Source organism: Sebastes fasciatus, chromosome 11 (genome assembly GCF_043250625.1).
Source record: "Sebastes fasciatus isolate fSebFas1 chromosome 11, fSebFas1.pri, whole genome shotgun sequence".
Lineage (NCBI taxonomy): Eukaryota > Metazoa > Chordata > Actinopteri > Perciformes > Sebastidae > Sebastes > Sebastes fasciatus.
Genome location: NC_133805.1, coordinates 5,999,181 through 6,113,253, shown reverse-complemented (window position 1 = coordinate 6,113,253; position 114,073 = coordinate 5,999,181). Strand labels below are relative to the sequence as shown.

General features: G+C 41.4%; 1 protein-coding gene and 1 long non-coding RNA gene across 6 annotated transcripts; one reads left to right on the top strand and one right to left on the bottom strand.

Annotated features, from left to right (window-relative positions):
• Window positions 1-11,428: 11,428 nt before the first annotated feature.
• Window positions 11,429-109,721, top strand: LOC141776544 (uncharacterized). 5 transcript variants are annotated; one of them, XM_074650197.1, is made up of 17 exons: window positions 11,429-11,587; window positions 30,853-31,052; window positions 46,279-46,365; window positions 47,160-47,237; window positions 48,199-48,441; window positions 54,414-55,700; window positions 84,535-84,869; window positions 86,437-86,604; window positions 86,919-87,024; window positions 88,089-88,148; window positions 88,577-88,818; window positions 89,341-89,397; window positions 93,596-93,688; window positions 96,825-96,906; window positions 97,573-97,682; window positions 97,871-98,048; window positions 99,819-109,721. In XM_074650197.1, exons 2-17 carry the CDS (start codon window positions 30,863-30,865, stop codon window positions 99,821-99,823), a joined length of 3,321 nt encoding a protein of 1,106 aa, XP_074506298.1. In that variant the 5' UTR covers window positions 11,429-11,587; window positions 30,853-30,862; the 3' UTR covers window positions 99,824-109,721. The 5 variants fall into 5 exon arrangements, with proteins under 5 accessions (XP_074506298.1, XP_074506299.1, XP_074506301.1 ...); XM_074650198.1 differs by lacking the exon at window positions 47,160-47,237; XM_074650200.1 differs by lacking the exon at window positions 86,437-86,604.
• On the bottom strand, window positions 98,519-98,803 carry LOC141776547 (uncharacterized). The gene is made up of 2 exons (XR_012595785.1): window positions 98,641-98,803; window positions 98,519-98,556 (listed from the first exon to the last, which is right to left on the bottom strand). It is a non-coding gene; the product is annotated as an uncharacterized LOC141776547 (long non-coding RNA).
• Window positions 109,722-114,073: the final 4,352 nt, after the last annotated feature.

Here is a 114,073-nt window from a genome sequence, read left to right as displayed (position 1 = left end):
GGCGGCATCGCTGTTGAAAGGTGATCTGCGCTGGATCACCACAGTCTGTGTGTGTGTGTGTGTGTGTGTGTGTGTGTGTGTATGTGTGTGTGTGTGTGTGTGTGTGTGTGTGTGTGTGTGTTTGTGTGTCTGTGTACATGCGTAAGATGAGATCTATTAGTATAGTGCAGCCACAGGAACTAATGCTATTTCCTGTGTTTTACATCTGACTGTATTTACTTATTACAATGGAAATGGTTCAACACGGTGAAGATTAAAGGAACACATCAAGGATTTTGGAGATTTTCCTGCTGTTCAATTTTGCTGAAAGTGCTGAGACACACCGACATCCTCCATGTGCCCGCAGTAGATGATGGAAACTCCTCCACATAATGTATCCTGCAGCTGCAGAGAGTCACAGAGTTAAACATACTTTCTAATTTAAATTGTCTGAGAAACAAAGGGACAATAAATACTTAAGGAAAATGTTTAGAAGTTATAAGTGGTCATATTTGGAACAATTTGATGACAGGGTTGTCTGTATGCAGCCCTGAAACCGACAAAAGAGAGCGAAAGGTTATCAGACAAGCCAATCAGTTGATAAAATAAATAGGGCTGTCAATTGATTAAAATATCTAATCACAATTAACCGCATGGTTGTCCATAGTTAATCACGATTAATTGCAAAATAATTGCACATTTTTTATCTGTCCAAAATGTACCTTAAAGGGAGATTCACCAAGTATTTTAAGTCAATTTCAAATAAATTATTTGCTAATTATCATCTATTTACCAGCATACATGGATATAAAGCATATCAATTAACTTTGTTTTCTTTTCCTGGAAATGTTTTAAATAAATTACCAGTTATTTATTACTGCTTTTTGGGAAATAGCGGAATTTAATTATTAAATAATGTTTATAATAGATATAAAGTTAAAATAAATAAAAGTCCAGAGTCAAGTCCCAAGTCAAGACAGCAACACAAAGTAATTTTTGATCAATTTTTAGGTAAATATTCGGGTAATTTGGCAGTAATTGCAAAGAAATTTCAAAAAGGTTACTTGCTATTTATCACCTAATTACCATGAAATTTGCGGACCTGAAAAATGAAGTGTTACCGGAGTTTTTGTTATCAAACTTCACATGCAAAAAAAAACCAAAAGCATCATTTCCCATGTCTGTGTTTTTCTTAGTTCAAGTCGGCGAGTTTCTTTGAAGCCAGTGGTAATGTTCTCATACATCTCCATATCCTATCTAGGAGGAAATTTTACATTTGTCACACTCACGTCTGTCTGTCTGTCTGTGTGTGTGTTTTGGGTCCATTTGCTCTCTCTACTTACATAAAGTCCTAGTAAAGAGTAGAAAGGTGCTGAAAAGCAAAGAGCAACAACAATGAAACATGCATCACCGAGAGGCTTACTCATACAAATATGGAAGTGGAAGAGGAAACCAGAATGAATGGAACGATGACAGAACGAGAGAGTAAGAGGCTGCGAGGGAAGTTAGTGAGCCCTGTGTGTTCGCCACAAGTCTAAAGGCATTAAGCCATTTCAACCAATATAACAAATGTATACTGGATAACATCGTCAACCCTGCCTTTAAGATAAGTTAAGATAGAAATTATTGTGGCAGAGATTGCTCAAAAATCAGAACAACATAAGAATAAAAAAAGGTAAAGTAAGTTAAATAAAAGATCTGAGTACTTTGCAGCTTCTGTAGAGTCATTCTTAGATTGTATTACCCAAGTATAAATACTATCAGTTAATCTTATAGTCTGAATATTCAACTAAACTACTTTGATCTTTTATTGGTTGAGGTGTTTTTAAGGGAGTGAAACTGTTTTTATACAGGTACATATGGTGCTGGTAATGAGTGTTGTCAGTTACTTTGTTAAGTTGTGATGAATTTGTGTTGCTTCCTGATATTGATATGTCTTATAGTCCATTTTGGTACCACTGATAACCTTTTAATGGAATCACATTGCATTATGCAGAGGGGTTGTTGATTGAAAGTTGCAACAAACCCTTTGGCCACTGGGTGTTGCTGTCTGTCCATGCTATATGTCCACCCCGTTAGGATCCATGAGGCCGTCTAGTACACGGCCTTGTTGTTGTTTTTCTATAGGAGCAGCATGAACTACATTCTACTGTTTGATCTGTGCTATCAGAACTAGTGGGGTACTCAACACTGCTTTACTCATGATGACATGTAAAATACTACTAAGCTGCGATAACGTAGTGAAATGCCGGGACTTTCTTCACATAATCAGCTAATTTCATTGACACTGTGAATAAAAACATGCAGAGAGGATTAAAAATACTTACTGCAATGCTGTCAAAAAATAACAGTCACAGTCATAAAAAGCACCACAAAATCAAGTTCCAGTGAATCACATGCCACATAAATGATACTGGCTGTATATGAACTATCCCCTCTCTTCTTTAAAGGGAAGCTGACACATAACACCTTTTATTCCTTTGCAAGACAGACAACCAGCGTAGAAGTTATTTTGTGCTTTTGCTTTGTGCATTGCAGCACAATGTCCAGGGTCAGACAGTGCAGCTATACTGAGGCATTATACGTGTAGTTTAACCCTCTAGCCTCACTTTAAAAAAGCTGCTCTGATGTCCTTAGAGGACAAAAATGTCTGCGTCAAAAAACTGCCATAAAATTATATATTAATATTATTTTATTATTTATAATTTATGATTAATATTTATAATGCCAGTTTGTTTACATAAAGCTACTGTTATGAAAAACAAAATAACAAAAATGTAATTATTTTTTGTCTACTAAATGCTAAGTTTTTTTCACAGTCTGAGATACGTAATAAATTAGCAACAACATTGATTTTGATGCATTTTTATTTTTTGTGCAAAGAAAGTCCTAATTGTTACCTTAGAGGACAAAAATGTTGTCTTCCTAAAACTGCCATAAAATTCTATATATTAATATTATTTTTCCAAATTCAATGAGGTAAATCTTTAACCAACATCAGTCTTGATCATCACTACCAAATATTCATGTTTTTTTCAGAATTTTAACTCTGTAAATGCCAGTTTGTTTACATAATGCCACTGTTGTTTTTTATGAAAATGAAAAAAATAAATGAATAATTTTCTGTATATTAAATGCTACGGGGTTTTTTTACGTTCTGGGATATATCAATCATTAGCAACAACATTTATTTTGAAACATTAAATCAGACACTGCAGTGCTCCATGATATAGCAGCAGTTCCCCCAGTGGACACCAGGAGAATAGCATGGATTTGCCCCATAGGGAGTACATGAGAAAATGGCTCAATCAATGTTTTCAATGGAAAACAGTAAAAACTACAGTTTTAGAGCCATGACTCTAGATTGAAAGCCTGATATGATAGAATTAGGGCATCCAAAGTTAACGCGCATTAATGCAATCAATCATTCGAATGTATTTAGGCTACACAGTTTATTACAGACTTATTATATCAGCTGAGGTTGAACTGCCAAAATACGAAACAAAAACTCACACTCTTGCCAACATTTATGCCATACGCATTAAACACAGCCAAAGAGATTAAAAATTAAAAAGCCCAAAACGTCCTTAATGATGCATAAGGGTTAAGACCAACAACATAACTTTGCTCTAACTCCAGCCTCCATCACCACAGCATCCTCCCCACTGCCTGCCTCACCCTTCCTCACCCATGCCTCGCTATCTTCATTCCCCCAACCCCCTACACCCTCTAACCCAGACACCCCCTGTGCAGCCTCGCCCCAAATCCCTCTTCAACCATAAAACTCTCTCTTCCAAATCTCCTCTCTCCCAGCGGTTTCCCTCCCTGCCCCCCAAACCCTTCAGTGCTGCCAGTTACTAAAAAAACTCCACCGTCGACAGATGTTAACGCCATCTCAGAAAAACAGCATTAATAACATTTTCATATGATTTCGGTTATTGATCGATAGAGATGTGTAATTGTGTGTGTTTGCTGCTGCTTGTGTAAGCATGTGTGTGTGTGAGTTGTTAACCAGTGTTAACATGACATATCCAGTGTATCAGTGTGTCAATCCGTCAGCTAAGCCTCAGCTCTGCAGGGGTTCGCTCTTTATTTAGGTCATCAGATGGGTAAAGAGTTTCTGGATTGGTCCAGACTAAAAAAAGAATGGTTTCAACTCCAACAACTGGTCCGCGTGGCCTAAATCCTGCACGACACTCACATGCAGAGGTGATGGTGCCCATCATAACCACACTGATAGCTGATAATACTTCACTGAAGTATGATTTTAAATGCAGGACTTTTACTTACAATGTGGTATTGGTACTTAATGGAAAGATCTGACTTCTTCTTGTCCATAGTTAATCGTAATTAATCGCAAAAAATTACTCACACATTTCTTTTATCTGTTCAAAATGTACCTTAAAGGGAGATTTGTCAATTATTTAATACTCTTATCAACATGGGAGTGGACAAATATGCTGCTTTATGCAAATGTATGTATGAACATCAAACACCATTCCTATCGGCAGACCCAATCCAATAACATAAAGCACAAATATGAAAATGTGAAAAAAGGGCAAATAAGAAAATGTTAAGTGGATAACAAACATGGTTATGTTTAGGCAAAAAAACACTTAGTTAGGTTTAGGAAAAACATCATGGCTGGACTTAAAATATGTACGTAAACTAAGTTAAATACATACATAAATAAAGTAATATAAGTACGAAAAACACGTCACAAACGTCATGCATTATTCTTCCTTGCCAAAACCTGCCGCCTACATTACCCACAATGCAACTCGACTGCCAACAGTTTGGCAAGAGATTCTGGTGTATTATACTAATGGTGCCTTCAAATGAGGTTGTGTTTACCGTGTTCACGAGAAGAGTCCATATGGACGCCCATCTCTTGCGCCCCTCTGTTGACAGAAATGGAGCATAATAAGTTATAATAAGTTAATATATTGTAATTTTAGTAGTATATTGTTTTTTAAATTTTATAATAGGTCTGAGGAAAATGTTGATTTTCCCAACGACCTCATCTTTCCTGAACTATGTTACCCACTTGCTAGCTTGCTAAATTGTTGCCTCTGTGGCTTCTAGACGCCTACAGTAACGTTAATATTCTCAGGACTTAACCACTTGAATGCCAAGCATATCATGTACATGACTTCCCATGTTGTAAACAAGAGCTCACGAGTTTCATTTGAAGATCCCATAAGAGTGGTTGATGGAGGTGACGCTGCCTCAAGTGACATCACTTGAGGACATTAATCATATTTCAGTGGTGTTGACAGTGGTAATGAGTAAGATTAATGAAGTCTAACTTTGTTTAAATGCTCTACCACTTCTTTCACTTTTTAAAGAAAGAGACAGAGGGAGGAAAGGTACTGTGATAAGAGGAATGGAAAAGAGTGAGAAGGAGGAATGATACAGCATAAGAGGAGAGAGAAAGAGGAGAGAGGAGAGATGCTGTGACAGACTGAGTTTGGGTAAGACTGAAAACAAAGATGCTGATGATAGAAAGAGAGAGGGAGAGAGAGAGATGATGCAGGCAGGATATTACATAACACTGTGTCAGACCAGGGAGGGAAGGAGGGAGGGAAGGAGGGAACAGAAGAAGGGTTGATGGGAGGATAAATGGAGGAGAGGACGTGCAGTGACGCAGTCTGTGAATGAAGAGAAACCACCCGAATCCTCCTCTGCATGAACCTGATGGAGATCATGACGGACTCGCTGCCACGCCCTCCGGTTTGAGTCATCGAGGGCTGGTCCTGCTGCAGACGTCTAGAAAGAGAAATCAGACACAGCTCTGTTTAGATAACAGCCGAGATGAATGAAACTGCAGTTTACAACAAGCCACTAGCTTCACTTTTTGTTGAGTCACCTGAGATTTATTATCATCAAAGGAGACAATAACAATAAGTACTTTATTACAAGAAATATTCTCCTCTTTACTGCTTTATTAAAGCTGCACAAATCAATATTTGTATATTAACAATGGATGAAATGACTAATGTAATGAATTAACAACAACTCTGCAGCTCACCTCAGCCAAAGAACGTATATTGCCAAGAAGTGAAAGTCAATTGTTTGTTCCATTACAACTTCAGCGCCCAGCAGCAGAGCTACACCTCCGCCATTTTCATTTTGGACTGAAAGCGACTACCGGACGCCAGTTTATTGTCCATATACAAAGTACCGTAGAAAAGTAAAACAAAAATCATCTCTATTCTATTGTCATATTTAATGTCTCTACTTAAATGGCCTGTGGTGAACAATAACAATATTATTAATATGCATATTATTATAACTATTTACTTACTTACTTTTTGAGCGCAATCTCAAACTTTTTCATGTCAAGGACCTCTGAAATCAATGTCCAATAGATCACAGACTAGGGATGTATAAGAGGTTGTGTGCTATGCTTTTGCCCTGCGTGTTAGTAAACAGCCTACAACTCCATTAAATTCTGTTGATGTCATGCTACTAGTGCTACTAGCTACTGACCGATAGCCGGTTGTTTGGGAACAGAGACGTTAATACATCCACCAAGGTACAGGTTTACAGCAGAACCGGATATGTCCGCTTCTCCGGCAGTGCCCGGCTGTACGCCCGTGCGTAAAGAAGCCCCCATAAGCTCAGGCTCAACCGGTCCGATCCCCCCCGTGGGTTGCATCGTAAAAGCTATGCAGTTTTCATTATTTATTTTACATGTTTATCATATTAGCTTAGTGCTTAGTGCCCCCAACTGTGCTGCCTGCACTGGTTAAATAGGTTATCGGTACGTTTGCTCATATGCGGTTAGTTCATTTGCTCATATACAGTCAAATGGAGTTGTTGATGGGACGGAGGATTGGAAGACGGAGGAAGCAGAGGGTCCACCGGCCAAGCACCACATACATCTGCTCACACACTTTCACTTCACAAACGAGCAGATCCGTTTCCTCAGCAGAAAACGGCTCGCTTCTCCAAGTTGCAGAATCCACCTTTTAATTAGCAATGTGCCCGGTGCAGGCGCACCTGGCTTTTAAAGGGAATGGGAGATGACACTCTTAATTAACTTAATTAGCAAAAGTGGAGTTGGACACGCCCTAAATGCAATTGCACCATGCACTTCAGATCATGCGCTATGATGGGCCCATTCACCTCCCCTCTCGTGTGTCTCTTTCGCTCTTTAAACTACATCACCACAGCACTTTCCCTGAGCGTTCACTGTTGCCACGGATGGGTTTACATTGTAGTTAATGGAAAGCCTGGTGTGTCGCATATGGCGCTAAAGGGTGCCTTGTGCGGCGGTATCGAACGCTGACGGCCGTGACAAAGCGTCAAAAAACTACTTGGCAGGTGATTGGATGAACCATCTGTCAATCAAACTCTTGCCAAAGCCAGTCAGGAGAAGAGTGAAAACATCTTTTCCATTGAGAAACTTTTCTTGGATGCTTCTTAGAATTTCCACCATACTCCTAGCTGCTGCTCCGTCGCAATGGTAGGTTATATATTATGTTTTTTCCTTCAGCAGCCAGCCATCTTGTTCTATGCTTGCCCGTTTGTTGTGTTGATGCTTTCCTGCTTATCCCTCTTGTTTTGTTTGACTGAACTGACCACCCGGTACACATTTATTTTGCTCTTTGATACTAAACTCTTTGAGGTTTTAACTCAAGCTGAATTTAATTTAAAATTTGATAAAGTTCTATCTAGATAAGGCTCGGAGAAGACTACGGGTCAGATGAGAGATCGAGGGTGGACCCACTAGATTCATAAAGACCAGAGGCATCCTGGCTAAGAGGATCAGAACTGTCGAAGGTGAACGTTGAAGTCACCACTGATCAAATAAGATTGTTAGTCAGTACCGTGGGGATTGACTTTTAGGATAAAAAAGAACTGCTGCATGGAGAAGATGAATGTTCTGTAAATAGACATTTGTCATTTTGATGTGTTTGCTCACTGTGACTTTGTGCTTGTGTACTGTAGACAGTATGTGATGTTTGAGAGATTACAAACAAACCCACCAAATCAAATGGGAGCCATAATCCCAGATAATCCTATAGAAACCTCTGCCTTACCCACAGCCAGTCAGTCATCTGGCTAGCTAGCTCCATCAGCCAGTCATACAGTCAGTCAGTCAGTCAGCTAACCAGCTGGACTGTCATTTAGTTTGTTCCTTTAATACGCTATGAAGCAACAAACTGACAACTGGAAGAGGTACAACTGTTTACAACTATGAGTTTAATAAAAAAATGCATCCACAGAAGGTCCGATCTCAAGCTTGTTTGTGTTATGTGCTTTGCTGGATGCATTTTGTACATTAAGTGCAGGGTTGACGATGTTCTCCAGTCTCCACTATTTGTTCTATTGGTTGAAATGGTCTTTACACCCCGACAGCGATCCATTACTGATGAGCTCTGAAAAAGGACCGGAAAAGAGCCGTCATCTGTAGCTGCTGTAATCCTGTAAAAACGTCTACCAATCACTGCCTCGTGGTCCGCTTGGAAAGAACCAATCAGATGCCTCCCTTCCTCCGTGCTCATACTCTACCCTTGGCGTGCACCAGCCTGAACTCAAAGCGCGTCGCCGCCGCACGTTTCCTGGAGAATGGAAGAGTAAACTCAGCCCTGCAGTAGCACTGCCGCGGTTACTTGTCATGAGGTAGCATTGTTGAGTTGAGGTCCTCTCTCCGCTCTGTGTCTGTGAAGTAGTTGCGATGCGGCGGTGCTCGTGCATGTGTGTGCGGGGGGGCATTGCCATGGAAGGATCCCCGAGAGGAGGGGTTGGGTTTAGACGGAGCTCCTGAGGCCATGCTGCTTTCAAATAATGCTAGCTTTCCAACATCGTCGACCCTATCTTTAAAGCAAGCGGCGATGAACGGGGCCTTGCACCTTCCTGCACGTCGGGGGTACTGGCGGGATGCCGGTCAACACACCCGTACATTTTAGCAGCCTTAGGACACTGCACGCACGAGATGGACGTCATTTCCTGTGCATAATGCATGCCGCAGGAACTGACCTATTATAAATTGTGTACCACTTCCTGTGTCCACCATGCGATGCTAGCAAACACACACGCATTATGTTGCTGTATTTTAAGTGTAGACCACACAACAAAAATATCATGAAAAGCAAATGATGTTTGTCACACAAGGCCTACTTCTTATGGCCAATAGGTGGCGCATTTTCTAAAACTCAATATTGACATGAGGATGTCCTCAGGCCTGGGCTGTTATGAAGCAGGTCAAATTTGGGGCAGATTTGAGCAAGTACAGTCAAGTTACAACAGCTTGTTGTATAATGGTGAATCATGTAAATTCTCCACCACGCTGATGCCAACGCCGATGCTGTTTCATGAAAGATCAAGCTTTTAGCAACTTTTCATCACAAAGGTCTTTAGATTGTACTGACCAAATTTGAAGTTGATTGGGTGAAATCTCTAGGAGGAGGAGTTTGTTAAGGTACAGAGCCTGGAAATGGCCAAAAATATATATGACAAAAATCACACATAATTAAAAAAAGGCCGATTTCCTGTTGGGTTTAGAGCACGGCCCCATGAGACTTTTTTAAAGTCTACAACTGAGGCATGCCCCTATGAGTTTAATAAAAAATGCATCCACAGAATGTCCGATCTCAAGGTTGTTTGTGTCTTGTGCTTTTCTGTCTGCATTTTGTACATTGAGTATATGATCAAAGAAGCCAACTCATGCAGACCCAATTTTCACTTGCTACTTATTCCCGTGTCGTATTTGGTGATGATGCATCACCAGTTGCAAAAATGTACTAATTCCAGTCATGTCTTTGATTATTTAGTGCAGTTATCCTGGAAAAAAGAACATCATCAAGAGAAATGCCGATATGCCTCGCTGTTGATTGGTCCATGACGTGCTACACAACAGAAGGAGCTACTCACATAAAAAAACGTTCCAGATGTTACTTCGTCAACAACAGCCCGGAGCAAGGTAACAAATCTTTAGGAAAACATTTTAGCTCAGCTATTTGTGAATTAGTCACATTTTAATTTGGTGGTAAAACCCTGAAGTCACAGTGTGAATGACGTACTGGTGCAGGCCGTGTATCATTTTCTATTCTTAAGTAACCTCAGGCCTTTTCACCTCATCTAGCTTTTTACACAACTTTCACGCTACCGCTGCTGCTGCAACTTAAAGGAACACTTCACTACTTTACCCCCCGAATAATTATTTGTATATCAATAGAGTACTCCAGGGATGACGTATTTTTGAAGGCCAACCTGGAAGTTAGAATTGCACGGGTTCCCTCGACAAAAAGCCAATGGTATTTTTCCATTGGGTTTTGGATTATTGCAGAAAATAAGCTCTGTGGCAAACACACATTTATGATACTTACACATTTTGTTCAGCAAGATAATCTCCACAAATGAAAACCATTTCTATTATTTTTGAAGTGTGAATGCAATCGAAAAAGCTTACGTTAGGCTATAAACGAACAACACCATGGTCGCATGAGCCCAGTATGAATAATGTATACCATAACATAAAAGCTTCAAAATTCACAAGTGGGATATTTACATATGTTGGAGAGCAAAACGTTAAAATCTCTTCAGCTTGCGTTGACCACAGACTTTATTTCAGGCATCTAACAAAAAAAACAATAAAAAACCATTGACTTCCAAAAGAGGGAACCGAAGTGCTAAAATGCTAACTCTTTCTTTTTTTTATTGTGAAATATGGATATTTTTCTTTGTGTTATATTGTACTAAAAATTTGGGTTTCAAATTCATTTTTATATGTATTCGTCTGTCTTGGTCTTTGAACACCTTGTGTCCATGTTAGAAATAACATGTTATTCCTCCTTGCTTTACTGCAAATGTGTGAAATCCATTAATTCATTCATTCATTCAACCTTTATTTAAATCTCGAGGAATCATCTATGAGAGCCGGCTGTCAATCACTCGGGAACTCTGATCAAAAAGTCAAACTAGGCACCGCTGATCAAATATGAATCAATATTCTGTTACTGTAATGCCTATTTCTCCCCTGAAATGTTTTCAGAAACATCTTGTAGTGTACGGTTTAGCTGTAAAATGAGAACGTTTGTGACCCGGCAACCATGTTGAGATCAGTTGAAGAAATACCGAGCACCGCCCACAAGCCGGAACACAGCCAACAGGAACGCTCTCTCTCTCTGAAATGACCTGTGATTGGTCAAAGTCTCCCATCAACAAACTAGACATTTTAAAGCCTGAAAACAGAGCCATGAGGAGGTGCAGTAGTATCTCTCAGAACACTTCAAACATGCTGAAAGGTTATTATGGATTTCTTTTTTCCAAATGATGCCAAAAACTTGTTGCCTACTGCAGCTTTAAACCAATGCCAATCACATCTTACATAAACAAATGAAGTGAAAGCTTCATGTTTCCTGCAGCCCCTGAAGGCAGCAGCAGCAGCCTGGATGCAGATTCACATGAGAAGACTGTGCTCCTGGTTTCTGATTGGCTGCCTGGTGAAAAAGAGGGGGGCGGGACTTGTCTCTGCGTCCTGGTACCAGTCTGCTCTGCAAGCAGAGAAAGGTGGACACATATTCACCTTCACACACACTCCGACTGTCACACACACACACACACACGCTCTGTGACAGACACGGTGCACATCAAAACGGTGAGTGGATTATTATTATTATTATGATTATTTTACCATCAGATTCAGTGTGTCATCATGGCGATGTTAAACCCTGCTTGCATCCTCCTGCGCCATCCTCTCTGGTGCATGAATGATGATGATATTCATGTCATATTTATGGCCTGATCGAGGTCTGCAGTGGCATGCATAGATATGGGCCTATATTTAGCATGGTGGTGAGGATGTTGTGCATGATGGACAAGGCTACATTTTGACATTGTGGTCGATGTTTCCCATCACAATGGTAGTAGAGGGTTGGTGGGCGTGTGATGGTGTGATGGTGGTGGTGGGAGGGGGGGATCTGTGTCTCTCTCTTGCAGGGGTCTGTGGATTCGTGTCTCTTTGTTATGGTGCTGGTGCCGCAGTCTGGATGGTTTCGACCCCCATCCTCCTGCTGCTGGAAAACCTAACATGTTCCTCTAAACTGTCCCTGCATGAGCTCCTAGTGCTCCACCAGCAGGCACTAATGACTGGCCTCATTGCATCTAATGCTCTCTTTAACCTTTCTATATGGGACTATAATAACCTATATAGATTATGATTATTTTTAAGTGATATTTGTCTCTATTATATTTACTACAGGGGGGTGTAGTTTTCTTAAAGGCAGCTCCAGAGCAGAGCAGGCCTCCTTCTCCTTCTTATATAAAGGCCTGTTTTCCCCCTGATGTTACAGACAGAGCCTATACACCAGTTTAAAGGAAGAGTCTGTGATGTTGTGTATGGGACTAAGCCTGTCGTTATACAATAATACCCCCTCCATCCCATCCTCCCCACTCTACATACACAGCTACACACACACACACACTGCATCCTTTGTGGATTAGTACACATTGTTCTATCTATGCGCATGTCTTCTTCCTCTCTTTCTCATTTTCACATGTGAAATTCAACATGCGGTGTTTGAGGATAATTAATGCATCGTTAATAGATGGGCTGCCACATGTACAGACGTACTGTACATGCTGTAGGAATACTATCGTTACTTTGGCAGGAACATCTTAAAGGTATACTACACCCTTAAAATGACCTATTTGTACATCGATTACTCACCGCGTGTTACCTTGAATTCTTGAAGAAAACTTTGTTTTTCTCGCGTGTATGCGTGGTGAACAGAGTAGGGATGTCACAATACCAGTAATGTAGTAGTGCCAATACCAGTGAAATTCCATGATTCTCGATACCATGGTGAAAAACAAAAGTAAAACAATAAATCCCATGTACTTCATACTGCATACTTGTTTTTATTATTAAGTTAAACAGGTTATAATTCCCTCTCTATTATCTATTTTATATTGCTCTCCTTCAAACAACTGGATTTATTCAAGTTTCTACAAAAACAAAAATACATTTTACAAGATTACATTTGAACACATCATGAAAGATAACATTTCCTTCGCCCGCTACTCATTTTAATGAATAGAGCCTGAATGCATCATAATGTAAATCAATGGCACCTCTTGTCGAAGACGACAGGATGAGAGCTAGTTAACGTTAGCTGTTAGCAGCCGGTGTTACACCGAAATCTGTGACCGCAGAGAGCCGGCAACACATGAGGAGTTTTGTGAAAATAAAAATATCAAAATACATTTATGTTTTTTTCCACAATTTAGTTTTGTGTGTTTTTCTGTACAGTGGGGTCACATTTTCTGGCAACAGCCGTCAGAAATGGTGACCTTGTGTGTTGCTGGCTCTCTGAGACTGGATTTATTCAAGTTTCTCGCCAGGTGCTACATTTTACGAGATTACATTTGAACACATCGTGATAATGTCGGATTTTACCTTCGCCCAATACTCATTTTTGTCATATCAATTACTCACCGCGTGCTACCTTGAATTCTTGAAGGAAACTTTTTCTCGCCCCCAGGGTGAACTGAGATTTCCGAAAACGGCCAGAAACGTAGTAAATCGTTGATAAACGGAAGTAAATGGATGCCAGGTTTAACAACAGCTGAACTATATCAACAATCCGTTTACAAACTCTCACACAACTCGCGCAGTATAATCCAAGTCTCGTTTATCCAGTAGTATGTGCAGAAGGGTACATGCATTTTCGTCAAAAACGTTTCCGCCACTACCGCCTCATGCTTGGAAGAGATGGTAGTGGCGGAAATGTTTTAAATAGTATGTGAAAATGCATGTGTTTGGGATGTAGTGAGCATACTACTGGATAAACAAGACTTGGGTTATGCTGCACGAGTTGTCTGAGAGTTTGTAAATGGATTGTTGATATAGTTTAGCTGTCAGGGACATCAGGGATTTACTCCGTTTTCGGATCCTCTGTTCTAGGTATGTCACGAGCTCACCACATCAGTGCAAAAATTCGGAAAATGTGACAGTACTTGTTTTTCTTCAGTACCGCAGGTACCGTTCGGGCTCGAGACTAACGGCGTCCCGTCATCCCGGGGATGATAGTAAATGTGTTTGGGATGCACTAAACTCACTATCGACAAATCCAGGGGACGTACTCCTATTTTTTTCCTGATAATGCTGCATTGTGAACAACAAATCTGTGTTGAAATCAGCAGGAGGAGAGCTAGTTAGCTGTTAGCTCGGTGCAGGACTGTGCTGCTTACCGGTTTTGCATCGAAATCTGTGACCACCTAAATCTCAGAGCCAGCAACACATGAGGTCACCATTTCTGACGGCTGTCGTCAGAAAATGTGACCCCACAGTACAGAAAATCGGATGCAATTTCTGCAGTCCTAATTATAGTGGAATAAAAATTTGGAGGAATTGGGAGGTAACCATGGATTCCGCGTGGCAGCTCCTGTGGTATCCTTGAATGTTTGAACCATAGATATAGCATGATAAAATGGAAAAAAAGGCTGATGATTGCTTAAGACTACAAGCAGGAAGCTAGATGGATTATCAGAGATGTTCTAATGCATGGCAGTTGTGATGATGATGCCACGATTTCTGCTTTAGAGATTGGTGGGATTACATGCAATCCCTCTCAGATTACAAACCAAGCAGGCAGGAAGTCAGGCTACTGGTCCATCCAACCAGGTATACTCAACATTTACAGTCCACTTGCCAGGTCAGTCAGCCATTCAGAGTCACTTAGGTTTCCACCAACCAGTCATCCAACAAATCCAACATTTACTGTATTTTACAATATAACAATGTCAGTTATAATCAGCTACTTTTACAGGACATTTCTTTAACGCATTAACGCAACTAGCGATTTTTAGGTTGTAGCAGGCTCAGTTTGAAAGCTAGAGCGAAGATACTGGTATCATGTGAAACTAGAAAACCTAATAAATGCATTGGTACCAGCCATGTCATACTAGTTTGTCGCAAAGGAGGCTAAAAACCCTCCAAAGTTATGCTAAATTTTGGTGAGGAAAAACTGGCATGGCCATTTTCAAAGGGGTCCCTTGACCTCTGACCTCAAGATATTTGAATGAAAATGGGTTCTCTGGGTTGCCGACATCGCTGCAGACCACGCACTGGTCAGTCTGCCCCGGTTGACAGTTGCACCGTGATCACAGGCACCGTCCCGAGGGCACAGTAAGCACTAAGTCCACGGCCCCCGGGGAGCGGCGAGGTTCGTAGCCGTGAGCCACCTTCACCCCAGGCCTTTTCAAGCCGACCTAGAGCAGGTTACGTCGCACTACCACGGAGAAAATGCGCCCAGCGAGGGCCAGCCAGTACCAGGGAGCATCCGTCCCTGACCCGCCGACCGGGGGAAAAGCTCACTGCTGTAAAGGAAAGGGGTGCGCTGGATTTATAAAACAGGGCAAAACGAGAGCGTGATTGCGAAACGAAATGCGGCACAACAAATTGTTTTCATCAGAAACTTTAAATAAATGCTAATGTTGCTCCGTGTATGCTGGATGTGTGTAAGATATTAAATAATATGTCAGATGTTATGTTTTCAGCTTGTTCTGCTGCCCTCAAGTGGCTAAAAAATCAATTAATGCAGCTTTGAAGCGTCAATCTAAAAATTGATGCGCCATATGTGTATGCATTTTTTGATATCTTACACAACAGCTGTTTGTTAAGTGTTACTCAGAACTCAGACATGGAGCATAAGTGCCTTTTAACTTGAACAACCCTTTATTGTTCTGCTACTGGGTCCATTATCTGTTCTAATACAAATGTAAATAGATATTTCTCGATGCATTAGAAATGGTAATGTGGGATGACACTTACTGTATTGTGACGCTCATGTGGTGACAATTACAATATGTTAGTGCGTGTTGGAAAGTAACAATGTTGCTGCCAAAGATAGAGAAGATAGCGAGAGGAAAATTGCAGATCAATGCCGAGGTAATAGCCTCACCCCTGCCTGGTAATGAAGACACAGTGGGACTGCTCTTCATTGATGCAATATTGTCTTCTTCCTTTGAGTCTGTGAACATTGTGAAATCGGCCTCACACTGTGCTGACGAGAATATGGGTGCAATCTGTTGCAAGACTTTCGTTGGACTTGATGTGCAGTAGTAATTTGTATTCATTATTGATTACCTTAGAGGATTATGTAAGCTATGAGCTATCTGTTAGAAGGCATTTTTATTGCCACAGTGGGATTTAAGGGCCTGAAATTTATGATAGAATAAATCATCACTGAAAGAAAAAAGGAACACAGCATTCAAACACTCTGTAGGGGCAGGGCTTGACATTAAAGAGAGCTATTTTCAAGTTGTTTTTATTATAAAGCAGGTTGAAGTGTTATATAAATAATGTGAAAGTATCAATCAGTCAATCCACAGAGAAATCCACACAGCCTGTGTTCAGAAAATGTGCATTTGAAACAAGCTGTCAGGACTTCGGTAATTTTGTGATGTCACAAATCTACAATATTTAGACCATTACACGGTTTTAAACATAAACATTCTAAACTGTGTCCCAGTTTACTTCCTGTTGCAGTGTATGTGAATGACATCAGCTGACAGGAAGTAAACATGGACCCAAACTGTTGCCTAGCAACACAATTCCATCGAAATGTGCTAAAACGGAGCGTTTCAGACAGAGGATGAATACAGGTATATTCAGGCAAACAGTATGAGGAAAATAAAGTTTTTTTTTTTAACATTAAAGCATGTAAACACGTTCTAGAAGAAACACAAAATACAAGTATGAACCTGAAAATTAGCATGATATGGGACCTTTAAGCTTTTTCAGCCAGTTGCCCTTCAGGCAAGTAGATGAGATGTTTTACTTGCTCGAAATGGAAAATGTAGGCCTATTTAAAAATAAAAAAAATCAACAGATATTTAAGCAATTATCATAATTTATTAATGTACAAAACAATACAATTAATATGCTATCCTTAAAGCCACGAGACTCCATTGTCAGAAACAGTAATTTAACCTTCCTGATCATTGTAAAACGCACTTCATTCAAACTCGACAGAAACAAAATAAAACTCATCCAGACTGTCTTGATCAGTCTTTCCACTGTTTCAACAATCACCAACTCTGGTTGCTTTCTACAGAAGCTTGGCATTAGTAGTTTTAAGTGTGTATTATTAGAAGCTGCTTAGAGCCAATGTTAGGAAGTTAAACAGGTCATAATTCCCATAATTCTATTATCTATTTCTTACTGCTGTGAAAACTTCTTCAAACAACTGGATTCATTCATGTTTCTCTCCAAAAACTACATTTTACAAGATTACCTTTGAACACATCATGATAGTTTTATAATTTACCTACGCCTAATACTCATTTTTATTGAGCAGAGATTGAACGCACCATAATGTAACCCAGTGGAACATCCGCTAACGCTAGCCAGGCCTTATTTACATGAGAGAAGTTTGCTTTCAGGGTTTTCTGACAGAAAGTCCTTCTGGTAGGTTTAGGAAACAAACCTACTTGGTGAGGTTTAGGAAAAGATCATGGTTTGGGTTAACATAAACCCGTTCTGGCAGAAAGTCCTGTAGGTAAACTTCTCCCGTGTGCGGACTGCGCTACCCACCGGCTGCTAAAAGCTAACGTTAACTAGCTCTCCTTCTGCCGATTTCAACACGGATTTGTTGTTTACAATGTAGCTTCACGCTATGGATGCATTCGGAAATAGTCACTCTGGGCGCTATAGCGCACTCTGCCAAAACTGGGTCGCTGGTAAATTTGAACGTTTCCATTCAGTTATTCAGAGCGCCTTGCTCTCGGAGTGGCGGAGCGTACTCTGGGCACTCAAACAAAAGCATTAATACGTATCTTGCGATTGCATGTTTTTACTAATAAAGATCACATTTATTTTTCACTTGCCCGATCAGTGTGAGGCATCCCACTTGCCCAAACACAGAGTTTACTTGCCCCCAGGCAAGCGGGCAAGTGTTAATGTTGAGCCCTGAGGGGCATCATCCTGCAAACAGGCCATCATCAGGCTCTATCAGCTAGTAACAGATTCTGTCCTTAGTGTAGTGTGTTCTCCTTCCTGAATGTATCTGTAGACAGTACTCTTGTTGAATGGTGACTTCATTTCATCTGAAAGCTGATTGGTGAGGAGGTTGGCTCTGTTATACAGCTTGAACACGCTCCTGCGTAACCTTGTGGTTACCACGGTGATCTTGCCTGGTTAAAAGTGAATCACCTTTGTGCAAATGAAAGGCCTCTCACAAAGTTCACTCACTAGCACACTGACGTTGCTTGGCGAGACGGACCCTAGCATTACCGGGAACCTCTTCACTGACTCAGTCCAAACAACAAAGCTGTTTTTTGGGACAGCAGGCAGTGTTTCAGTGAATGGTGCCATACACCACAGGTTTGGTTTTAAATAGGCACATTACCCAGAAGTACTTTTGAGACTTCAGTCGTTGATGTTTGGTTGGGCCAGAACTCGCTGTAAGTAACCAGAAATGAATATGTGCCACCGTAACTTGCTAAAAACAGGTTAGAAAATGGTTAAGAACATGTTTTTTGTTATCTTTTATATTTTTCTTTGGGGCTCGGGATTTAGTGGGTCGCAGTTTTTCTGGCATTGTTATTGTGACCCCTCATCACAGGTTGTATATACAGTATCTACCAGTTGTCACCAGTTCAACCAACAAGTGATTTTTACAAGGTGTGCTTATACGTTACCAGAAGTGATTCGTCATTATCGATCAACGTTTTGTTCTCATGTCTTATTTCCTACTTTTTATTTATTTCAAAATAAACATGTCTTTTAAAGGATCTACATACTTATACATTACAAAATAAACAAATAAAATAATGTCATATATAGTAAAACTTAATTTAAAGACTATAGACCTCTCTCTTTCTCTCTCTGCCATCGTCACGATTGGTGTTGAATTATTCCTCATTTAGCTTGACCTAACATTACATTTCATTTTCAGTCAGTGAAAGTTGCGTTGTGTGACTCCCGTCATGCACTGCATTCAGTGCGTTCGCGAGAATGACCGAGGCAGACAGTTCGGTCGTGCTGCTTTTTATTTTTTCACAATCAAATATTAACTTTCATAATTAAATGTCTGTTGTTGTTTTTTTTACAATTCTAATATATATATTAGAGTTTTGAATATTTGTTTACAGCCATAGCCCGACATATAGGCTACAGCAGTGATTCTCAAAGTATTTACTTTGAAAAATTTTAGTAAAGTTTTAGAGTGCAAATAGTTCCAATCTAAGAGTACCGTTGGTAGTAAGCATATGCTTAATCGGTGATAAGATTATGAGGGGTATCTTGGAAAATGTTCTCCCCTGCAAGGGGTCCTTCAGTTGATATGCATCAGCCCGGAGAGTAAGCTCTCATGACCACGCCCCCTTTTGGGGGAAAACAATCCCTCAGTCCCTCATAGACAAGTCCCCAAGAAGAAGTTGTCTCCAAACTTCTACTTTAAACAAACCAGTAATACTAATAACACTATGCTGAAGAGTTACTGTGTAGTTGGTTGCACCAACAATAAATCTAAAAAAGACCGAGCTATAGACCAAACCAGCATGGCGTCATCGCCGAGGCTGCGCTCCCTTTTGGGGGAAAGAAACTCGCCGTCACAGGAGGAAAATTACGAAAGGCTGTTGTGTAGATCAAACAGTTGGCTATTAACACGTTGGTTATTTACAGACAACATTTAGCCTAACGGGATTCAATCAAATATGTATAGAAGTCTGGATAAACAATATCCGGACACTGTGTTGGACGGGGGAAGTCTGAAGGGACATGACGGCGATCAACCTTCATTTATTAAAGTATCGCGAACACTAGGGTTAGGGTTCTGGCTTTTTATACCCCTTGCATGATTGTGAGTAACTGTAAGTAAAGTAGCATTTATTACTGATACTGATATTACTTTTCGGAAGCGAGTAAATACCAAACAAATCCAGTGCTGTACCATCATGACCCTGACTGCGCTAGAGATGCAGTGAACGCATCAAACAGAGAGTTCAGAGGAAACAACAAAGGTCGTTCTCTCCTGCTGAGGCTGGAGGCTGAGATCCAGATCAGACCTGACATCATACGGTACAGTAGAGCCAGGGTGGATGGGATGGCCGTGTGTCTTTTGTCATCAGTGCGTGTTTGTGATTTGAGAACAAGCAAAAGGTCTTTTTTTGTTCTGCTAAGAGCAGATTCACATCAGACCTGCCATCAGACAGCAGAGTGAGGGAAGGATAAGGACAAAATGTCCCCTTCCATCCACTATCTTTGGCTCATTAAAACATGCACAGGACAACAGCGAGAGTTCACATGATTTAAGCTCAGGGTTCAGAGTAGAATAACAAGTCACAGTTCATCTTGTTACATTCTCGAGCATAATGTGGATTCACCATGTTTGTATTGGTATGTACAGTCAGAGTGTGTTGTGTGTTTACTGACACTTCGCTACGGGATTCTGAGCTCTGAAATGTTCAACGTTTATATGTACTGGAAAGAATGGTTTCAGATATCTCTATAGTCAGACTGTCAGAGTGTCATCCCAGCCGTTCCAGTCATCATTTTCCTGGAAAGTTTGGCAAAAATTGCAGAACAATTACAGCCAATTTTTTTTTTTTTTACAAATAATTGACTTACTGGAGGGGAAAAATGTTGAGAAAACATGACAGATTTAGAGCTGTCAAAGAAACAACGCCACACTTGGCAGGTACAGACATTGTAGTCGGCTATACGTATGGCAAGATGTGATGTTGAAATGGCACTAAAATTCATGTTCATTTTAATTATAGTTTATAAATGAGGTGTTGTTGTATGTTATATGGATACATACATGGTCTTTGTTTTGGTTTTGCTGTAAACATATGTGGATATATACAGTATGTAAAGTGGTGGAAGAAGTACTCAGAGCTTTTACTTAGGTTGCAGTAGCAATACCACATTGCATAAGTACTCTGCTATAAGTACAAGTCCTTCATTCAAGATTTCAGTACAAGTACAAAAGAATTGGCAACTAGTAAAAGTACTCATTATGCAGAATGGCCCATTTCAGAATAATGTACGTTATATTATTGGATTACAATCATTGATGCATTATCACTTTAATGTTGTAGCTGGTAAAAGTGGAGCTAATTTTAATGACTTTATATATTTTATCTAACTTTTTAAACTTTTGTACGGTTTACTGGCGTCCGGTAGTCGCTTTCAGTCCAAAATGGCGGAGGTGTAGCTCTGCTGCTGGGGGGTGATGTTGCAATGGAACGAACAATTGACTTTCACTTCTTAGCAATATACTGTACGTTCTTTGATGAGGCTTTGTTGATCAGCCGTCGCCATGTTGAGAGCTGTGCAGAGGCAATAGAAATTCTCCCAATCTCGCATTCAGCACCTTCCTTCCTGATGTCGTCACTCTCAACAATCTCCACCGGCATCAGTGGGAGTAAACACAAGCAGTCCATGCTGACCAATCGTAGTTCTTGTGGTCCCCCACGTGGCATCTCCATTGCCGGTGTAGCCTTGACGGTTAGTTAAATTTCTTTAAGAGGAACACTGCTCAGCTAAAGCGTAACCTCTGAGCCTATATGCACGTAGCCTGGCCGCCAACGCGGAAGTTTCCTCCTTTGGAAAGAAAAGTACGACGGCACCATTACTGCACCGCATACTTGTTTTTGTGAGTCTATTATTACTCCTTGTAAATCCGCCTCGAACGCAAAGTACTTCCATACCCGACTCTTGCTATTTGTTTTCTCAACGAGTTGAGGCGGAGGTAGCGCTGCAGCAATTCTCATCTTTCACGTTTCGTGTTGTTGTTTTTTTCCGTGCTGTTACGGCGTTCTTCTTCTTCCTTCATTTCACGGCAGATGAGAACACTTGTTAAGCGTATACTGCCCCTATTAGATCCAGAAGAATCGCATCTCCGGTTCCTCCGCTCCGGTACCAAATGACTATTACAGGCATCGTTCGGTACCTTCGGTACCAAGGAAAACGAGTACCGTCACATTTTTACAATTTTGGTACCGAGTTGGTACCGAAGTATCGGTTCTCGTGACATCCCATTTCTGTACTGTTCTCATTTTACCTCCATTGTTTGGTCCCCTTCACTGACTCCTGAGAGTTTTCTCCATCTCCATCTCCATCTCCATCTCCATCTCCTTGCCTTGATCATCTCTCACTTTGAAAACACAGCACAGAGCCACGTTTGACAGATCTGCGCAGTTAGTCAGCGGTCTGTTGAATAAGCTGACTGTCTCTCATGTACTGACGCCACGTGTAAGTGTGTGTGAGCATGTATATGTGTGTGTGTGTGGATAGGTCGACACAGTGTGTTGTCAGCAGTAATCTAAACTGCTGCTCATCACAGACACACTGTGCATGTGTGTGTGTGTCGGAGTTTGTGCCCGTCAAGGAGGAGACAGCGAGGAGCTGCTGAGTCACCATGGCGACTGGCTGGGCAGCCATGACAGGATTTTGTTAACCCGTTAGATGCTGTGTCACAGCTTCGGTGGTGCATTTCCTTTTATGTCCCCTTCATCTTTAACGTTTAGTCACCGTCCATATAAACTATTTCCATCCTCCTGTCATCAGTTTCACGTCTTTGTTATACAGTATATAAAAAGACAAGAACAAGGAGAGAAAAGCAGCCTCTCCAGCAGGCCTGTAGCCTCGGTGCAAACAGATTCGACTGAGATGAGTCGACGTTTCGGAGCTCGCTAATGGACTCCCAGACACATTTCAGCTGTCGACATTGTTAGCTCCTAACTACTAAATCAGGCTGCTCGTTTATCCTCTGCGTCTGCTGGCCTTGTCATCGTAGACGTCGAGCACGCTGACCCTGAAAGGAGCAGTTTGTCATTTTTAGGAAGCAACTAACCGCACAGATTAAATGGATATTGATCTTCACATCTGAGTGTAGGTAAGAAGAATAGTTCCTGTAATCTTGGACTATTGGCTGCACTAGACAACTTTGCACATTGATTATAAGGACGTCTTTATTTAGAAATCATATAAAGTGAATCCATTAGACTAAATGTGGTGATATATTGCTCTTGGTTGTTCACATAAAAAGTGGCTCTTTTCTCACCTCTGCAAAGCTGACCAATCACGGCGTGAAGTGGTCGGAAAGTTACAGAAATGGCTGTACACGTCGGAAAGGTGTTCTATATAAACTCACCCCTTCAGTCTATTATTCCCTCTGCTGTGTAGTGTGCTGTGTCGGTAGTGTACAGCGGGTTTATCGGAGCTATCTTTGCCAAAAATTAGGGCTGTCAAAGTTAACACGATAATTAATAAAAATTTGTTTTAACGCATTAACGCAACTTGCTATTTTTAATTAACCTCTTAAAAATCCGACGATCTTTTGGATGTTGTAGCTCAGTTTTAAAAGCTATAGTGAAGATACTGGCATCATATGTAAATAGAAAAAATCTAAGGAATCCATTGGTACCGACCATGTCATACTAGCTTGTCGTGAAGGAGGTTAAATAATGCTCCAAACTTACGCAAAATTTTTGCGAGGAAAATTTGGCATGGCCATTTTCAAAGGGGTCCGTTGACCTCTGACCTGAAGATATGTGAATGTAAATGGGTTCTATGGGTACCCACGAGTCTCTTCTTTACAGAGGTAGACCTCCAGCTCACACTAAAACCTGACCTTTTTTAAATCTTTTCAAGTGATACAGCTGTAAGTCCCGACATTTCAGTGATAACATAGGAAAGGAAACAACAAGTACTTTGAAGCACAGAGGTTATTGTTGGCTAAATGTCTTTTTAGTCAGGTTGGCAGCTTGTCTTTGCTCTCCTCTACAGCAGAAATCAGTTAGTTTATAATACAATGCAATAAAATGTGACACAGTTTCGATTTTTTTTTTCAGTAATGGGAACGTCTGAAACTTTGTTTAATGTGCTGCTACTGTCTTGGCCAGGAGTCAGATCACTCTAGAAAATGAGATTTTGAATCTCAATGAGGCTTTTCCTGGTTAAATACATGTTTTTAAATAGAAAAATAAATGGAAATCTCCAGCATTACCGCTCAGTAATTACTTTTCGCCAGCCTGAAGTAACACGATAGGCAGTACACCGGCACTTCTACATTCTACTCTTTGGCGTAACGTCACTTCTTTCTTTCGCACCGGCACTCCTCACAAGCTGCCGGTACTCATTTCTGCCCTCTCCAGATCAGGTTCTTTGGGCGATTCATAATGGCAGAATTCAAACTCTAGTATATAACATATATACAGTGTATAAAAATAGAATTGAGTGTAATAGATTGGCCCCATTGTCACTGAAATCAGATCCAGCTATGTGAGTGGCTATGATTATTATTGGCCCGATATCTGATCCGATCCGGCATCGGATATCGATGCATCCCTAGAATATTTACATGAATTGGCAAACTAACTTGAAATCTAATGTTACGCTTTGGCAACAATGTTTTCTAAACTAAGCACAGATTCATGGTTTGACCATGATAGATGGAGGAGGGAGTAGCTTCCCGAGGCCGCTAACCTCTCCAATCACTGTTGTTACATCGTTGTCACAGACTTACATATTGTACTGTGACTCATCACTGAGTTGAACTGACCTCCGGCTCAGCTGTAAAGCCAACTCGTATCGTACAGTGGAGTAAAAACAGCCTTCAGTAATTCAGAAACGTCTATATCTTCAGACAGATCGGTCACCGGAGGTCTATCGCTCAATGACACCTTGACAGTAGTTGATAGTGTTGTGGGCAGTCTTCTGGTCATAAGAGCCCATTTCTCCACACTGTGTGCCGCTAGACTGTGGTGAACGGACAGTAATCACATCATCTCTATGGGCCTCACGCTCATACGACCAGATTCATTCTTTAAGTGGTACGTACTGCGTACGAGTGATTTAAGAGAATTCGTGGCCTGTTTTCTCGTCGACGTCTTGTACCAGTCATGTACATATAGTCTGCCTCTCTCCACAGAAGGAAAACACTGAGTTAGACGTCAGAATCATCAAGACTTAATCTGAATACAACAATTCTGTGCAGTTTAGAAAGTCTGGCAAATCCGATGTAGAATACTCGTAATATCAGCAACCCTAGTATATTCACTTTAAGAGGGATTTAGGATAAAATTACAAACATGTTCTTGCATCAGGCTCATTTTCTCATGTCTGAAACCAGTAACTAACATATCTCATACATATTAAAGGGTGGGTTGTATGAGGTCCATAGTCGGTGTAATACCTACAGTTGATGACGGTCAGCACGCACCCAGTTTGGAGCACTAGCACGGGAGCAAAGCAATGTACTGCTGTGGTCGGGGGCAGCAGCAGAACCGATTTTAGACACCTATAAAAATCAACATCAGTTTCAGTGTACGCTGTATTTAGAATATTTTCAACGCTTTACCTCGCCGCCTGACAGCCCTTTCTGATGGGGAACTGAAGACGTTATATCCATCAATGCATCTCACCAAAGCCACCAGACTCCATTTAAAAAACAACTGTAATTTTGCCTCTCAGAACACGGGAGTTACCGCTGCCTCGATCCGTTAGTTAGTTTGTGTTATTGTGTGACTTTGGTGAATCCAAACTAACCCTTTAAAACACCAAAGTCACACAATAACACAAACTAACTAACGGATCGAGGCAGCGGTAGACCAGCAGCTCCCGCGTTCTGTGAGGTAAAATTATTGTATTTTTCAATGGAGTCTGGTGGCTTTGGCGAGAGCATACTGTAGATAGTATACGACTTCAGTTCCCTGTCGGAAACATAGACTGTATAGCAGTCTCACGGCGTACACTTAAACTGATAATCTTTTTTTTAGGTGGACCTTATTTTTAGGTGGCTACCATTAACAGTAAACGCACATTTGATGTGAATGTACACTACTGAATATTGCGTGCTACTGGAAAACAGTTATTTCAAGTAGAGTTGATGTGTTTAGTTTAGCATCAGACATACAAATTGAATGTGACATGGCGAGAATCCCCATAAAGTACTTTGTTTCAACATAAAGGACATGATAATGTATCTATACTTACTGTGCTGGTCTTACTAGAACTTGTTTCTGTAACATTATTTTCCCTGTAATGTAAAAACATTAGTATAAGCTACCACAGAATCGGAAGTAATCACAGCCCAGTGACGGGCTGCTGATGGAGCTTAATTTAGGTGATGCTTCATCATGTTCACACACGCACAAATATCATCCACCAAATCTCTCTTGTATTTTCATGGAACAGTTGTGTGTTTGATTTCCTGCCAATCTGTGTGTGTGTGTGTGTGTGTGTGTGTGTGTGTGTGTGTGTGTGTGTGTGTGTGTGTGTGTGTGTGTGTGTGTGTGTGTGTGTGTGTGTGTGTGTGTGTGTGTGTGTGTGTGTGTGTGTGTGTGTGTATGCTTTGCGTGAGAGCTGTCAGTGTTTTGGAGGATGAGATGATTATGTAGCAGAAGGCTGGGTTCAGAGAGGGAGAGGTGGCGGATGCTGGAGCAGGGGATTGTGGGTGCAGAGATGGTTTTTAATCCCTCAGAGTGCAACAGCTGTCTGCACCCAACAACCCTCATCATCATCGTCATCGTCGTCATCATCATCGTCATCATCATCTCTCTCTCACACATACACACAAACACACACAGCTTTATCATAATGCTTGTGTGTAACATTGATATTATACACTTATCATGTCGAAGTTGACCAAAGTTGGGTTTTACGTGAGAATACGCACCAATTTACAAATCCACAGATTGAAATGAGTAGATTTTGATTTAAAAATATGCTGTTAGATGCTGGTTTGGCCTCAGTGACTCAGTCATATCTGCTTTAAAGCTGTATTAAAGGGACTCAACGTAAGAATCAGAAATTGCTTGTTAACAGTGACACCTGTGGCCGTTAAGTCAACGACAGTCAGCGTCCTGTTGCTCGCGCTACGTAGAAGCAAGCGAGCATTGGTCAAAACTGACTGAACGTGATTGACAGGCATCGTGTTGATTAGCCTTAGCAACATTAGCAGCAAAAATCACAATATTACTATGTATTTCACATGCTTGGCGGTAATTTTAGCTTAGCAAACCCTGCTTCAGCCTCCCGACCGTGGTCAGAAGACACAGGGGACACACCGTAGTTTTGGTCTCCTGGGCCGGAGTCGATAGCGTTACTCGCTCCGGAGTTAACCCCCGCCACTCCAGTCAAACCTCGGTTGGTCTTAAGGAGCAGCATTTATTTCTGCACAAACTGCAACTTCCACTGAAGTATAAATACATATATGGAAATAAGATTGATTAGATTATATTCACCAGAAGTATAAAACATTACATGTCCCTTATACATTAAAAAGAAAATACCACTAATTAGTGATTGAAATGTCTTTATTCTTTGATTTTTTCGGTTGCTGGAATTTTCTTTTATAAATAATGCCTGACAATGACTGACATATTTGACTTCAGGACATCTCTGACTACATACATGCTGAAAATCAAACACCTTTACTGTATCAATTTAGAGATTTTTCAAAATAAAAGCTCTTAGAAGTGTATGATTCAACTTTTTCCCATGTCTAGTGTTAAAAAAGTGAACAATAATCAAATTAAATCCTATTATCGAATTGCAATACTTCAAAATCGCAATTCAAATCGCATTGGCACCCAAGTATAAATAAATGCTCCACTATGTTTACCTGCTAGTCTCTAACTGTGTTTCACTATTTTTTTTATAAGGAAAAAATTATACACATACATGTAAACATATATACATTGTCACATAAATATAACATCAATTCTGGATTACAGGTTAACTGGCAGCTTGTCACTAGACGGAGCGGTAGTTTACAGTTGGTTTATCAGAGCTTTTTCATTGCAGACTGCTGCTTCTGAAACTAAACCAAAAAGCTTTATTTAGTCGGGTGATGATTCTCTGAGACAAACCCGTACACATGATAATTATATACGTTGTTTTATACATTCAAAACCTCTTAGGTCATACAGAGTTCCAGTGCTATTGAGAGTAATGAAGAGGCAGAATGAGTGAGAGAAAACAAAGAGCAGCAGCTCCAGGCCACTGAATAGTCTGGCTTATGAAACCTCTCCAATGGAGCGATGAATATTGCAGAATAATACGCTAAGAGGGTAATAGAGTTTAGGAAGCCTCTATTTGGGATTGGTTCGTTTTTGTACCGGAGTGATGGAATTATTGAGTGCATTGTGAGTGAGTGTGAGTCTGAGAGAGTGCTGTGTGATTAGAAGACTAAATGTGTGTTGTAAAGCTTTTCAGTCACCAGAATTTGAAATGTATTTGAGAGAAATAGACGCAGCTGCAACAGAGTAATAGAGAGAAACGATGTGAAAACAGAGAACCAGACTGTTAAAGAGGTAGAAACCCAAAGTGAAAGTGTTGTGTGAGGTGTCCACTGTACTGTGTCCTTCCTCTGAAACAATGGCCTACAGTTCCACTCGAGGCCTGCTGACTCTCTACTGTACTGTATGTCCTCATACTGGCTACTGGCCACAGTGTGTGTGTGTGTGTGTGTGTGTGTGTGTGTGTGTGTGTACTTCTTTGTGAGGACGAATTTGAGTTTCAGACCTTCAGAGTACGGCTGCAACTAACATGATTATTTTCATTGTCGATTAATCTGTCGATTATGTTCTTGATTAATCGATCAGTTGTTTGGTCTGTCTTGTTTTCTCCACAACTCAAAGATATTCGGTTTACTTTAGGGACGCACCGATCTGACTTTTTCAGTCCTGATACCGATACCTGGACTTTGGGTATCCGATACCGAGTATCGATCCGATGAATGTGACCAATATACATTGATATAAATGTATTTAATTGTTCTTTATTATTAAAATAATAAATCATAGACCAGCAACTTGGTAAAAATTCTTTAAAATTACAAGTGTAAAACTTTTTTTAATGCAGCAACAAATTGGTCAAAACTTAAACAGGAATTAAAATGACAGTATATAATGTTGATAGTATATAGACATAGAATTGTATCGTCCCCATATTCGATCCAGTATCGGTATCGGTGCATCCCCAGTTTACTGTCATAGAGGAGTAAAGAAACCAGAAAATATTCACTTTTAAGAAGCTGCATTAGATCATTTTGACCTTTTTCTTTTCCTCAAAAAATCAGTAGTTGGTGATTAATTTAAAGGGGGCATATCGTGCTCATTTCCAGGTTCATACTTGTATTTTGGGTTTCTACTAGAACATGTTTACATGCTTTAATGTTCAAAAACTTTGTGGGTTTGTGGACACTCTAGATACCCAGATGGATGAGCACAAGCACTGAATGAGTTTTTCATTATAAGTCCCCTTTAATAGTTGACAACTAACCGATTCATTTTCGCAGCTCTACTTCAGAGTGAGGACATTTTGGGAAATTGAGGACATTCTGGCCGGTCCTCACTTCTTCATTGGCCTGTTTGGAGGATTCAGATTTGGGTTAGAATTAGATTTAGGTTAGGGTTAGGATTGGTGTTAGGCATTTAGTTGTGATGGTTCAGGTCAGGGTAAGGGGGTTAGGGAATGCATCATGGCAGTGAGTGTCCTCACAAAGATAGAAGTAGAGAGCGTGTGTGTGTGTGTGTGTGTGTGTGTGTGGTACAGTTGTAAGACAATGGCAGCTTGTTTGCTGGGAGGGTGGAGGGATGGATGGAGGGGTGGAGGGATGGAGGGATGGAGGGACAAACAGAAACAGGACAGAGAGAAAGAGGAGTTTGTTCAGGGGTCATGCTGTCTAAGCTTTGTTTATATTTGTGACATTTAACTGTTGTAATGAAAAGTGAATTATATATTTATTTAGAAATATATTAACTAAGTTGTTATTGTTGTTTCTGTTTTGGCTTTCTGTAGATAAGGTTAAGTTTATGTATCTATTGGTGCCTTCAAATGAAACTCGTAAGCTCCTGTTTACAACACGGGAAGTCGTGTACACGATATGCTCGGCGTTCGAGTGGTTAAGTCGTGAAGAACACCGCTGCTAAGCAACGGCAATATTAACGTTACTGTCTGACAACTGACTGTTTTTTCACACGATGAGACTCTCTTTTATATTCCCCTCTCTCGCTTTATTAGCAAAAACAACCTTGATGGCAACACACACTATCAGTGTATGACCAGAACACTGGCACCCATTGTTTTCTGTGTCAGTCCACACGCTGGTGGCATCTTGACGCCTGACATTGGCGGGACAGCGGCGAGTCAATACGTGAGGACAACATCACCATCCTGCTGCCCGGTGCCAACACTCACGTTCTCTCTCCCTCGATCAGCACATCCCGGCTATAAAACTACATGTTTCGATTGGATTGTTTTAGAATGAGAAATCATTTGCAGTATTTATATGAGAAGTTCATGGTTATCTAGTGTTCTACATACTTAATGGATTTATGTTCGCTTCATTGCATTACTTATTCAGAGGCCATTGTTTATTCAGCTTCGTATTGACCACTGCATATCAGGAGAAGTACCTGACTGATGTTAAACAGCTGCTGTAGTATCAGGAGGAGCGCCAAGATAGTAGTAAAGGGAAAGCACAACACACTCATCATGTTTCCAGGCATACCTTAGTGTCTTTAATAAAGAACGTAGATTATATACATAGTCTTTTTTTTCTTTTTCTTAAGTCTACAAGTAACTGAGCTGAATTAAGAGAGAGGAGATATGTAGACCAGTGAAAGCAGAGATACAGAGGAAAGAAAACACAATCCAGGTTCTGTTCTTGGATGATTTTTATTATCAGGAAGCATCTGTGATCTGTCTTCTCACCTGAATCTAGAGGCTCAGTCACATACAAATAATAAATGTGATGCTCACTGTGAGGAGAAAGCTACGGTTCTATTTATGACACAGTAGGCAATATGACTGTGAAGAGAAACCGTGAAGTGGATTAAGGAGAACACAGAGCAATAAGCAAAAGGATAATGAATGTAATCACACCTCTCCTTCTTTCTCTCCAGCAACAGGACTATGGACCTGAGCCTGCGAGATGCTCTGGGTGGGGGTGGAGGTGGGGTCCCAGGTGGGGCCCCCGCTGAGGCCCTGCTGAAGAGAGACTTTGTGGCCTCGCTGGAGAAAGAGAGCTACGATGACAAGGTGGGAGAGACGGTCTCCAAGAGCGACTACCGACCCTTACTGGATGGGAAGGACACCAAGAGTGGTAAGTCACCATGAGAGTTTACAGTATGTAGAGCACGTGAAGAGGGAGTGATGCTTTCTCTGATGGGATGTTGATCCCTGCAGAGAGTAGGGATGTCACGAGAACCGATACTTCGGTACCAAGTCGATGCCAAAATTAAAGAATCCTGACGGTACTTTTTTTCTACTATGCCTGTAATGGTCATAGGTAGGGATGTGACGGTGCAGAGCGCTGACTCTGATCTTTACCGTCGGGTGGCGGTGTGTCTGGCCTCTCCGGTAGCACTTTTGCTGCGGGGGTTTACCTGGCGCTGCTGCTCCGTCCACACTGGCTGTGACAGCTTCATTAACGTTATTAAGGTTCCCTTATAGCGTTGGGATTAAACGTGAAATATTGCCAGATAGGTGCGTTTGCTTTTCGCTTCGACAACAAATCTTCCGCCATCTCTCGGTCTGTCAACTCTCTCTCGTCCCGTGTGTGAAATATGACACCTGCTACTCTGAGCTAACGGACCGGATGCATTCACGGTCATCATGTAGCGTCCGTTGTCTGACTATCGATTGATAACATGCCGCTGATACGCCAAAATGAACAATTATTTTTATTTATTACTTAAAGGCTACATGCCTCTGTTTTTTGTAAAAGAGTGAGTATTGAATTACAGGGGATTTATTGTTGTTTTTTAGTTTTTTTTTATACCTTGGTATCGAATTGGGTATCGAGAATCGTGGTAATTCACTGGTATTGGTATCGACTAGTAGATTTCTGGTATCGTGACATCCGTAGCAGGGAAGCTCTCTTTTCTGGAGGTTAGAGTTAAGAGATGGCTGGTATGCATTTAGAAGAATGGATATTTTTACATCACTGGGCTTGAATTGAAGTCATCTGGGTGAAAATGGCGTCCAGTTTCAAGGTGGTCAACCAGCTGAAACACACATTTCACTTCAGTGCTGCACTCTTAAAAGTGGTTTTGCATGTTTAAAGCCATTTAACCACTTTCTGCTCACACATTCCGTGCCAGTTCTGTCCCAAAGGACACAGGCATATTTATAAGTCCCTGTGAAATGAAAAATACATATTCCCAGTTTTAATGCTGTGTTAATTGTTAATTTACCTCATGATATATGTAAAAAAAACAGTATTTTTACTGTTTCTGATCCGATCTCTGTCAGCAGCTGTAGGTAAATATGTGTTTGTTTGGAGGCTGATGGATCTCTGTGGTGAACTGAATGTTTAGCTGTGATGAGGTTCATGATATCCGTAGCTAAAATAGCCCACGCAGCTCATTTAATGAGCCCCACCTCCTCTGGCTCAGCACAAGCCCCCAGCACATATACAGTATCTAGAACCTGTTTTGAATATTTTCACTAATTAGTTCCTGGAAACGAGGCAGATAATTCCATTAGTTGTTGGGGAAACTGTCTGAAACTGTTGTTATTTTAAGTATTTCATCGTGGTTGCACAGTTTAGAGCCATATTTTATAACCTTTTCTACGATCACATTGCAGAGAGAGAGGATGAGCTCTGTGTAAACGTTTCTTCCTTACAAGAATGAAGTGATGTATGGATGGATGGATGGATGGCAGAAGGAAAGGGCAGAGCTGGAAGATTAAGAGAGAAGAGCAATAGATATGAAAGCATACTGGAGGATTTGTGGAAGTATAGGAGGGAGAATAAGGGAGGCGTCCGGGCTGGAGAGTTAAATAGAGCAGACACAAAAGCCCTGTAGACACACAGAGACATGGATTCATATTTAGAAAGGGGGTTTGTTCAGAACTCAAGGGGAGGGGGTGATTTGTGCTAACAAGGGACAACTGTAGTTTGTATTCTATTGAGAGTACGTCCACTAGTGTTGCACGGTAAACAGATACTAGAGAGGTATCGCGATACCCTGCCGTTAAAAACGGTACGATACTCCGTTTCCTTAGTACTGATACTTTAAGAATGACGGTGTTTTAATACGAGCTGTGAGAAAGTATAACTTTGCTGAATCTCTCGCCGGCTGCACAGTCCCGCTCTGAGCTGGTGTCTCTATCAGCAGAACGCGGCTCTAATTTACCGATCAAATGTACCGATACCATTAGATTCACCATCTTTTCTGAATCTACCCAAGCATCGCCTGCAATGCGGCAAACATGTAATCCACCAAAGAACACGTGTTCAATTATTATTTTACCGTGTTTCTCTGTAACGTGAAATTCACCTGTCTGGTGAAGTTAGCAGAACTATACATGTGTGATTACATCTGGTTTTCAAAATAAGGTGTTGGGGTAAGTGTAGAAAATACATATATGGAAATAAGATTAATTGGATTATATTCACCAGAAGTATAAAACATTACATGTCCCTTATAAATTAGAAAGAAAATACCACTAATTTGTGATGGAAATGTCTTTATTCTTTGATTTTTGGGTTGCTGGAAAATATTTAAATAAATAAATAATGCCTGACAATGACTGATATATTTGACTTCAGGACATCTCTGACTACATACATGCTGAAAATCAAACATTTTTACTGTATTAATTTAGATATTTTTTAACGTAAAAGTCCCCTAGAAGTGTATGATTCAACTTTTTCTCATGGTCTAGTGTTAAAAGAGTTAATAAACATCGCAAGAAATCACAATATTGAATCGCAAAACTTAAAAATCGCAATACATATCGAATCGGCACCCAAGCATCGTGATAGTATAGAATCGGGAGATAGGTGAATCGTCCAAGCTCTACTGATTACCTGCTTTCAACCAAAGCCTGCTCAAACGTGATTGGTCAATACTCCTTGGACTACGGAAATCAGAACACATCCGGTACCAAAAATCTTGTCCCGTTTCCTACAGATTCTGTATTCATATGCAGATATCTGTTAATAGAAATTATACTTTGACCAACTCATGAAATAAACTGTAATTAGCTACATCTGGCTACGTAAACTGGGCACAGTTTATAACTACCAACAAATTGTCACCTCCGCATAGAATGTACAGCTAGATTATGCATGTGTACATCTTCAAATTAAAATTATGATTCTTGTAATTGGAAAATAGCTCTCTTTAAAATCATGATTTTGGTATATAACCAATGAAATACTCTTTATATCCTCTCTGAGACTCAGAGAACGGTGCTTTCTCACTGATGATCATTGAGGTGATAATTTATTGATGTTAAATTCAACATACTCTGCTTTAATAAGGCTTTTTCTTTTGTTACAGAGACACGATGTGTTAATAATTAATGCTGTTTTCAACAATGTAGGGTACCGCGTATTGAAACATGTTTAGCCTTTGGCCTGGTTGAAATTAAGAGATCATGTGATTTCAATATTAGTTTTAGTCAACAGCAGCCCAATAATGATCACGGACTTCTTTTGCAGACGCTAAAATCTCCTCAGATTTTACTCTGTGTGTGTGTGTGTCTGTGTGTGTGTGTTTGTGTGCGTGTGTTTCAAAGATTAAGTGTAATTGCCTCGACACTTTGGCCAACCCCGTCTAGACTTAATTCAGCTGACTGTCTTTCTTTGTCGTTATCTCTCAGACTCCTTCTCTTTATTTTTCCTGGCCTTTTTTCCGTGTATTTTCGGCCTCACCTTGATGCATTATATTTCTATTTCTTTTTCCCCCTATTGCCTTTTTATTTATTTATTTTTTTGCTTTCTCTTTCGTCTTTCATTCTCCGTTCCACCCGTCCTCTCCGTCTTTCTCTTTTCCTGTCATTGTCAGGCCGTGTCAGCCTGGAGACGGTGCTGTATTAGCATCATTACCATCACACACACACACACACACACACACACACACACACACACACACACACACACACACACACACATTAGCACCCAGTCAGTGCTAGGTCAGACAGTGTGGTCCAATGAGCTGAATGTTAACCTGTCTAGCTGTCCAACAGTCCAGCGCTGCAGGGAACCAGAGTTTAGCAAACAACTTATCTTAACTTAAGAATTTTGGTATCGTGACAACACTAGTTAATACCATAATAACGCGGTAACGCAAATTTGTTTTAATGCCACTGATTTCTTAAACGCGGTAACGCAACTTGCAATTTTTAAGTTGTAGCGGGCTCAGTTAGTTCAGAAGAAGAGGCTAAATAATGCTCCAAACTTCCAAAGGAAAAACTGTCATGTCCATTTTCAAAGGGGTCTCTTGACCTCTGACCTCCAGATATATGAATGAAAATGGGTACCCACGAGTCTCCTCTTTACAGACATGCCCACTTTATGATAACCACATGCAGTTTGGGGCAAGTCATAGTCAAGTCAGCCTGTTGGGCTGCAGTTTGCCATTTTATGATTTGAGCATATTGTTTTATGCTAAATGCAGTACCTGTGAGGGTTTCTGGACATTATCTGTCATTGTTTTGTTAATTGATTTCCAGTAATAAATATATATATACATTTGCATAAATCAGCATATTTGTCCACTCCCATGTTGATAAGAGTATTAAATACTTGACAAATTTGCCTTTAAGGTACATTTTGAGATAAAAAATCTGCAATTAATTTGCGATTAATCGCGATTAACTATGGACAATCATGCGATTAATCAAGATCATTATTTTTATCGATTGACAGCCGTCATTTCTAGTACTTTTCACTATTTTTGTTGTATACTGTAAGTTGGCAGATGATGTAGGAATGATACAGCATACTGTCTTTCCTAAATCTGTCTGTTGTCATGCAGTGAGTGTTGAACAATAACAAATAGATGTGATGCAGATGTACAGTGTGTCACTGTAATGATAAAGTTGTGTGTCTATGAAGATGATTATTATAATGCCAAAATGTCAAAAGCTAATTAAAACTGGATGTATCATGTTCATATACATTACCAACTCCAGATTCATCACGCTAATGTGATGGCATAAATGGATGGAAACCGGAGAGCGACATAGATCCATAGATAGAAGATGTTGTTGATTGGTTTGATATTCATGATGCTAAACACATCTGGCACATCGGACAGAGTAGCGTGCATGTTTTTTTTAATCCTTTATGATAAACCATCAGCCGTCAGTCGTATCCTCTCACATAGTCTTTGACATGTCCATGCACAGCTGGTATGATCGTGACCACCCAAAGCAGGCACACGTCCTCTGGCTGTGTGTGTGTGTGTGTGTGTATGTGTGACTACTTGAAATACTGGTGACTATATAGAGCAGGCCTGTAGGCTACCTTCTCTATGTGCACTCACAGATCCTCAGTCAAATGTGCATTACACTCGTAGACTCACATGATAAGATATTAACCCAGAGACTAATGTGGGGCCCCTCAAGGACCAATTCTGGGCCCACTTTATTTATTTTTTTATGTGCAGGCTGCTTTACTTTATTTTACTCTTAGCATCTCAAGGAAAAAAGTATATAATATATATGATATATATAATTATTTTTCTAATAATTATTATTATAACAATTGTATTTTATTAAATATTTATATTTAACATTTATTATTTTTATTTTATTATTGATTATTTATTTATTACTGAGCTATAAAAAGAAGACAAAATAAAAACAAACAAAAAATGTGTCGGAGTGTTTCCCTCCAAATGTTAGTAAAGGTAAAGTTGGTATTATTTATGTATTTTCTACCATTTTAATTGTAGACATGTGAATTTACAATGCTGTTTAATTTATATCCATGAGCCCAAAAGTGGGTGGGATGACAGTACAACAATAATGTGTTACAATCATCAATAATATGATATGAACGCAGGGTGAAAATGTTATCTATTAATATAAAATATTTCTGACATTATATCGTGCTAGACTGACGTATTGGCGTATTTAGTTGGATTGGTCAGAGTACATGTCAGAACCACTACCACTCAACGAGATCTATTGTCTGAGACAACGGAGTATCTCCTCTTCTCTCAGTGTCCCGTATTTAACCAGCTTTACCTCTGCTTCTATTTCCTCACACTTTCTTTTATTTTATTTTATTTCGACCTCTTGCTCTTCCTTTTGTGATGTCGTACCTTCATTACCATTCTGTAGTGGGAAGCTTTTCCTCTCGTTTCAGTGTTAATAATAATGTGGAAGCTGTGAAGTCGTTTGAGGCCTCAGCTGTGATGAAGGGCTGTAATAAACCCGACTCCTGCTATGTGAACTGAATGGGAAACCAAAAGCTCATTTGTCCTCAATGTCAGCGAGGGCAAACCGTTGGTTTGGCCTCGTTTCGTCTTCCTGGAGCTCAATTTGCACGACACTTACAGTACGGCTCTTTGACCCGAATCCAGCAGTGTCTTTTTCTGTGAGTTAAAGTCGACTTTTGAGATGAAACATAAGGATCTGTCAACCCCTAGAGTTATAAATGATACTAGTAGTAACAAAACTGTCATCGTTGGGACTGAACTTCGGTATAAACATGTGGCTTGTTACAAGTTTGTGTGTAGCGAACATTTAAAAGGGTAGAATATCGTACAGGTATTTAAATGTGCTTCTTACACAAGCTTTAACATTTCTCTTTTTGCAAATCGCCGTGAATATCGTATCCTCTCATTTATTTATTTATTATCTATATAAAGTGAGGTATATAATCACTTATAGCACCTAGGAGTGACACGTTTTTGATTCTAAATCGAAAATCGATGGAAATTAGATTTCAATTTTGACCTTCAAAATCAAAAGCAGGATCGGCGATCCTCCCAGTATTTTTTTATTTCCACCCCGGCCTACTCGCGCACGTCCAAAGAAAAAAAAAACAGCACTTCGAAGAAGACACGGCATATCTTACCGGTAGCCCGCAGCTGCACTTTGAGACACCGTGGCCGCTGCTGGAGTCGGAGATGACGGAGAAACAACAGAAGTGGAAAATTCTTCTGCTTCTCTGAAGTCTTCCCCCGTGAATTATGTCAACAACGAAGACATCGTTGACAGATAAACTACAGTTTGTAGACAACAACACCTTATTTTTGTGGATTACAGCACACTATAATGCACTGCAGAAGGATTTCTGTTTAGTTTTTGTAATGATTATGTACTGAAGTGGGTCACACAGATACTGAAAAGATGCAGCTTTTTATATTGTAGACTGTTGGAGTCTAATTTTTTAAACACTTTCTAAATAAAAAGGGAGTACAGTTCTCTTTTTAAAGAAGAATTTGAAAGTCTAAACGACAGTTGTCAGGGCATAAAACCAATGATCTGCTGATCTAGATTCAATCAAAACTCCATAGTGCAACAGTGGTATGTTTAAACTGAAGGTAAAGGTAAAGTTGTACTGCAGTCTGCTGGTGATTCTATCTAGCTGGGGAGGAGCTGCGTTTGCTGAGGCATGAGAAACACATCCCTGCAGTGTGTGTGCTTCTACTGTACGTACTGTATGTGTGATCGAGCTACAGGGCAGAGAGAGAGAGGGAGCTCTGCATTAATAAGTATTCTATGTATATATAAGCGTGTCTGTGTTAGGGATGCTAATTTAGATTTCTTTTTTTAACCGATAACTGACCCTCGATAACCGATTATTAACCGTTAAGACCCGAGCCGACTTCCTCTATCCTGCAACTCCGGCTCAGACTCTCTTAAGGATGTTAAGGTGGACCAGCTTTTCTCCTTTAAGTGACGAGCCGCTCCTCTGAGTTTTGCTCAGCTTTTTAATTCATTTTTAATGTTTCTTTTAATCGTTTTAACCGATAGCATTAATCAGTTAAAATTCTTAATGTCGGTTAAACGTTTAATTATTAACATCCCTAGTGTGTGTGTGTGTGTGTGTAAGACACACTCACTCTGCAGTGTGTGTCTATGTGTGTATCTGATGCATTGTTTTTTGCATTCCTCCTGAGTGCATGAGTCTGCATTTGTATTTGTGCGTGCGTGTGTGTGCGTGTGTGTGTGTGTGTGTGTGTGTTACAGTACAAGACAGTACTGCAGTCACATGTGACTGCAGTGCTGTCTGTACAGTGAAGCATCAATAGCAGCAGCTCCACACACATGCAGCTCTGGTTAGGTCATCACACACACACACCTTGGCTGTCACTGCCAATAATTAGGACGTGTGTGTGTGTGTGTGTGTGTGTGTGTGTGTGTGTGTGTGTGTGTGTGTGCTGAGTTCAGCAGAGATGTTGAAGTGAATGTGATGTAACTGAAGCTTTTACAGCACTTCTTGAGTACAACGCTGACTGACAGACATACAGACAGACAGACAGACAGACAGACTAGACAGACTTTATGACTTGCAGTATCAGTTATAATGTAAAAGTTTAGGATTAAGATATTAAAGGATAAAATGATGGTTGAGATGTGTGAACATGGCAACATCACTATAACAAAGTCAGACAGGTTGTAACCAAGCCAGTGAAAGTCTCCACCACACATTTAGTTTAGTTTGCAGGTTGTCAGCTGTGTGTCTGCCCGGCGTAACTTTAGCGAGTGTCCGACCAACAGTGTGTGTGTTTGTGCTACGTTAGCAGCTCTAGCATTGCCGGTGGCTTTGTGCTCGCCGCCGCCACACATAGTCTGTCAGCACGGCGTAACTTTAACGAGTGTCCGACAGACCGTGTGTGTGTGGCGGTGGCAATTGCGGGGTTGTTGGTGGTGTTCTAGCTGTGAACGTAGCTGTAGCAGTGTGTGTACAGTTTAATTGTCGGTGAATAAATGCTACGAAACTACAACTCCTCCGCTCCGAGAGACGCATACATTCGCATTTTCTCTTGCAGATTTTCTGTATATGATTTGGTTAAAATGTGCATTATATATAAGGATGGAAACCTGGCTTGTGTTTGAGCTGAGAGGAAAAGCAGCACCCCCCCAGATCTGCCAGTCACAGTAACAGGATTTGCATCATGCATTCAATGGTCATGGGACTGCACCATTACCACAGAGCATCTGGAGTGTGCTGTTGGACCACAGCAACATCTGCACCCAGAGGAGAGAATAATTTACCTTTTTCCTCTGCCTCTCTCTGTTTCTGTTCATTTACTGATGCTCTGCAGCTCCGATGCCATACATCTCGCCATACGTATCATTATTCTGTTCTGCGTCACCGACTTTATTTCTAGTAATGAGTGCTCACTTTCTGTGCATCCCACCATCCATCATCTATTCTAAACAATATTACATCCAACTTATCTTCCATCCTCCTGCACCCCTTGTTTTTTTCTCTTCCCACCTCCCCTCATCCCTTACCCCTCCTGTCTAATATCAGTATGATATATTTTCACTGTCAAAGTAGTATTCGCATAACCAGCGCAGTGCCTGTTTGGCGCGTGGCTGCTCGGAACGGGTCGATTGCTTGGCTCCTGGTATTGCTGCTTGCAGTGTTGTCAGGGGGTGTGCTCGTTCGATGCGGATGGTTGTTCCCAGGAAGTGCTGCATGCATAAAAAATTCTGCAATACTCCAAAACCCAATGGAAAAATCCCATTTGCTCAACGTGATGCTAACTTCCTGGTTGGGCTACAAAAATACGTCATCCCAGGAGCACTCTATGGATGAAGGCCTGGTCACACCAGAAAGTGACACCACTAAGTTTACTCCCGCTAAATAAGCAGTGCTCAAAGCTCGGTGATGTAAGGATGACTCACAGGGCTAGTTGATGGACTACTGTAGCTGGCGAGCTAACAACTAACACACTATAGGCGAAAATGCTGAGGCTAGTCACTCAACATGGTCACATTAGCTCTCCAAGCTAACTAGCTTGCCGAAAGTTGATTTTGCTTTGAAATTCAGCGATGACATGGCATCTTTTCTTTCTAAATTGCCAACCAAGCCCATGAAAAGACTAAAACAAACAATGACGTGGTAGAAGAAAAGAAAAAGTCAGAAGAGCAAATGTTTAAATGAGCTGCTGACTGTTTGAGAGCATGTTGTCACATGGCTTTTAGCTCGAAGGGTAAGGGAGGCAATACTGTTTTCTTATCGTCAATAAATCCCATTGAATTGATTGATTTATTTGAAGTATTGTCTGTGTCCCGGCAGCCTGATATATCTCATTTCTCCATTGTTGTCCAAAAGCTATTAAAAACACATCAGTGAGACAAACTGTGTCACCGGGTGACATGCTCCTTCGTTACCTTTAACACACTCACTGTAGTTTATTTTGACTCAATCCCACACACGCCATCCTGCTGCCACAAATACTCACTAGCACCAAATTTGTGTTACTGAAAATAGTCCTCCTGTTTGAGTAACAACATCTTCAGTAGGAACCAATGGGCATGAGTGCCACAGACAGGATAGGAAAGTCAGAAAGTATTGAGAGACAGACTAATTGGTCTTGTCTTAGGATGTGTTGACAGTAAGATAAGAAATACAGAATATAGCCAGCCTTACCCTTTATATGATATTGAAAAGCATTTTTCCATCCCTTTGCTACCCACTGCCTTCCTCAAACTTCACTCACTTTTCACCCCCCCCTCTCTCTCTCACTCTAAGTGCTTGTCTCTCTCCAGAGGTAGTGACAGCTGTGACTGAGGATGGGATGCTGCAGTTTGACATTAACCTCCCCTGTCCTTGGCTTGGGGACAAAGATTTGAGCATTAGTAACAGACACACGCCAATATTAACTGCATGAAACACGGAGAAGGGAGAGAGGGCAACCTCCAGGGTCTTAAAAGTGAAGCCAATGCGGAAGTGCCTTAAATCTGCATTCTTTCTAACGGCCAGCAGGGGGCGACTCCTCTGGTTGCAAAAAGAAGTCTGATTGTATAAAAGTCTATGAGAAAATGTGTTTTCAGTTCGTTAAAGTTAATTTTTAACATTTCGGTTGGCTAAAAATGTCTTATTCAGCGTTCGGTTGTACTTCGCTCCACCCTCACGTGTCACTTCTGGTTGCAAAAACCAAGATGACGACCGGTGAAAAATGGCAGTAACAGACAGGAAACAATAATAAGTAGAGAAGTGTCCTCAGTAGAGTTGAATCTCACTCAGTTGTCCCTCCCGGCTCCTCTTACAGTCAATATGGTGACGAAGATAACAAAAACAGGGATTTATTTATCTCGTATCGTGCCTAACTTAAGTGGATCATAACATATCGGGTATGGAATTAATCTGCAGATGCTCCGGGTCAAAATGAGACAAAACCTTTTCTATGGATGTCAGTTTTTGAACCAAGACAAATAACAAAATGTGGCCTGCAGCAGACTAGGTAAAGCTTGTTTTTGGTCTCACCGAAATGCCTTTTGCCACTGAAGCAGTTGCGCCCCCTACCGGCCGGTTAAGAGGAGTGAGGAGTCAGCAGCCAATGACGGCATAAAACTAAAACTAAAACTAATAAAAATAGTTTTTTCAAAAAGTGTGCATCACCGTAACCATGAGAGGTCCTTGAGCATACAGTCATATATAAGCACAAAAAATATTAGGCTGATGGGTCCAGTATTATGAGAGATTAGCTGCGGACAGACAGACACACATATGACCAAACGCATGATCTCCCCACAGGCTTACATCTGGCGGAGATCATGATAAAACATGCACCTAGAATACTGATATGAGCACAACATTTAAAATAAAACTTCATATTGACCTTGTTGCCCATCTGTAACTGACCCATAAGATGTTTATCTAAATATAGAGGCAGCAGGGTAACCCCCACAGGCTGACTGCTATCACCTAGAAAGCTGTTCTCTCGCTGGGAGCTGAAGTGCAACCGGATTCAGCCTTGGTACCCCCCCACAGTATACGGTCCATCGTCGCAAGGTGCACTTCAGCAAGACCCAAGCCACTTCAGAGGCACTGCACAGCAGACAGCCGTGCACTCTGACCTCTGAGAAGAACTGTATGAGTTAGAGGCTGTCAGCAGCCTTAAAGGGATACTCAAACAATATAGTATTACATTTCCATTAGGGCTGTCAATCGATCAAAATATGTAATCGCAATTAATTGCATGATTGTGGAAAACAACTTTTTCAGATACACTTAACTCTTCTATCTTCACCGTTTGTAAAGCACACACACAAGCCACGTCTCAAGGCTCATACTTTATCCATTTTCCTTCCTTTCTATACCAGTTGAAGACGACTTAACAAGATGAGCTAAAAACGGAAGACTAACTTTTCATCTTTACCAAACACTACCGAGCAACGTGGAAGTACAGCCGGTCCCTGTCACGCACACGGCGGCGAGCCCATCTAACTACGCAGCAAAAGCTATTTTTGTGGTGTTTCCCCACTTGTATATTTTGACTTGTTTCTCCTGGCAGTGGGTTTGAAAAAGAGCTTCGAGTCCACTGATGCGGAAATGCCACAAAAATAATGTCTGAAAAAAAAGAGGGGGTTTGACCTTGAGGCTCGATACTGGCTGCTCTCCTCAGAGGACTGTCTGGGTTCTGACTGTGCCTGCACGCACATACAGTGTGTCTGTGTGTGTGTGTTTGTGTGTGTGTATGGGGATGTCTGAGAGAGAGAAGGAGAACGAGCAAAAAGTAAAGGGCTAAAGGAGCAAACTTTTTATATGCACAGCACCTGCACCCAGAGTCTGGCCTATCCATCCCTCCATTTACAGTGAGACCAACCCTGCCTACGTTCCCATACAACTAATCTGCACTAACCAAAATACAGGGAAATGTACTCTTTAAACAGTTTTAAACACATGATTAATGTAAATTGAAACAAAACAAAACAAATACCCAACAAAACTACCGGCTTAAGTTCAGTTAAACATCACGGTTTGGCTTAAACTGACTACGACATCGAAACAAAACAGAACAAAAACGCAACAAATGACCACGTTTCACACACGGGACACGAACAGCGGTCTTCACTCTAGCTTTAAAAACTGAGCATTCACTGCCCTAGCTAAAACTGATTGTGGCACCTTTTTTCTAGATTCTGTGACATCTTGCATGCAAAAAGTAGAGAATGCAAAGCAAGGAACATGACGAGATGTTGAGTGACGATGATGAGAGAAAACAGACATGACTCAGGAAGAGAGACTGGCAGCTGAAGAGGGATCGACGAGTGGCGTTGTCTTGTGGCGTTCTGTCTGGAACGTGTGTGTGTGTGTGTGTGTGTGTGTGTGTGTGTGTGTGTGTGTGTGTGTGTGTGTGTGTGTTTGGTTTCACCAGGATGTAAATTCAGCAATCCACGGATACCTCCTTACCTTTTTATAGAGCCGAAAATGGATACAGCCATAAAGAAACACTTGCTCCCTCAAACACACTCGATCCAGAGCGCCTAAACTCACGGTTAATGCGCAGTTGTTAATTATTCATGACATCCACCATTACACTGATGTTGGCCCGGCGCCAAAACTGTGTGTCCTCATTCCCTCTGAATACATTTGGAGGAAAACAGCAGCTCGAGCGTAAACCGCTGCATTTCTTCCGAACCTTTCAGGTTTCCTTGAAACCTCATTGAGAATGTAGTTTAGTTGTATGGGAATGTCTTACTGTCTATCTTTCTCCTGGTATTTCAGGACCACGGACAGATACATACTTTTTAATATTTGCTGTGTAGCAGCAGCAGCAGGCTAATGGATGGGAAAGAAACAATGATCACATTGTACTTCATCAAAATGAATTATATTATAGATGGAGATTACATTAATTTATACGTATTCCTACAGGAAATAGCTGATATTTAACAATAAACATAGAGTGGTTGGAAAGGGGAGGTTAATGCTTATAGCTACGTGCATTTACTCAAATACTGTACTAAAGTACAATTTGAGGCAGTTGTACTTTGATTACCTCCATTTTATTCTACTTTATGCTTCTACTCTACTACATTGCAGAGGGAAATATTACATACTCACTCCTCTACATTTATCTGACAGCTGTGATTATTATCATCAATATTTACATACCCAATGCAACAGTAAAATGTTCAGACCATGGATGTTTTAAGAGAACTGGATACAGCGTTGGAGGCGGGGCCCCGTTCATTCCTATGAAAGTTGCTCAGCGGCGCATGAAGTCAAAAAGGCTTCCGGCGATCTTCCGCATCCATTGGGCCCACGGAGCAGGCGCAGTAGCGTCCGCTCGGTCACGGGGTCACAGCCGTCACGCTGTCGTCCCGGCTTGCTAACTCCGCCTCTCAGCCCTCGCTCCAGCCTCGGTCTGGAGCTCAATCACACAAACGGAGGAAGGGAAATAACTCTGGATTCAGCTATTAGTGCGTTTTACAACTTTTAGGATCTAATGATTTAAATAAAGGCTATTCAAGTGTTCGTACTGGGAAGTTGATTCGCCTCAAAAATAATTATCCACTGAGTTACAGACGTCTCTTTCCCAATGTAAGTCTATGGGAAAAAGTATTTTTGGGCCATGGCATAACGTGACGGACACGGAAGTTGTAGTACTGCAGTTTGGCCACTACGAAAATTGGGATCAACGACCGGCGCTCTTCCTGGGGGCTTGGTTCTGATTTAGAGGTCGACTACCATGGCAACGGTTGAAGCTTCATACACTGAATGAAACTACCACTATGGCACAATCTCATGAAATCCATAACAGAAGCTTTTTTTATTGAAAAGCACATTTGTGAAGCTCGTACTGTTTAGTTTTTGTCGACATGTGTTCATAAATATGAATATGGAGTGGACATCAGTTAGCTTCATTTGATCAGATAACGGCCCCTGATGATGTAAGTGGACTTGCAGTAAATATTTGTATTATTTAGTTGATAATATTCTTTTGTTGTAATGATAACAGCTTTATAAATCTGTGCTTCTTAATGGGATTTAATGGAGCCGGCCGAGCAAATCTTTACTTTAGTCAATGGATTATGCCATCCTTTTGATGTCTTTCATTATACTGCAGCACTTAACTCCCCTCCTCCTCCTCCTACTGCTACTCCTACCTTTAACAGCAACATCAAACATGCATTTTATATATTATTATATTACACTATTTATCAATAGGTTATGAGTGTGTTATGTGTTCCTCACACATGCATCGATCCTTTAAGACCCATCCACTGTCAGCAAGTGTTGCCCAGAGAGCCGCAGATGCTGTCGTCCTCTCCTTGCGTAACCATGGTGATAGGCCCTTTCGGCGACGTGTTGTGTCTGCTCGCCTCACCGTCAAAAGAGCTGTACACAAAACACACACTGGCAGGCTGGAGGGGCTGGTTTTTGGGGGAAGCTGGAGCCTGTGTGATGGTTAAACAGCTGACGGAGCAGAGTGACAGACTCAGCTGCTGTTTTCAGTCCGTCTCACTGCACGGAGGATTTTAAAAAGAAAGCCTGAAGGATGCAGAATTCATTCTATAGGTCTGGGTTTCATACCTGGAAATGTGTGCAGTGAAAAGCTTAACAGAATAATGATTCTGCGATGATTCTGATGATGCATTTTTATCTCCTTTAGGTCCAGGGATGATGTCATCGATGATGTCATCAGGGGGACGCCAAGACCCACCAGGACAGCCCGCCTTCAGCTCTGACTACCTGTCTGGTGAGGGTGGAGGGAGTGCTTGTCATTTATCACACTGGTTTTGCCACTTTAGTATAGAAGAAGTTTGCACAGACTTTTAATGTAGTTTTTGCTGTTGCATAGGCTCATGGGAGATGTAGTTCCCCCCTGTAAAATAACTCATACCAGTTGTGACTTAAAATGTTCATCAGAACCTAGCGAATCATTTTATATTGACATTGCATCTTTGCAAGACTAGCAAAGTGGTCTCCTTTTACATGTGGCTACCATAAACTATAGACTCCACAACATAAGGAGGTTGTCACATCCTTTATGTGGTCACCATGAAGACCAAAACTCTCACATATTCCTCAACACAAACATATTGAACACTAAATATTGTCCATTTTTAAGGAAAGTAAGTAAGTAAGTTTAAGGAAAGACTTGAGACTTGACTCGGACTCTAGCTCAAAGACTTGAGACTTGACTTGGATTATAGCTCATATATCTTCAGCCATCATTTGTTTTATTATTTCCACCTGTGCTTTTCCTACTGTGACATGCCAAAATGTCAAAAACATGTTTACATTCAGGCTATTTTATGTGATTCCATTCAACGTTACATCCTGCATGCACACATTTTTATTTTTTATGTTCTACTGATTCGATTCATTCTGCTACTCATCTCTCCTGATCTCTGTTTTTCCACTCCTCCCACTCATTTTGACTCTCTGTCTCTCTCTGACCCCACTGTTCCCCTCCCTTGGTCACGATTTCATTTCTCTTTCTCTTTCTCTCTCTCTTTCTATCTGTCTGTCTGTCTCTCTCTTTACCAGGTCCTATGATGGGTGGGAGGACAGATCAATGGAACCAGAACAAGACAAAGGACAACAGCATGCCTGACTCATTTCTAGGTCCACTTTACTTTTTCAACTCCTGAGTCATTTTTTATCTCTGATTACAAACTTTGAAGGACGTAATATTATCCCTCCTCTCTGTTTGTATCTGACAAAACTTCATGTGAAAAACTAACTAACAAAGAGGTTAAATGTGATGTGTTAATTTCAATCTGGTCTGGCTTAGGAAATATGTTTTTAGCTGTTTTGTTGTATTTATGTGCTTATAAAAACACTATGTAGTGACATACAAGTGAAGCTGCTAAACGATATTGTAATTATTTAGATATTCTGTGCCAAAATCAACCTGGGGGGCAAACAATTAGATAAAAACATTAACTTTTGACGCAAACTGATGCTTTGTAGTTGTTGTATGTTTACGCACCAGAAGTGCTGCATACAAATTGACCTTTTAATAGTATTTACTGCTTTCCAGCAAGTCTATTGCAAAGGAAATGTATAACCCCAGACAGAATATTTAATCGTGATTAATTGCAAATTAATCACACATTTTTTTTATCTGTTCAAAATGTACCTTAAAGGGAGATCTGTCAAGTATTTAATACTCTTATCAACATGGGAGTGGACAAATAACAACAGCTGTCAGTGTGCTGACTTGACTATGACTTGCCCCAAACTGCATGTGATTATCATAAAGTGGGAATGTCTGTAAAGGGGAGACTCGTGGGTACCCATAGAACCCATTTACATTCACATATCTTGAGGTCAGAGGTCAAGGGAGCCCTTTGAAAATGACCTTGACAGCCAAAATTTAGCGCAAGTTTGGAGCGTTATTTAACCTCCTTCGCGACAAGCTAGTATGACATGGTTAATAATGCTATTACTCAGTTTCACCACTATTATTACAGCTTCCTTACAGTATATACATAAAATAAAAGAGAAGCAGTATGTATATGGTGTATTTAGCAGCATAGTTGTCTGTTGGTGATGTATCTCTGTGTTCTGTCTCTTCCATCAGGCTTTTCTCAGTCCGGGATGGGAGGGACCATGGGGTCCGGCCTGCCACCGTTCCAGTCCGCTATGGGCTCCGCTCTCGGCCAGACCGGGATGGGCTCGGCTATGGACGCCCAGAAGAGTTCGGGCCTGTTCGGCGTGGATAACAAAAGTAACACCAGTAACACCGGTGGAAGCAGTCCGTTTAAAACCACTGATCTGTTTTCTTCTGGTGGCCCGGGAATCCACTCCATGGATCACTCTACAGGTATCAGAAGGAGGGTTGGTTGCATGTGTTACCGTGGCAGCAGGGGGGAGGGGGGAGTCAGGGGAATGAGGAGAGAGGAGGACCTTGTGGTGTACAGTACGTAGTGTGGTTTAGGGGTGTTAGGGAGAGTTAGATTTGTCACACAGTTATAAAAAAGGCTGGAGCTAAAGCCCTGGCCGGAAGTGAAAAATCTAATCAAGGCAGCAAGTATTTGAGACACACAGCCGGGGAAGTGTTTCTGTCTACTGCTGGCCAGAGGGCTTTGTATTGGCAAGAATTTGGCGATATATTGCGATTTTTTAAATCTAATTTCAAGAAAATTGTCATAGAGTAAAGAACACATCACCATGTGCATAAAATCTGAGTAAAAATTTACTTTTTTTTATGCAATCAATTATAACAGTGGGATCTGTATTTATCACAGTCCCTGTAACATCCAACATCATTTCATTTGCAAATAAAATAGAGCATTAACTGAGTTGATCTTTGCCTGTGAACTGTTAATTAAAAATTGATACAGTATCACAAAACACAATATCCCGATATTCAATATTTTCTATATTTTCTAACACCCCTAGCTGGCCAGAGGCTAACACGGTCGTGTCTAGAAGGTAACCCTCAAATTGCAAAAAAATAGGCGCTAACTGCTATCAGTCACACCGGAGGAGCGGACGGGCCACGGCTCCAATGTTTTGAATTAGGACTGCTGTTACCCATTTTAAACATGCTGCATATTGTTGCTTTAAATTTGAGTTGATAAAATCTCAAATGTTATGCTGATTATTGCAGACAGTTGCCATTCTGTGGGTTTCTGTAGCACGGCAGCAGTGGCAGGTGGTGACAGGAGCAGAGTAGCAGCCTGATCACACAGGACATGTTTTCAGCAGCAGAGGGCAGTCTTTTCTAGTCGTTCCCACTGTAGCTCTGCTTTGACGTCACCATGCACTTTGCTATTCTCTTTATCTACTGAAAAACTGGATCAGCAGACAGATGGGACTTACGCAGGGACAATAATAATAAACACAGGACAACCCATAGTTTAACATCTGCAGTAGTTACTGCAGTCATAAATGATGTGCAAAACCTCCCCATGAAATGTCTCGTAGCCTTTTATCATGAATTGTTAATGTTTATAATCATCAATAGCTGCTTGAGTGAATAACAGCTGAACGTTAACTGAATTTGCGGTTGCCGAGCAACAAAAACACAAACCCACTAGGAGGCTTTAACGACAATGACGAAGCAGCGCAGCGCGCCTTTTTGCAGTCTTCCTGTGTAATTGTGCCCAAAAGCAACATTCTGTACTAGAGACATGCGTGCTGTGCTGCAAATAGCTATTTCATCACCTGAACATCATTTTACACACAGGACGTCTGCGCATTAAAAGCTTCAGGTGGGAGAAACGGGCGAGAAACATAGATTTTAACCTTCGACTGAACTTTTAAAATGACTCAGCACAGTGCAGAACTTATTAATCATTTAGCATGCTCTTATTCAGGGCTTTATTTTTTTGAGCTCTCCTCCCTTCTGTTTTGTTGATGTACTAAAGATAGCCCAGTACCGGCTGGTTGTTATGTAACAGTTACTATCCTGGTTCATTACAGGAACTTCTATCAGGGATGAATTGAGGAGAGATTGTCTGTTATCCAATGCTATCCACCTTATTCTTTGCCTGAACTAGGACGGTTCCGCATTGCGTCATGTTGTGTTCTCACTTCCGCTTAGCGTCGCCCGTCACCAGTGTTAATATATCCATGGTTATCATCTTTTACTTTAAAGTGTTAATGCTTTTTCAGGTGAGAAAGTAGCCGTCTAGATTTCCGATATGTCATCAGTTTAACCAAACAAATTTGGAAATTTGCGCCAATGTTTTTCGCAGCTGTGTAGAGCTGCTGGCTGTTTGAGACCAGCCGGTCAGCAGACAAAAGCACATGTTAACAGTGTTTTTGTTTTTACTATCACTGCTAGAACTGCTAAAAACAATACAAATAAAATTAAATTAAATCATGAACCACCAATTTGGTGTCAGATGGCTAGCAACTTGCTAGATAGCTATATATAACTAGCAATTTGGCGATAGATAACTAGCTATCTAGATAGTGAAAGACAGGTGTTGTGGTCTGCAGTGACAACACAAGCGTGTTAGAGAACTACGGCGGCCTTCAGGTGACGTAAAAACACGAAAGGGTCTCTAGAGCCAGTGTTCGTTGTGCGTTCTGGGCTACTATAGCAACATGGAGGACTCCGTGAAGAAGACCCGCTCACTATGTAGATATGAAGGGTTCATTCTAAGCTAACGAAAAGACAACGATTCTTAGTTTCAGGTGATTATACACTAATGAAAACATAGTTATGAATATAAGATATTCCATTTCTGCTAATAGATCATTTAAAGGTGCAATAAGTGAGATGTGGCCAGAAGTTTAAAACATTAAAAAATGAACATTATCAACAGACTGTGAAGAGGTTACGGTGTTGATGTTATGTCAAAGAAGTCTGTGTATTGTGTTGCAGAGATATCTACTGAAACGAGCATGCTAACCAGCTAGCCCCGGCCCGTCCTGTCTTGTAATACCACTTGCCCTTGCGCCTTGCTTTGCGCCCAGATTATGCACCGCTTAACTCACAAATATGAAGTTGGACATGCCCTAAATGCACTTGCACCGTGCAAAAATGTAAAATAGGGCCCAAAGTTCTCCACCCACCTGCTCCTCTGTCTGTGCAGGTGCTTGTGGGATTCACCACAGAAACCCCTTTGCATAACATTTCAGATTAACTCTCACACCGCAGCACTTTTTGCATAGGCAATGTGTTTGATGCAACCGGCGTTCCAGCATTAATGTTTCCCTTGGCAGTTGGCCAGACCCCAGATTAAGACGTACTCCCATTAAATACCTTATCGCATTAAATATAGATGATAATGCCTCGGCCTCGTCACTTCCTCGAGCTGTTTATAGCCGGCCGAGCATCGGAGGCCAAAGGGAGAACACAGCTACTTCAATCAATTTAGAAACACAGGGTCAGATTTAGAGGGGAATGCACCTTTTTTTCTGGATCCACATTAATATCCAGTGATGTAAGGCAGATTGAGGAGATGGGAGGATGAAAAACTGAGATAGAGGAATGATAATTTGGACAGGAAGAGGACACATGAGCAGACTGAGAGGGGTTGTATAGGTCAGAGTTTTATTTATATGGTCAGTCTGTTTCTATCTGTCTGTTCATCCTTCTCTCTCTCTCTTATTCTCTCTGAGCTGATGAAATGCGTGTCAGAAATAATTGAGAAATATTGCTTCAGAGGGAAAACCCTTCTAAACTGTGATGACTTCATTCTCAAACCAAAGAGGAGATAGTGGGATCAGACAAACGGAGGGATCATTTCAGTGCGAGCTGCATGTGCACAGCTTGTTCATTGTGTTGTGATTTTTGTAATACATCTCCATATGTTCAACGTGTCATTTTTGGATCATTTCACTGTTTCGGCATGTGGGACAATGATCCATTTATCACCGGGATTGTTCAGACATGCATGCATTTATTTTTAAATCATGCATGATTGTGGTGTGCTTGATTCATTCACCTTGTTAAGTTGCTTCAGAGCTCTGTCGCTCCCAGTGTGTTTGTGTTGCTCTGCTGTGTGTGTGCCTGCTCCCTACACAAGACCAGCTCTGACCCCTGGGTCATGATGATGATGATGATGATGATGATGATGATGATGATGATGATGATGATGTTAAAAGAGGTGAATCAGACATATTTTTTCACAAAGTATTATATAATTTTTTTTGAAACGATCTTAAAAAAACAGTCCATTCCAGACTCCATTCAGAATTTACAGAATTAAGAAAAAGAACACAATACGATCTGGCCAGCCAATGGATCTCTCAACTTTTATTTCCTCTCATTTCACTGTATTCATTGGGATTAATATACAGTAGAATGATCCCATAACACCCTAAATTGAGGACCTTAAACCTGTGTAAGGCGTCTTTTAAAGATGTAAATTGTAGATATACAGTAGACCTTCAGTCACAGTGAGATTTGGTCCTACAAAGTTACCATAAAATATTGGCAAATTGGTTAATCCCAACCAGTTTCACGCTGGCAGAGATGAGAGGCATTACAGTATGTGGCTGTAAAACAGCACCTGTAAATATCCGTCTCGTCTTAATATACATTGATTATGCACATTCGATCCAATGTAGCCTTTATTGAAACATTAGAAAGTCTGTTAACAGGTGAGTAAATTACAGGTTGAACGTATTTATAAAAGCAGGCGCCATCACATACATCATATTTTATGAAAACGTTCTATAGGTTTTGCCAAAAAGGAGCCTCAAAGCAATTAGACTGTGGTTACTGTGGCTGCTGGAAACACCCAAAGAAGACACTTTGTTGTGAATATTATCTGCACATGAAGACCACACGAGTGACTTTTTGCTTCATCCTTTCAGGATAAGCGATATAGTGATATCTCATAGTCAGGGCTCTGGGCAGTGTTGCCAGATTAGAAATGTTAATCTATCGTACCAGAGGCTTCAGATTATCGTGTCGTACGTGAGTCATAACAACAAGGACAAAAAGGCGTAAATGTGTAATTTAACATGTATTTATACGACTTTTTGACGCGCCTAACGTGTAACAATCTTTGTAATAGTCAAGACAGGATGACTGGAAGCCTTCATAGCCTGCATGAAAACAGTTAAGGCCGTGAGAAGAGATAAACACAGGATCCATCCAGAAATTAATTAAAATGAGACAACGCAGACTAAAACCAACTACTTAATGTAAGCATCACAAGATGGTCAAATTATCATACTCTTGGGGCATTATTGATCGTACAGATAATGGCAACGCTGGCTCTAGGTAATCAGGTAATTGGTATGCATTATGTGTGTATTAAGCACAGAACTTGCCTTTGCGTTGTTGTACTCATGACTTGAATGAATGAACCTTTTCCCAGTTACTCAGTCAGACAAACTCCTAGAAGCCTTTTATCTCTGCAAGCAAAACAAAGGTACCTTGAATGGGAGTTTAGCCAACCTTTGCTCAGTTAGTCGTCCTCTGTAAGATCAAAGTAGCTCTGTTCAAAGAGTCCACCGATTTAGCGTTGTGTTTCTGTAACATTGATGGACTCACAATGGACAAAATCGATGCAGCAGAACCAGAGATATCATCTTTTTTATTTCACAAATTCTTCTTCCTTGGCATCTACGTTACCCACAATGCAAGTTGAGATTTGGGTGTGTTATGCCGACATATTCTCAGTCCCAACTCGTCAAATACCGCCGCTTGGTCAGTGCCCCTCGGCATCAGGTACTGATGAACTAGGTACCCCTCTAGCATTAGTTTTGGACGTGTCAGGAACAGCGCGTCAACATGCGCTCGTTACATGCATCGTGTCCTTTCAAAATAAACTTCGGGTTTTACAGGAAGTTAGGTTTAGGCAACACAACCACTTAGTTAGGGTTAGGAATCGATCGTGGTTAACTTCACAGACTAGCGTCTCACGTGACAAAATAACTAAACTAAACTAAAGTTTAATTTTAGTTTCACGTGGCCCACTAACAGCGGCCTCCTGGTTGAATGTCCCATTGTCCTGACCTATTCAGCATACCTTCAAACTACATGCAAAAGCATAAAAAATGGTATCCATGAGTTTGTCTGACTGTTTAGGAAGAAACAGCTAATTCTCCGGTAGCCCATCCATAAAGAAACCGATGACCCAACTTCAGTTATTCTACAAACTCCCCTCCTTCAAAATATCACTCCAGCTGGTATGGACCTCACACTTTTGCTGCGACCAGTCATTACATCCATTTACTGCCATGAAACAGTAGACAGTTTAGACATGAAGTAGTGAAAACCACCTATGGTAACCACAATCTGATGGCTTTTTGGCAGGTGATTCTCTGACACAGTATGTGATTGGTTCCTCCTCTTATAAAACCCTCCCCACAACCCCCCGGCAGCTCCCGTCCCCTCTTCCAGCGGCTCAATGGACGACAGCAGTCCCACTTCCTCCGCCTCCGAACCCCTCAGCCCCGAGAGAGCGGGGCCGGGGGGCGAGGCTGGCAAGCAACAGCAGAGGCGGCGGAAGAAGAAGAGGAAGGGCCACGACAAGGTCTACGACTTCTTGGACGGCCAGGAGAATAACGTCGGGTTGCAGGATAAGGGCGGACTGGAGGCGGAGGAGGACGAGGACGAGGACGAGAACTGGGATTTGGAGATCAGGGAGAGTGGAGGAGGGGGTAGAGTGAAAGGCAGGAAGACTAAGAGTCGGGCAAGACTTCCAGAGCAGTGGGGAGTGCCCCAGCAGCCCGTCTCTCCCACGACGGCTACTGTCGCTCCTACCTGGGCTACAACTGCTGAATCTGGTCCTCCTGACTCCAAAGCTCCAGAGTCCAACCCCAGCCCCGTTTTGTCTTCTGCCCCCACACAAATACCAACAAGTTTCGTCAACCGTTCCCACGCTAGCCTCGTAACAGATTCGTCTCCGCGCTCTTACGAGCCGATGTGTGTAGACGATTTCCCTCTGTCTGCTAAAGATGGTCAAAAGGCGAATGAAGAGTACATTTTGACCAACAACAAACCTGAACCAAACATTAGCCCGGTGGCAAGTGTCGCCAACAAGAGTAGTGTAGCTGGGGATGTTAGCGGTAGTCTGGCATTGATGACGGGGGACAATCTGAGCCCGGTCTCCCAGACCTTCTCGTTCCTGGATTCAGTCCTCCAGACCCCTCCAGGCTCCACTCCTAACTCACAGACCACCACCCCCATCACCAACACCCCTTCCCTTGCCACGGCTCCCCTGACAAAGTCCACCCCAACAGATATCGGCATCCCTGCTTCACAAGCCACTTCCGTTTTCAACCCCTCCAAGAGCACCCCAGACCTTCCCCCTACTTTTTCCACTTACCCATCGCCGTTAGCTGCCGCGGACGCACGCCCCCCAACGACTGCGGTCGGATCAGCCCTCAACGCCGACGCCAAGCCTTTCGTCCCCTCAGCCGCACTCATGTCCTCTGCAGCCACACCTGCATCCACTACCGCGACGTCCCTTAGCTCCTCAGCTTCTCCCCGTAAGAATGAAGCCACTCCCGCACCCCCACCAGCCACTCCCCCCAAAAATGTAGCCACGCCCTTTAGCTCAGCAACAGCCACTCCCCCGCCACCCGTCACCCCCGCAGCCCCTCCTTCTCTCCCTGCACACTCAGAGCACCAGGAGTCCTCGTCGCCACAGCTCCCCCCACTGGAAGGTTGGTGAACTACAGGGGGAAGATTATGAATAACATGGGGCAAATTTGAACAGAATCATTGTAGGCTAGGCTAGCAGGAAGTAGCTACTACTTGTCTTCCTGTGTGCATGGCTCCTTGTCTGTGGATTGAGCACTAGGCCCGCTTGGTGCTTGATCCTTTTCCTCTATATGTATTTGTAATAACCAGGGCCCGACACATAAATGCAGGGCAGCTAATCTGTTTTTTTTTATATATCTACAATAGATCTACATACAAATCTGCTCTTTATCACCATTACAAATCCCTATGAAATATGGTTTTATCTAAAAAAAATGTACCAGAGAAACATTTGTGTCCAGATATATCACTCTTCCAAACTGTTGGCATGAGTATGGGACACAAATGTACCGTGCTGGTCGGGCCCGATATTAACAAAAAGATGATAAGTTGTCTGATTTGACTTCCCTCTGCCTGCCTCTGTGTATCTGCTACCATGATCATAACAGTTTTTTATCTCTTGACCTGCTGCTTCTGACAGCTCTACTATCTCGCTATGCTTGCTCCACTGTCTCCTGTTTCATCTGATTGTCAGCTGCCTGTGTAACCTCCCACTATCTCCTCTCCTGTCTATAGAGAAACACACACATGACCTGGGTCATTGCATGGCAAAGCTAGTTTGCTAACGCCTTTTGGCTTTATAAATGAATTAAAAAAAAATGTTTTAGTTGTGCAAAATTAGTGTAGTAGATGTTAAAAGTAGACAAATGTAAAACGTGGTATAGGTTGTAAGGCACAACCTCCAAATATCCAATTTTTCTTGATGCCTCTTGGGTTTATTGTGTCTATATTTTGTGTTTCTATTCCAACTGTTTATAATGTATTTGACTGTATTTACAGTATCAAAGATGCATTTTCTGTAGAAGCAGAAATGCTAATTGTAAGAGATGGTAGAACATATTTCACATTTAGGCAGCAAGTCTGACAAATGCTACCCATTAAAGACCAGATGAGAGTAAGATCATATTTTCAAAACACTCCAGTCAGCTATCATGTGAGTTCTTAACGAGGAACTGCGCCCATTTTCCAAAATTCATACGTGTATATTCCCATGGCCAAAGACAGTCCAAAAAATATTAATAAATATGAACCACTCGGTAACACTTCATTTTACAGATGATAATTAGCAAGTAACCTATTTGAAATTTCTTCAGAATTGCTGCCAAATTACCCCAAGATTTACCTCAAGATTTATCAAAAATGACTTTGTTATAAACATTATTTAATAATGATATGCTAAAATAGCATACAATGGTTAAAATAGGGCCCATAGTCTTGAGAAGCGGCTGTGCGCTGCTCTTCTTCAGGCACAAATCCCATCATTGTGACTTATTGTCTACACAAATGTAACCTGATAGCTGATGTCATGATTCAGGGAGTTTTTTAAGAAATTTCAAATAAGTTATTTGCTATTTATTATCTATTTATCAGCAGACATGGAAATAAAGCATATCAATTAACTTAGTATTCTTTTCCTGGAAATGTATTAAATAAATTACCAGTATTTATAATAGTTATAAAATAATAACAATAAAAGTCCAGAGTCAAGTCCCAAGTCGAGACAGAAAAACAAAGTCATTTTTGATACATTTTGAGGTAAACATTGGGGTAATTTGGCACTAATTCCAAATAGGTTACTTGCTAATTATCACCTAATTACCATTAAATTTGCGGACCTTTAAAATGAAGTGTTACCAGATATTTTTTGTCAAACTATTTCAAGCTCAAAGTTATAGTATTTAAAATGAGATGAATTGATTTTTAACCATTTATGACCTTTTATCCTGCAATGCAAAGATCCAGAGCAGTTTTAAAAAAGAAAGTATGTTCCTGTTCAAAACGTAGGCCAAGGTTAGATCCTACTTGTCTGATATGTTATCCTAAATGAAAATTAAAATATCAGGGTTTCCCCCAGTTGTCGTTACAACAGACAGAACAGCAGACTCTGGACAACCATGTAGGAGCCAGCAGTCTAATGTTTAGCCTGCTTTGACCTCTTGTACACTGGGGTAAACCCTGAGATGACCTCAGTCTAATGCTTCTTCCTCCTGATAATGCTGAGTACTGTCTCTGGCGACGACCCCACAGTCTGCTGAATGAAGATTGATTTACCAGTGTGATGCTCTCTATGCTTCTCCTCAGCCTTCTTTCTCACTAGTAAAACCCTGACCAAATACAAATTCTGACACCGTAGGTCCTTTATTCTGACATAGCAGCACCTTTAAAATGTCCTATAGTCTCTAAAACGTCCTGTAGTCTCTAAAACGTCCTAACTGGAGTTTTGAAGCACCTTCACGATTTACATTTTGCATTAGAAGTTCTAACACTGAGGCATTGTTGGAGTTGATGTTGCAGAAGTATCTTTAATGCATTGAAGCTGACTCTGAACTGGCTGAACATTATCTTTTTCTTTCTCTCCCCCCTTCCTTTTTCTCTGTTTCATAATGCCACCGATCACGCGACCTTGAACAAACAGGTAAGACAAGTTTCTCTTTTTTTCCGCTTTGCATGTTTTATTTATTCTCATATGGAACTTTGTCACGGATTGTTGACACCCCTGACCCCAACTGTGGTTGTCTGGTGAATAGTTATTTTGTTTATTTTCAGTGAAGGATTTGCATATAAAGAATAGAGTAAATTGGACTAAAATAAGGCACAGAGAGTGAGAGTTAGAGAGTGTTTGGTACTGTCACATACATCGAGTTGTCATCAGCATAGCATAACATAAACACCATATTGTAGAATATCTTCTTTTGGTACAAACTGCATCCTAACTGTAAGGTTTATCTTTAATCTGTCTCTGTAGGAGAAATCTGCTTGCATTAGAAAATGACCTAGACTTGCCAGCCAGTATACTGTGGTCGAGGCACCTGAAGTTACTTGGAACGAAGGTGTACCGACACAGGGTGGCCGTTTGGGACAATGCGCTAAAATCAGCATGAGGGAATTACACTCTACAGGGCACTAGATGTCAGCATGTAGCCGCAGAAAGACCTCGTGGGTCAGGACCTGTAGCTCGCAGTCTGTCTGAACATTTCATTTTTTCTTTTTCTCTCTGTAATCGTTCTGTCTACTGTGTTCTTGGCGCAAAAGCAACATTTATACTTTGTCACATGGGTAATTGCAATCACGCGCAAAAAAAAACGCAAATTGCACTCAGCTGCAAAACTTAACGGCCGTGTTTTGCATTATGATATAATTAGCGTAATATCTTTTGTGAATCGGACCTTGAGATGGGACAGTTGGAGGTTGCAAGTGAGGCGCAATTCATGGTGCTATCAGTAGCCGCAATCCATTCTTTGTGAATTTACGTGTGCAAGTGCATGAACGTGCAGTACACTTAAGGGTCCCAGTTTGGGGGTTTGAAAATATGGTCACCCTAGGATAAACAGTTGAAACTGTTAGTTAAAATAGCTAATAAACAGTTGAGGGAGAGGTGGCTAACTTTCTTACCTCAAATTAAATCGGTGTTAATATTTGTGCAACAGACAGGCTTAATTAAACTAGTCTAACCTGACAATCTAAGACCAGTCCAAGACTAGTCTTAAACTAAGGTTATGCAACTGGCCCCTGATGATGTGCATGCTAACTTACTGGAAAACTTTAAGCCATTGTTAATGTTATTATTTATTTACATCTGTGCTTTTCCTGCTTTGACAAGTGAAAAAGTCTGTGCTGAAAAGCATATGTTTGATGCATCTATTTGTCTATTAGAGTCTATTCGGGAGATCAAGGCATTGGCATTTTATCACTATCACTTTCCACCCAGTGAAAGCTGCAAATAAATGAAATTATGAATAAATTGTTTTTAACATGACATGCCCTCCAGTGTCTAGCAGATGGTATTACTTTGGAAAATAATGTTGTTATACTTCACACCTCATTGACTGGTGTCAGATGATTTTCAGTTCAGGCATATGGGAGGCATTGTATACTCAACTAATGAGCACTACTGTATATTCCATTGGAAAATGCACCTTCAACTGCCACAAAGAGGCTTCTATCTCATCCGTCTCGATAAGCAGGAACGACAGTAAATCTTTAGAGAGACTCTTCATTCACCTCTTCGCTTTAAGTCTGTGTGTCTTTGTGTTTGTTGAAAGGCCTCTCTGCTGTCTCTGCTGCAGAGAGGACAGCACCACCCAGGCTGCTGTCTACTTTGTGTATTCAGTCGGCACTAAGTTGTCCCAGGGTGAATATGTTGCTCTCTAGCTGGTCCTCCCTCAGTGCTGGACTTTGACTGAGTTCCTGGTGCTGCTATCAGCACGGTCACACGAACGTCACGGGATTTGAAAAATGGAGGTTATTAACACAGTCCGGTGTGTTATTTATCAAACCGAGGTTCTGGTCCGGTACAAATTGAGCTTTTATTATTCATTAGCTCATAAAGAGAGAGAGAGATCAAGAGAGCGTATGTGACTGAAATGGATCGAATCGGATTATACTTTTTTTTTCCTCTGATATCCTATCCAGTGATTTTAGCCAGTATTGGACCGATACCAATACCGAGTATCGGTTCGGCACATCCCTATTTACTAGGGGTGTAACGATACCTTTTTACAACGATACGATGTGATTTCCATGGTTCCGATACGATTCAAGGACAATATTTGGCTCATCTACAGCAATACGATACGATACAATTCAATGATTTGAAATCAATACAGTAACTTTTTTTTGATCAAACACTTTGGGACAGAATCATTCCTATTCAAACGCTGTTTAAATAATCTGCTTATAGTAATCAAGTAGTCCACCTACAGTGTTCATTTGGGCTATTTTCATACATGACAACATCTGGAAAAACATCTTAAAACTATGTTAGGCTAACGTTAGTTGAATTTCTGTTTTGTTATTTACTTTACTCCCGTGATAATTTGCCTCGCGGACCGTCTGCTCTCTGGCTGGATACCTGAGACTGATGCTGCGTTCACATAAAGTAGATATCATGACGGGGAAAGAAACAGTAATTTTCTCTGAATGAAAAAACAACAGCGCACGGAGAAAGCACCTGTGAATGAAGCCGCCCTCGTCAAGTGGATTGATAGCACCTGAAAGACCGGTGCCCGCCTCCCTCCACGCCGCTACTGGGTGAGAGAGGAGGAGTCCAGTGCGCCGTCCATCTGCATGCACGCCATGGATGCGTGCTCGCGCGGCAGAGGGTGGAGCTGGCAAGCTGCCGCATGTCTGCAGAGTGAACCGGAGTAACGTTTAACATTTCTTTACTAACAAAAAGTGCTAAAAAAAACTTTCATATAACATTTGTCGTCCTTAAATACAAGGTGCAAATCCTTAGTATCGATAAAATAGATTTTTGCCTTTCAAATCTATTTTATATCGATCAACTTGCCGAGTACCTATCGATGTTGTTGGATCGTAGGAATATAAATCTATGTAGATGAATCGTTAATACCCCTACTATTTATTACAGTATATGAGATACTGTTAGTCATATAATTATCATATTGTGTCTCTTCTTAGCACACATGTGAGGTCACTTGTAAGATTTGGCCTAAACAGTGCAGGTATAGTGCTGTTGTTGTCCAGTGAGAGTGGGAATCAGTGGAAGGACTCTAATGGAGTTATTGACAGCTGACTGCTTCCTTGGTTTGGGGTTTGGTAGACAGCTGCTGCTCTGTCACTGTTTCTTTTGTGTCTATTTATAAACCTGCGTTCTGCCTTCATATCTCCCTATCTATCCTCTCACATACAATATTGATGTCTGGGACTATTTCAGCCTTACATAAGGCAAGGACATGCTCACTTTTTTTTTACCATGAAGGCGTGTGTACGGCCGGCAAAATGGAAAAATGGCCTGTCATCCCTGTGTCTATGTGGAAGCTTCCATGTGTGTGTGTGCAGACTCTGTCCGACGGTCCTGCTGTATGGTCATCATTCAGACAGAGAAACTGTGTACATGTGAGACAGAGAAAGCATTCTTGTAACCATCTTTTGTCAGTGAATGAAATCTGGAATCCAAACACACACACACACACACACACACACACACACACTCACACACACACACACACACGCACGCACACACACACACGCACACGCACACGCACAAGATGCATTGACCTGGTTTTGTCCTTGAGAAATGCGGCGGTGAGATTGAATCAAAGTGAATACTATAAATTGAGATAAGCGTCTGGGGACAGACGTGTGTTGTGGTTGGCTGTCTACCACTGCAGACAGATAATCATGTTGCAGTGTGTGTTGGTTGTAAAGCATTTGGGTTGGGGTGGGGGGGGTTGTTGAGTTTCTAGCCTTGCTTGTTGGCTCCATCAGGTGTCTGCTGGGAGAACTGCAGCTCTGACCACAAACTACTGCAGCTGCAGCTCATCACAGTCAAATGGCTCCTGGTGGCAAAGAAAAGTAACTGAGCAGCATTCGACAGACTTCCTCCTGGATTAGGAATGTTCTCTGATCTCTATCTAGTGTTTGGCAATGCACATGTAATGTAAATATTTGCTTTTCTTTTTGTGTTTGTTCCTGTGAAGAAAAGGTAGCTGTGGTGGATTAAAAATCACATATCTGTGGTGATTTTATTGGCCAAACTGAGTTATCATAAATCAATAAAAATTATCAATAGTTGCAGCCCTACTGCTGAATATTGTTGAATATATAAATAAGTGTAGTATAGGTGATTGAAGTGGGATGAGGGGGGATGCCATCCCCCTTTTTAGCAAAATGACAAAAATGCATGCACCTTGTTAAAGGTGCTAAATCCGATACCAAGAGCATTAACATAGCAGCAAACAACTATTGTCTATGTAAAGACATAGAGGAGAAATATCTACCTGAGCAGAGAATGAAGTCTCTCTCCCTCTGTGTGTGTTGTAATCAAAGCTTCTCCGCGCTTTCTTGACTTAGCCGGGCCGGCTGCTAACACTGTTTGCTCTTTCGCCCTTGTTTTCACTGTTAGCACCGTTAGCTGTGAGCAGCCGGCTCGCCGTCGCCATGTTGAGAGCCGTTGAGAGGCAATAAAAATGCTCCCAATCCACCTATAACCTCCCATCCCCTAGTAGCAGAGATAGTGCAGGGACAAAGGGGTTGTTTAGTTGAATATGTTAGTCTAGTCTGCCTGACTCATTGATCCTTTATCTGACTGAGGTTTGTGCAAGTTAGAATCCATGGCCCCGACCATGGCTCTGAAATATCAGTCAGTTAGAATCTACGGCCCCGACCATGGCTCTGTAATATCAGTAGGTTAGAATCTACGGCCCCGACCATGGCTCTGAAATATCAGTAAGTTAGAATCTATGGCCCCAACCATGGCTCTGAAATATCAGTCAGTTAGAATCTATGGCCCCAACCATGGCTCTGAAATATCAGTCAGTTAGAATCTACGGCCCCGACCATGGCTCTGTAATATCAGTAAGTTAGAATCTACGGCCCCGACCATGGCTATGAAATATCAGTAAGTTAGAATCTATGGCCCCGACCATGGCTCTGAAATATCGGTAAGTCAGAATATGTGGCCCCGACCATGGCTCTGAAATATCAGTGAGTTAGAATCTACGGCCCCGACCATGGCTCTGAAATATCAGTAGGTTAGAATCTACGGCCCCGACCATGGCTCTGAAATATCAGTAAGTTAGAATCTACGGCCCCGACCATGACTCTGAAATATCAGTAAGTTAGAATCTACGACCCCGACCATGGCTATGAAATATCAGTAAGTTAGAATCTATGGCCCCGACCATGGATCTGAAATATCAGCAAGTTAGAATCTACGGCCCCGACCATGGCTCTGAAATATCAGTGAGTTAGAATCTACGGCCCCGACCATGGCTCTGAAATATCAGTAGGTTAGAATCTACGGCCCCGACCATGGCTCTGAAATATCAGTAAGTTAGAATCTATGGCCCCGACCATGGATCTGAAATATCAGCAAGTTAGAATCTACGGCCCCGACCATGGCTCTGAAATATCAGTGAGTTAGAATCTACGGCCCCGACCATGGCTCTGAAATATCAGTGAGTTAGAATCTATGGCCCCGACCATGGCTCTGAAATATCAGTAGGTTAGAATCTACGGCCCCGACCATGGCTCTGAAATATCAGTAAGTTAGAATCTACGGCCCCGACCATGGCTCTGAAATATCAGTAAGTTAGAATCTATGGCCCCGACCATGGCTCTGAAATATCAGTAAGTTAGAATCTACGGCCCCGACCATGGCTCTGAAATATCAGTAAGTTAGAATCTACGGCCCCGACCACGGCTTGCAGCCTAACTGTGCTGTGTGTTGATGAATCCATGCAGCTGTCCGTGGTGCTGAAGTAGCAGACTAATTTGTAACTGCGACTTTTTCTTCGAGTCCCTCCCTTCTGTCAGTTTTGTCTTGTATCTATAATATTCTCTAAACTATATAGCTATTAACAAATGGCCTACTGAGTAAATTAGACGATAGAGCTAGACTAATAAATGTGTGATTGCTAGTAGTGCTCTATGTGATGTTTTACAGCCCTCTGTAGAGATGGACCAAACAGTTTTTAATTGGTTGAATCAATAATGACGTAAATTTTCAATTGAGGTGATTTGTTCCTTTAAGGTGCATGACATCTATCTAGGTCTGTGGGAGATCAGCCTCTCATCACATTATTCTCTCTTTAGATATCAGGCTGCTCATTCGTCATGAAGGCTCATTTAATTTCCCCGCATGTGATGGATCTATATAAGGTTCTCCCTGCGTGACGTCGGTGCACGGCGGGTTAATGAAATCCTATTTTACAGTCTCTTTTAAGCTGGGAATTTTCCCCACGAGTGAGCCCGACACGAGCACCGCCAACTGCAGGATCTCATTATAGGACACCTTAATGGCTGCGAAGGTTGACATCTGTATCCATCTAGTCCTTTCAGCTCTTTATTGTATATTTATAGGGATATTTTTTTTCCCTGTTTGCTTTTGCCAGAATGCCTGAAACTTCTTCTTGCATTACTGCCAAATCTGACTCACTGACACGTAACATAAATTGCAATGTAGAAGCCAGAAGAAAAAAAAAGATATCCTCTTTTTTTGTTTGAAGTAATTATGTAGGTCTTATAACTGATGTTTGTATTTGGGCCTTTTTAAGCAGTTTCAGACCACAGAGAGATTAAAGTGATGAAAGTGGGCCAGTTGAAAGTTTTTGGAAATTATTTTGTCCTCCTTTTCTCCCTCCTTTCACCCCACTCTCTATCTTCTCTCTCCACTCCCTCTCTCTATTCATTTCATTATAACATTCCCTACTTCCACCTTGTTTTCCCCCTTTCCTCCTCTTCCTCCACCTGTTGCCGTTCACCATATCTCATCTTCATCTATTCCCGAATTCCTCCATCTTCCTCATGTCCCTCCGTCCACCCCTCCCACATCTCCCTGCTTCTTCCCCTCTCTCTTTGCCCTTTTCCTCTTCTCTCTCCTCCACCCCTCTCGTTTTTCCCCTCCCTCTATCCTCCATCCTCCATCCTCCATCTCTTTGCCCTTTCCGTCTCCTCCATCCACGTCACGTCTTCCCCTCTCGTGCCCAGACTCCCCGTGTCGCTGCGGCACCGTAATAATCACTGCATTGGAGATTGGGGGGTGGGGGGGGGTGCGTTGTCAGGGAGACATGGGAGGCGGTTACCGTGGAAACAAAGAGACTCTGCGAGTGAGAGATGGAGGGATAGGGAAGGGGTGGACTGGGTGTGACAGTCAGTGAGGTCGAAGAGTAAAAATAGAAACGCTCTGACAAGATCCTCCACCCTCCTTCTCGTCCTCCCCACACCTCCACCACCCCCCATCCTTCTCTCTCTCTATCTCTCTGCCCAGCGCCATGGGCAACCAGCTGTAGCATCCTCTCTCTCTCTCTCTGTTTCCTCCATCTTCAGCTGATGTTCAACAATCTGTGACCTTCAAAAAGGAGGAACTAACCGCGACCTCTGTGATTGTTGCCTGAGCGGAAAGAGCCCCCGAGAGTATCAGATTTAATTTGACCTGTCTGCTGCTTTTTTTCTAAATTATATGACTTGTTATTGTTATTCTCCTGCTCTCGAACTTCATTTGTCTTCCTCTGTTTGTCTCCCACAGAGTGTCTCTGTGGTCGAGCTTGTTAGTTGCCAAAGTTTGAGTTTTAGAGATTTTCTTGCAGTTTCACTTGGAGAGCCATATTTAACAACCTCACATTTATAATCATTCAAGTTTTCAGATATGATTTGCACCGGACTTTTTAAAGCTTTCCTGGGCAAAATACAGCCATCTTCCATTAGCATACTAATGAAAAGAAGTACAACTGTGTCTGAAAAAGGGCAGGTGAAAGCTGGAGCAAGGGAAGTATATGAGCTACCATTTCTACTGGTGGGCCTACAGACAATTTTGGAAACATTTTCTCAGCTTAAGTAAATTTTGCATAATACTATTGTGTATAATATGACCAAATAGCTCAACTATAAACAGTAATATAAAAAAAATGCAAAGAGATCAAAACAATTACAGTCAAATAGTATTGGAGCGCTAATGAGAACAAGTGACACAACTTAAACAACGCCAAACTGCTGTAGAGAAGGAGACATGTATTTGAGTTAAGTATTTTTTTCAGTTTTAGGGCACGGATATCATATTAAACTACAAAACCTAAGGAATCCATTGGTACCAACCATGTCATGCTACCATGTTGGGAAGGAGGCTACATAACACTCCAAAGTTGGGCTAAATTTTAGTGAGGAAAAACTGGCATTGTCATTTTCAAAGGGGTCCCTTGACCTCTGAACTCCAGATATGTGAATGAAAATGGGTTGAATGGGTACCCACGAGTCTCCCCTTTACAGATATGCCCACTTTATGATAATCACATGCAGTTTTGGGCAAAAACCATGCAGTATTAATGTGTCTAAAATTATGTATTTGAATATTTCTGCATACTGGGGTCCCTAAACAGTTTTGAATTGCATTAATTGTGTATCTCTGTAAAGCTGAGACTCTTGTGGATTCAATGAGCCCAACTGTATTCATCTGTGATGATGTTAGTCACCATAGGACCCATTTCATTGGAGTGATACTATTTTTATGAAACTTGACCTCACTGTATAAAATGACCTGTGGTGACCTCTAGGATAATCACAGCCTCATGAAACTTAACAGTCACAAACTAGAGACCTAGAGCATTCAGAGGATGGATGGCTTTCCTGGGTAGACTGACAATAAGGGGGTTTCTGAGCTGTTTTCATAACAGAAGCGCTCGCCATCCAATCGCCAAAAAAAGGGCAATTCTTGCAGATATCTCCAAATGTCAAGTTTTTGGGATACCTTTGAAAATGGCCATGACAGTTTTTCCTTGCCAATATTTAGTGCAGGTTTGTAGAGTTGACGTGGTTGGTACCAATGGATTCATTAGGTTTTCTAGTTTGATATGATGCCAGTATCTTCACTCTAGCTTCAAAGCTGAGCCAGCTACAACCTAAAAATCTCAAGCTGCGTTAATGCATTAAAGAAATTAGTGGCGTTAAAAAAAAATTGTGTTAACGCGTTATTATCGCGTTAACTTTGACAGCCCTAGTTACAAATTGTTGTAACTCAGTCAAAGATGACACGTAAACATATTTTTAGATTCAGAGTGACTTACACTTTTTGAGGAAATACACAAATAATCGTCCATAAATCCACTTAGAAATCAAAGATAAAGATGCTCCTTATAACTCCTGAACTTACCTGAGAATCAACAAGTGTTTAAGTTGTCTTCAGCATCGTAGTAATCCAGTGATAGTTGCCGGTACATCCACTTACACTATACACTGCAAAATGGAACCGCTATTGGCTAATTTTGCATACTTTTAATGGTGCTGATTTAATAGAACATAAATAAAGCTAACTCCAGGCCAGGCCTAAACAGTAACACTACATCCTCAACAGGATTAAAAACCCACTTACAGGTTATTCAACGAGCAAAATGCAAAACCTAAATCGAACCAATCTATGGTTGTACATCTGCAGGGTTTTCTGGAACATCATGTGAAGTGAAAGTTGCGCTAGCTGAGCAAACATTTCCATAGCTAAAGGTCACTGCACAGACAGTTCAACAAAAAGCTAATGTACTTATCGGGAGCTTCACCAGCTAGATTCTTTCTATCTGATTTGATCGTTATCACGTGAAAGTGATCACAGTTTGTGAAGGAGAGAATTGGAGACAGGGCGGGTCAGTCCTCTGTGTCTTCCATTCTTGCTCTTGTCTCATCTCTAAAATGGCAGAACCTCAGCTTATCAAATCTACAAATTTCTCCGCTTTAACCCGAGAACCCGTTTGAATGTTAACACGAGCCTGAGCCAAACTTTAAACAGAAGCATTTATTGCATAATGCCCACCCCTTTCTGAGCCTATTGAAAACTGAACAACAGTCTTCCTCTTCCTCTCTCCCTCTGTGGTTACAGTAGACAAATTGTTTATGGAAGGATTATGTAATAATACTCATTCATTTTCAGTCATGCTTGACAAGCTGCTCTTGTTATTTTGGCACAGGCCTCGGGTGTGTTGGGGGGGTGAAGTGGGGTCGGTGCGGGAGACAGTCAGCTGTCGAGTGCGGTAAAGAACTTCAGATAGGTGTCGGTGTTCTTCATCAGCCGTTTGTTTGAAATAGTGTTTGGGAGGCAGGGTCGAGACCCTGAGCTGCCTCGCTGTCGGCTGATTCCCAGAGGTGCCCAGGTCGCTCTAGATATTTACCACATGGCTCTTTTTTTCTCCTTCTGAGAGTACTGAACACTTTATGTTATGTCATCACTTTTAACATTGTGATGCCTCCAAGTGCCCAGTCTTGGTTCAAGAGTATAACGCTCTTTTAGCTTTTTGACGGTGTAAAACTTAAAGAACAGCTGCCTGTTGCACCAGCTGTACGTAAGTTTTCTCTTAAGCTAGGGTGTAAAAGTCCACACTAAACGTTGAACGTCACTAACGTGTTGAAACTAGGGCTTTCAATCAATTAAAATATTTAATCTCACATTTTTTATCTGATCAAAATGTACCCTAAAGGGAGTTTTGTCAATAATTTAATACTCTTATCAACATGGGAGTGGGCACATATGCTTGTTTTATGCAAATGTATGTATATGTTTATTACAGGAAATCAATTAACAACACAAAACAATGACAGATATTGTCCAGAAACCCTCACAGGTACTGCATTTAGCATAAAACAATATGCTCCAATCATAACATGGCAAACTGCAGCCCAACAGGCAACAACAGCTGTCAGTGTGTCAGTGTGCTGACTTGACTATGACTTGCCCCAAACTGCATGTGATTATCATAAAGTGGGCATGTCTGTAAAGGGGAGACTCGTGGGTACCCAGAGAACCCATTTACATTCATATATCTTGAGGTCAGAGGTCAAGGGACCCCTTTGAAAATGGACATGCCAGTTTTTCCTCGCTAAAATTTTGCACAAGTTTGGAGCGTTATGTAACCTCTTTCAAGACAAGCTAGTATGACATGGTTAGTACCAAGCCCGCTACACCCTCTGAAAGATTGATTGCGTTAATGCGTTGAAGAAATTAGTGGCGATAAAACTCTGACAGCCCTAATTTTCATAAATGTCACCCATGCAACAGAGTGGCGCATTGATGTGTTTTTAATTAGCTGTTAGGTGAACGATTGGTCAGACCTCTTTGAAAATGGCCATGCCAGTTTTTCCTCGCCAAAATGTAGCGCAAGTTTGGAGCATTATTTAGCATCCATTGCATCAAGCTAGTGTGACATGATTGGTAACAGTGGATTCCTTATGTTTTGTAGTTTCTTATGATATCAGTATCTTCACTCTAGCTTTAAAACTTAGTCTGCTGCAACCGCAAGTTGCGGTAAATCGTTAAGGAAATTAGTGGCGTTAAAATTAATTTGCTCTTTGACAGCCCAAAACAGAATACTACCATACTTATTAAAGAGTTACTAGTTATTATATTTTGGTAATGTTTGTAGACACAGAGTGAAATCATCAGATAGTTTCAGGTCTGATCAGAAACAAAATGCAGATTTTTCATTTATAAGTCAAACTATTCACTTCTTTTTAATTCTGTTTTATTCCAAACATTGATCCAAAATACAGACCATATATATTTATGAGATAGGGACTGATGGATGAGGTAAGATAGAGTGTACCGAGCCTTTATTTTACCACATGTAAACATTGTGTAAGAGCATTATCCCCTTTAAAACATGACCTTCGGGAAAGTTCGCTCAATGCTTTAAGCAACCAGAAGTATCTTCAGTTCCAGCAGAAACTCTGTCAAGAGAGAATACTGAATTCCAGATGGTTGCACTCCTTGAAGCCAATTTATGCTCTCTGCTTCGAACATGGAGTTGATGATATGAGTGCTGCACACAACCTCATTAGGTCTCTCTGGAAAACAGCATCGGCTAAATGCCCAGAATGTAGCTGTAAATAAGTAGATGTGGTGTAATAGTTTATTTGCTCCTGCACACAATTTCTCTGTGAAGTCCAGAAAGTCAGTGCTCCGCAAAAAAAACGTGGAGATAGGAGAGGCTGGGTGGCCATCAGAAAGGTTTTAATCCTCTTTGCAAAGCTGTAGTACAAATCCTGAGAGGAGTGGAGTGGGATATTGCACCATTCTTGAAGGCTCCACTTCTTTTTAGGATGGAGGAGGTAGAAATCAGCTCACCATAGCTTCCTATGTATATTGAATGAGGTGGCCAAGGGAAGCGTTTGGACTTTGTCCCTAATTTAATTAGTGGTGTGTTATAGGGGCATCATTGCCATAGGGGCACCATCATACAGCCATTCAGAGCAATCAAACCTAATGAATCGCAACAGATGACTCTTCATACCATCATAGATCATGTGTAACAGTTGGCAATGCACACAGTTAGTTGCAGGCCAGAGTAGAGCTATGGTCAGACCCGATTCGACTGTAATCAGGCCATTAAATAGGCGTTATCAGTCGCTATAAGCCCCATAGATCTGGGTCATTAGGGGCCTACTACACCTACTATGTTGTAAAAGTGAAAGTGAAACTTAAAAGCAACACGTTCTAACATGTAAAACTGAATGAAACGTCACATTTTGAACACAAACAAAAATACTTCTTTAAGTTTAGGCAATGAAATGACAACTTCTTTATGTTTAGGCAACAAAACTCCAACTTCTTTAGGTTTAGGGAATAAAACTACAAATTATTTAGGTTTAAGCAAAAAAACTACAACTTCTTTAGATTAAAGCAAAAAAACTACAACTTCTTTAGATTAAAGCAAAAAACTACAACTTCTTTAGGTTTAGGCAACAAAACTAAAACTTCTTTAGGTTTAGGCAACAAAACTAAAATTTCTTTAGGTTTAGGCAACAAAACTAAAATTTCCTTAGGTTTAGGGAGAAAAAGCACTTTGTTAAGTTTAGGGGAAATCTTGTGTTTTTGGTTAAAATAACTGTCATAATTACTACGGTCGCTAGAGGTCGCTGTTGTGTTCTTTTATACCTTCTTACGGTGATCTACCATGTGAATAGATGATAAAACCTACCAGTGGGTGTAGTAGACCCCTATTGACCAACATCTATGGAGCTTATAGCGACTGAAAACGCCTATTTAATAGCCTGACAACAGTCTAATCGGCTGGACCCGAAAAATCAGACCCAACCCTACATGAACCCACATAGTTTCTGTCCAAGTCCGACCCGAGCCCGAACCATGGCAGCAGTATATATATGTATATTTGTCATTGTTTGGTGTTAATTATTGATTTCAAATAATAAATATATACATACATTTGCATAAAGGAAGCATATTTGTCCACCTCCATGTTGAATAGAGTATTAAATACTTGACAAATCTCCCTTTAAGGTTCATATTGAACAGATAAAAAATGTGTGATTCATTAACGATTAATCGTGATCAATCATGGACAATCATGCCATTAATCACGATTAAATATTTTAATCAATTGACGGTCCTATTTTATATTCTTCAGAGGCGCGATCGGTCCTGTTATCTCTCACTGACGCTTTGTCAAGACAGCTAATGCAAAGAAAGAAAATGTATATGAAAAAATATGTAAAGTGATCTTAGCTAACTTTGTGCCACATGCGTAGAGTTATTAGTTAATACGCTGATGGTCTGCAGCTGCTTCCACCGTTCAATCAGAGGAGATTTTGTCAGTCCACACAACAAAACAAAATTAAGTATAATCATTCCATCCAGGCTATACAGCCAGCTGAAAGCCATTCAAGTTGATTATGAAAACCCATGTATCAAACTGCTAATTACAACACAGCTTCTATAGCTGTCACACATCGCTACGTGGCAATCAAGCTAACATGATTCAACTTTGTGAGCTGTTTTGTTGTGACTTTTCCGAATCGCATCAGGAATCGAGCAGTAACACGTGCATAAAATATTGGTTGAGATTTGGTTTTGAACAGTTAATATATTTTCTTGCAAAGTATAGTAAACTACAGCTCAAATTTAACCCGTTATTTCTCATTATTCTTTGTCAACACCTTGCACTGCGAGCCTCGGCAGCTTTCCAGCAGGCTGAGCTTCACACCATCCCAAGGTTTTCACCAAAAGATGGAACAAATCCCCGATGCAGGATGCTGTTCAAGAGCTTACATAGTCAGCAGTCAGTGTTAATCTGCACTTAATATCATAAAGAACTCGCCTCCTCCTTTTATCCAATATGTGCAGAAAAGATGTCTGTAACTAGGGCTGGGTATCAATACTCGATATAACCCAGTACCAAGTAGTATCGAAACTCCTCCAGTCAAACGATACCTGCAATCGATCCTTTTTGTACCTATATACCCAGCCCTATCTGTAACTCCTATCAAAAAAATCATGTGCCTCCGGTGTCCTCCAGTGCTCCTATTAGCATCTGCAAGCTTTCACAGACCGGAGGAAAACAACCAATCAGAGCGGAGCTGGAGCCTTGCCGTCTCGGAGCAGCTGTCAATCACTCGCAAACTCCGATCAAACGGATCAACGTCGCTGATCAAATATGAATCAGTTTCTGTTACTGTAATGCCTATTTCTTACCTCAATGTTTTCAGAAACATCTTGTAGTGTACTGTTTAGCTGTAAAATGAGAACGTTTGTCATCCGTCAGCCATGTTGAGATCAGTTGAGGAAATACAAAGCACCGCCCACCAGCCGGAGCAAACTTTCTCATTTTGATTGATGATTGATATTGATTCATATTTAATCAGCACTCCCTAGTTTGATCATTTGTTCGCAAATGATTGACAGCTGCCTCCATTTAATGAACAGCCAATAGGAACACGCTCTCTCTCTGAAATGACCTGTGATTGGCAGATTTTCTAAAGTCTGAAAACAGAGCCATGAGGAGGTGCAGAAGTCTAGTTATCTCTCAGAACACTTGAATTACAATATGCTGAAAGGTTTTTATGGAATTGTTTCCCAATGATGCCAAAATTATTCTGCCTGCTGCCACTTTAAAGCAACTCTGAAACTTTGAAAAGTTACAGATTTGTCAAATCAAATATACCTTTATTTAATCAAATTAATTGATAAATGATAATTATGGAAAGCGGGTAAAAGTAGGAGCTTTGCGAAGTGAAAATGTGAAACGCTCAAAATAATTTTCAGTGAAGACCAAATTAATCAAGATGAGAGCACAAGGTTCAGGGCACACAGTATCATCTAATGACGTCAATGTGGTAAATTACAGCCTCGAAAAATATACCTTTTGGACGTTTTTTTTCTTTCTTCTGCGGCCAGTCATGGGCTGATTTAAGAAGAAGAAGAAGAAGGAGAAGACAAAGTCTAATCAGAGTCGAGTCAGAATGATTACAGTCTTCAGTGATGTCTCACTAATCTCTCCTTGTGTCTCTCACTCTGCATCAACATGTGAACAGTGGCTGTCATATGGCAGCTGAGTAACTGTGACAGCCATTGATCTGTTTGTGTGCATGTTTGCCTCTATACGTGTGTGTGTGTGTGTGTGTGTGTGTGTGTGTGTGTGTGTGTGTGTGTGTGTGTGTGTGTGTGTGTGTGTGTGTGTGTGTGTGTGTGTGTGTGTATGCGCCATCATGTGTCTTCATGTGTGTATGCCTGTGCACGTTTGTCGCTAGGGGCGAGATGCTGAAATTGTGCACCAGCGAATGAGGGAATATTCCTGGCTGTCATGTGACTGTGTGATGTCAGAGAGAGAGAGAGAGAAAGAAAACAGAGATACAGAGAGAGAGAGAGAGAGAGAGAGAGAGAGCAAGGTGCAATTTAGCCCCACAGCTGATCCGTGCAGTGTTCAGAGAGAAGCCGAGACGACCAGACGCACACACACACTCTCACTCTCACACGCACTCTCTTTTTGCCTTGCCTGTAAACACAGATGCACTTCACACACATCAGCACAGTTACACACATAACTCCGAGGCATCAGCCTTAAAAAAGAAAGGATGCATTGCTTCATCTACTTTGCAAGCTCATAACACTTTGGATACTGAGGACATTTCTGCCTCCTGGACAAGAGTAAAACGACACTTAACTGGGGACAGAAACGTGCAGGAGAACAGCGGGAAAAACTGAAGACGGAGAGAAAGAAGACAAAGAAGGAGTAAATAAGAGAGAAAAGAAGAGACAAGACAACAAGACCGGGAGAATGTCCTTCCTGTCTGGCTCGACCTGGCAGCAGCCTGGCATTATTAGTGGTAGCGGCGGGTACGGACAACCTTCCAGTGGGCATCAACAACAGCAGCAGCAGCAGCAACAGCAACACAAACCTCCCGCTGCCCTCTCTGGTGCCAACATCCCTACGGTCCTGGCCTCCTCTCCGCTGTCGCCCTCCAGCCTGGCCTCAGAGCGGCGCAATGACTGGCACTGCCAAGGCCAGATGGCACCGGGAGGGCAGGTTGCCGCTGCAACGCAGGGGGGGTCCAAAATAACTTTGACGGAAGACGAGGCAAAATTAGGGCGAGGCAGGACCGAGGGGACGCTGTCTGGGATGGCGGCCGAAGCGCCGGGAACGCAGAGCTTCCTGATGCCGGCGCTGAAGATAGAGGATGAGGGGTCTGGAGGGGGGAAGCCGAGGGAGGACGGACATTGGGTGGGAGGTGCAGGGGGGTCATTAGGGAGTGCAGGACAAAGCCCTAGCAGCCCACTGTCTTCACGTTCTTCCCCTTCCTCTTCAATACCTTCCCCTTCTATCTCACCTGGGAGATCCTTCCCGAATTCTGCGCCAGACCATAAACCCACATCAAACTTTGGACACAATAATCTGCAACAAAATCGTACAGGTGGCAAAGATGGCTTCGACATCCAGGGATCTCAAGTGTCTGCCCAGGGCCAGGGTTTGCTTCCTCCTCCGAAACAGGCCTCAGGGCCAGGGGAGAGAAACACATTGAACCCTTGCTTCACTGGAAGTACCAGATCAAGTCCTGGAAATAAAGAGGATGAGAAGGACTCTGTTACGTCCTCCACATCTGGAGGCCTACTCGGAAATCTGAGAGAAGATTCAGCTGCAGTTCCAACTAATCAAACGCTCAAGCCATCTTTGGGAAAGCAAAGTGTTGATGTACAACCTACTGGTTCTGCTCCCTTTGCTGCCGACCTAACAGGAAGTAAAGATGGTGCCACCGCAGGGCCTAGAACAGGCCTATCTCCACCCTCAGCCAACTTAAGCCATACTGAAAAAGGGAGGACGGGGTCATGTACTCCACCTGGTGTAACAGGCCTGTCACGAGATGCAAGTTGTGTTGAGGATGGGAGAGCGGGATCATGTGGTACTTTGAGCAGAGAGACAAAAACCAGTAGTGAACTGCCACAGCGGACGGCAGTGAGACGGGCAATGTCTGATTGTTCACACCTGTCCGTTCCCATGGTAATGGCTGGAACATACCCCACCAGCATGGGAGGCTCGCCAACGATGATACCCAACGTACCGAATTTTGCCCTGATGGGATCAGCGTGCCCGCCCAGGGGGCCCTACCCACACGTGGCTGTCCGACGCTCGCTCACGGTCACGGGCGGCACAGAAGCTGCAGCTGCATTGGTGACGATGATGTCATCCCCGTTAATGACGTCCGCCGTATTGCCATCGTCCCCACCTCCTAGGAGGCATCATGGGAGCTCTGAGACCAATTTCTTACTTCCTGTTCCACTCCCTGCAGGAACGTCCGTTAACAGTACCCAAGATAATAAACTGAACATAACGGGTAAGAGTTTCTCCTTGTGCGCGTATGTGTCTGTTGGGATGAGGTCTGGTTTGTATGAGGGCTGAACGGTAGTGCAGTGGTTAGCCCTGTCACAGTCCAAAGATATGCAGGTTAGGTTAATTGTTGACTCTAAATTGCCCGGGTTGTCTGTCTCTGTCAGCCCTGTGATAGTCTGGTGACCTGTCCAGGGTGTACCCCACCCAGACTATGTGACATCATCGGACGGAAAGGGTGATGCAAGTTGAATAGTGATGAGTAGTAGTGATAGTAATGATTATCTTCTATATCTGCCGGCTGTGATTGGTTGTTTCTTGTCACAAGGCTCGGGGAACGGCTTGGGCACCGCAACGGCTTGGTTAGAGCAAAACTAAACAAAACAACAAGACTTCCATGCAATCATGAATGTCAGTAATTCTGTTTACGGTCCTTCTATTTACTGAGATATAGAACATTGATCATGTCATGAGAAGCAAAGGGTTTGCAGCCAAAATGGCTGCTAAAGGAGTGCTCCTGAAAAGGGGAGGATCTAGATTTATACTGTACGTAAGCTTGCTTGATGTTGTCTTCACTATCAACAATCTCCAGCAGCATCAGAAACTTGTAGGAACAGCCTAAGCTAAGGCCTTGAACCCCTTTACATGCAGCTGTAAATCAAGCTTTGAAGGAACAGTGTGTGACGTTAGATAGATCCTAAACACTGACCCTTTAAATTCCAGCCACTTACAACCGGATCAAACGGAAGAATTTAAAGTAGTGACTTGTATTTTTGTAATTCATACAGTTACGCTAATACAGAAATGTCACAGCTCCAACAGATTGGACCAGCTTTTATGTTGCTCTGTCTTCATCTTCATGAGGGGGTTTGTGGAGCATGTGAATGTCATGATTACGCTGCTAAGCTCATGAGTGCCTGCAGTTCTTTCTTTGTCCTTCCTGCCGCTGCATTTCACTTGAGCACATCCATGGCATTACAGCTCAGTTGCGTTTGGCGAGGTTGTTGGCTTTGCCTTCTTTTCCATTCCAACATTAGCTATGTTGTCTGAATGTCAATAGGAGGCTGCCACACTGCTGGTTGCCACTTTGGTAGAAAGCACATGCACTATGCATGCAACATGCTGTGGCTTGGTGCGGCTAGTGGCACTGAATGTTCTTTATGTGCCTCCTTTCAGTCTTGATAGAGGCCACTTCCACTGCTGCCTTCCACCGTTATCCACCTGTGGATTTCCATCCTGTTTTGTCTTTGGCAGACTTGCATTGATTCTCCCTCATCTGACTTTTACTAGCTTTGAATTCCACTTAACAGGAAATCATACAAAACAGAGCCTTGCTGCAAAAAAGGTTCAGTTTACAGTGTGTAGTCTGTGTAGCTTTTCAGTCACAGTAGCAAATCAACTGGTTGACATACCATGCTAGTGGTTACTCAAGTTAATGGCTGTTGCATCATGTCAACACGTGGAGTATTGGTCAGAGTAATGAAGTTATATGAGGTGCATCGTTACTATACCTTGAGGTCACATCCACCATCTGAAGCCCCTTTAAATGTGAGGAAAGTTAATTTGACTGGGGATGTAAATCAGTACAGTTGATGGCAGCACATACTGGGTGTAAATAGGGCTGTTTAGTTATAGGCTCCTGTAGGTGTACTCTACTCTCTACTCCCCAATCTACATAAGTGACAAGAGAACCAAGTACACTATATAAAAAGTCTTTACAGCACAAACTATATATAGATATTGGTATCATATGAAATTACAAAACCGAAGGAATCCATTGGTATCAACCATGTCATACTAGCTCGTTTCGAAGGAGGCTAAATAACGTTCGACACTTAAGCTAAATTTTGGTGAGGAAAAACTGGCATAGCCATTTACAAAGGGGTCTCTTGACCTCTGACCTCAAGATATGTGAATGTAAATGGGTTCTATGGGTACCCACGAGTCTCCCCTTTACAGACATGCACACTTTATGATAATCACATGCAGTTTTGGGAGCAAGTCATAGTAAAGTCAGCACACTGACACACTGACAGCTGTTGTTGCCTGTTGGGCTGCAGTTTGCCTTGTTATGATTTGAGCATATTTTTTATGCTAAATGTAGTACCTGTGAGGGTTTCTGGACAATATCTGTTATTGTTTAGTGTTGTTAATTGATTTCCAGTAATAAATATATACATACATTTGCATGAAGCAGCATATTTTTCCACTCCCATGTTGATAAGAGTATTAAATACTTGAGAAATCTCCCTTTAAGGTACATTTTGAACAGATAAAAAAAATGTGTGACTTATCGTGATTAAATATTTTAATCGATTGACAGCCCTACCATAAACACTTAATATGATAGTTTATGTGAGGGAGTCTTCTCCTAATGAGGCTCCTCAAACAACTGTTGCCATGTTAGCCAACAACAGTAGCTTCTGTGGCTTCTTTTGATCGTTGGACTGAGTGAGCTTTTCTGTATCAGGGGTGACAGATGAGAGAAGTTTCAGATGGTAAAATCACGCCGGCTGTGTGCTTGGTTGATTCTGAGCAAGTGTACGGAACGAGGGAAACTTAGGGAAACAAGAAGAAGAATCATTGGCGAATTTTCCTTTTTTTTACACTTTGTTTTAGGCCCGAAATTCAGAGCTACTGCCGCCCTCATCATCTCTATTATCTCACTGGCTAAACCTTTGTTAATTGTCACCTCCTCCTCCTCTAATAGGGGTTTTAATGAGGTAAATCAATACCAGAAAATGGGTTTTGTCAGGTTTCATTTCCTTTTCATTTTCCTTTTATGTCACACACGTATTATCACATCCTCGTATCTTATTGTAATCTTTTAAAATTACCCTTTGATGAAATCTAGGGCAAATGCAAAGGCGATTTTCACAAAGTGAGGTTGATAGCGATATAACAGAAAAAGGAATTAATAGGGGAAGTGTGTGAAAGGAGCTGGCAGAAGGCTGAGAACTTGAAATAAAACGCTGGTTTGGATTACTGACGTCTTTTATACGGCTCCATTTAACAAAGTTAATGATAGAGAAACCATCCCCCTCACTGTGATATCTTCTATCCATTCCTGTTCAGTATATGTTTCTCTGCCGATGTAATGATGAATCCATCCATCCAGCCGTGCGTTCTGTTTTTCAGTCGATAGAGAAAAGCTGGGACATTGATTAGACATCGACTCTGACTGTACTCATTCAAATATAGAGCAGCTATTTCTAGCGTTGCGTGTGTGCGCACACGCACACGGGTACGTGTGCGTAGGTGAATTGCCTTCACTGACGTGAATCTTACAGATTTTTAAAGTCACACGCCCCCACAGGCACACTGACCGTAGACAGCGTGTTCATTTAGCACAAATGGATAGAAATAGACCACAGCTGCACAACAACACATATACATGCACGAAGAAGTGCACAGCTGTAAGGGGAGGGGGGGTGTATAGGCAAGTGTGAGTCTTGAAGCTTGAGCTAACAGAAAAAATAACCAAGTCATTAAACAGATGAGCTCAGGTACCTGCAGTCCTCATTTAACACCCTTTATTGGATCAGTGATCCCTTCCTTCCTGTGATCGTGTCTCTATGGGCTTGTTGCTATACAGAAAACAACAAATCCAGAGGGACACATCACCAAACACAGAAAAGACTCTGCACTTTTAACATCAACTTACAGCTCATATAGCTCGTGAATTTGTGGTTGCAAGAGAGGGAAGGCCAACAGGTGCAGTGTCACCGTTTCAAACCTTTTATGCTGCTTTTTTCTGGACAAAAATCATGGTCCTCTGTGACCAACAATAGACCCGTTTTTATCTCTTTTACGGGAGTCCAGGGGGTCTTTAGGGGGAGATAGCAGGTCAACAGTAGATGTCACATAGAAGTGGCGTACATCATCTGAAAGCTGGGAACATGAGGAGACTAGAAATTGTTCCAGGCATAAATCAGATATAAACATGCAATTAATTAGTTAATTGAAATCAATTATAAAAGTATAAGGGTTTAGAACATTATGATAGAAGTATATGATGGCCATTCCCCATGATATATTATGTCTCATAAGTTGTTGCAGCAACTTTTGGTTTGATCCCATTCGTTACACAGATTTGGTGCTAAATTTAACCATTTTTACCACTCCAGAATTGGAAAAAAATGATCAGAAATCTCTCCAAAATACCACATTAAGACACCAAGACCTTGAGGAACACCATAGAAAAAGCCACTTTTGACATTTGGAGATTTCTGCAAGAATTGGCATTTTTCGGCGATTGGATGGCGAGCACTTCTGTTGTGTAAACTGCTCAGAAACCCTCTTATTGTCAATCTAGCTATAAAAGCCATCCATCCTCTGAATGCTCTGAACTGAAAACACACCGTGAAAGGGTTAAAGTTAAAAATACGAAAACATGGACAACTCCCATGCCAGACAACACCGTGTTAGCGACCTGTCAATCACAAGGTAGCCCCGCCCTACAGCATACCCTGCTTTATGGTCTATTTGACTCTAAATTGGACCATAATTTACTAAATGAACATCATGCTGTATTGAAGAAGACTTGAAACTAACGATTGAGACCATAAACTCATGTGTACAATGTTTACTGAGGTAATAAATCAAGTGAGAAGTAGGATCATTTTCTCATAGACTTCTATACAGACTTATTTTTGCAACCAGAGGAGTCGCCCCCTGCTGGCTGTTAGAAAGATTGCAGGTTTAAGGCACTTCAGCATTGGCTTCACTTTTCAGACCTCTCTCAGATACTATGACTTTTAAAAAAAATGTTTGACTAACTATACTTACTAACTATACTATGACTTTTTTTATTTTATTCAACAACCTATACTACTACTTTTATTCGACATACTATACTATAACTCTTTTAATTTTTTTGACATACTATTCTATGACTTTTTTAATGACTTTTTTTGACATAATATACTATGATTTCTTTTATATTTTCGACATACTATACTATTTCTTTTTCGACATACTATACTATGACTTCAAAGGTTGCCCACTGCTTTGCACTATGGTTTTGAATAATAACAACATTCATTATTACTGCATAAAGAGGGCTTTACAAACATTTTGTCTCTCATACATTGTCGTAGTGTCACCGAGCATAAAATGAGTCTGTGTGTCATGTGGATTATTACTGTGTCCGTCTGTCAGACTGTCTATTGATTGTCCTGTTTGTCAGTGTGGCAGCGTGATAGCTATCGTGCTAGCAAACAGGAGCTACAGCGGTCAATACTCAAACTGGGTTCATGTGTGCGTGTGAGACAGAAAGGCAGAAAGTGTGTGTGTTTGTGTGTGTGTGTGTTGAAAAGGCCGCCTGCAGTAAAATATCCTTGCACCAGCTCCATGTCTGTGTATGTTAGTCATGCTCTGATTTATGTGGCAGTCAACTCTCTCTCCCTATTTCTCTCTCTGTCACAAACACACACACACACACACACACACACACACACACACACACAGCTGGTTGCCAGCAGCTGTGTATTGTAGCGTGGTATTAGATAGATCCTCTGTGTTCACAGCCATGTTGGATGAGTCATATTGCCGGCGTTGCAGGGTGGAATGATACAGTGTAGGGATGCGATGATGAGGACATTTTCCCACCGGTTTATAAACTTGTGACAACACCGGTACTTTGATTTTTTTTACCGTCAGGTGTCTGTGTGTCTGGCCTCTCTGGTCCAGCTTTTGCTGCTCCTCCTTGCGGCGATTGCTTCATTAACGTTATGGTTCTTTTATAACATTTGGTTTAAATCTGAAATATTACCAAATAGGCGCTTTTGCTTCTCGTTTCGACACCAAATCCTCCGCCATCTCTAGCTCTGTAAACTCTCTTCTCCGGTGTGTGTGAAATATGACTCTGAGCTGAGACTCCGTATGGAGCAGATGCATTCACTGTCAGTTTGTAGCGTCCGTCGTCCGACTACGTATTGCTAACATGCCGCTGATACGCCAAAATGAACTCAATGGGTTTTATTTCTGTAAAAAAAAAAGGCAAAATGACACTGGGGGCCACTGTACAGCCTGTATAATCCCTACTGTTTCCATCAACAATACACCTAATGTTGTGTTCTGGCGGAGGAGAGCTGCTTTCGACCTGCGTTGGGATTTGCTTGACGCAGGGAAAAGCCTTCGTGGTGCGGCGCAAGCCATTGTAAATAACGTGTCTCAGAGCGCAGTGGTGCTGTTGTCGCGTTGTGTCTGTTCATGCCAGAGATTCATGCAAGTTCATGCCAGAGGTGTGAATTTTTCAGTTTTTCTTTCCTGAGAATTAAAAGTAAAATGAATTTGTCGCAATGCACTTATTATTTTATTATTTTCATTCTTTAAAAGTCACCAGAATGCAGGAAACAAAGTCTCTGAAACTCAAATTTTGGTTTCAAAATCATCCCTATATTTGAGGTCTCGAGGTTGGCAAGTATGCTGAACACACTTTCTGTAACCACACATGATCTGTTCATGTGAGATTTCTCCACAGCCTGTCTCTGACTGGGGCTCTGGCTAGTTTGCAGTTTAAAGTAACACAACAAAATGCATCTTGTTTTGATGGCAGCCGTCGTTCTAGAGGGACCGCGCTCCATGTCGCCAGAGAAAAACACAACGGCAGCAAATTGGCGTCGCTTCCGAGGAGATAGTGCCGTTATCACACAGCGAACGTCAGCACCGAGGGAAATGAGGGGACATTAGGGGCACAGCATAGGCCTGACCAGTGTCACTGTTATATAAGGGATGTCTTGGTGACTACAAAGAGCCCTTGTCTCTCTCTGCCCTCCCGTCCGTCCCTCAGCCCCGCCGGCTGTCTGTCCTTAACCCCATCGACCTCCCCAACTCCTTCTGTCTCTGGCTCCCTTCTGCTCACGTGTCCCCGTCATACGTCCCTCTTGCTTTCATTCTATTCTCTCTCTCATACTGTGCTCATCCCATGAGTCAGCTGTTAGCAACATTGGTGCATCAGTTTGACCTAGTGCTTCTCCTCTGAGGAGGATGGATGTGTCCCTGGATGATGTTTTCATAATCCTGACGCACAAATGAACAACACTGAACACTGACATCCAAGGACATGTACTTTAATTATCATATCTCACTTGCATACATAATGGAAACTTGCTACACACATATATCCTAAACTCGCTTTCCCATAAAGTTCTGTTTACTCATCATGAGGACTTCTGAGCCTTTGAAACCAGTAGTATGATGTCTTCTGTTGCTCTGGATGAGCTTTATGTCATCAAAGTTACCCTGGATTAGGCTTGGACTGTACAGATTTGTAACAGAAAGCCTGTATATGAACTGGGGATGTGGGGTTTGAAAGACTAAGACAGCAGAGAGGGTCTGAGGAATTGCATTATGGGAATTGTAGAACTCAGCATCTTCGACCATACTAGGGAGTAAAAGTCAGGCTATCTCAGCCTCCGCTGCATCGATGTGCCCGAAGTCTCTTACATTTGTATAATTTTTTTGATTGGCAACCACTGCCGCTTCTGTGTGGACTGAATTTTTAATGTCAGTGGATGGTGTCCTCTGGCGCCCCAGGGGATGGGTCGGTGGGGATGTCAGTCACTACTGATCGGCTAGGACAAAATAACAACGTCCTCAAAACAGAAAACGGCAACATGAACACAATGCAAAACTGAGTAATGAAGTGAAACAAGATGGCACATCAGTCTGATTATTAGGCTATAGTTAATGGTTCATATCATATACACATGTGCACAATGATATCCTGCACCGCCGTTGTTATGGGGAGTCTAAGGATAACGTGTGTTTAACAAGTTGTAAATCTTGTCTTTATAGTTGACCTAAGTTGTCTTGTAATAAGACATAAAAAGGCATAAAACAGTCTGTTCATCTCCTCTATCGGGGTTAGACGTAACCTCACTGGTGTGGATTTTAAAGATACAGCGTCACCATTGTGGGCACTTGCATAATGTAGAGCAGTGGAATAACTGGGCTCGGCCTGTTTACCAGCCAGACTCCAGAATCGTCTGCTGGTGCGTCCTACATAAAATCCCCCACACGGACATTCAAATCTATAAATAACTAAAGTGCAGTTGCAATTAGCAATGTTTTATTTGATGTGATAGATTTTGTCAGCAGAAACATTCTTACACATTAGAGATACGTGTTCAGAAGTGTCAGACGGTGTCTCATAAGTCAGGTGCTTAACTGTAGTTCGTGCTTTCAGGTAATCAAACGTTCGGTTGTGCTGTGCTGATTACATACTGTAGGCACTTTTAGCATTTAATAGCATGCAAGGAATTCAAACAGTCAACAGACATGATTTGTTCAATAACAATCTTTGTCTGCCTCTTGTGGCCGTGCAAATAATGAGTTTGTCTCTCAGAAGAAAAGGCAGAAGTAGTGTAACGTTGTTATATTGCCAAAATGAAATGTGTTATGGAGAAGGTCAGGGTGGATGGACAGGTCAACAAAGCTGTTGGCATTTTGTCTCCTACCGACATGCAAGGCTGGTTTCTTTTAACCATGCACACATCTTTCCCGAACCGTAGCCACTTAATGTTTATGCCTAAAACTAACAAAACCTTAAACAGACTCACAGAGATATGTGAAATCACGTGGCGGTGTCATTGAATGTGTTGAAATGTTGTGTCAGCACCAGGCACCGCAATTTTTTTGGGTAAGTTTGATGCTGATGATGACGTTCTTTCTCTCACAGTGAAATCTGACAACAAGGACAAGCTGGAGAAGACGGACATCATGTCCGGCAAGACAGACAAGTTTGACGCCTTTGGCAAGAAAGAAGAGCAGCAGAAGAAGGACGCCGGCCCGGACCAGAACCAGAAGTCTGAGAAGATCCTCAAAGACGAGGACAAGATGGAGAAGAACAACAAGGCCAACGAGAAGGCGGAGAAGGTGGACAAGCCGGAGAAGACCGACAAAGACGAGAAGAAGTCGGCCGAGAAGAAGGAGGAGAAGGGAGGGAAAGGGACGGCCAAGTCTCCGACGGGCAACGGCGGCAAGCCCCTGCCGAGCCCCGACGGCAAGACCAAGGTGGGTCACGCACGCAGATTAGGCCTACTGCTGTCCGCACACATTTCCTGCATACAGATTCACACTCAGAGTGGTTGCAGAAGCAGCGCCGTCAGCCAAAGGTCACAGCTTTGACCTCTGCTACAGCTGGTGTGTCCAACAACAGCCTGGTAAAGTGTCCTTGAGCAACACACGCAAACCCCTGCTGCCTGTTCACACACGAACACACACACACACGGATGCTCTGGAAATTACACAGACATCTTCCACCTCAGTCAGTGCACTGCTTCTGCTGCTTCTATCGGTCTCTTGCTATCATAAGCTATAAGCTATCAGAGCTTATTAGCTGTATGCACCATCCACTTTTGTTTAAGGCTGCAGCTATTAATTATTTTCATTATGGTCGACTGGTCTGTTAAATGCCAGAAAACTGTGAAAAATGTCCGTCACAGTTTCCGTAAACCCAAGGTGATGTCATCAAATTACCTGTTTTGTTCAACCAAATAAGAAGAGCAGCAAATCGTCACAAATGACCGCTCTACTTTGTTGGAGTAGCCTATAAACTGCTCCCCAAAAGAGGCGTGGTTTGTAAACAGTTATGAGACGGGAGTCGAAGACACAAATATGTCTCTGAATAAACTATATGAACTTATTAGCACCGATGCCTCACAGCAAGAGGGTCGCAAGTTGGGCTTGGAGCCCTTCTGTGTGGAGTTTGCATGTTCTCCCCGTGTTAGTGTGGGTTTTCTCCGGGTTCTCAGGTTTCCTCCCACATTCCAAAGACATGCAGGTTAGATTAATTGCTGACTCTAAATTGCCCGTAGGTGTGAATGTGAGCGTGAATGCTTGTCTGTCTCTATGAGTCAGCCCTGTGATAGTCTGGCGACCTGTCCAGGGCCTGTCCCCGCGACCCTGAATAGGATAAGCAATGAATGAATGAATGAACTTATTGTTCCATTAGCGACCAGGCTAACGAGCTTGCTAACAGACAATTGGAGCCAGATGAAGGAGCTTTCTCCCCTCTTCAATAACTCGTTATTTAATAAAAAAAGATGTACAATCCTCAGAACAAATGCTCGGGGGGGGAGGAAACAACACAGTGCATAGAGAGAAGCTTGTTGAGTTATGGCTGGAAAGGATCCGTCTTATGTAAAACTTTTGCGAGAGAGTTTGTGTTCATGCGTTTACCACCACGTGTTTGGTGAAGGTGCACAGATGAACTTCCTGTGCCTTTAGCATGTCATTTAGTCTCTGTGGATGTGTATCGTGTGTTTGCTGATTCTCCGATAGCCTATCTGGGACCTGATTTCCATATCACATGCTACTTTTGAACTGCTGCTCATTTCAACAGATTTGAGGCTTATAATTTTATAATTTACGACTCATGAGCTCTCAGAAGTGGCTTTAAATTGCTAATTTTATTTTTATGATTAAGGTTGCTGGCTGTCTGCCACATCACGCTGTCATTGCAATCAGTGATTTCATCTCTGCTTTTTCTCTCTCTATCTCTATCTGTCCTCCTTTTTCTTTCTTTCCCTCCCTCTTTATTTTACTGTATTGTGGCTTCTTTTAATTCCATCATCACCAGCCTGACGCCAAATCCCGCCCATCCACCCTCTCCACCAATGGCGAGGCCGCCTCGGCCAAACGCCCCTCCCCCACCACAGCCAATAAAAAAAGCCCCGTACCCAAGGCGACCACGCCCACCGCCGCCAAGCGGCCGCCAACAGCAGCTGGCTCCGCCAAGGCCGCCAAAGTGAGTATCATACACACATGGGGGGATTTATTTCTTCTATTCAGACTGGATGAATGTAATATGCTCCATTTCAGTGACGACTGGCCTCAGTCTGCGTCTGTACTCGTGTTCTTCACATTTAGTTCAGTCCTGAAGTGTTCTTATTTATTGAGGATACCTTGGGAGCTGAATAGTGTGGACTTAGTAATCCCAGCATGCATTTCTGGTGGTGTTTTTTTTGTTCTCTTTGCTTTCACTCTCTGCTCATGTTGCGGTTGCACGATTGACCTCTCATAAAACCCCGCAGCTCATCTGTCCTCTGTTGTGATTTCCAGACTCCAGAAAATGAGAAACGCCCACCAATGCCAAAGGCCACGCCCACACCCCGTGCGACAGCCAGTAAGAACGGCTCCTCTGCGACCCCTGCAAGTAAACCTGCTGGTACGTGCACGCACATACTTACACAGCTTGTGCAGTAACATCATCTCTGTTATATCTACAGCGTCTGTCTGCCCTCTGTATCTGATTGTGTGATATGAAACGCTGCTTTGGCTAGTTCATAGTGTTGAAAGGTTGCACTGTGACCCCTACAACAGGAGCTGAACTCTCTACAATAGCTGGAGAATGACTCACTATGTAAACCGGCACCGCTCCAGGCAACAGGCTAACTGAAAATGCTAGCATATTTTACACTTTATCGGATTCGAGAGCTGGCTTTTTGAAGACACCAGACTGGTATTTTTACCCGCACATCACAAACAGTATCTCACCTCGCCGAGAGAGGAAGCTATGACTCAGTCGGAGCTATGTTAGTCAAACAGGCGTTCTGCTTTTTGTGCGCTTCAACTCGGCGCCCTCAGAGAATATGATTCATTCACCCGGTTCACAGCGGTGGGTGTTATATGTACTGCAAGGTGCGTATTTCATTTTAATTGCATGAGTGAACTCATTGCTTGTGTGGCTGTTGGCCCCCGTGGCAGCAGTTTAGTCAGATTCCATAAAGCTTCTGCCACGTGATGGCAGCGTTACCTACAGCACAACTTCATCAACATGATGGACACGCTGTCACACCTCCATAAACGGTGACATTACTCCCTTTTTCAGCTCAGACTGCAAACAACACAATCTCCCTTCAATCTCCTGTTCAGTTGATCAATCACCTTGAAACACTTGCCTAAAGTCTGACATCCTCTCACATCTAAAGACAATGTTTCTTAAGACACAGAGCTTTTAATCTTGGGAAGTTTGGGACAGTGGTTGGCTAGCTAGCTATAGCATATAACATACTCAGCGAGGATTTCGAGAGCTGCAGCTTTTTCCCTTCTCCGCTCTATCGTGGTACAAATGGGAGGACACGTAAAAGAGGCGCTCTCGTTCACTCCACAACTCCACCTGTTCCTTCCATGTTTACTTTGTACCCCGTTCGCTGCTTCCTGTTTGGTGCTGGAGAGAGCGTACCTATTGGTTGTTGACGATGTTTTTAATGTTGTGTTTCTTGCTTACAGCGAACAAGAATGACAAGACTGAGAACAAGACGGGAGAGGTCAAGAAACCCAAGACTACAGGTAACAAACTAAGAGGAAAGACGGACAGTCAAGGATAAAAAGTTCACTAACAATAATGTTTCAATATTTTTCGCATGGAATTCTAAATGTCCGTACGTAACATACTTAAGTTACACTTAACTTACATCACGTACGTACCATACTTAACTTATGTCACATACATAACATACTTAATTTACACTTAACTTACGTCACGTACGTAACATACTTAACTTACGCCACGTATGTAACATACTCAACTTATGGCACGTACATAACATACTTTATTTACACTTAACTTATGTTACGTACATAACATAATTAACTTACGCCACGTACGTAACATACTTAACTTATGTTAAGTACATAATATACTTAACTGACGTCACATACGTAACATACTTAACTTAAGAACTTCCGTAACAAATGTACTTCTTGTAACCCTTTAGCCCGTCCTCGCCCGGTCTCCACCACTACTCCTGCCGCCTCCACTAACGGCGAAGCCGCTCACCGCCGCCGCGTCCTCACTAAACCCCCCGTGCCCAAGCAGACCCCGATGGAGAAGAAGCCGCCGGTGCCCCGTGCTCCTCGAACCCCCCGGCCCATCAACGCTCCGACACCTGACCTGAAGAACGTCCGCTCCAAGATCGGATCCATTGACAACATCAAGTACCAGCCCGGCGGAGGAAAGGTAGGACGAAGCAGACAGTACGAGAAAGGTCTTTGAATAATTCATAATCAGTGATGTACCTGTCAAGATTCCAGAAACGCTGCAGAATGATTTTCTTGAATCAGCAAATGATTTGGCACCGGTTGGTTTGTAATTCAGATAGCTGCTATGTGCTGTGCATCATAATAACATGTTCTACTCTGAGGGCTTCTTCTACGCTGACTGGGGCCAGACTTGCTGTCAGAATAAATATGAATCAATTGGTCCTCTAAAAGTTTACACTGCGTTGAATCTCAACTTGTTTCAGGAATATTAGCTAGTTTAGTAGCTAAAAGGTATTGCTGCTGCACTGCGCTGTTAATCAAATCACTATATTATAATTAGTTGTTGGCTGTAATGACCCATACACTCATCTGATTGGTCCAGCTGCTAACCCATCAGTTCCCATGTCCCCCCACCCCTCCACCCGCTGTTCCACCCCGTTGTGCTGTGGCGTGTGGTTGGTTGGAGGTTGTGTTGACTAGGGGGTGCTTTTCTCCCCAGGTCTCCACCCCGAACAACAAGGCATCCGACCCCTCCACCCCCGCCGCCAAGGCCAAAGTGAGTCCCTACCATCTACACACCTAACACACCTCACACACAATGCATCCTCCCACCTTCTCTCTGCATTCACCACATACACCATCAACCCAGGACACACCATTGCTCTTTATACCTACATGAAGGACTAAGTAAATATCAATCCACACTCATTTTCATTATGATTATTATAACCAAACAACAGTTTTGTGGACATTACTTTGTGTAACCTTTGCTTAAAGGAACAGTGTGTAGGATTTAGTGACATCTAGCGGTGAGGTTGCAGATTGCAAACTGAATACCCCTCTGCTCACCCCTCTCTTTCCAAGCATTTTGGAGAACTATGATAGTGGAGCCCTGATGCTTCTCATCACAGTGTCTGACACGCAGCCCTGCAGTCTGACATACTGACATACTGGTTACATGTGTTCCTATGTTCTCCTTGGCATGACTAGTGTACCAATGAACATTGACTTTAGTGCAAGTAAAGGATACTCTGGGTGATGACACTGTATAACACACAAATGGCTTCTACATGCCTTTTGTACCAATCTACATGCTCTTGCACACACCACTGCAAACCCCCACATTAAGTCACTCCTGGCGTCATACAAATTTGAGACATTGTGGTTTGCGGTCTGACTGGCTGTGTGTGGCTCAGTGGTTTGTTGGGCTGCACTTTATTCTTTCAACTCCCTCCAAAACACACCGGTGACAAAGGAGGCTGGCCTATTTTGAAGCCAAGTAGAACAAAGAAGCAAGTACAAGTAGTACACAAATGGCATTGTTGAACAAACAAACAACAAAAGAACGGCTTTTCCTGGTTTTCGTTCACTTCTCGTGTGCTAGTTGCAGATTTGTCCACTGCACCCACTGTTCTGTAGAGGTCATTGCTAAGATGGCACATCGATGGTTGCAGACGATGTGCACACAGCTGCAGGACTTCTTCACTTGTAGTAATATGGGGAAACATTTTCAGCATCCTGCAGTGTCCTTTTTATTGCATTAGTTCCTCACCCAAATTGAGGAGTCATGATGAACAACAACGTAGCAGCCACAGGTGTGTGTGTGTGTGTGTGTGTGTGTGTGTGTGTGTGTGTGTGTGTGTGTGTGTGTGTGTGTGTGTGCTCATGCGTTAAGCGCGTGTGTGCTAACTGCTCAGTGAGTCATCCTTGGCCGGTGCCACCTGCGTCATCATGCCGTGTTCATCCTGGAGAAAGAGACGGAGACGGAGAGAATGGAGGACGGCGTCTCAAGTCTGCTGCAGGGCTTTTTATAATACGACCACAGAGGCAATGAAACTGATATCACAACATGACGGGAAGGAGTTATGTCGTGAATGAGAGAGAGAAGAGGGGAATGGGGGATGTGGGTCCCTCCGATTCCTTAGTGGTAGAACAACACAAACAACGGACGTGTGCATTAATGTGAGCCCGCTTGATTAAAGCAATACATCAAGTTCCTGAGAAAATGAGCAGTTCAAATAGCCATTTGGGAGCAGAGAATATAGAGATTAAAATCATCCACATGTCCTCTGTTTCAATGCATGCTGACTTTTCATTGTGCATTATGTTGCATGGTGGTAAGTAAGCAGCTTTAGCTCAAAAGTCAGATTAAGGATGATTGTGGGGTGTCATAGAGTTGTTTTTAGTATTGGCAGTGTTCCATATGTTCTGAAAATTTCGGTAAACCTCGGTAAAACTTCATTTTACAGCTCAGCAAATTTCATGGTAATTAGGTGATAATTAGCAAGATACCTATTTGACATTTATTTGAAATTACTGCCAAATTACCCCAATATTTACCTCAAAATGTATCGAAAGTTACTTCATTATAAACATTATCTAATAATTATACACCGCTATTTCCCAATAGGTGGTAATTTATTTAATACATTTTTAGTATTTTAACCATTATATGCTATTTTAGCATATAATTATTAAATAATGTTTATAATAAAGTAATTTTCGATACATTTTGAGGTAAATATTGGGGTAATTTGGCAGTAATTTCAAATAAATGTCAAATAGGTATCTTGCTAATTATCACCTAATTACCATGAAATTTGCAGACCTGTAAATTTAAGTGTTACCCAAACTTCTTCTCAGGTGGGACACACCAAACTCAGAACCTCTTAAAGACCTTGACTTTCCCAGATCTTATAGTTTACTATCTAGTTTTGGCTGTAAATGGCATCGCAACAAGCAAATGTAAAAGGAGAGGAATCAGGAAAAGTAGGTGTCAGCCTCTGTCTCCTGTTAGTCTGCCTAATGCCCCGTCTCTGCAATAAAACTGATGAACTGCAGGCATGCACCTACTCAAACATCATGACTTCAGAGACACTTGCCTCGGACTTCAATCTCATTGTGATTTCATCCCAACTCATCATATTTTGTCGCTTGGGTAGAAGCCTTTTGCGTAGTATCTTGACGCTGAAGGTTCGCACCTGGTTAATGTGAAACTGTGGCAACAAAACTACTTGTTTAACGTTAGAAAAAACATCATGGTTTGGCTTAAAGCTAGAATGGGTAATGAGGAAAAACTGGTATGGCCATTTTCAAAGGGGTTCCTTGACCTCTGACCTCAAGATATGTGATTGAAAATGGGTTCTATGGGTACCCACGAGTCTCCCCTTTACAGGCATGCCCACTTTATGATAATCACATGCAGTTGCACTCTGACACACGGACAGCTGTTGTTGCCTGTTGGGCTGCAGTTTGCCATGTTATGATTTGCGCATATTTTTTATGCTAAATGCAGTACCTGTGAGGGTTTCTGGACAATATCTGTCATTGTTTTATGTTGTTAATTGATTTCCAATAATAAATATATACATACATTTGCATAAAGCAAGCATATTTGTCCACTCCCATGCTGATATGAGTATTAAATACTTGACAAATCTCCCTTTAAGGTACATTATGAACGGATACAAAATGTGTGATTAATTGCAATAAACTATAGACAATCATGTGAATCGCAATTAAATATTTTAATCGATTGACAGCCCTTTAAAACATTTCCTGGGTTTTCTGATGCTTTTTGGTGTCTTTGTAATATGACCCTTGCTGCAAAATCATTTACCCTACTTGTAGACAAAGCGGAAAGTTGAAATATCAAAGAGATGGCATTCAACACAACTTGAGTTATATTGGGCGTCACTTAATATTTAGGTCGACCAATGGGCCAAACTCTCAGAGTATTGCCTTAAGAAAACAAACCAGAGTTTGTGCTTCAGTCATTTGTCTTAGATTGGCTGCAGGGCACAACAACAGGCTGAATGGTCCACTACCTAAAAGGAAAACCTTTTGTCTTCCACACGCCCGTATTAGTCGCTGGCAGTCGCCCCTCTGCTTAGAACGGCATGTATTAACACAAAACCACTGACTGTCGTTTTGTAATATTCTGTTGCATGTGCTAGCTGTCTCCCCTTCCAGTGTTTGTCCTTGTGCTTGATCAGTTTTTTTGTTAAAGCCGTTTATGGAAGTGCTCTATAGACCCCTTTTTGTGCGACGTCATGATTACGTCACAGTGTTGGCTGGAGGCAAAACAAAGGAAAGACTGGAGGCTAACACTATAGCCGTGGGCTAAAGTTACGCATCTAAAATGTCATCTTGCCGTGTTGTTGGGTGACAGAATTGAGCTATCACATACATTTGAGATGACAAAAGGTATTCGAGGCGAAACGTTTCAGACTTTTTCTGCCTCCACTTAACGCTCCGCCCACAAAACACGTCATCATGTTTACTAACAGAAAAGGGGTCTATTGTTATTCAGTCAGTAACCTCCATCTTTTGATAATTCAGCATTAATTTATGTAAGAATTCACAAAACTTTTCCTTTAAGATCTCTCCGATCAGCTGCGCCCTCTTTTTGAACCACAATGATTTTGTTGCATAACGTCCCCGACGCCGTTTTTGACAGTGTTGTGTTCTGATAAAGCTCATCATATAATGCAGCTAATCACTGAACTCATGTGTAGGAGGACTCATTTGATTTGAATGACAGAACCTCTTCCATACTTAACAGAGCTAAGCTACTCTGTTTCCTGTTAACTGAAGCTGCCAGCTGATCTGCTCTTCTCTGCTGCTCTTCTCTGTCTGCCTGTCATACCCTTCTTTCTTTCTTTCTTTTTCTTTCTTTCTTTCTTTCTGTTTTTCTATTCCCTTCTACCTCCTCACTTTCCTGCTTGTCTGTGTGTCTGCCTGCCTGTCTTTAGGTTCAGATAGTGCACAAAAAGCTGGACTTCAGCCATATCACGTCTCGCTGTGGCTCCAAGGACAATATCAAACATGTCCCTGGAGGTGGCAAAGTAAGTACTGCTGGAGCTGGAGGGACACTCTGGTTAGGGTGGATGCATATCACATTTTTAGGCTCAGTTAGCCTCATTCGGACTGTCTTGCTCAAAATTGTGATCAATTGAGAATCTCCTTTTTATCCCAGCCACAAAAAAAAGATCTGATTAGGAATTAAAGTTGTTTCACCATGGCTTGATGCATATTATATCTGATTGGGCTGTATTTACCCAAAAACGTCATTTTCAAAGTAACTCAAAGAACGAATGCACTGCAATCAGCGCATTTATGGCTCCCTCTGTTTGCATTTTGGATTGATTTCACTCAGAGTGAACTGACCACGGGTCCTTCGGCCCACCCTTCCAGATGTTGCTCCCATCTGCTCCAAACACCTGCTGCACTATCATATTCCATCTCTGGGCTGCCCTCACAATCACCACTTTGCTGTCTCAGATCACTTAAAACAGAATGCAAAAGGTATACTGGAAATGGCTTGAGTCCAAATCAAGTAGTGGCATCGATTAAAGCTATAGGCTGGACCGATCACACATATCAGCAACTGTTCGGTTTTAAAGCTGCACTTTTATAAAATATTTTTTTGAGATATTTGCTCTTATTGTCACTATATCATATATAGCACTGATCAAATATGAATCAATACTTTGTTACTGCATTGCCTATGTTTTTAGAAACATCTTGTAGTGTACTGTTTAGCAGTAAAAATGAGAATGTTTGCTCCGACCAATGGGCGGTGCTTAGTTTTGGTTCAACTGTTTTCAACATGGCTGTCGGGTCACAAACTTTTTCATTTTACAGCTAAACACGACACTAAAATATGTTTCTGAAAACATTTGAGGGGAAAAATAGGCATTATAGTAACAGAATATTGATTCATATTGATATTGATATTTGATTCATATTTGCTCGATTCTGATTGGTTGTTTCCTTTCTTGCAAATGCCATTGGGAGCACTAAAAGGAGGCAGAGCAACTTGCTTTTTTCACAGATTATCTGTCTCATGTACTACTGTCAGGATATAGTGACAGTTTGAGCAAATATAATAAAAAAGTTATTTTTTATAAAAGTTAGCAACTGCAGCTTTAATACTCAAGAAACCTGTTATCTCACATAACAAATCCGTAGGATTAATTTCCTTACGGACCCTGAAATATGCCCTCCGGGTCACTTCACCAATTTAAACCGTTAGTCATGACAACGCTGTTAAATTTACAGAAATCTTTTTTTTTTTCATTATGTTTCCACTAAAATGTAAATCAGATATTTGGACAGTGGATTGAAGAAATAGTACATATTATTATGAAATGATCTTATCAAAAACATTCTTCGTAATTATTTTAATCATGGAATTTATTTTTTTCAAGCTAAAATATAAAAAATTGCTTGTCCCACGATTGGTCCCACCAATGCCTCTCAATCATTTGTACTATTACTCTTATGCAGATGTTTATGTTAATCTTTACTGTTGTCTCATCCATTTTTTGGCTGCCTTTATTATATTAGGTGCTCTATACATTTTTATGTATTTTTGTTTTACATGTAAATGTAAAACAAGAATACATTGTTTTACATGTAAATGTAAAAGAAAAATACATCGGTACAACACATGTAAAATGAAATATTAAGGGAGACATACATACAAGCTTTATATATTTTCTCCATACTGTGTGTTGAAAAGCCTTCTTCTGTAAGCAAATACAAACCAGTACAATCCTATAGGTAATGGTTCCCAGATCACAGGGGGTGCGCCAGGATTTGTCTGCTCTGAGGTTGTCAAAATTTGCTCATGTATAACTAAAATCTTAATAACACACTTACTGGATAATTTATATGTTTACAAGTTTGTATATAAAACTAATTAAAAAGATATTTCCATATTTGTTGGCGTTTAGCCTTTCGAGAACAACATTTGCTCTCCGGATTGAAGCATCCAAAGGGAGGCCCACACCTTTATTAACGGGGCGTATATAGCTAGCAGCAATCTAACACCATAAATTACATTTATTTAACCACAATAACAAAAAATCTATTTTGGTTCCAACACTATTATAGTAAATTAATAAAGTCGTTTTTCCCTGGCAAGTCCATCAAGACGTCATCACTTTATTTAAGTTGAGGCAACTGATGAGTTCTATTCATTAAAGAAAGTTGATTTAATAAAAAATAATTTATTTAATACGCTGAATCACTTTATTCAATTTGAGGATTTGTATATTTTTTTTTAGGTTGATGACGTCTGGGAGGGCTCAGCTTTTCTTAGATACAAGTAGGTGGGGGGGGGGCTTCAAGGAAAATAGGTTGGGAACCACTGCTATAAGGTATTAATACCACAGTATAAAGGTACTATACACATCTCATGGGCAAGTACTGCAGCGGGCTAACACATTATCCATTTGCACTATTTGCAATATTCAAATTGTCTGTATTTACCGGAAATCATGGGCGTGTTTACTTCAGTCTAAAATGACACCATGAATATTTAAATTAGCAGTTAAGAATTCAAATATTTGTGTTTGTATTATAAAATCAGGTAAATTAATATTTGAACCTGTCAAGTAGCCTCTAATGGGGGGAGCGCTCTAATGTCAATCAGAAACAATCATGGTTGGTTTGCTAATCAAATCATAATTGTCTGTCCTCCTGTCTGTCATCAAATATGTATATATATGATTGATCTTGTCACACACTTGTCAGGCAGCTCACCGGCTCTTAAAACCCATCAGTTGCCAGCTGCCGTCCCATTACTGCTTGTGATACTGAACGCACGCTCTCATGATGTGGCGACGGTCTAATAACCTGCCTTCTCGCATCCTCCAATTATAGCCTGTCCTAATTTATATGCATACATGGAGCATCAGTTACCTGCCTAACAAAACAAAACAATAAAACAGGTAAAAGTAGGGAATGAAGCATGGGTACTGTAGGTAGTCCAGCATTTGTTGTGTTGTATCCATTCCCCCCCACATACACCACTGTATTGTACAGAATGCCATCCTCTCTATAAATGCACTAGGTGCATGATAATGGATGAAGTGGACAGAGTGGACGCTGACGTATATAGCTGCATTGTACTGGATGTGGCGTCTTTATGAGTTAGCGTAAAGACGCTACATTATGATCTCTCTTCTTCCCCAGGTGCAGATCCTGAATAAGAAGGTTGATCTGAGCAAGGTGACGTCCAAATGTGGCTCAAAGGACAACATGAAATATAAGCCAGGTCGGACTTAAGACTTCTATTCTCCTCTATTTCATCATTTTATTTAACCCATCTGAGACCCGAAAGATCCTGACTGACTGTACTGTCTTTCAGAGGCTCCGGTAGGTTCAGTTTTAGGGACTAGAGTGAAGCTATATTGATATCATATGAAACTAGACAACCTAAGGAATCCATTGGTACCAACCATGTCATGCTACCATGTCAGGAAGGAAGCTAAATAACGCACAATTTGGGCAAATTTTTAGTGAGGAAAAACTGTCATGGCCATTTTTCAAAGGGGTCCCTTGACCTCTGACCTCAAGATATGTCAAAAAGTTTTGATACCAAATCACAGCATGGCTTTTTCTATGGTGTTCCTCAAGGTCTTGGTGTCTTAATGTGGTATTTTGGAGGGATTATTGGTCATTTTTATCAATTCTGGAGCGGTAAAAAATGGTTAAATTTCGCACCAAATCTATGTAACAAAACCCCAAAATTGCCGCAACAACTTATGAGACATAATAGAGCATGGGGATGGTCATCATATACTTCTATCATAATGTTATAAGCGACACCATGTACCCCCCTAAAAAAGACAAATATGGGTCTATTGTGGGTCTCACAGGGTTAAACTCTAGTTTATTCTTTGCCGTCTCATACTAACCTTCTTCTTTTTTTCCCCCTCAGGTGGAGGTGACGTGAAGATTGAGGCCAATAAGCAAAACTTAAAAACTAAGTCTAAGATTGGATCCATGGACAACGTGGGGCCGGACAACGGACATACCAACGGACACAAGGTCCCACTTTAACACTCATTTTATCAGTTCTCTGGTTCCGCTGACTCATTGTGCTTTTACTGGCCGACACCACAAGATGGTGTGGTAGCATGAGATAGCAAAAACCCTTTGTGTTCATTGTGTGTATTATATGTGTGTGTCTCTGTGTGTGTGTGTCCCTGCCCTTGTGTGTCTATATTTGGCTACAGGAGGAGAAGACACCTTCACTCCCAAGTGGCGCTCCGACAACAGGACCAGCAGGCGTTGCTAAGGCAACAGCACCAGCAGGTGTTGCTAAGGAGAACGGGGTGAAGGAGCCCACACCTACTCCTTTTGGGGGAGACGGACTGAGGGAGCATAGCATAGACAAACGCATCACTGAGACAAGTGGGTGTAAACACACACACACACATAATCAGCTTTAAAAGCATTGAAGTGCTCGTCTGTCCTCCTTACTTACTGTCGCTACACTTGTCAAGATTTCCATTCTTGCACAGCAGATTTACCACTCCAAATTCTCAGTCATTTTTTAAACAATGGGTCCTTGATTTCAGACTTAAGTACACAAAAAGCAGGTTTCTCATTTATAGCCGACAGCTGAAATGACAACTGTTGCTGACGGATCAGCTGCAGCTACAACACGTTCTCACTCCCAACTCTTCACATACTATTCATATGCACGGTCAGGTCCTCTTGGTGTCACTTTTTAACGCACTGGGTATCCCTTTAGCTTAATTTTTCAACATGCAGGGTAGTCCGATAGCTTTCAGCACAGGGTTAGCGTTGTGAATTCAAACAAAACTATTTGGTTAGGTTTAGGAAAAGTCAAAATCATGGTTTGGGTTAAAATAAGTATGTACTTAACTTACGTAACATACGTAAGTTAAGTACATTACTTAAGTGACATAGGTGAAGTACGTTATGTAAGTTAAGTTACTTACGTATAAATGAGAAGCCTGCTTTTATTTAAGTTATGTACGTAACTTAACTTAACTTACGAACTTAACTTACGTACGTAACTTAAAATAAGTCAACGTTGACTTCTGGTTTCACACGGGACACGAACAGCGGTCTCCTGAGTGAAGGTCCTGTGTTTGTTACGTAACTTAAGTTACGAACATAACTTAACTACATTTTGTACGTGACATAAGTTAAGTATGTTACATAATTGAACTTACGTACGTAACTTAAGATAAGTCAGCATTAACTCGGTTTCACACACGACATGAACAGCAGTCTCCGAAGTGAAAGTCCTGTGTTTTTACGTAACTTCAGTTATGTACTTAACTTAAGTACATTACAAACGTGACGTAAGTTAAGTATGTTACATAAGTTAACTCACGTTCGTAACTGAAGATAAGTCAACGTTAAATTGGTTTCATGAACAGCGGTGTCCTGGGTAAAGGTCCTGTGTTTGTTACGTAACTTAAGTAAGATAAGTACGTTACGTACAGTATGTGACGTAAGTTAAGTACATTACATAAGTTAACTTACGTATGTAACTTAAGATAAGATAACTTAAGCAAAATGAAGTGTTACCCAAAAAACTCTTCTAGTATTCTCTTCAAGTGTTGCTACTTGTACACTGCTGCAAAAAAAACAATTCTTGATATACCTGACATGCCTAGTTACGGTTGCTAAGCTATGATTGGACAATCGCTGCTCAGGGGTTTAGCAAACGGTCAATTACAGAGACAATAAATAGATATTGTGAATACATGTGTGTGTGTTCTCTGCTCTCTGCTACGTGTCTGATGGAGCAGAGTGGTAAAAATAGCGGACAATTTGCTGCTAAATGAAATCACGAAGAGACCTACAGACTAAAGATTAGCCGGTCTTAGTGGATTCATCCATCTCTGGCAGTGCAGCTGGCCTCCAGACTCCCTGACTTCAGAGGGACAACAGACTTCTGCCACCCGATGCAGTTGCCAAACTGTCTAACTGATGGATGGCTTTAGTGTTAATGCAATAATAAAAACAGGAATGTTTTATAATTTGTTCCATGATTCATATGAACCTGCGCAGGAACAGTACCAGCCTGCCATCTGGCTGGTGAGACTGAAACTCTGGGAAATGTCCACCCCTGTCTCAGTATCACTTTTCATGCCATCTTTATCTCTTCCTCATTTCTTAATCCCAGTCTCTTCTCCTCAACAGATTGAGTCCCAGTGACCTGTAGATTTTGGCGGGACACGCATGGCGCTCGCCAACCTGCCAATCAACTGACCAACCAACCTACCACGGCGCAGTCACTTCCCTTTGGCCCACGCCCTTCATCTCGCTCCCACCGCAGCACCGAACCGATCGATCGCCTCTCAGTGTTTCTCTGGGGTCCGCCTGCCGGCTTCATGCTATACCAACCCTGACCTTTGACCTCTCGACGGTTGACCTTTGGCCCTGCCTACCACAGAGAAGAGCACTTGCTGTTTGTCTGTGTTTCTGTGTGCGAGGTTCCACCAGCTTCTCGACTGACGAGCACTGATTTAGAGGACTTCCAACCTCAAAACCCCAAATTTAACAACACCACCCTACGCAATAAACCCACTATTGTAGTCATTGATGTATGGAAGTATACCGAGCATAGCCAGGTTTAGAATATCCCCACCTATCAGTCTAACACTGTTTAAACACCCTGCCTCACAAGTTCTTTAAATCTATTCTATGGTGCCTCCTACAGGCCTTCACAATTCAAAACCACTTTCGTTAGCAGACCTATGCTAACGCTACTACTTGCCTCACCTCCATTCCCACATCCCAGCCCCCTTGCCAGTGATTATTTCCACATCTACAGTATCTACGGCGCTGCATGTTGTTACATGATAGTTAACAATTATCTCCCATTACATCTCTTGGTATCATTGCACCAGTTTGTCTCACCTCACATTTATTACAATAATGCTTCTTTATCTCTGGACTGTTAATTAATACCATGATGCTTACTGTAAGCAGTGATCGATGCAGAAGACGGGGGCTTATGTGGAGTAGAGAGGATGCAATTGACCCCTTTGCTAAGCCCCGCCCCGCCACGCCCCGCCGCGGCTACTCCGTCAAGCCGTCAGAGCTACCATAGAGCCCACACTGTCAATCCCTGCAAAAATATTATATCATTTTTGGAAAAGGCGATTTCAGAGAGAAGCAGACAGAAAGGTCTACAATATACGTTTGGAGGATACATCAGGATGTCAAACTGATTCAGCAGCGAAAACGGGTTATGAAAGATAAAGATAGAAGCTAAAGCCTACAAATAAAAGTGAACCACCGTCACCTGGTGATCGAGACAGAAGACGATGAAATTAAGAAAAACACCCGGGTATGTTTGTATTCACTGTTAAAATCATTACAAAGCAAAAGCAGCATGTGTATACATTCAGTATACCGTCAGTAGCTAGCGTAGCATAGTGCTAAACGAGTTCACTATCACACAACGTGTTAACCACGACGGGTAACGAGTATCACTATTACACCACGTGTTAACCACGACCAGCTCGAAATCCACAAAACCAGCCTGAAGATGAAGAAAGTCGATTGCATGTGAGTTTATGGAGCAGAGGCGGATAGTTGTCGGACCCTGGTTGACGCTGGCCGATGCTACGCTGTGATTGGCCAGTCTGCGTTCAAGGGGCGGGACTTAGCGAAGGGGTCAATTGGAGACGTTTGGAAATAGGTCTAAAGATAGAGTTTGAAAACCAGTGTGGAAAGAAGCGTTCAGGATGTCAGAGGATTCCTGTGTTATGCTTCAAGAAAAGATGCATTCACTGACAGTTCGTTACAGAAATTTATAACAAAGCGGACGACTTTTACTGCAATTAGAAAACATAATTTAACGATGTGTTTAGTGCATGATAATCAGAAGAAGAAGGGTAGAAGTAAAAGGGATGCGGGAGCTCTGTGGCTTCTCTGGGTAGCCTCGGCTCAAAAAAAGGGTTTGGCACTGCAGTTAAGATCACAGTATTTAACCTTGAAGGAGCGTATTTAACCCTTTAGGATAAGTGTTTAACCTTGGAGTTAAACTGCTAGCTGCTAGCACCTTTTAGTCAAGCAACATGATTAATGCACAGTATACTGTATGTAGCACTTCTCTTATTATCTGGGTGAAGACCCGGTCACGCCAGCACTTTGAAAGGCGAGATTTTATGGCAAAATCCATTCATTACAATGCAATCGGTATTGTGACTGACTAGGCTAGCATGTTCTCTTCTTGCTAGTCTTAGCGGTTTGCATTTTTTCCAACGTGCCCTGCGATTAGCCTCCCTACGTCACCAAGCCGCTAAAACCACATAATTCGAGTAAACGTGCGGATGAATTTCACCATTCCACTTCCTGGTGTGCCCGGACCTTAATTCACTACGACACAATGTTCTTTATTCTTTATTTGTTTGTATTCCCCATTAGCTTCCACAAATTGGTCGCTAGTCTTCCTGTGATAGCACACTACTTAAAGGGGACGTATCATGAAAAGATCACTTTTTCAAGTGCTTGTGCTCATACATTTGGGCATCTGGAGTGCCTACCAACCCACAAACTGTGAAATAAGACGACCCAGTCAGCCATTCAGATTTGGCTCCGCCTTCCTATGTCACATGCGGGCTCATTAGAATATATCGCCTACAGCTTGAGAACTACTTTTGCAAAGGGTGCACCATATTTTTCTCGCAAGCCAATCAGAGCAGACTGGGCTTTTTCGGTAGGGGGGTCTTTTTTAAAGAGACAGGCGCTAAAACGGAGCGTTTCAGACGGAGGGTGAATACAGGTATATTCAGACATACAGTATGAGGAACAATAATGTGTTTTTTGAGCTTTAAAGCATGTAAACATGTTCTGGTAGAAACCCAAAATACAAGTATGAACCTGAAAATGAGCATGATATGTCCCCTTTAACTGTTCATGTCCTGCTCGTGAAGCGGAACATTTTGATTTAGATCCGCCCCGGTCACGTGGTCGTAGCACAAGTCCACAAACTACGTTGGATGTTTCAGTACCGCAGCCCCCCGTTCAGTTTTGTTTGATAAAAGTATTTAAAAAATGACAAAAAAAAAGCACCTTAAGCAAAAAGACCACTTACAAACCCTTAACCTTCATCTCTAAATACCCAAAACACTAAAAATGTGGGGGCACTAAACCTTTTAGTCTTCTCAGAAAGACTATTACTTAGGTACCCACACTGTCTAACCGCCTGATCCCAGACCTCCCATGTACCCTTCAGTCCCACTCATACACCTGTAGACTCTCCTGTGAGCGACCCCAGCAGTCACCCTGAGCTGTGTCTAGCATTTACAGTTCACACGTGGCTATTAAGAGACAGACAGACAGACAGCAGCTCCTTTCTCTCGCGCATGTGGTACTTCCTGGTCATGTGGTTCACCCCCAGTGGAGAGGAAGTCCTCCCGCTAGCCGGTGCGTCTTAGAATCCTCTCTGTGAGACCTGCTAACTTTCTTCACACACATAAGCACAGATATATACACTGGAAAGCACACACATGCTTGTCGATGTGCATGCACACACACACATATACAAACAGCACATATATACACATACAGTATATTATACACACACCCTGAAATAAAAAAACGGTATGCTGTTCATAGCAAGCATTTCTCTGTTAATGAAAACTACTCTTTTATTGTATTTTGGTGGTCTATGCTGATATCGTTAAAACAATGATGAGCTGTGTCGGTGTGTTGTTCCTATCACAGTCATCGTCTGACATTTTCCATCATAGGCTCACCTCACCCCGGCCCCCACTTCTCGTCTATTTCCTGTGTTTCACTCCAACTCTCTGACAGCAATACAGTGATCTTAGTTGGGAACGCCTCCTGTTACGTGTTACGGCGAATACACACATGACAGAGACAGAGAACGACCACAGAAGTTAACAGGTGGTTAAGAGAGTCAGGTAACACTTCATTTTACAGGTCCGCAAATTTCATGGTAATTAAGTGATAATCGGCTAGTTTGAAATTTCAAACAGGTTACTTGCTAATTATCACCTAATTCCCATGAAATCTGCGGAACTGTAAAATGAAGAGTTACCAAGAGTCCACTTGCAGGAAGATGTGAAGGTTAAAGGGAATAATGTTACATTCATGGCGAGTCTGAAGTTGGCATTTTATTTGCAACTTTTTAAGTGACTGATTAATTTCTAGTAGTAGACTTTCTAGTAGATTGAACCTACTTAGAGCTACTACGAGCCACTTGAGGCAAAGAACGTACAATATACTACCAAGAGGTGAAAGTCAATTGTTTGTTCCATTGCAACGTCAGCGCCCAGCAGCAGAGCTACGCTCCCGCCATTTTGGACTGAAAGCGACTCCCGGGCGCCAGTAAAACATCCGCCGTTAAAAAGTGAAACAAAATTATTTCTATTCTATTGTCATATATTTAATGTCTCAACCAAAATGGCCTGCGTTGAACAATAAAAATATTATAAATATATTGAGCGTTTTCAGTCCAAAATGGCGGCAGCGGCTGTTGTCTCTTTGCTTAGGGTGAATACTACGCAGTAGCAGATGATCAAGTTTTTAGGTTTCTCTGGCATATATTTTAAACAACATCTGTAGTGTAAATAGATGGAAGTACATTGTTTTTTTTTACATTTTTATTGGATATTTTCTAAAATATGAAAATTCTCGTTAAAAAATTATAATAATTATAAATGATTTTACACTGGACAGCAGGAACTGCCCAGCTCCAAAATGCCATGAATGCAGCAGTATTTTCAGCGAGGCAGAACCGGGAACGGCCTGCAAATACTGTAGTTGGGACCATCAGCGGTGTTTGAAGTTGTTCTTTCTAGTGGACGAATCTGTACTTGTAAAATAGAGATCCACATTTTAAAATCATCATAGTGCGCTCAGCTACGAAGAAAATATAAATCAGTGGTAGATGACAAATTTGCCTAAAGTTATAGGGAACATTTTCTCAGTTTTGTTAATCGTCTTTAATTATCTAGTGTGGAGTGTTTTTTATTATTTATAAGTAAATCATCTAAATTCAGTGCAATGCATTTTGGATTCTATTAAAACGAACACTGTGATGTGACTTTGATTTACAGACCAAAAGCATTGTCGTGTGTCACACCAGATGAAATGAGTAGAAGCAGCTTATCTTAGTGGAGAAGGCCCCTATCTACTCACTCTTATTCTATGCATTGTGCATTAAAGGTTGGGATGGTCTCCGCTTAAAACTACGAAGGACTTAGTGACGTGTTTTGTGGGGTTGTTGCCGTAGTTGTCAGATGTGTGAAGTGTTACTACTGCATCCATCCTGTAGAGAGCGCTGCTTAGCCTCTAGAACACTGATAGTCTGGCTCTGAGACTTAACAAAGGCTGACTGAGAAACCTTACATCACCATTAGAGTCGCTTCAGTCCAGTTTACATATACTGTTCTCATTGATGGCCACGCTATATTATCGTATCTGGATGGAACGCTAATAGAAATCGTATTAATTATGTACAGCTCCCCTTGAAACTCAAAAGTCTTGTACACTTTGAACACAGTCTTGTTTATTTCCTGATGCACTCAAGTGATATAAAAAGTTGCTTTACTGTATATTGGTAAAACATTGTCAGCTGTGTTCTGTACGTGTGTGCTTTTTGGGAGCATAACCGTCTTGGTAGTTAGATAAAAGTTATGATAATCAAAGAGCAAGTGATCACATAGTCAACAATAAAGACTATAGGCAACTAAAAGCATATTTAATATTGTCCTGTTCCCTCCAAACCATGCCCATGAGTTGCCTAAAAGTAAAAAAACATGACATGTGTGGATCATATGTGAAAGCGATAATGTGAATCTTTCTTCGGGAATGGAAGAACAAAGGGATGAAAGCAGGTGTAGACGGTGGTTTGTGCATATAAACGGAGGGAGTTTTAGTCTTAATGTGTGTTGGAAGCTCGGTGTTAGAGCATGTTACCATATGACCGGATGACCTGATGTCGTGTATCCTGAATGGCACGTCGGTACCCCCTTTATCTTGGTCAGCTTAGTGGATTTTTAGTGGAACTTTGGTCATCGGTGTTGTGCTATTGGCCATGATGGTTTAACACTCGACTCTCCAGTCTGCCCTCATGTTGATCCTGTCAACGTTCGCTGGTTATTACCTTCTGACCAAGCTACAAAAGCACATTTCCCAAGTGGGCAGTTAGTAGTCAGTTTAAAGGAACATACTGAACTTTGAGGAGCCTAATTTTATGTGTTTTGAGTATTAATATAGCAGCAAACATTTATTTGCTATGTAAAGATATAAAGGAGTAATGTCTACCTGAGCAGAGAATGAAGTCACACACCTCTGTGTGTGTTGTAATCCAAGCTTTTATGTAATTTATTTACGTACTAGCCGGTCCGACCGAGTCCCAGTGAGTGTGTCCCACTGGCTAGCTAACTGCCGCCGATTTGCACTGTGCTAATAAGGCAGTTACCGCTGATAATGCCGTCCTGATCGTAGCGTAGCGCCCACCCTCCAGTTCCCCACTCGGTAGACACTGCTAGCTCTGTCAGCACTGGTGCCATTGTTTGCGCCATTAGCGGCTAGCCTTCGCCATGTTGAGAGCCGTGTGGAGGCAATACATCAATCATAGATTTGCTCTGAATTTGGAATTTAGCGCCTTTAAGTAATTCTAAGTGATTGTCATTATCCTAAAACAGTAAAAATGCAGCAGTTCCAATGCCGTATGGTTAATTTCTTTAATTACTAAGAGAAGCCTCCAAACCAGTGAGATTTATCCTGCGACCTGTAAAACAGACAGCTGCTAATGATAGTAGATAATGATAAAGATTACAATTCTTCAGATTTATTATAAATCCAGTTAAGGGTCACAATTTGTAATTTTGTGGGATTTCAGTGAAGTTACAGTGAAATTAAATTAAAAAAATGTTCAATTTACGTTGCATTTTTTCACATATACATCTATCAATTCCCCACAATTTGGAAATTGTATTATTACCTTTCCTTGGAAAGGCATTTGTGCCTTTATTAGATCCACAGACGGGAGAGAGCAGACAGGAAATGATATAGGTGATCACATGTAACAAAGGTCCCTGGGCATGGTCAACATCTTAAACCGCTTGGCCACCAGGGCGACGCATTAGATGACAGTCAATCTTCAGTTGTTGTGTAAGAAGATTTATTGTGACTTTATAGTAGAATCGGGTCGATTTCGGCCAAAACTAGCTTAAAGCAGGCCTGTCGTTCAGTATCAGTGCATTTGCCGGCTGATAAGTAACGACAAATAGCTGTACGTAAATGACAAAGATGCGTTTGAGGTTGTTTAGAAGCAGCGTTTATCCACCACAAAGTACATTTTTCAACTCTAAAAATCTGCTCAGTGCAAATCTTGGTCACAAGTTAAGAAATTTAATGGATCCATTGTGGAATTTCTTTGTTTATGTTATGTGTTTATATACAAAACTGAATATCAGCGGAATCATTTGTTATCAGATTTATATTGGTATCGGCCTCAAAAATCTAGTATGGGTCAGGCTATAGCTGTCCAACAGAGGTAATTATGGTCCCAGACTACTCTTCAGATATTTGGTATGAAGACCAATGGGCCACCTTATCCCTTAAAGTTAAGGTATCATTGAGGATATAATTAGGGTTTAAGACTCGATTTATGCTTTTAATACTCAGTAGTAGCCGGTATGTGCAACTTTACAGCTTGGTCAGAAGGTAATAACCAGATTCACTCTGATGTCCGTTCTCAGCTGTTTGATCCCCCAGTTATAGCGCTTGAACACCACCCTTCCACTAGTATGTCACACTGTCCCTTGTATATAGTTTCCACCATGTTTTTATCACTCCAGAAGTAACTCAAATAAATAATAAAAATCAAACAAAAAAAAGAGAAAAAAAAAATCGTACTTCTTAACAGGGTGTTGTGGATGTTGACGGATTTCACGTTCATGAACCCGTTAGGTTAATAATGGTATTATTATTATTATTATAAGATTGAAAGCATAAGAAAGGAAAAGTGTACTTTTTCTTTTTTTCAGAGTCTGCCTTTTTTTCCCGCCAAGAAAAGGGCTGCTGAAGTTTCAAGAATGTTTTTCAAATGTATTAAAGGTGCAAGAATTATGAATACATGTTTGAGATTTGTCTCTGTTCTGTTTTTGGAAGATAGATCACATATGGAAACACTATTTACCGGATTAAAATTGACGGGCAGGAAGGGAGGCAGTGTGTGTCGTGTTTGGTATGGTCCGATACGCGACTTAACAAACAAGACAGAAAAACCTGGAAAATCACAGAAAACAAAAATAACGCACTTCAGAATCGTATGGTTGGTTCATTAAAAACAGATGATTGGTTTCCACTCTTCCACTAATGCACTACTGTACATGTAACACCTGACGCACACTGGTCAGCCCTTTCTCTCGCCGACCGCCACCCCCCTTCCCGTTAGACTAACCAGGCTTAGTCTTTTGGCATGTGGTAGAATGTAATGTTGTGTATTAGACAGCTCCTATATAGACACCTTGACATACCTACCAACACGGGACTGAATTAAGGGACGTCTCGGACCAAACTATCTTCCCAGTGTTGATATCAAACGGTGAAAATAAAAGGAAATTTTGGACAAATTTGCACAATGAATAAAACTCGAACAATGAGCTCAAACATACAGCAAGTTTGAACTTAAACTGTACTTATAAGAGAGACGGCTAATTGCCTGAAACGTAACTGGGAAAATGGTTATGAAGAATTAAAAGGGAGTGTTGGTAGATATGCACCTGGAGCCCCTAGCTGTGTCTCCCACCTACAGAGGCTTGTCAGCATCACCGCACTGAAAAGTAGCTTTCTTCTCTACTTGTGTCCTTTCAACACTGTCAGTCTCACGGCTGTTCGTGAAATGGTCACGAAATTTTATCTATTTGATTCGTGTACATTTTATCGTGACGCACGTGTCAATCTCTGCTCCAGTCTTTTTAAAGTAAATCTATTTAGTTAGGTTTAGGAATAGATTGACTCGGTTAGGCAACAAAACTATTCCGTTAGGCATCGGAAAAGATCGACTTGGTTGGGTTTAGGCAACAAAACTACTTAGTTAGCTTTAGGAAAAGATCGCGGTTTGGGTTTAAATAATTCCGGAAGTGGCGTAACTTAAGTACGGAAGTTCAGTGACAAAAACTACTTAGTTAGCTTTAGGAAAAGATCGTAGTTTGGGTTTAAATAATTCTGGTAGTGGCATAACTTAAGTACATAAGTTACGTGACAAAAACTACTTAGTTAGCGTTTGGAAAAGATCGCAGTTTGGGTTAAAACAACTCCGGTAGTGGCGTAACACAAGCACGGAAGTTACGTGACAAAAACTACTTAGTTAGGTTTAGGAAAAGATCGCGATTTGGGTAAGAATAACTCCGGAAGTGCTTTAACTTAATTACAGAAGTTACATGAGAAATAAATCATCTTTGACTTGTGGTTTCACACGGGACACGAACATCGGTATCCTGGGCGAACGTTTTTATACTTCCCGGTTCACAATTACGTGGATTACATGCAAATTTATTCCGTGGTGGCCCTCACGAAAAAAAATGGGAAATTCATGTATATGTGCACGAATCAATACATTCAATTTCATGACTGTCTCACGAACTGCTGTGCAACTGGGCTGGTCCTTTACCGCATATACAGCAGCTACCAGACGGTAGTGCAGTAAAACCAGTATTCCGACAGTCTGTTTATCAAGGAGAGCACCAAACTAGAACTGTGTACCGCTTTCTACACGATAAATATTGTATTGATTTAAATTATTAGACAGGCTTTGTTTACCGGATTTCATTACAAATTGAGAGGAAACAGGCAAAAAGAGTCTGCTTTTCAGTGCCGTGGCGTGGATCCACTGTAGTGTGCTGTGTTATTCTGTAGGGCACAACACCATAGCAAGAGCATGCAGAAGACAACAAACAAACTGCTGGTTGTTAGAGGCATCTGTCCTGTTAGATAGAGCTCATCTCTCCCCCTTCAATTCTGAATATTTGGTATGAAAGAGATGTTCATTGTGATTCATTGTTAACCAGTGATGTGAATATTAATCATGAAATAAAAAGATGAGCAAAAGACCGGGCAGTGTCACAGTCGTGTCATTTCTTCTATACACTCATTTACAATATACACATTTACTGATGTAGTGCCATTTATATTTATATTTATATTAATCTTTATCGTACAAGGGTGGTTGTAACTTTGGCATGGCCATTTTCAAACGGGTCACTTGACCTCTGACCTCAAGATATGTGAATTAAAATGGGTTCTATTTGTACCCACGAGTCTCCCCTTTACAGACATGCCCACTTTATGATAATCACATGCAGTTTGGGGCGTAATAATGGTGTATTTGAATATTTCTGCATACTGGGGTCCCTAAACAGTCCTCGAATTACATAAATTTGGTAAAGCTGAGACTCTTGTGGATCCAATGAGCCCAACTGTATTCATGTGTGATGATGTTAGTCACCATAGGAGACCATTTTTTGAAACTGTATAAAATGACCTGTGGTGACCTCTAGGATAATCACAGCCTCATGAAACTTTACAGCCACAAACTAGAGACCTAGAGTATTCAGAGGATGGATGGCTTTTCTAGGTAGATTGACAATAAGGGGGTTTCTGAGCTGTTTACACAACAGAAAGTGCTCGCCATCCAATTGCCGATAAAATGCAATTCTTGCAGAAATCTCCAAATGTCAAAAGTTTTTGATCCCAAATCACAGCATGGCTTTTTCTATGTTGTTCCTCGAGGTCTTGGTGTCTTAATGTGGTATTTTGGAGGGATTATTGATCATTTTTATGAATTCTCAAATGGTAAAAAAATTGTTAAATTCAGCACCAAATCTGTGTAACAAATGGTATCAACCTCAAAAATTGCTGCAACAACTTATGAGACATAATAGAGCATGGGGATGGCCATCATAATGTTCTATCATAATGTTCTAAGCCCTTATACACTTTTACAATTCATTTTAATTAATTAATTAATATTTATTTATGATTTATGACTAGAACAACTTGACACACAGTGCTGAACTGCATCTCAAATTAAGCTTCAGGTTCCCAGCATTCAGATGATGTACACCACTTCTATGTGACATCTACTGTTGACCTGCTATCTCCCCCTAAAGACCCCCTGTACCTCTCTAAAAAAGACAAAACCGGGTCGCCAAATGTCAAATTGTTTGATACCAAATACCAGCATGGCTTTTTCTATGGTGTTCCTCAAGGTATTGGTGTCTTAATGTGGTATTTTGGAGGGATTATTGATATTTTTGATCACTTATCAAAAGGGGAAAAAAATAAATTTAGCACCAAATCTGTGTAACAAATGGTATAACCCAACAATTTCTGCAACAACTTATGAGACATAATAGAGCATGGGGATGGAAATAATATACTTCTATCATAATGTTCTAAGCCCTTATACACTTTTACAATTAATTTGAATTAAATGATTAATTAATTAATTAATTAATTTTAAAAAAAGACCAAAACTGGTCTATTGTGGGTCTCAGAGGGTTAATAAAACATCCAGCAAGTGGTGGTATACAGTCAAAATCTAAATTAAGGAGCTTTTATTGCATAATTTGGAGGTGTTGAAATTGTGATATCTTATTGTGAAGGACGGAAATAAGGTCCCGGATGTGTTGATGTGGACGACACATGAACTTGATACCTGGCGCACGGTCGGTTAATTCACCGGCGTTAGCCTCCTTTTACCGACTCTGGTAAAGTCAAATCTAAAGTAAATGATTAAAACGATATTTGGATAGAAAGGTAAGAAGTTAGACTTTAGTTTTGCGTCATTAAATTAACTGATAACATTACACCATAATTTATATTAGTAGTTAAAGTAGAATGTTAGCCGTCCGAACTAGGAAACAGGCAGCTAACGTACAGTGCTAGCTGCTTTTTCTATTGTTATTCAATAAATACGCTTAAATACTCAGCGACAGCCACCTGCTTGTATTATCACATGGATATACAACATTGTAATATAGACAGCAAAGTCCGTAGACAACATTTGAACGTGAGCTTTGTCGTGAGGCTTGTCCTGCTCTGCCCGGAAGTCCGAGGTATGACTCTTGGTTTCACTTTCAGTGTGACTCAATTCAATTTCAATTCAAACTAATTCATTTATTTTTTATTTAACTTTATTTTATTTTAATTCTTTGGATTGTTTAAGTATGTGTCCTCCCTTTTTTAATTGAATTGAAATTACAGTTTAAGATGAAGTCTTGTTTTGTTTTTTTGTGTTTTCTCTCTCCCCCTTGTTTTAAGTTGTGACATTTTGTGTAAAAACAAAGAGACAGCTGTAAAATGAAAATACAGTGGTAAAGAATGTGATTATGATTGTATAAGTTACTAAGTTAAAAAAAAAAAGATATTAAAAATATAAATATATACATATACATACATCAATGCCTTACATATAAGGAACTATACCAGTGCCTCCACAGCTGTGATTGGTACTGTGTAGTGCTAAATCTGATGTTAGACAACCGCAAAATTATGTCATTCTCAGAGTGATTAAGCCGGCATATAAATTTGTACATGAGATTTCTTAATAAAGTTTGAAAGGTATTTATGCCTGCCTTTATGACACAAACATTTCACTTGCACTGGAACATCTTGGTCTTTTTAGTAATATTCTCATTGCATCATTATATGTGACCTGAAGTCTCTGTAGCTCGCTTTTTTATAGTTTGACCAAAAATGGGCTGAATACAGTGGTGTACAATATAATCTGAACAGAGACGTCTTCACTCTGTCTGAACACATACTAAACTTCCATAAGAGAATGTTTGCTTGTGCGTACAACTTGTGGCATTGCCTATAAATATCATCATCTGTCATGTCTTCAGTAATGAAATGTCCAATATATTTGACCTTATTACAGACACAACGTTAGTTGCATTTTCTTTATTGTAATGTTTCTTCATTTTTTTAAAAAAGGATGCAATGAAATACATAAGCATTAAACCTAAATACTGGATCAATATTTTACCAATGGATTCTTTAGGTTTTCTAGTTTCATATACTAGTATCTTCACTCCAGTTTTAAAACTGAGCCCGCTACAACAGCCCTACTTTGAATGCTTCTCTAAGATGAGTTATTTTGGCCATTATTATCCAAAGCTACTAGTGTATTTGTTGCAAAAGCAAGGTGTAAAAATATATTTGTTGGGTCATTGTTGACCAGCCACCATTTGCCTCAAGTATTGTGTACACCTTTCCTTCCTGGTTTCTGTACCAAGACCTTTTATTGAGGTTGACTGGCTTTTTAGAAATTCCCAAACAGTCTGTAGAAACTAGGACTTTACACAGCATCAAATGCAAACATGTTTATGACTTTATTTTATTAGTTGCATAGAGTAGGCTAGTCAAATTATTGGTTGGTACCCTTGCTTTTACCCTTGTCTTTGCCTTCTGGCATGGTGTTGTATCCTTGAGCCCAAAGATAACCTGTGAAATTCCTGCTGGCTGCCTTCACAGCACTAATGATTTGGTGGACAGCCTGGGGACAGCTTGTGACGCACGGCGGTGGAAGGAGTGAAGTCTTCACAGGGAGAGGAGCAGCAACAGGTGATTAAGCAATAGACAGCCATTCATTTACTCTACAGACATTTCAAACAATGGCTGCGGATGAAAAGTATTTTTCTCTCTTAGGAAGGTTCCTAAATGGAGTGAAATCACCCGGAAGTATCTCAGTAGCAGCCGTGATAAGAGCTATTTGAATCCTCTAAATGTTAAGGAAAGGTGCTATAATGCTTCCTTTATTATCTCCTTTAGCATAGGATACACTGGACCATCCTTTACCAAAGGAAAGGAGATAATAATATCCCACAATTCCTTGCGGCCGCAACATTTAAAACTAAGCACCATTTGGCCGTTCATGAAAACAAACAATATGCTTATCTTGCATATTATTATCATACAGTCATATACTAAAAGGTATTCATGTTGATAAATATGAGTGGACGGTGACAACCATTTGGTTTCACTATATTTTTAATTAATTATTGAACAGTAAACATATAGCAAAAACAAATAATCAACATAAATACATATTACATGTTGGAAGAAGTACGGCCTACACATGCAGTATAGTCCTACCCCTCTCTCACACACACCGCAGGGGAAGTAGCACAGGGTGAACATGCTCCTTTTGACACTAACACCCGCCGCCGTTACATCATCATTACTGAGCCTATAGTGTACGTGCAGTCGGATTCTCTTAACACCACAGTTGTCTTTTCCTAAGTCCTTCTGAATTCTCCTTCACATCTATCCTTGACCTCATGACGTTTTCCATCGAGGTCGAGGAAAAGCGGTTAGGAAAAGTACATTTTTTTACTTTCGACCGCAGCCAGGGAACAACAATATAAGTCAAGACTCAAAACTAACGCCTTGAGAAAATG

Excerpts from the sequence above, each read along its gene's own strand:
- LOC141776544 (XM_074650197.1), top strand. The coding sequence starts at position 30,863 with ATGGACCTGAGCCTGCGAGATGCTCTGGGTGGGGGTGGAGGTGGGGTC. Across the intron at positions 88,819-89,340 it reads ACCAGCCCGGCGGAGGAAAG|GTCTCCACCCCGAACAACAA; the intron begins GTAGGACGAAGC and ends TTTTCTCCCCAG. Across the intron at positions 96,907-97,572 it reads CAACATGAAATATAAGCCAG|GTGGAGGTGACGTGAAGATT; the intron begins GTCGGACTTAAG and ends TTTCCCCCTCAG.